Consider the following 144,179-nt stretch of genomic DNA (forward strand, 5'->3'; position numbering starts at 1 on the left):
TTTGATGTGGAGGTCCTTGATCCACTTGGACTTAAGCTTTGTACAGGGCAATAAGAATGGATCGATTTGCATTCTTCTACATTTTGACCTCCAGTTGAACTAGCACCATTTGTTGAAAATGCTATCTTTCTAACACTGGATGGTTTTAGCTCCTTTGTCAAAGATCAAGTGACCATAGGTTTGCAGGTTCATTTCTAGGTCTTCAATTCTATTCTATTGATATATCTTCCCATCTCTGTACTAATATCATAAAGTTTTTATCACTATTCATCTGTAATAATGATTGAGGTCAGGCATGGTGAGTACCCCAGAAGTTCCTATATTGTTGAGGATAGTTTTTGCTAATTCTGGTTTTTTTTTATTATTTCAAATGAATTTGCAAATGACTCTCTCTAACTCTATGAAGAATTGCGTTGGAATTATGATGAGGATTGCATTGTATCTGTAGGTTGCTTTTGACAAAATGACCATTTTTACTATATTAATCCTGCAAATCCATGAGCATGGAAGATCTTTCCATCTTCTGAAATCTTCAATTTCTTTCTTCAGAGACTTGAAGTTCTTACCATACAGATCTTTCACTTGCTTGGTTAAAGTCACACCGAGGTATTTTATATTATTTGGGACTGTTATAAAGGGTGTCATTTCACTAATTTCTTTCTCTGCTTGTTTCTCTTCAGTGTAGAGGAAGGCTACTGATTTATTTGAGTTAATTTTATACCCAGCCACTTTGCTGAAGTTGTTTATCAGCTTTAGTAGTTCTCTGGTGGAACTTTTGGGATCACTTATATATACTATCATATCATCTGCAAATAGTGATATTTTGACTTCTTCTTTTCCAATCTGAAGCCCTTTGATCTCCTTTTGTTGTCTGATTGCTCTGGCTAGAACTGCAAGAACTATATTGAATAAGTAGGGAGAGAGTGGGCAGCCTTGCCTAGTCCCTGATTTTAGTGGGATTGCTTCAAGTTTCTCTCCATTTAGTTTAAAGTTAGCTACTGGTTTGCTGTATATGGTTTTTACTATGTTTAGTTATGGGTCTTAAATTTGTGTTCTTTCCAGGACTTTTATTATGAATGGGTGTTGAATTTTGTCAAATTCTTTCTCAGCATCTAATGAAATGATCATGTGGTTTTTATCTTTCAGTTTGTTTATATAGTAGATTACGTTCATGGTTTTCCATATATTTAACTATCCCTGCATATCTGAAATGCAGCCTCCTTGAACGTGATGGATGATTGTTTTGATGTGTTCTTGGATTCAGTTTGCAAGAATTTTATTGAGTATTTTTCCCTCAATATTCATAAGGGAAATTGGTCTGAAGTTCTCTTTCTTTGTTGTGTCTTTGTGTGGTTTAGGTATAAGAGTAATTGTGGCTTCATAGAAGGAATTTGGTAGTGCTCTGTCTGTTTCAACATTGTGGAATCGTTTGGATAATATGGGGATGAGGTCTTCTCTGAAGGTCTTATAGAATTCTGCACTAAACCTTCTGGACCTGGGCTCTTTTTGTTTGGGAGACTTTTATGACTGCTTCTACTTCTTTAGGAGTTATTGGCTTTTTTAAATGGTTTATGAGTTTCTGCTTTAACTTCGGTACCTGGTATTTGTCTAGGTAATTGTCCATTTCCTGCAGATTTTCAAGTTTTGTTGAATACACGCTTTTGTATTAGGATGTGAGGATTTTTGAATTTCCTCTGATTCTGTTGTTATGTCTCCCTTTTCATTTCTGATTTTGTTAATTTGGACACACTCTGTGTCCTCCGGTTAGTCTGACTAAGGGTTTTTCTATCTTGTTGATTTTCTCAAAAAACCAGCTTTTGGTTCTGTTGATTCTTTGTATAATCCTTTTTGTTTCTACTTAGTTGATTTCAGCTCTGAGTTTGATTATTTCCTGCCTTCTACTCCACCTGGGTATATTTGCTTCTTTTTGTTCTAGAGCTTTTAGGTGTGCTGTCAAGCTGCTGAAATATGGTGTCTCCTGTTTCTTTATGCAGGCACTCAGAGCTATGAGTTTTCCTCTTAGCACAGCTTTCATTGTGTCCCATAAGTTTGGGTATGTTGTACCTTCATTTTCATTAAATTCTAAAAAGTCTTTAATTTCCTTCTTTATTTCTTCCTTGACCAGGTTATCATTGAGTAGAGCATTGTTCAATCTCCACGTATATGTGGGCATTCTTCCCTTATTGTTATTGAAGACCAGTTTTAGGCCATGGTGGTCTGATAGCATGCATGGGATTATTTCTATCTTTCTGTACCTGTTGAGGACCGTTTTTTGACCAATTATATGGTCAATTTTGGGGAAAGTACCATGAGGTCCTGAGAAGAATGTATATCCTTTGCTTTAGGATAGAATGTTCTATCAATATCTGTTAAATCCATTTGGTTCATGACTTCTCTTAGTCTGGTCTATGTCTCAGTTTAATTTCTCTCTCATGATCTGTCCATTGATGAGAGTGGGTGTTGAAATCTCCTACTATTATTGTGTGAGGTGCAATGTGTGTTTTTGAGCTTTAGTAAGGTTTCTTTTTTTATGTAGGTGCCCTTGTATTTGGGGCATAGATATTTAGGATTGAGAGTTCATCTTGGTGGATTTTTCCTTTGATGAATATGAAGTGTCCTTCCTTATCTTTTTTGATGACTTTTAGTTGAAAATTGATTTTATTTGATATTAGAATGGCTACTCCAGCTTGCTTCTTCTGACCATTTGCTTGGAAAGTTGTTTTCCAGCCTTTCACTCTGAGGTAGTGTCTGTCTTTGTCTCTGAGGTGTGTTTCCTGTAGGCAGCAGAATGCAGGGTCCTCGCTTTCATATCCAGTTTGTTAATCTATGTCTTTTTATTGGGAGTTGAGGCCATTGATGTTGAGAGATATTAAGGAATAGTGATTATTGTTTCCTGTTATATTCATATTCGGATATGAGGTTATGTTTGTGTGCTTTTCTTCTCTTTGTTTTGTTGCCAAGACGATTAGTTTCTTGCTTCTTCTAGGGTATAGCTTGCCTCCTTATGTTGGGCTTTACCATTTATTATCCTTTGCAGTGCTGGATTTGTAGAAAGATATTGTGTAAATTTGGTTTTGTCATGGAATATCTTGGTTTCTCCATCCATGTTAATTGAGAGTTTTGCAGGATACAGCAACCTGGGCTGGCATTTGTGTTCTCTTAGGGTCTGTATGACATCAGTCCAGGATCTTCTGGCCTTCATAGTTTCTGGCGAAAAGTCTGGTGTGATTCTGATAGGTCTGCCTTTATATGTTACTTGACCTTTTTCCCTTACTGCTTTTAATATTCTTTCTTTATTTTGTGCGTTTGGTGTTTTGACTATTATGTGACGGGAGGAGTTTCTTTTCTGGTCCAATCTATTTGGAGTTCTGTAGGCTTCTTGTATGCTTATGGGTATCTATTTCTTTAGGTTAGGGAAGTTTTCTTCTATGATTTTGTTGAAGATATTTACTGGTCCTTTGAGCTGTGAGTCTTCACTCTCTTCTATACCTATTCTCCTTAGGTTTGATCTTCTCATTGAGTGCTGGATTTCCTGTATGTTTTGACCAGTAGCTTTTTCTCTTTTACATTATCTTTGACAGTTCTGTCGATGATTTCTATAGAATCTCCTGCTCCTGAGAGTCTGTCTTCTATCTCTTGTGTTCTGTTGGTGATGCTTGTATCTACAGCTTCTTGTCTCTTCCTTTGGTTTTCTGTATCTAGGCTTGTCTCCCTTTTTGCTTTCTTTATTGCTTCTATTTCCATTTTTCATTCCTTCACCCATTTGATTGTCTTTTCTTGGAATTCTTTCAGGGATTTTTGTGATTCCTCTTTATAGGCTTCTACTTTTTTATGTATGTTTTCTTGCGTTTCTCTAAGGCAGTTCTTTATGTCTTTCTTGAAGTCCTCCATCATCATGATCAAATGTTATTTAAAATCTAGATCTTGCTCTTCTGGTGTGTTTGGATATTCAATGTTTGCTTTGGTGGGAGAACTGGGCTCTGATGATGCCATGTAGTCTTGGTTTCTGTTGCTTGGTTTCCTGCCCTTGCCTCTCACCATAAAGTTGTCTCTGGTGTTACCTTGTTCTGCTATTTCTGACAGTGGCTAGACCATCCTATAGGCCTGTGTGTCAGGAGTGCTGTAGACAGGTTTTCCTGTTTTCTTTGAGCCAGTTATGGAATAGAGTGTTCTGCTTTCAGGCGTGTAGTCTTTCCTGTCTACTGGTCTTCAGCTGCTCCTGTGTGCGTGTGTCCGGAGTTCAACAGGCAGGTCACTTGGAGCAGAAACATTGGTCTTACCTGTCGTTCCGGGCCTGAAGTTATTCCTGGGGGATTGGTTTGAGCTCTCCATGAGGGTGGCAACCAGAAGAGCCTGCCCCTCCTTTTCTTGGGCCCCTGTGCCCAAGGGGCCCAGATGGCCTTAGGTGTTTTTTTCTGGAGTCAGAAATGTTGGCAGAGTGTAGTCTCTTCTGGTTTCCCAGGCGTGTCTGCCCCTCTGAAGGTTAAACTCTCCCTCCTATGGCATTTATGTGCAGGGAGTTGTTGACCGGGTCCTTTCAGATCCAGGCAGTGTCTGGACTGCAGGGGACCTGCCGCTTGAGTGCCCCTATCTTCTTGTTCCCAGAGGTCCTATACAGTTTCCTCTTTGGCCATGGATTTGTGCAAGGGTGGGAAGTATTTGCAGACTCTCCTGCCCTGCAGTCTCAGAAGTGCCCACCTGTCTGGGCAGTGAGCTCTCCGTCCCATGGTGTTTGGGAGCAGGGAGCTGTGGCCTGGGATCAGCGAGCATAAGCTCTTTCTTAATCAATCAGAAATAATTGGGAGAATTTTTTCACAACATTGATTTGGGAGATGGTTCAGAAATCATCAATGCTGTACTGTAAGCAGATCTATGGGCATAGAAATCAGCATCTGAATAAAGAGTGAACCAGACCCACCTCCAACATTCTTCAGCAAGATTCTCTATCTGCCTCATGACTGTACACACTAACTATACTTAAATGACAACTCCTGCAGGAAACCGAACAGAAAGAACCTAGATATAAGTATCAGTAGAAATGCTACTTACTTTAGTCACCATCCAAGCAAGCAGACAGCTTCTTCAGATGCCAAACAAGCATATTTCACATAAATTTCAAGTATATCACAAAAGTAATATAAAATTTTGTATGAAATTATCACACATTCAAGCAATAATGAATAATTACTCACAGATTGCATACATATAAACAGTAACAGAAAAGAGAATATATCTATATCTATATCTATATCTATATCTATATCTATATCTATATCTATATCTATATATATCATATCAGTGCTGAGAAATACCTAAGAATTAAATTTGGGACCGTGTTTTATGAGATTTTTCTTGTTCCTACAAATTGTCAACAATTCATTTCAAGAGTAATGGGCAGTTTCTTGAAAGTGGACAAAGTAATGATGAAAAGATATGAAATTTTGAGAAAACTCCAGGGATAAAGATACCTTCAGAAGAATGAAAGCAGATTCAAAATCTATTTAAATTGTTCCAAATTAAACAATTGAGTAATTGTGTGAATGCAGATAACAGGAGAATATGAATGGGAAGACCATATAGACAAACATTAATACTCTGCAGAGATACTAAGCAAATTTTTTCTCAAAGTCTTGCCTATATTCTATTAGGAAATGGGAAAATTGACCATGAAAGAAATAGAATCTAAAGGAATTACAGAAGCAATACAAAAATAGGAGATTAGGCATCAAAGTTGAGCTAAGAATAATTTAACAGTATCCTCAAATGAAAGTAATAAAATTCAATTAATATGTATATGAGTATGTGAGATGTATGCACAGTCAAATAATACTGACAAAATTATACTTTCTCTCAGTATTTGTTCTTACATAAAAATTTAGTAACATACAATAGGATAATCTTGACATTATAGAAAATAGAATATTCCAGATTCTTTTATTGAGGAATAGGTTGTGGAAACCTTATATCACTTCTCATTTATACATTATTGTTTTAAGAAAGGTTCTGAGACTGGTTTCTGCCTGTGCCCGGGCTGAATTTGTCTCACTGCTCTCTGTACCCAAATCCTGTCAGGGAGAGAGCTGAACTCTCAGAAGTGTGGACAATTCTGAAAGCTCAGGGAAGACCAACAATTCTACTCACATTTCTAGCCAAAGAGGAAACTGCCAAGGGCCCTCTGGACACAGGAACCTAGGAGCAGTCAAGGGCAGGACATTAGCTATTCCAGCAAGACATTGGATGAGCAGTTTTAAATGTCCTACAGTTAGGTCTCAAGGATTTACATTTCAAATGTGTCTACCCCTTCACCAAAAAAAGTCTTGGTATGTGGAGGATTCAATATTAGAACAAAAATTTTAAAACCAGAAATGTATTTTTCTATAATGGTGTGCAAATACCCTCAGAGAGTCAAGGTTAAAGTCTCTCTTAATTGTGTTGTCATCCCACTATGAAGGAATGATTCTTATTTTTTGTATATCCAGAGATTTCCATGTTCTATAGTGCACAACAAAATATGGTCTGTGAAACAGCATTTGCTGACACTGTAAGGATTTTTTGTAATACATTTAAACTCTTCTGACATATAAGAGTCAGTTGATTGTAATCATGCTCACAAAAGCTTAGTTATTGTGTTTCATAAAAAAGAGCTAGGATATGTTTTGTTTACTCTATGGTATTGTGGGAGGTGATGCCCCAGCAGGCCCATTCTGGGACTTCTGTCCTCCCCCCAAACCCTGAGATACCAACCATTCAATGGTATAGTGTAGAACATAGTTTAATTTAAGGCATTGGAAGGGAAGTTGAGAAGAGAGTAAAGACAGAAAGACAGAGAGACGGGGTGTGTGTGCTGAGAGAGCAATGAGGAGCTAAACCCCTTTTATAGAAAGTCAAGCCTACCAGGAAACTGTTGGGCAGAGTCTGTAGGAATGATAACTTTATCAGACTCCAGTTTCTTCCATATATCCTATCAGATATGAGAGAAATTGGATACCCTGATCACCATTTGTATGTTAAGCCAAATCCAGTTTCAGATGAAATGGAACATCAAAGAGACTATGGCCCAGGACAAGGCTGTGTCCTTGGGCAGTATCTGATACACACAGGAAAATTGTTCACAGTCACCCTGGATAGAATGGATACATCTGTTGGTAAGCTGGAGAACGTAGTATATAAATAGCAATTTCTGTGCAAGATGTAAAGTGTGCTAAGTACCAGTTTAACATTACAGGAATGACAATTGCACCCTGTTAGTATACTATACTTCTAAGAACTTGTAAAACCTACTTTTTTTAATGACTTGGAAATCAAAACTTCTTCATACTTTTTGCTTCATCTATATTTGATACATATAAATGTTACTCTATATCTGAATAATTATCCATGGCATATATAGATTGGATTGCCTTAAATGTGAAGCCACTCTCCTGCTTATTAGGGTCTGGGAATGGTCCTAAAAGCAGACATGGGACCACGACACACAATCTCATCTGCTAAGGTTTGTTGCATGAAGGAATGTTCTCGCAATCAGAAAGTTTCCTAAGTGGGGCCTGTGCTAGTAAACACATGATTTTATCTTCTCAGGCATACTTAGGAAGACCCTGCCCTGTTTTTTTCAACATTATTTATGATTCATCGTGATGTTCACACTTCTCCACAATAAATAGGGAAGTATAATATTAGAGACACGTTTGGTAGAAGATAGGTTCATTTTGACTTCATCCATGGCAAAAGCAATGGCCAGAAGAAACTGATAGTATTGAACTGGCATTCTCTAATGTTTAGAGAATTTAGAGTTTAGAGTATTTATTATGGATAATGATGTATGTTTGATAATTTTGTAGTAACTGTGTGAAATCTGGAGCTTTGTGAATGCTGGAGGTAATTGTTTTATCTTTGTGGTCCCTTGCAAAAGCAAGGTTTCCAGACACGCCTCAGTACCATTCCTTATGAGAATGTTGGCCCTGTTTCACTGCGTATAGTCTATATTCTATGACTGAGATCTATATGTACTTGGTTGAAGACTATAATTTTACTCAGTTTCCTCCTTTTAGTCAATGTGTTTCAAAGTGTAGTTATAAGGCACTTGCTTGGAATTGTTCAATTTAATTTTATTTTAGTTCATTTAATATCAATTTATTGACTCTAGATTTCTTTTATTGACTTGTAATTAATGTATGTCTGATCATTTTGCAATGTCTTTTTATCTTACTTTTCTTAAAGATATCTTCAAGAAGATTGTGCCCCCTCCCAACCCAGTCTCCTCTGTTCCTAGGGCTTCAAGTCTCTTGAGGATTAGGCACATCTCTGTCTGAGGCCAGACCAGGCAGTCTTCTGCTATGTACATGTCCAGGGCCTCGTACCAGCTCCTGTAAGCTGCCTGGTTGTTGGCTCAGTGTGTGAGAGATCTTAGGTGCCTGGGTTAGTTGAGACTGCTGGTCCTCCTATTGGGTTGCCCTCCTCCTCAGCTTCTTCCAACCTTTCCCTAATTCAACTACAGCTATCCCTGACTTCAGTCGATTGGTCGGGTATAGTATTTGCATCTGTTTCAGTCAGCTGATGTTTAGGCCGTTCAGAGGATAGCAAGGTAGACTCCTGTCTTTAAGCACAACATAGCATTAGTAATAGTGTCAGTCCTTGGTGCCTCCCCATGAGATGTATCCCAAGATGGGATGGTCAGTGGACCAACTTTCCCTCAGTCTTTTTTTCCATTATTGTCCATTTTGCTCCAATTTCAGGAATTAGAAATATCAATCCATTCTTGTCACCCTGTATAAAAGTTAAGTCCAAGCGGATCAAGGACCTTCACATAGATATATTCAAATTAATAGAAGAAAATTTTAGGCATAGCCTTGAACAGATGGGCACTGGGGAAAATATCCTGATCAGAACTTACATGCTCCACTCTGTTCATAGCCGTCTTATTCATTATAGCCAGAAGCTGGAAAGAACCCAGATGCCCTTTAACAGAGGAACAAATTAAAAAAATGTGATATATGTACACAATGGAGTACTACTAAGCTATCAAAATAAATGACTTCATGAAACTCATAGGCAAATGGATGGAACTAGAAAATATCATTCTGAGTGAAGTAATACAATCGGAAAAACACACATGGTTTGGAGTCACTGACAAGTGGATATTAGCCCTAAAGCTTGTATTACCCAAGATACAATCCACAGACCACATGAAGCTCAAGAAGAAGGACAACCAAAGTGTAAATTTTTCAGTCAGTCTTGAAAGTGGGAATAAAAATATTCCTGGGAGGAGATATGGAGACAAAGTTTGGAGCGAGACTTATTGGAATGGCTATTCAGAGCATGCTCCAACTAATGACCCTGCACACACACAGACACACACACACACACACAGACACACACACACACACACAGACACACACACACACACACACACACACACACACACACACACACACACACACACACAAACCTAGACAATGTTGAAGAAACAAAGAGGGCATGCAGACCGGAGCCTGATATAGCAGTCTCCTGAGAGGCTCAGCCAGAGTGTGACACACACACAGGCAAAACTAGCAGTAAACTATTGAAATGAGAAAGGGGTCCCCATTGGAGGAGTTAGAGAAAGGATTGAAGGAGCTGAAGGCCTTCCAACTCCATAAGAATACAATACCCACCAACCAGAGCTTCCAGAGACTACAAAACTCCCAAAACCGGAGGACAGATCCATGGCTTCAGCTGCTTATTTAGCAGAGGATGGCCTTGTTGAGCACCAACTGGAGAAGTCCTTTGTCCTGCCTATGCTGTTGCCCAATGTTGAGGAATTTCAGGGTGGGTCGGGAAGGTCATTGGGGAGGGGAAACACCCGTTTAGGAGAAGGAGAAAGGGGATGGGATAGGGGGTTTACGAACTGGAAACCGGGAAAGGGAGTAACAGTTTTTGAAATGTAAAGAAAAAAGATCCAATAAAAGAAGAGATAATAAGGAATTTTGTTTCCTGTTGTTTTTTTCTAGAGGTGGAATTATCTCTGTAATTATCCTTCTTTGGTTTTATTGCAGGAAGATTAGTTTCTTGCTTTTTTTTAAAGTCTAGTTTCCCTCCTTGTGTTGGAGTTTTCCATCTATTATCATTTGTAGGGCTTGATTTGTGGAAAGGTATGGTGTAAATTTGGTTACGTCATGGAATATCTTGATTTCTCCATCTATGTTAATTGAGATTTTGCCTGATTATAGTAGCCTGGGCTGGCACTTTTGTTTCTTAGGGTCTAATTGACATCTCTGCAGGATCTTCTAGCTTCCATAGTCTTTGTTGAAATTTTGGTGTAATTCTGATAGGTCTGCCTTTTTATGTTACTTGACATTTTGCCCTTACTGCTTTTAATTTTATTATTTTTTTGTATATTTGGTGTTTTGACTATTATGTAATGTAACTTATTTCTTTTCTGCTTCATTTTGTTTGCAGTTCTGTAGGCCTTTTGTATGTTCACAGGCATCTCTTTCATTAGTTTAGGGAAGTCTTTTTTTTTTTTTTGAAGATATTTACTTGCTTTGGGAATACTTGCTTTCTTCTATATCTATTCTCTTTAGGTTTCAGCTTCTCAATGTGTCCTGGATTTCCTGGATGTTTTAGTTTGTAGCTTTTTGCTTTTTGCCTTTTCTTTGACTAATGAGTCAATGTTTTCTATGGTGTCTTCTGCCCCTGAGATTCTCTTGTGTATCTCTTGTTTTCTGTTTGTGATGCTTAAGTCTATGACTCCTGAACTCTTTCCTAGGTTTTCTACATCCAGGGTTTTCTCTTTGTGATTTCCCTACTGTTTCTATTTCCATTTTTAGGTCCTAGAAGGTCTTGTTCAATTCCTTCACCTGTTTGGTTGTGTTTTCCTGTAACTGTGTAAGGAATTTTTGTGTTTCCTCTTTAAGGTCTTCTACCAATTTACCTGTGCTGTTCTGTATTTCCCGTTTTATCTTTTTCACTTTTTTTGATTTTGTAATTTTTTTATTAGAAATATTTTTTACTTACATTTCAAATGTTATTCCATTTCTTGGTTTCCTGTCCATAAGCCCCCACCCACTATCCCTTCCCCATAAGGGTGTTCCCCCCATCCATCCCCTTTACTGCCCCACCACATTCCCCTGCACTGGGTGTCCAATCTCGGCAGGACCAAGGGCTTCCTGTTCCACTGGTGCCCCAACAAGCCTATTCTCTGCTACATATGCAGTTGGAGCCCTGGGTCAGCCCATGAACAGTTTTCCAGTATTGGTTTAGTCTCTGGAAGCTCTGGTTGGTTGGCATAGTTGTTGTTATGGGTTTGCAAGCTCCTTCAGCTCCTTCAGCTCCTTCAGCTCCTTCAGCTCCTTCAGCTCCTTCAGCTCCTTCAATCCTTCCTCAAATTCCCGCCCAAGGGAATTCTGTTCTCAGTACAGGATTGCTGCTAACATTGACCTCTGTATTGGACATGCTCTGGATGTGTCTCTCAGGAGAGATCTATATCAGGTCCCTTTCAGCTTGCCTTTTTAGCTTCATCAATCTTATTTAGTTTTGGTTGCTGTATATGGGCCACATGCAAGGGAGGCTCTGAATGTCCATTCCTTCAGTCGTTGCTGTAATCTTTACTTCCATATCCCCTCCTGTGGATATTTTTTCCACTTTTAAGAATGAATGGGAACATCCCCATTTTGGTCATCCTTCTTGAGCTTCCTGTGGTCTGTTGATTTCATCTTAGGTACTTCGAACTTTTGGGCTAATATCCACTTATCAATGAATGCATACCAAGTGTGTTTTTTGTGATTGGGTTACATCACTCAGGATGATATGTTTTAGTTCTTTCCATTTGCGTATGAATTTCATGAAATCATTGTTTTTGATTGCTGAGTAGTAATCTACTGTGTAGATGTACCACATTTTTTTAATCCATTCCTCTGATGAAGGGCATCTGGGTTCTTTCCAGCTTCTGGCTATTATAAATAAGGCTGCTATGTACATAGTGGAGCATGTGTCTATGTTGTATGTTGGAGCATCTTTTGGGTATGTGCCCAGCTGAGTTCTCAGGTAGTGCAATGTACAATTTTCTCAGGAACCTCCAGATTGGCTTCTAAAGTGGTTGTCCTGGTTTGCAATCCCACCAACAATGGAGGGAGGAGTGTTCCTTTCTTCCCAGCCTTGCCAGCATTTGCTGTTACCTGAGTTTTTTTATCTTATCCATTCTGAGTTGTGGGAGGTAGAATCTCAGGGTTGTTTTGATTTGCATTTCCCTTATTCCTAAGGATGTTGATTTCTTTAGGTGCTTTTCGACCATTCCATCTTTCCCAGCTGAGAATGTTTTGTTTAGCTCTGTTCCCAATTTTTTAGTAGGGTTGATTACCTGTTTGAAATCTAACTTCTTGAGTTCTTTTTATGTTCTGGATATTTGCCCTCTATCACATATAGGATTGGTAAAGGTCTTTTCCCAATTTATTGGTTGCCCTATTGTCCTAATGACATTGTCTTTTCCCTTACAGAAGCTTGCAGTTTTATGAGGTCCCATTTGTTGATTCTTGATCTTAGAGGACAAGCCATTGATGTTTTATTCAGGAAACTTTCCCCAGTGCCTATGTATTTGAGATTCTTCCCCACTCTTTCTCCTATTAGTTTCAGTGTATCTGGTTTGATGAAATCATCCCCTTGGACTTATGCTTTGTACATGGTGATAAGAATGGATCAATTTGCCTTCTTCTACATGCTGACCTCCAATTGAAACAGCACCATTTGTTGAAAATGCTATCTTTTTTCCATTGGATGGCTTTAGCTCCTTTGTCAAAGATCAAGTGACCATAGGTGTGTAGGTTCATTTCTGGGTCTTCAATTCTCTTTCACTGATCTATCTGCCTGTCTCTGTACAAATACCATACAGGTTTTATGACTATTGCTCTGTAATACTGCTTGAAGTCAGGGATGGTGATTTCCCCAGAAGTCCTTTTATTGTTGAATATATTGTTGATATTTTTGATATCTTGGGTTTTTTGTTATTCCAAATAAATTGGCAAATTGCTCTTTCTATCGCTGTAAAGAATTGAGTAGGGATTTTGACAGGGATTGCATTGAATCAGTAGTTTGCTTTTGGCAAAATGGCCATCTTTACTATATAAATCCTGCCAATCCACGGACACCAGAAATCTTTTTGTCTTCTGAGATCTCCTTCAATTTCTTTTTTCACAGACTTGAAATTTTTGTCATACAGATTTTTAATTTGCATGGTTAAACTCACACCAAGATATTTTATATTATTTTATATTATACTATTGTGAAGGGTGTCATTTCCCTAATTTCTTTCTCAGTCTGTTTATCCTTTGAGTCGAGGAAGGCTACAGATTTCTTTGAGATAATTTTATATCTGAACACGTCGTTCCCATTGTTTACCAGGTTAAGTAGTTCTTTGGTGGAAAATTTGGGGTCACTTAAGTATACTACCATATCACCTGCAAATAGTGATATTTTGATTTCTTCCCTTCTAACTTGTATCCCTTTGACCTCTTTCCGTTGTCTGATTACTCTGTCTAGGACTTTGAGAACCATACTTATTAAGTAGGGAGAGAGTGGGGAGCCTTATCTAATCCCTGATTTCAGTAGAATTGCTTCAAGTTTCTCTTCATTTAGTTTGATGTTAGCTACTGCTTTTCTGTACATTGCTTTTACTATGGTTAGTTATGGGCCTTGAATTCCTGATCTTTCTAGGACTTTTATCATGAAGGGGTGTTGAATTTTGTCAAATGCTTTCTTCAGCATCTAATGAAATGATCACAGGTTTCTTATCATTGAGTTTATTTATAAAGTGGACAACATTGATAGATTTCCACATATTAAACCATTCCTCCATCCCTGGGATGAAGCCTACTTGAAAATGATGGATGATCTTTTGAAGTGTTATTGGATTCGGTTTGCGAGTATTTTATTGAGTATTTTTGCATCAATATTCATAAGGGAAATTGGTCTGAAGGTGTCTTTCTTTGTCGGGTGTTTGTGTGGATTTGGTGTAAGACTAATTGTGGCTTCATAGAAGGAATTTTGTTATATTCCATCTGTTTCTATTTTGTAGAACAGTTTGGACTGTATTGGTATAAGTTCTTCTACGAAGTTCTGATAGAATTCTGCACTAAACCCACCTGGTCCTGGGCTCTTTTTGGTTGGGAGATTTTTAATAACTGCTTCTATTTCTTTAGGAGTTATGGGGTTATTTAGATGGTTTATTTGTTCCAGATTTAACTTTGGTACCTGGTATTTGTGTAGAAAATTATCCATTTCCTCTAGATTTCCCAGATTTCTTGAATATAGTCTTTATAGCAGGAGGTTCTGGTGATTTTTTTAATTTCCTCAGATTCTGTTGTTATGTCTCCCTTTTCATTTCTGATTTTGTTAATTTGGATATACTGTCTCTGCCCTCTCGTTATTCTGGCTAACGGTTTATGTATCTTGTTGATTTTCTCAAAGAGCCAGCTCCTGGTTTTTTGATTCTTTGTTTAGTCCTTTTCATTTCTACTTGTTTGATTTTAGCTCTGAGTTTAATTATTTCCTACATTCTGCTATTCTTGGGTTTATTTATTTCTTTTTGTTCTAGACCTATTTGTGTGCTGTCAAGCGGCTGACATATGGTGTTTCCTGTTTCTTTCTGTGGGTCCTCAGAGCTCTGAGTTTTCCTCTTAGCACTGCTTTCATTGTGTCTCATACGTTTGCATGTGTTGTATCTTCATTTTCATTCAATTCTAAGAAGCCTTTAATTTCTTTATTTCTTCCTTGTCATTGAGTACACTGTTGTTCAACTTCCAGGTATATGTGGGCTTTCTGTTGTCATTGTTGTTATTCAAGTCCAGTCTTAGTCCATGGTGATCTGATAGGATGCATGGGATAATTTCTATCTTCCTGTATCTGTTGAGGCCTGTTTTGTGACCAATTATGGTCACTTTTGGAGAATGAACCATGAGCTACTGAGAAGAAGTTACATCCTTATGTTTTAGGAGGGAATGTTCTATAAATATCTGTTAAATCCATTTGAGTCATAACTCCTCTTAGTTTCTCTATGTCTTTGTTTAATTTCTGTTTCCATGTACTGTTCATTGAGGAGATAGTGGTATTGAAATTTCCTACTATTATTTGCTTTGAGCTTTAGTAAGGTTTCTCTTATGAATGTAGGCACCCTTGCATTTGGAGAATAGATATTTAGGATTGAGAGTTCATCCTTTGAGATTTTTCCTTTGATGAATATGAGTTGTCCTTCCTTCTCTTTTATAATAGCTTTTGGTTGAAAGATAATATTATTTGATTATAGAATTGCAACTCTAGCTTGTTTCTTCGGGACATTTGCTTGGAAATTTGTTTTCCAGGCATTTACTCTGAGGTCGTATCTGTCTTTGTCTCTGTGCTGTGTTTCCTGCATGTAGCAAAATGCTGGGTCCTCTTGATGCATCCAGTCTCTTAGTCTCTGTCTTTTTATTGGGGAATTGAGTCCCTTGATGTTGAGAGATGTTAAGGAATAGTGATTGTTGCTTCCTGTTATTTTCGTAGTTATAGGTGGAATTATGTTTGTGTTTCTCTGTTTTGGTTTCATTGTAAGGAGATTATATTCTTGCTCTCTTTATGGTGTAGTTTCTCTCCTCCTGTTTGAGTTTTTCATCTAATATCCTTTGTAGGGCTGGATTTGTAGAAAGATATTGCATAAATGTGTTTTTGTCATGGACTATCTTGGATTCTCCATTTATGCTAATTGAGAGTTTTGCTGCATACAGTAGCTTGGGTTGGAATTTGTGTTCTCTTAGGGTCTGTATGATATCTGTCCAGGATCTTACGGCTTTCATAGTCTCTGCTGAAAAGTCCTGTGTAATTCTGGTAGGTCTTCCTTTATATGTTACCTGACCTTTTCCCCTTACTTCTTTCAATATTCTTTCTTTGTTTGTGTATTTGGTGTTCTAACTATTATGTTAAGGGAGTAATTTCCCTTCTGGTCCAATCAGTTTGAAGTTCTGTATGCTTCTTGTATGCTTATTGTCATCTCTTTCTTTAGGTTACGAAAGTTTTCTTCTATAATTTTTGAATATATTTAATGGCCCTTTAGGTTGGGAGTCTTCACTTTCTTCTATAACTATTATCTCCTTGTCTCTTCCTTAGGTTTTCTATATCCAGGGTTGTCTCGCTTTGTGTTTTCTTTAATGTTTCTATTTCCATTTTAAAATCCTGAACAGTTTTGTACAATTCCTTTACTGGTTTAGCTGTGTTGTCCTGTAATTCTTTCAGTGGTTTTTGTGTTTCCTCTCTAAGGGGTTCTACTTGTTTTTCTTGTGTTTTCCTGCATTTCTCCTAGGGAGTTCTTTATGTTCTTCTTAAAGTCCTCCATCATGCTCATAAAATGTGATTTTAAATCAAAATCTTGCTTTTCCAATGTGTTTGGATATCCAGGATTTTCTTTGTTGGGAGAACTAAGCTCTGATGATTCCAACTACTCTTGGTTTCTGTTGCTTAGGTCCCTATGCTCGCCTCTAGCCATTGTGTTGTCTCTAGTGTTTGCTTGTCTTGCTGTTTCTGAGAGTGCATTGACACTGTCCTGTAGGCCTCTGTGTCAGCATTCCTGTAGAACTGTTTTCCTGTTTTCTTTCAGTCTTTTCTGAGCACACATTCTCTGATTTCAGGTGTGCATGCAATCTTGGTGACTATCTTTCAGCTCTAGGCACAGGCAGGAATCAGAAGGGTCCTGCCCCTGATTGCTCCTAGGTCCTTGCACCCAGGTGGCACAGTTGTCAATAGACTATTCTGTCTTGTGTCTGCAATGTGGGCAGAGGGTAGTCTTCTCTGACTTCTTAGGAGTATCCACACTTCTGAGGATTGAGCTATCTTCTCCATGGGTATTGGGTGACGGGAGCTGTTTGGCTGGTTTAGTTCATTTCTGGGTGCAGACCAGAACTACAGGTACAGGCAGCTGACTGTTCCTTTATCCCTGTGTCCAGAGGTACTGTGCACTTTTCCCTTGAACCAGGGATCAGCACAGATGTGGGCAGACATGGACATTCTGTTTAGAAGTCTCATTGCACTGTATTTCCTTAAAGGAGTAATTTATATCCTTTTTAAAGTTCTCAAACCACATCATGAGTTTGGACTTTAAGTCAAAATCTTGTTTTTACAGGCTGTTGGGTTATCCAGGGCTTGCTGTGTTGTGGGAACTGGGTTCTGATGATGCCAAATCATCTTGGTTTCTGCTGCTTAGGGTATTGCATTGCCTTTCACCATCTGGTTATCTCTGGTGTTAGCTGGTTTTACTGTCTCTGACTTGACTCCTATGACTCCTGAGTCCTGAGTTGTCCTGGTGGTCTCTCTTTTGACAATTGGTTGAGCAAAAGAGGGGATCCAGTTTTGGGTTTAGGAGAGATACCACTCTTGGAAGACCAGCTCTCTGTGGGCAGGATTTGTATCTGAAGTACTATGGGCCAGCTTCAGCTCAGGGCACAGATGGAGACAGGATGGGTCTTGTCCCAGTCTGCTTTGTGGTTGCTGGGCCCTGCCTGCTCCTGCTGTGCCTTTCTTTGAATAGTCTGTGGAGAGAAAGTGTCCACCTACTTGCAGGCTGTGTCCTTAGGAGTGAGAGTGCTCCTGGAAGACCAGCTCTCTGTGGGCAGAGTTGGGTCTAAGGGCTGTGGGACAGCCCCAGTTCTGAGCCCAGATAGAGGCCTGTTTCTTTAAGGTATTGATGTTCTTCCTTTGGGGATATCATTCATTTGTCTTTATAAAATTGGTTTCAATATCTTCTTTGTGCTTCAAATGTGATACAATATGAAGAACTTGTGCTATGCATGTGGTTTTAGGCCAAGACATTTTGCCTTGACTAATTTTGAAGTTTTTTTTTTTTTTTTTACACTTGTGTCAAGGCATTTGGGTTGTGGTTATTATAGGTGTAAGTACCGCTTTTGAGTTAAATTTTTATGGGTGTTTTGTTCTTTCCATTACGTTTTCTTTCTGGACATATGAATGGTGTGGCTTCTTGTAGTTTAGCTGATCACCACTCTAGTTGGAGGTCAGATTTCTTGGGGCTGGCATGGCCTCTTGTACAGCATAGGTTCTTCACCAAAGTTCAAAACTTGTAAATGCTGACACAGAAATGGAGGTGTTTGGTTGTAGATGTGATGGTGGCAGCACTGAGAAAGTCGAGTAAGAACATGGGCAGTCTTCCTGCCTGGACTTTGGGTGTGCTCCATATTCTTTCTGATAGCCTGGAATCTCCTGCAGGTAGAGCAGGGAATCTCTCACAGAGATTTGTGGATTTGGATATGTGTGATATGGAAGGGACAAGAGATAGAACTTGTAAAGTGGACACAGAGACAGTTTGGGAGGTCCATTGTTTGATAGGCTATGAGAAATTCTGTAGGCCACTGTGGTCTCTGTTAGTGCAGCCAGTCTATGCCACTGTTGGAGACTTGGATACTGTGAAGAGAATATGGGTAACTAGGGATGAGCTGGATGAGAACCTCCAAAGTGAAAGAGTAGGAGAGTTAGGCTTGTAATGGCATTCCTGAATTTCTGGTTGCCTGCATGGTCTCCGGTAGAGCCTTGATTCAACAGTGTAGACAGAGATTTAGTCATGTGTGTTGGTTGGTCAGTGGTACTCTATATTTTAAATAGACATTTCTTCACTTCCCAAAAAATGTTTTCCCAATGCTCAAAACAATGCTCTGTATCAGTAGGAAACAGTTCTGAACTGATAATTACCAAAAAAGTTATTTGAAATAGAACATTTAAAGACTATGTTTTTCAAACAGTTTACAAGTTGAATCTTATGGCTATGTTTTAGCCTTAATAATGAACATATATCAAATGTACTTTGCTCAATGTGTCTCAAAATGGTATGCTTGTGGTGGGAGGAACTGTATTTTCTAAACCATGCAACCAAGCCAAGTCCACAATCTCCTCCCAACTTCACCAAGAAATAACCAGGTATGGCCTTCATTATCTCCCCCTGACCCTGTTGCCAGTAGACGATTTAAGTCTGTACTTGTTAAATTCTCTCCTTAGTCATTGTTTTATCAAAGCCTTTAACTCCAGTAGAAATGCCCTGAGAATAGACAGGCCAGTCCAGACAAAAAGCATAAAGATTCACTGCAGATATTCACTTCAGCTTCATTTCCTCCAAAAACCAATTTTGTGGTCCTATACTCAGCTCTGTATCAAATCAACAGCATCAGGAATGCACTTGAAATTCTTCAATATATGGCACAGGTCTTCCTCTCCACAATTTCATCTCCACATCCTTTTCTTTATCCCGACCAACTGAAAAGACCTAGATATTCTTATGGAAAACTCAGGGAACAATGGCCAGAAAAAGAGGTAGGCTACATACTGATCATCAACTTTCCTTCCATTTTCCTCATCCCAACTTCCCATTATAATGTTTAGCTTTGCAGCAAACCTTCTGATGTGGACTTTCCTCACTTTCTACTCTCAAATGGTCTACTGGAAACATGGTCAGGGGGAGAAAATGGAGTCCAAACCTGGTAATTTTCCCTGCATTCCTCCCTTATTTGAACCATTCAACACCCCTCTTCATGCTTTAACTTCATTCCAAACGTTAGGGACTAAAACCTACAAAGACATTTTTTTCTTGGAAATGTCTGTAGACACTCTTGTAATTTGTGAGTTTTTATAAATAACCATTCTAAGAAAGAGAGTCACTGCCTGGTAATTATAGGCTTCTCAGCAACCAGAGTGAGCAGGATCTGAAGGACAGAACCCTGGAGTGCCTCAGTGAACCTCTTTTTATTTTTACACAAAAATTAGCAAGTTAATTCCTTCACAAACAAAACTTCTGTATGATCTAGGGGTTAACTTGTAAGACAGATGACCTAAGAAACTCTCAGCCCCAGGATACCTCCTAGAATCTCAAACTCCTCACTTGGACTAAAATATGCCAACTCTGAGAAATCCTTGAAAGAGAAGCCACATAAGATCTCAGTAAGACTCAGTGTAAAAAGACTACTTCAAGCCCAGAAACAGATGGGTTTAGTGCAGAATTTTATCAGACCTTCATAGAAGACCTCATATGAATAAAATCTAAACTATTACACAAAATAAAACAGGCGGAGCACTACCCAAGTCTGTCTATGAAGACACAATACTGATTATACATAAACCACACAATGGCCCAACAAACAAAGAGAATTTCAGACCAATTTCCCTCATGAATATTGATGCAAAAATACTCAAGTCTGTCTATGAAGACACAATTCTGGTTATACCTAAACCACACAATGGCCCAACAAAAAAAAAGAATTTCAGACCAATTTCCCTCATGAATATTGATGCATAAATACTCAATTAAATTCTCATATACCGAATCCAAGAACACATCAAAACGATCATCCATCATGATCAAGTAAGCTTTTTCCCAGGGATGCAGGGATGGTTCAATATATGGAAATTCATCAACATAATCCACTCTATATATCAATTCAAAGTGAAAAACTACATTGTCATTTCATTAGAGGCTGAGAAATCCTTTGACAAACTTCAACATCCTTTCATGATAAAAGTCCTGGAAAGAACAGGAATTCACGGTCCATACCTAAACAGAGTAAAAACAATAAACAGCAAGCCAGTAGCTAACATGAAACTAAATGGGTAGAAACATGAAACAAACCCACTAAAATCAAGGACTAGACAGGGCTGCCCACTCTCTCTCTCTCTACTTATTCAATATGGTACTCAAAGTCCTAGCCAAACAATCTGAGAAATGAAGGACCTCAAAAGGATATAAATAGGAAAGAAGAGGTCAAAATATAACTCTTTACAGATGATATGATAGTATACTCAAGTGATCCCAAAAGTTCCACCAGAGAAATACTAAACCTGGTAAAGAACCTCAGCAAGGTGGCTGTGTAGAAAATTAATTCAAACAAATCCGAAGCCTTCCTCTATTCAAAGGTCAAACCCCCTGAGAATTAAATCTGACCCTTCACAATAGTCCCAAATAATATAAAATATGTTGGTGTGACTTTAACAAAGCAAGTGAAATATGTGTATGACAAGAACTTCAAGTCTCTGAAGAAAGAAATTGAAGAAGATCTCAGAAGATGGGAAGACCTTCCATGCTCATGGATTGGGAGGATTAATATAGGGAAAAAATGGCCATTTTCCCAAAATCAATCTACAGATTCAATGCACTCCCCATCAAATTTCCTACTCAATTCTTCACTGAGTTAGAAAGAGCAATTTGCAAATATGTTTGGAATAACAAAAAACCAGGATATCCAAAACGATACAAAAGAATTTCTGGGAGAATCATAATCACTGACCTCAAGCAGTAGTACAGAGCAATAGTGATAAAAACTGTATGGTATTGTTACAGAGACAGGTAAATAGATCATTGGAATAGAACTGAAGGCCCAAAAATTAACCCACACACCTATGGTAACTTGATCTTTTACAAAGGAGCTGAAACCATCCAATGTAAAAAACAAAGCATTTTCAGGAAATGGTGCCAGTTCAACTGGAGGTCAGCATGTAGAAGAATGCAAAGCAATGCATTATCACCCTCTGTGAAACTCAAGTCCATGTGGATCAAGGACCTCCACATCAAACCAGATTCACTCAAACTAATAGAAAAAATGGGGAAGAATCTAGATCACATGGGCACAGGGGAAAATTTCCTGATCAAAATGCCAATGGATTATGTTCTAAGATCAAGAATTGACCAATGCTACCTCATACAGCTGCAAAGCTTATGTAAGGCAAAGGACACTGTCATTATGACAAAAAGGTAACCAACAGACTGGGAAAAGATCTTTACCAATCCTACATCTGATAGAGGGCTAATATTCAAAATATACAAATGAGTCAAGAAGTGAATCTCCAGAGAGCCAAATAACCCTATTAAGAATTAGGTACAGAACTAAACAGAGAATTCTGAGCTGAGGAATATCAAATAACTGATAAGTACCTAAAGAAATGCTCAACATCCTTAATCATCATGGAAATGAACATTAAAACAACCCTGAGATTCCACTTTACTCCAGTCAGAATGGCTAAGATCAAAAACTCAGGTGACAACAGATGCAGGCAAGGATGTGGAGAAAGAGGAATACTTCTCCATTGTTGGTGGGATTGCAAACTGGTACAACTACTCTGGAAATCATTCTGGATTTTTTTCTGAAATTTGGACCTGAGGAACATACTATACTACTCTTGGGTATATACCCAAAAGATGCTCCAACATACAACAAAGATACTTAATCCACTATGTTCATAGCAGCCTTATTTATAATAGCCAGAAGCTGGAAAGATCCAAGATGCCCTTCAACAGAGGAATAGATACAGAATATATGGTACATCTACACAATGGAATACTACTCAGCTATCAAAAAAATGACTTCATTAAATTCATAGGCAAATGGATTTCCTAGAATATTTCAGCCTGAGTGAGATAACCCAATCACAGGAAAACACACATGGTATATACTAACTGATCAGTGGATATTAACAGAAAATATCAAATTATCCAAGGTACCACAGACTACATAAATCTCAAGAAGAAGGATGACCAAAGTACAGATGTTTTACTCTTTCTTAAAATGGGGAAAGAAATGTTCATAGGAGGTGATACGGAGGCTAAATTTAGAGCAGAGAAGATTGCTGACAGGATCTGGGTCTAATTGTCTCCTGAGAGACACAGCAGGATCATGTCAAATAAAGAGGCTTATGCTAGCAACAAAACATTGAAATGAGAAGAGAACCCTTGTTGGAGGAATTAGAGAAAGGATTGAAAGAGTTGAAGGGACTTGAAACCCATAAGTACAACAATGCCAGCCAAACAGAGCTCCCAGGGGATCAACCACTATCCAAAGACTATACATGGAACGACCCATTTCTTCAGCTGCATATGTAACAGAGGATGTCATTGTTGGGCACCAAAGGAAGGTGAAAGCATTTGGTCCTGCCAAGTTTGGACCACCAGTGTTAGGGAATGTTGGGGTGAATGGGGAGAGAAACACCCTTATAGAAGCGAGGGGAAGGGGAAGGGGTATAGGGCTTATGGACAGGAAACTGGGAAAAGGAATAACATTTGAAATGTAAATAAAAATATATCCAATAAAAATCTTTTTTTTTTAAAGATTTATTTATTTATATGTGAGTACACTGTCACTGTCTTCAGACACACCAGAAGAGGGCATCTGATCCCATTACAGATGGTTGTGAGCCACCATGTGGTTGCTGGGAATTGAACTCAGGACCTCTGGGAGAGCAGTCAGTGCTCTTAACCGCTGAGCCAGCTCTCCAGCCCATCCAATAAAAATCTTAAAACGTGTATAAAACATAAAACATGCTACTTCAAAGCTTAGGTGAAATGCTATGGATTCTTGGGAGATACAAAGGATCTGCTAAAATTCTGCAAGAAGACACACCTATCCAGATGGTGGAAAATTTCATACAACACAAAAACACCAGCAAGAACAAAATTAACAAAAACAAAGTTACAGAAATCTACAATGATTGGTCACTAATATCTCTCAATATCAATGATTTTAATTTCTCTATAATAAAAAGACACAGTCTAACAGCATGGATGTGAAAATAGAATCCACCTTTTCAAGCGTCTAATGGACATACCTCACTGTCAGAAATTCACATTACCTCAGGATAATGTGTTGTAAAATGATTCTCTAAGCAAATGAACCTAGGAAGAAATATGTGCATTTACATCAATACGTAACAGGTAAATTGCAAACCAGACCTAACCTGAAAATATAGGGAAGAATACTTCACACTTTTCAAAGGATAAAAACCTAAGACAACATTTCAATCCTTATCATCTGGGTCCTCCAAAGTCAGGCACACAAGTTTGCAAAAAATACTTCTACAGTTTCACATATAGTCTCACACTGTTATTGGTGGACTTTAATACTCAGTTGAAGTAGGTTTGGCTTAAGGATGCTTGCATTATAATGTTAATTTTGGTCACCAAAACTGCTTACAAAAGTGTCTGCACTTTCTCGCTTGTTTCTCTTTTGTGTAGAGGAAGGCTACTGATTTATTTGAGTTAATTTTATACCCAGCCACTTTGCTGAAGTTGTTTATCAGCTTTAGTAGTTCTCTGGTGGAACTTTTTTGGGATCACTTTAAATATACTATCATATCATCTGCAAATAGTGATATTTTTGACTTCTTCTTTTTCCGATCTGTTTCCTTGACCTCCTTAGATGCCTAGAACAAATGAAACTCAAGACGGATGATCAAAATGTGAATGCTTCACTCCTTCTTTAAAAGGGGAACAAGAATACCCTTGGCAGGGAAGAGAGAGGCAAAGATTAAAACAGAGACTGAAGGAACACCCATTCAGAGCCTGCCCCACATGTGGCCCATACATATACAGCCACCCAATTAGACAAGATGGATGAAGCAAAGAAGTGCAGACCGACAGGAGCCGGATGTAGATCGATCCTGAGAGACACAGCCAGAATACAGCAAATACAGAGGCGTAATGCCAGCAGCAAACCACTGAACTGAGAACGGGACCCCCTGCTGAAGGAATCAGAGAAAGAACTGAAGAGCTTGAAGGGGCTTGAGACCCCATATGTACAACAATGCCAAGCAAACCAGAGCTTCCAGGACTAAGCCACTACCTAAAGACTATATATGGACTGACCCTGGACTCTGACCTCATAGGTAGCAATGAATATCCTAGTAAGAGCACCAGTGGAAGGGGAAGCCCTGGGTCCCTAAGACTGAACCCCCAGTGAACTAGACTGTCGGGGAGGGCGGCAATGGGGGAGGGTGGGGAGGGAACACCCATAAGGAAGGGGGGAGGAAGGATGTTTGCCGAAACCGGAAAGGGAATAACACTCGAAATGTACATAATAAATACTCAAGTTAATAAAAAAATAAATAAATAAGACTGCTATGAACATAAAAAAAAAAGTGTCTGCACTTAAGGCACCAAGGAATCCTGAACCCAGTTGCCTTTCATTGGCAACTAAGATGCCAACAGCCAATGGCTGGGCAGTACAGACAGACGGGCATTTGAGGATGTCTGGGCTTGAAAGAGAGAAGCGAGGTATAGAAGCAGAATCACCACGAGTGGTGTATAAGATGGACCAGACAAGTAAAAATACAGGTAAGTGGTTCTAGATGAGAAGAAATATAGATTTCAAAGTGTGTTAAATCTGGGATGCCAGAGGGGAGTGTTTGCTAGCTGTGGGACAGATTAGAAGTTCCAAGTAAGCAAAGGCATATAAAAATTAACTGGTGTGTGTGTGTGTGTGTGCGTGAGTGCGCATATGCATGTGTGTGTGTGTGTGTGTGTGTGTGTGTGTGTGTGTGTGTGTGTGTGTGTGTGTGTCTTTCATTCAAGAATCCAGATTGCTCTTGGGCAGGTGTGCAAGTGCAACTCACCAGAAGCAGAGCAGGTTAACTTTCACTACACTCAACTTTCACTAATACTCAGATTATCTAGACAGAAACTAAACAAAGACATACTGACTGGAGTGACCAATCTTTATAAACCAAATGGGCCTAACATGTATTTATGATATTTTTCCTAAAATCATACATAGTAAACATTATTATCAAATTCTCATAAAAAATTCTCAATAATTGACCAAGTACTCAAACATAAAGCAAGTCACAACACATACAAGGAAACTGAAAAGCAAAAGAAAACAAAAACTCACTGCATCCTGTCAGTAATAATTCAGTACAACCGTATGTAAACAACACTAACAACAGAAAGAATACAAACACATGGAAAATGAATAATTCTCTACCAAATAAAAAACAGTTCAAGACAGAAATAAAGATATAAAAAATACTTTGAGAATTAAGTGAAAATTATTATACAGCATAACAAACTCAGTGGGCATAATGGTGTACATTGAAAGAGGCAAGGTCAACTGGGTGATTGTGGCACAAGCCTTTAAATTCAGTATGTGGGAGGCAGATCCACAAGAGGTTAAACTAGTTCACATAACTAGTTCCAGAAAATCCAAGGCTACAGAAAGAAAGACCTCTTCATTAAAAAAGAAGAATACAAAAAGAAAGGAAGAAGAAAGAATGATTTCACAGTACTTATTTAACAGCACACCAGAAGTTTGAAATCTGGAAGATATCGATATTTTCCTCACCACATACCACTTTCTAGAATCAAAGAATGTCAGCATAACAGTTTACACAGAACTCTAATAGTGAAATAGAAAAACTCAGTAAAATTCTCCCAACTGCTGCACCTCCCCCAAAATCTGAAGCAAATAAATTTTTGACAGAATTCTTAGAGTCTTTCAAAATTATAATACTATCATTCCCATATTGTCCCAAATAATAGAAACTGAAGAAACATTGTCCAGTTCAGATTATGAGGCTACAGTCACCATGATATTCATGATACATAAAGAACTAACCAAGATGGAGATTTATAGATTGACTTCTCTTATCAGCCTTGGTACAAATATACTCAATAAAATATTTGCAAAGTGAATCCAAGAACAAATAAAAATATCAACTTCCTTGATCACGTAAGCTTTATCCTTGAGAGGCAGGGAAGATTTCATATATAAAGGTTAATAAATGTGTACACGTATGTATGTGTGTGTGTATTCACACATTTTTACATGAAGCAAGTGGGTAACCCATTGTGGATGGGGTGCCATGTGAAGCCAGTTTGGAAAAATAAACAAGAAAGTATAACACTTGTCTCATAATCAAAACAAAAAGGTCACAAGGTAAGAGAATGGCTGTTTGAACTGAGGAATGAAATGAGTAGCAAGACGAGCAATAGATGTGGGTTTCAAATGGGAAAAAACTGGCAAAGTACATTAAACATACATGTGAATGTGTCATAATAAAATGCATTAATTTAAAATGAAATGGTTATTTCACACAGATGAAACTGAATACAATGCTGAATGTGGACTCTTGCCAATTTTATTTGTACTCATGAAATATGAATGTGCATATCCTTCCTATGAAAATCTCTCCATCTCACATCTCTCTGAGTCTGTACATTTGCTACCTAGGACAGGAGTTCTGGTTCATGCACACATAAAATGTTGTTATTTAAATATACAGCAAAATCTATAAAGGAAACAAACTCTGTCTCATCATAAATGCTAAATCATACATGTCACAACATACAAGAAAGAATTGCCTATATTTGGGCTGCTTTCTCTGCAGCCCATATCCAGAAACACGCATCTGACCACTATTATCAGTATGCTCTCCCACCTGGCTATGAAAAGTGTATAAGAAGAGTTTACTCATTAAACAAAGGTTCACTTGCCATTTACTAATTGCTTCTTAAATATTAATTGTTATAAATCTTCATAGTGACTACTGGAGCGTAAAATTAGCAAAATCAACGGAGAAAATAAATGATAAAGTAGAAGAAACTTGTCAAAATGAGGTATTCATCTGTGAGAACTGAGGATCAAATGGGAAATCATGTTTTAGAACTCAAATATTAAGCATAGTTTTTCTTTAAAAATCATGGGGAAACAAGAGTTCTCGATCTTATGTAGTATTTGAAATGAGGCACAAAAGTTTAACAGTCTCTATGGATTTTCTTAAATATTTTAAAAACAACATCTACTATTATTCAGGACATTTCTGGATTTGCCATGATGTTTTAATTCCCAAGACAATGTAAGCACAGTTTTTGTTCAGTTATTCTGTACGTGACAATGCTGTATGTTGCCCATAATATATTCTCAATGGATCACAATGCTCTAAACATGAGGCTGATTTTCCCTGACATGGGATTTGTGACACAATGTTCAGTGTGTAACCATGACTTCAGACTCTATGAGTCTTTCCTGAAGGTGGATCAACTACAAAAATCCACTGATAATTATTTCAAGTGTTCACATAAACAGAATTTGAGGCAGTCCTGAGACCAAATTTCACAAAGTGGAATCTTTCCAGGGACCTAAATTTCCACAAACATGTGTGATGTCATTCATGTAGCTACACATCCCTCATCTATATTTATCAACTAAGTTTACCACATGAACAGTGGACATCAGATGAACATCCCCAGGAGATAGTATCAAAGATTCCTCCAGGGGTGAGGAAACAGCTCTAAAAGAGGAAACAGAAATGCAGATGTAGCATCTCCCTTGGCCACAGTGATAAAAGTACATGGGGATATATGGGTGTCTGTTTGATCTACTAATCTGTGTGGCACTTCACAAACCATTCTGCCCAGGCTCAGAGAAGGAAAACTATGTTCACTCTGATTTTATTCTTCTTGCTCTTGAACAATCCACTTCATGTGGCTGGTTTTAATTATCCCACCTGCTCTTGGAGAATAAAGCAGAATAGAGACAAAGATGGAAACTCAGAAACAGGCTGTATCTTCTTGATTCTACCAGTAAAAGGGCCTGTGGAGAAAGAGGATTTCAAGCCTCTTTTGAATACACAGTAAGTGCTTTTATATTTTCCATGTAGATGTGATCATGAATATTTCCTGAGTCTATTGAGTTTGAGGAGCAAAGTCATCCTAAGGGTCTCTTGTACTCTGTTATTAATCTGCAAAACAGAAAGAACTCCAAATTCTATTACAGACTTAATGCTTTATTACCCCTTTAAATTGACAGCGTTTTTTTTCAGCCTTACCAGAATTTAAGCTGAGTAATAAAACACTTTCAGCCATTATCAATCATACATATCCCTCTCATAGACAGTTTCCATAGCACAGTAGCACAATAGTATCTCATTGAAAGATAATTTTTATGACTTTATTTTATGTGTTTTATGCAAATACCCACAGTCAACTGATGTTCCTTCCATCAGTGGGCTACGTCTAGTGTTTGTGCTGGGGCCACCAATGTTGGAGACACACCTAGCTGTGCAGAACTTTCATATAGATACTCAGTTACATTCTTAAATTTTCTCCATGTGTCCCCCATTACGTACTGAAGCTGCATCAAGAATTGATGTAAGAGATCTGTTAACTCCATAGTATGGTCTATATAAATTCACTGGCTTTCAGGTCTTATAAATTTCAGTTCTTCCCTCTCTCTTTAGAATATAGAAGGAATGTATTGATTATAAAAATGTTTGCATTTTTAAAAAAAGTGATATTATTACTAATAGCAGTGGCTAGTTGCTTCCCTTGTTTCTATACAGGGTAATAACTGTGGCATATGATTGTTGGCAGTATTAGAGAATAAGGATAGAGGAGTTACCTACTAGCTCATCTTTGCCATTATTTAAGTTGTATATGACTTCCCTTTTTACCTCTCTGTTATTTAGCCTGACACTTTAAATATTTAGCCTTTATGTCTCTCTTTCAGTACTCTTACAAAATATACTTGCATATTTTACCAGTTTGGGCACTATGAGTATTTTGATATTATTATGAGCATCTTTTTCAGACACAGTACTTTAGACCACAAAGCCACTATGATCACTCAAGTACTTTATGTTTCTTAATGTTTAATGTACAGGATTTAGTATTTGATTTGTACAAGTCTCAAATTTTTGTCATGTGTTAGTGAAATTTTTAAAGACATCTTTTTGTGTATCCATAAAGAATATTCTAAAAAGAATTGTTTTTGCGAAAAGGACATGACAGGTGTAAAATTTCTAATTGGAATACAGATATTTAACTCCTAGTGAAAATTAATAATGAAGTAATGTATTTGATATTTATCAGTCAGATGTTTTGAAATATTCTGAAAAGATATGAGATTTTCTTCTTTTCCTAAACATAAACACAAAGCAGAATTATTCCATTGCAACTGGATTTTAGAAAGAACATTTAAGATAAAGATGATTATGTGGGGTTGTGATAAATATATTGCCCCCTAATGAAAATGAATTTTAATGACATGAGACAAGTTTTGCCACAGAAGACTTTACTGTTTTAGCCAATACCCTCACTTTTACACAAAAATACCATAAACTCACTGGCACAAACATATCCAATGTATTTTTACTTATTTCTCACTGATTTCAAATGAATATGTGACCACTTTTATTGTTTGATCAGGTATTTGACGATTTATTTACAATCTTAACAAATAATCAAAAACAAGAGACTGAAAACTCAGTGAGAACACGATAATAGTACATCTCATTTACTGGACACGACCATCATGAACTTGTCAATGTTTTATGAGCTTCTGGCTCCTTTTGTCATCTCAAACTCATTACACAGCTCATTTCAACTGTTGGGGAGGGGTGGGGGCAATACTATGGAGTTCAGGATTGTCCTTTTATAGACTGAAAATGTTATTTGTAAATTGCTGTCCTTTATAAACACTGTAACTTTTTACAGAAAACTCACTGAAAACCACAAGCATGCTCTGGTCTTGGCTTTTTCCATAAATGAAATCAACAGGAACCCTTATCTTTTGCCAAATATGTCTCTAGCATTGGAAATTTCAACACCAAGTTGTGAGTGGAAATCAAAATTTAAAAATATCATTTATGATAGTTTAGGTAACTATAAAATTCTCCCTAATTATTCCTGTGAGGATAACCTCCTGTGTGTAGTGGCACTTACAGGAGGAAACTGGGCAACGACTCTGTTACTTTATACAATCTTCAAATGCTTCATATATCAGCAGGTAAGTGTGTGTCTGTGTGTGTCTGTGTGTGTACTTGTGTATTAGGGACAGGGTGGGAATTCATAAAATCGGGTATCACTTGGACCCCTCATAATCTTTCTAGGCCTGAGTCAATCTATGTAGTTCATAGTTACTCTTTCAAGGATTGATGAAGGTTTCATATGTTCTTGTATGATATAGTGATGAGGGAAGAAAAAATAGCTATCTGGGATTTCTATAAATCTCCTGAAAAATGTGTTTATAAGTTCTTAGGAATACATTGTATCTCATGCTGCTTCCTGTGTTCTAGTTCTTTCATCTGACTTATGGACCTTTCCATCCTGCCCTGCATGATCATGAAAACTTTCCCAATCTATATCAGATGTCCTCTGATGATACATCTCTAGCCCTTGCCCTGGTGTCCTTTATAATACATTTCAGTTGGAACTGGATAGGGTTGGCCATCTCAGACAATGATCAAAGTACCCAATTTCTCTCATATTTGAAAAGAGAGATGGAAAGTAATACAGTCTGCTTTGCTTTTGTGAGCATGATCCCAGTCGATATGGATTTATACATGTCAAGAGCTGAAGTGTATTACAACCAAATCATGACATCATCTACAAATGTTGTTATCATTTATGGTGACACAGGCGGTACTTTAGCTGTGAGTTTTAGAATGTGGGAATCTCTAGGTTTACAGAAATTATGGATTACCACCACACGGTGGGATGTCACTCCTAGCATGAAAGACAATTTATATGGTTTATTTGCTTTTGGACACCACCATGGTGAGATTCCTGGTTTTAAAAATTTTGTCCAGACATTGAACCCTGTCACATCCTCAGATGAAAATCTGGTAAAGCTGGAATGGATGTACTTTAACTGTGAAGTCTCAGCATCTAAATGTAAGGCACTGAAGAACTGTTCATCTAATCACTCACTGGAATGGCTAATGGGGCATACTTTTGAAATGACCTTTACCGAAGGAAGTTATGACATATACAATGCTGTGTATGCTGTTGCCCATGCATTTCATGAGATGAATTTGCAAATCATTCATAATCTGTCCATTGCCAAAGGGAAAGTACAAAATTATGTCTGCAATAAGGTAGTGCTTCTTACATTATTTAATATTCCTGTTATCAATGTCTTTAATAGTCTTTTTGATGCCCAAACCAAGTGTGCTAGGAAATATTTTCCAACATAGATTGATTCATGAATATTTTTCCTACTGATTGTATAAATCTAGATGTTGGTATATACCTCTAATGTAAAAAGAAGTTAGTAGACGGCATAATTTGTCACTGTAGCGTTGTGATATGTTACTGATTACCTGATTGGTGTCACATAGGTTTTTATACTGAAAACATATCCAGTCCTTCCTAATGAACCCACTCAATAATGGATCTTTGTTCATTAATTGTTACATATGTAGTAATCACTGTAGGATATTGTTTTAACTAGAGATCTCAATTTATGCTCTTCCCAATGTAGGTGAGAGATATCACTTGGTGCTATGAGAGTATTTACACAGAGAATAATGCAAGGATTCAATTTACTCCATTCCTGTGTGCTCATGTGTGTGCATGTATATTTCTCATGGTATATATGTACGTATATCTATATTTATGTCAATCTCTTCCTTTATATTATGTGTATATCTATCTGTCTACTAGTCGGTCTATCTGTCCATTTGTCCAAACATTGATCTTGGCATCCATCCATCCATTCATCCATCCATCCATCCATCCATCCATCCATCCATCCATCCATCCATCCATCTATCTATCATCTATCTATCTATCTATCTATCTATCTATCTATCTATCTATCTATCTATCTATCTATCTATCTATCTATCTTCTTTGTGTATTTGCCTATATATGTTGGTTTATGGTCATTAACCTGTAATTGTCTGTTTTTCCATTGTTTTCACTATTTTTTATTTTGTATAAGAATATATTCCTGTGTTTATTTATCATGCATGTTTCTTCATGAGTCTGTATGTTTAGTGTGGTTTTTTTGAATGTTCTTTCAGTTATGTATAAGGCTTTTGCTTTGCCAGTGTGTTCTTGTATGAGAGCATACATTTGTCTTTGTGACAATGCCAGACTCTGTGTGGGTGTCAGTATATGTGTATGTATACCTATGTATATTCTTCTGAACATGTGTTTCCATGTGGGTTTATGTGTGTTCACCTGGGTATTTGTTTTGTGTGTTTCTGCATTTGTTAGATTATTTTGATGTATATTGTGTTTCAGTGTTTATCTGTATATTCATGTGTATTTGAGCATGTATGTGTATGTTTGTGTAAATAACTGTATGCTCCGGCTATGTGTGCATCTCTATACAGATGCGAGTCTCTCCCTTTTTCATGTAGCTGTATTTTCATATTGCAAATATATGTTTGGTCACATGCATGTTTGTGGTTGTGTGGTAATTTCTTCATAGAAAACTAAAATAACAGAAACATTATTTTGTTTATCTCTTTGCTTTGACTGAGATATTTTTTCACCTGCATACTGTCAACAAAGTTGCCTTTAAGATGGTATAAGGATACATTTTCTTACCTTAAGCAAGAACATATACTCTATAGTTTGTTGCCTGTCTTTCAGCTGGGTTCCTTTTTGAGAAAGATCCACTTCACTAACCCTGTTGGAGACAGAATAAATATGAATCAAAGAGACAAACGGCAAGAAATGTATGACATTTTTTACATTTGGAATTTTCCACAGGGACTTGAATTTAAAGTGAAAATAGGACTATTTAGTCCCTATTATATAAATGGTCAACACTTACATTTATCTGGAGATACGATAGAGTGGGCAAGAGGAAGTACACAGGTGGGTTTTTGCCTAACTGGAGTCATTTAAATTACACTGTCAAGTGTGTGCATCCAACCTTCCTTGAATGTGATAAAATGAAGTTCATGTGAGAGACCAATTTCTAACCCATAAACTATGTTTCTTATTTTCATTCTTTTTCAGATGAGTGTTTAACAGTTAATTTAGGATTTCTATAGTGCATGTAATGTATTTGTATCAGATCAGAAATTGTTTCTTTCCTTCAACATTAACTTAAACTATTTTGAAAACAGTTTTATATTATTTCCTGTAAAGTTAGCAATATTCTATTAGTACTATTCTTATTCTTATGATGAACCTCATCAAAAGATGTTTAAAGGCTCTTGTTCATTGTAAGGATAGAGTAAATTCAACATTGTTTTTTAATGTGTATTTTTGAGCCCATTGACCAACTAGTCCTAAATTTCCAACATCTCTAGCTAACCATACAGTAACATTTTAATGACACTTTTAGATACTTTATGAACTACATTTTGTTTTTTCCAGTTTTAAAAATATGGGTATGGAATTTGTTCTGCATGTATTATCTAGATGCATGTAACACCATCATGTATGGTATATATGGATGAGTGAAGAGTTATTTGAATCTCAGAGTACTTGCAAGAGCTCCATGCCACGCAGTGGGTACTGGAAATCAAATTGGGGTCTCTTTACTGGTAGCAATTGTTGTTGAGAGCTGATCCATGTTTGTAGTCCCAATTCCTATCTTGGAAGATTTAATGATGACTAAAGGAAACTTTTTGGCCCCACTTGCACAAATCATACGACCAAACAAGGATATGCATAGTTTCCTTCTCAAATATGGGGAGACATTGGTAATAATAAAAATTTGCCTTTTGAGGAAATTTGAAAATGGTATATTTCATATGCATAATAGGATTTTATAGGTGTGAATTCAGATATGCTTGGTTTTAATGTGTCATATTCCACCATGCCCCAGCCCCAGAAAAAAAAACAAAACAATGGGTAAGTGTCTTCAGGCTTGATATGAAGTGATTCCCAGGTTGTTCAGACAGTGTGAAACTTATAATTGCTGTTTTTCTCAATGTGATTAAGAATGTAATTCAAAGTGAAACAAATGTAAGAACTAAAAGTGTAGTTCCAGAGCTACATATCCATTTAGAAGATTGTATTGTAATCTTCTGTGTGTTATAAACAACCTCACTTGAGCCTTCAAACACATCCACTAGAAATCTGTAGAGTTTTTAAAAATGCAACCAGTGTTCTATTCACATATATCATAATCCCAATATGGAGATGAATAAATAAAATCATGAAAATCTCAGGGAAATATGATTTCAATGTTTACAGTCATGAACTTAAGGGAAATTATATTCAATGTTATGCTAATCAAATAATCAAAGAATGAATATAAGAACATGAAAAAAAACGAAAGAGGACTGTAACCCCATCTGGGATAATACAATGAAAGCATGAACACATTTTACAATAGGACACTTATTCTGTATGTGACAGAGTACTTCCAGAGGTATAAAATAATGAAAGAATTTCAAGCAAAAATATATAACAGAAAAGCAAAATAAAACAAACTAATATCTTAGTGAAAAGACTCACAAAATGAGTATTCCAAGTTGAGGGCAGGGTGGCAAGTGTTGAAGACAAGGCACAAGGAACTTCAAACCACATCAAAGATTAAAGAACAAGGAAAAATGAAAATCATAATGACCAAGAACTTGTGATTAAAGATCACTTTAAAAACTTTGGGGATACTACAAGGAAGGAAATACTCTATGTCTAAACGGTGAGTAAATTATATAGACATTTGACAAGTAGAAGCAGGTAAATAGCAAATAATCAACTTTCAAAGTGAAGTAGTCCTTGACATATTTGACTTAAAATTTGCTGTTCAAAAAAAGGAGGATATGAAAGCAACAGGAGAGAAAGCAACAGGAGAGAACCTTGTGTCATAGAAAGTCAGTCTTTGGATAACAGCAGGCTCCTCCAGCATCACTCATTTTACAATGAAAGTAGTTAATTAATTTATTCACTTATTAACTTTACATCTGGACACTAGTTTACACTCCTAATCTATTCCTAGTCATTCCATCCTCTCCTCTCCATCCAATACTTCTTCCTTGTTCAGAAAAGGGGAGCCCTTACCCCTCAGATAACAATATGTTTGGCAAATCATGTTGTATAATAACAAAGCATAATTTCATGTTCTCCTAATGAGGACAGTGGAGGCAGCCCAGTAGGAATAAAGTTTCCTGAAGTCTGACAACAGAGTCAAGCAAAGAACCTGCTACCACGTAGTGACTGAGTTTCACAAATGTTGTATATATCCAGAAGACCTGTGTTAGTCCCATGCATCATTTGCAATAAGTGGTTCAGTCTCTGTGAACCCTTAGCACCCCAGGTAAGTTGGTTACATAGGTTTTCTTGTGTTCTTGATCACTCTGGTTTATACAATCCTTCTTTTCTCTCTTATCCAGGATTCCTCAAAATTTGCCCATTGTTTCGGTAATTCTCTCAATCTATTTCCATCAATTGCTGGGTAAATTCTCTCTGAAGATGGTTATGCTAGGCTCTTGCCTGCAGATGTAACAAAATATTATTACCAGCATCAGTGGTGGCCTTTCTCTCATGGGAAGTTTCTCAAGGTGGTTCAGTCATTGGTTAACTATTCCCTGATCTTCTGCTACAGTTTTTCTCATCCTCCATCTTTATGAAGGGTAAATTGTAGGTTGAAGGTTTTGTGGATGGGGTGTTGTCTGAATCCCAACAGTGGAAATCTTGCCTAGTTATTGGAGATTGCCATTATAGGCTCCACATCCTGTTTTTGCTCAGAGACCTAACAGGGTCTTCCTCATAGATTTTTGGGAGGTTCCATTAACCTACAAATCTAGCTTGACTCAGAGATACCAATCTTAGTGCTCTCTCCAAATCATCTGTTTCTTTGTCCTTTTTTGTTCTCATTCCCCTGCAGTCCAATTCATTCCCCAAACCCATTCACCTATGATGTCTCTTCTATATTCCCTTCTCAGGGAGATACATGTGTCCCACCTTATGCAATTCTTTTTACTTATATTGTAACACACCATGCATATTCTTAAAGGAGACGAATTAAGAAAGATGTATTTAAAACATTTAGAGACACAACTGCCAATCTAGTGTATTTATCCTTTATGAAAAAGGAGATAGAAGAAATTTCAAGAGGAACACAATTACAATAATTCATGACTAATTAGGGATCACTATGAAAGACATCAAAAGAATTCCATCATATTTAAAAGTAAGGTGAACCCAAGAGGTCAAAATTACATATAAATACTACTTGAATGCTTGATGGAAAAATAAGTATTAGAAAAAATTAAATATTTAAATAAAAAGTAAATTATAATTTATGCATAATTTTTAGTAATAAGTAAGTGATTTTGGATGAAATCGACATAGTCCATTGGGATTTGCATCCTCCTCCTCCATTGTTTCCATCCTGTATTTATAATACAAGCAACTTCAGGTGGGACAAATTTACTTTATGCCACGAGGTTTGACACAAGTGTATACTTTAAGTGTAATACATCACAAAATAAAGATGTGGATAGTATTACATTACACAAAAATATGCAGAAAATCTCTTAGCAAAGTCCAAGATGCAGTCAGAATTTCAAAAATGAGAACAAACAAAAACTGACAAACTAAGAGAATATATGTTGCCATAATAAAGTTTTCTTCAGGAAACATATTGATGGCATTGCAGTAAATGGATAGGAGAATCAAAGAATTTCTATTAAACTAGAAATTAGATCAAGTTTTTGTAGTGGCACGTGTCATTAATCTACATGCTTTGAATCAAAAATCAGGATAGTCTCTCTCCACTCAAGGCTAGTCTGACTTTCCTATTTAATCTAATTAAAACAGGGCTGAAATGGATACTCTTTAATTGAAACGAGCACCATACAGATAAGGAAATGGCTTTTCTCAACTAATCCACAAAATAGTCTTTAAAACCTTATTAATGGTGAAAACAAGTAAGAAAAAATTAAATACAGAAATAGAAAAAAAGCACTCTGCCCAGATGTATAGGAAGTTGAGATCTACTAATACTACACAGTGAGATCCTGTTTCAACAACAACAACAACAATAACAACAACAACAATAACAACAACAACAACATCAAAACAACAAGAAGAGTAGTGCGTAATCACATTTCTGGCGAACATGACGAGAAACTGTAAATAATAGACTCAGTGATGGCCACATCAAACTTACATGAAACAAAGGATGCAAATTCAGCATGGAGAAATCAGCAAAATTCCAGTGCAGCATATGGACACCCATCACAAGATTCATTGTAATGCCAAGATTTCCCTAATTTAAGAAATACCTCAATTAATTTTAAGCAACCTCAATTTTCACCCTATTTTCAGGCTGCATAAAGCCTGTTCACTTCAGGAAATACTCAGTGAACTACACAGAAAGTCAGCAACTCCTCATCACAAAACAAATAGCCCTCTTCCTATGCAGTTCTTTTTCTCTTTCCATTCAGTTTGTTTTAGTTTTCAGTCTTAATGTAGTTGAGGTTATTTTGGTTATCTGGTGTTTGAGTTGTTCTTCCCCATTTTTGTATGTTATTTACTTGAACTTTGCTTCTATGTTGTTCTTCTCTAACACTAACTATAAGCAAAGTGAGGAAGAAAAGGTTGAATTGGCTCATGGGTAACACTCAAGGGGAGACAAGGCATGGATCTGTATAATGCAACTGAAACATAGTCACTCATGGAATTCATCATACTGGCTTGTTATGCATGATTTCTAAGGTAACACTGCCTACAAGGAATGCTGCTCTCAATAACCTGCACGTTCCTACGTCAATTACCAATTTAAAATATGCTTCACAGGTATGATGACAGGCTAGTCTGACGGGAATAATTTTTTATTAGGACCTTTGTGCCTTTATCCTGTACTATTTTTAAGGATACAGGAATTAAATGACATAACCACCTTGCAGTACCTGCACTATTTGCAAACAGGATGCTGTGAACTCTTCTTTCTGAATTACAAGTTGATGGGAAATAATTCAACGTTCCCTTATTTTTCTATATACTGATGTCATATATTGATGTTTGTCATCAGGCAATGCACTAAGTGAAACTGGTAACTTTGTATATAAAATAAGCATATTAATATCACATGGTAATATAATATAATTTTTTGAAGGGTAATCAAAAGTCCTGATAGCAGGATATGTCTATTTTTCTTTTTAGATGCCGACCTCTCTGTGTGCAGTGCTGATTGTGGTCCAGGATTTAGAAAATTCAGGAAGGAGGAAATGTCACCCTGCTGTTTTGATTGCAATCCCTGCCCAGAAAATGAAATTTCTAATGAGACAAGTGTGTATTTCCTGCAGGGATAAGTTCCTCAAATTGATTATCATCTTAACACCCATATGGGAATGCTGACATAGTTTAAAATGAAACGTTAAAAAATATATGAGTTTCCTAAGTTAATAATTATAGGAGTATAATAATTTAAAAAGTCCTTATTAAAATTAACTTGTCATATATATTTGGCTCATTGAAAATTTATAGTAGATACAATATTTTCAAACAGTTTTGATAAGAAAAACTTGTATTAGTGTGTTCTAGAAAGGACCCATTCTAGTGATTTATCCTCTATAAAAATATGTAGATCATGAATCTTTTAATGATTTATTTATATTGCCTTGGTGTATATACTGTTGTATAAATGTATGTACAACTATCAAGTACAGAAGCACATGGAGGACAGAATTAGGCATCTGGCTAGAGGGAACCAAATCCAACTCCTCTGTAAGACTCACGAAGAGGGAAAATAATAATTTGTAATATTGTGAAAAACTGTTAAGCAGGAGATAAGAGATTTTGTATAATAAAAAGACATTCTTTTTTTCTCATACTCGGTGATATTTGAAATGTAGAAAATTGAGAATCACTATGGCACATGATGTGTAAATATTAGGAGTAATCTCTTAAATACAAGTATAAGTAGTCCCTAGTTAATATTTTCTGTAATAGCATACATTAAAATTGTTTTGTTCTAAAAGGAATTAGGCACAATTTTCAAATGATATTGGCACCCCATAGCCCATATTTGTCAAATAACTATCTAGTCAGGATGAATTTGATATAACTTCCTGGCATGCATTTACTTGCTTCCTTGGTGTGCTATCCTACTTATTTAAATGGAAATCCTTAAAGGATTTTATGGTCTGTAAGATGGCTTAGAAGTTAAATCCTTTCCCACTAACTATAATGGTGTTAGTTTATCCCCAGGACCCATATAATAGGAGATAGCAATCCTACTTGTTATTTTCTGATATGTATTAAATAAAATGTACAAATAATTCAGCAAGGCTGTTTGGATACACCTGACATTGGTGCTGGAAACCAAAGTCAAGTACTCTCAACACGTTCTCTTCACAACCCAGATGAATTCCTAGTTCCTGAAAACAAATTTAATGATAACAACTGTCAGTAGAAGTATTGCTTTATATAAAAGACTTCAAACCTTGAATCACATCATCCCTTATTGCAATTATGCAATGATTCAGTGCAATGGCAATCAGACTTATTTCACACACGATGATGGGAATTACAGAGCTTTTTTTACCTTTAGTGATAGGGTTACTGCTTTTTATGAAAAAAGCCAGGAATGTGGTGTTGCTATTGTCAAAAGAGGTCAAAACTAGAAATGATTTTTGTTTATTTTTTGCAGTTACAAACATTAATATTATATTCATATAAACTTCTCATTCTCAGTCTCATACCTTACCTATATAAACACAAATGCTCTTATGTTCATGAGAACATTTATTACTTTACATGTAAACACACTTACATGTAAACATATAGATCCGTGATAAATGATCACAAATAATATAGAAATATACACAAAATATTTGTGGTTTTTTTTTACTATAATGAGAAGCATTAACAATGGAAACAATTATTTTATGTAGCAATGACCTTCACTGTATTTTCAGCAGATTCACATGTTAAAACACTTCTTGTATATACTTAAATAAAAGATCCTGATAGTAAAATTGCTGAAGCTACACTAATAATCTCTTAATTTTTCCATTAGACTTGGAGATGTGTGTCCCGTGCCCAGAGGACCAATATGCCAACATGGGGCAGAACGACTGCATTCAAAAAGCTCTTATCTTTCTCAGTTATGAAGACCCCCTGGGGATGGCACTTTCTTTAATGGCCTTGGGCTTCTCTGCATTCACAGCTCTGGTTCTTGGCATCTTTCTGAAGCACCACCATACTCCCATTGTTAAGGCCAATAACAGCACTCTCACCTATATCTTGCTCATCTCACTCATGTTTTGTTTCCTTTGCCCCTTGCTCTTCATTGGCCATCCAAACTTGGCCACATGCATCCTGCAACAAATCACATTTGGAGTTGCATTCACAGTGGCTATTTCCACAGTGTTAGCCAAAACAATTACTGTCATTCTGGCATTCAAAGTCACAGCCCCTCAAAGAATGATGAAATCTTTTCTTGTTTCAAGAGTACCTAACTACATCATTCCCATCTGCACTCTCATCGAAGTTATTGCCTGTGCATTCTGGTTAGGAGCCTCTCCTCCTTTTGTGGACATTGATGCTCAATCAGAGCATGGTCACATCATCATTGTTTGCAACAAGGGTTCAGTCACTGCTTTTTACTGTGTCCTGGGATACCTGGCCTGCCTGGCCTTTGTGAGCTTTACATTGGCTTTCCTTTCCAGAAACCTGCCTAGTACCTTCAATGAAGCCAAGTCTATAACATTCAGCATGCTGGTGGTCTGCAGTGTCTGGGTCACTTTCCTTCCTGTTTACCATAGCACCAAAGGCAAGGTCATGGTGGCTGTTGAGATCTTTTCCGTTTTGGCTTCCAGTTCAGGGATGCTGGTTTGCATCTTTGTTCCCAAATGTTACATAATACTGTTTAGACCAGACAGAAATTCTCTTCAAATGATCAGGGAGAAATCATCTTCCCATACTCACATTTTATAAATTCTTACTCGCACATATATAGTTTGTTTATAATCACCAAAATATCAGATAACATTACCATACCTATTTATTTTTGGAATGATTTTACTGTTTCTTTTTATAATTGTGCTGAGCAATATCATATCTACTAGGTCTACATTGTCTCCTATAATCATCCACAATGTCCTACATTTGTCCTCTTTGCCAGAAAGAGCTAATAGAATCCTGATCCATTCTAAGAGTTAGAAGAGTTCTTCTATAAAATAGAGGAGAGAAGAATACTTTTAAAAACAGTTTGATATAATATTTCAGAAGATGGATTGATGTCTCAGCAATAAAAACCATACCCTGTTCTGATAAAGGAACTGATTCAATACTCAACACTGCAAACTGCTATTATCAACCACCTGTAACAAGAGCTACAAAGAATCAGGGTGGTCTCTTCTGTGCTCCAAATTTGCCCAATTTATTCATGCACATAACAACACAACACACAAAAATAAAAATTACATAAATTTTTAAAACTATAGAAGAATATTGCAAACACTTTACACTGGTTTAATACTTTTCAATTTTCTACTATGGTGTTAGAATTACAGGAACCAACAGAGAAAAAGTGGAATATGGGTACAGATGGTTGGGATTAAGCATTTTACATAAGAACACTCACCTTTTTAAGTATATCATAAAAAGACACACTTGAAATGGACAGGAAAAACAGAGCTTGTTGAAATAACCTCTTCTATGTGAAATTTAGATGACTATTCAACAATCTGCCTTGACACCACAGAGTAATCTGAGGTAGTCAGCTAGCAAGGGTCAGTGCTGAGAGAAGCTGATGGGGATTGGTCCAGAAATCAACTGGGCTTGAAGGTTTGGGCAGTCAGCAATTAGTGAAGAGAAAGGGAGAATGCAACCCTTCACTCACTCACTCATTCATTCTCTTACTCACTGACACACACACATCCGCAACAGAGAGAGAGAGAGAGAGAGAGAGAGAGAGAGAGAGAGAGAGAGAGAGAGAGAGGAGAAGGAAGGATAAGGAGAGGAGGGGGAGAGGGAGAGATAGGGGAGGGGGGATGAGGAAGGAGGGGGAGGGATAGGGATGGGGAGAGAGGTTAAATAAAGATAAGGTCCAACAACAGACATACTCACAGACAGACAGACACAGACAGACAAACATATACATATTCACATGATAGAAAACTCAAGCAATGCTCTGAAAAGCAGGATCCAAGCATTTCACACACACACACACACACACACACACACACACACATATATATATATATATATATATATACACACACACACACACACACACACACACACACACACACACACACATAAACACTTACTGGTGGGTGGATGAAACAAAATTCCAACAAGCAGGCTTCAAGCATTTCACACATAATATCTATCTATCTATCTATCTATCTATCTATCTATCTATCTATCTATCTATCTATCTATCTATCTATACATACATACATAAATACACACACACACACACACACAGAATACACACACAACTGCTGGAAGATGCAAGCTCAACACACACCCAAACAAGCTTTACATATATACATACAGATAGATATGACGGATGAATTAAATGAAGTTCCAACACACTCTCACCAAACTTTACACATGTATATACATAAACGTAGTTGGTAGGTGAAAAGAACAATGTTTTGACCACTTTATTCTTTCTCCCATGGTTTACATAGTGCTGAAAATTCTTTCAGGCAGTAGGATTATGTTTGAGTTTTCTCTGACTGAATGAATATAAAAAAAAAAAACTATTTTCTCAGTACCTTTACAGAAATAATAGAACATAGTACAGGTAAACAAAACAAGCAACTTGTTATAGATTAACAAAGTAAAAGGAATCAAAGTGTTTTTCTCAAACAATTCTCTTGCTAACAGACAGAAATCTGCAATTAAAAAGAAAGGAGTGATTATTTCATTATTTATCTTTAAACGTAACCGTATAAGAATCTAAAAAGAATTAGAAATCTTAATGTTTACTTAAAAGTCAGTCATAATTACTTTAAATCCTCTGAATGCAAATGTACTATTCAGCAATTTTTTTTCTTTTTTTTTTTCCTTTTTTTTTCTTTTTTTTTCGGGGCTGGGGACCAAACCCAGGACCTTGCGCTTCCTAGGCAAGCGCTCTACCACTGAGCCAAATCCCCAACCCCAGCAATTCTTATTAAATCATATCACAAAGCTGAAGGCAGAATGGTGTATAAGAAAAAAATCATCAGGACACAGAGAGTGTGTCCAAATTAACAAAATCAGAAATGAAAAGGGAGACATAACAACAGAATCAGAGGAAATTAAAAAAATCATCAGATCCTACTACAAAAGCCTATATTCAACAAAACTTGAAAATCTTGAGAAAATGGACAATTTCCTAGACAGATACCAGGTACCAAAGTTAAATCAGGAACAGATAAACCATTTAAACAATCCCATAACTCCTAATGAAATAGAAGCAGTCATTAAAAGTCTCCGAACCAGAAAGAGCCCAGGTCCAGATGGGTTTACTGCAGAATTCTATCAGACCATCATAGAAGATCTCATACCAATATTATCCAAACTATTCCACAAAATTGAAACAGACTGAGCGCTACCGAATTACTTCTATGAAGCCACAACTACCTTATACCTAAACCACACAAAGACCGAACAAAGAAAGAGAACTTCAGACCAATTTCCCTTATGAATATCGACACAAAAATACACAAAATTCTTGCAAACCGAATCCAGGAGCACATCAAAACAATCATCCATCATGATCAAGTAGGCTTCATCCCAGGTATGCAGGGATGGTTTAATATATGGAAAACCATCAATGTAATCCATTATATAAACAAACTGAAATATAAAAACCACACGATCATTTCATTAGATGCTGAGAAAGCATTTGAAAAATTCAACACCATTTCATGATAAAAGTCCTGGAAAGAATAAGAATTCAAGGCCCATAACTAACCATAGCAAAAGCAATACACAGAAAATCAGTAGCTATCATCAAACTAAGTGAAGAGAAACTTGGAGCTATCCCACTGAAATCTGGGACTAGATAAGGCTCCAAACTCTCTCCCTACTTATTGAATATAGTTTTCAAAATCATGGACAGAGCAATCAGACAACAAAAGGAGATCAAAGGGATACATATTGGAAAGGAAGAAGTCAAAATATCACTATTTGCAGATGATGTGATAGTACATTTAAGTGATACCAAAAGTTCCACCAGAGAACTACTAAAGCTGATAAACACCTTCAGCAAAGTGGCTGGGTATAAAATTAACTCAAATATATCAGTAGCCTTCCTCTACACAAAAAAGAAACAAGCTGAGAAGGAAATTAGGGAAATGACACCCTTCATAATAGTCCCCCAATATATAAAATACCTCGGTGTGACTTTAACCAGGCAAGTGAAATATCTGTATGATAAGAACTTCAAGCCTCTGAAGAAAGAAATTGAAGAATATCTCAGAAAATGGAAAGATCTCCCATGTTCATGAATTGGCAGGATTAATATAGTAAAAATGTCAATTTTACCAAAAACGATCTGCAGATTCAATGCAATCCACATCAAAATACCAATCCAATTCTTTAAAGAGTTAGACAGAAAAATTTGCAAATTCATCTGGAATAACAAAAAACCCAGGAGAGCTAAAACTATCCTAAATAATAAAAGGACTTCAGGGGGAATCACTATCCCTGAACTCAAGCAGTATTACAGAACAATAGTGATTAAAAACTGTATGGTATTGGTACAGAGACAGGCAGATAGACCAGTGGAATAGAATTGAAGATGAAGAAACGATCCAACATAAGTATAGTCACTTAATTTTTGACAAAGGAGCCAAAACCATCCAATGGAAAAAAGATAGCATTTTCTGCAAATGGTGCTGTTTCAACTGGAGGTCAGCATGTAGAAGAATGCAGATCGATCCATGCTTATCACCCTGTACAAAGCTTAAATCTAAGTGGAACAAGGACCTCCACATCAAACCAGATACACTCAAACTAATAGAAGAACAAGTGGGGAAGACTCTCAAACATGGGCACTGGAGAAAATTTCCTGAACAAAACACCAATGGCTTATGTTCTAAGATCAAGAACTAACAAATAGGATCTCATAAAACTGCAAAGTTTCTGTAAGGCAAAAGACACTGTTGTTAGGACAAAACGGCAACCAACAGATTGGAAAAGGATCTTTACCAATCATACAACTAATAGAGGGCTCATAACCAAAATATGCAAAGAACTCCAGAAGTTAGACTGCAGGGAGAAAAATAACCCTATTTAAAATGGGGTTCAGAGCTAAACAAAGAATTCACAGCTGAGGAATGCCGAGTGGCTGAGAAACACCTAAAGAAATGTTCAACATCTTTAGTCATAAGGGAAATGCACATCAAAACAACCCTGAGATTCCACCTCACACAGGTCAGAATTGCTAAGATCAAAAACTCTGGCTACAGCAGATGCTTGCGAGGATGTGGAGAAAGAGGAACACTCCCCCAATGTTGGTGGGGTTGCAGACTGGTACAACCTCGCTGGAAATCAGTCTGGAGATTCCTCAGAAAATTGGACATTGCACTACCTGAGGACCCAGCTATACCACTCTTGGGCATGTACCCAAAAGATGCCCTAACATATAACAAAGACACATGCTCCACTATGTTCATAGCAGCCTTATTTATAATAGCCAGAAGCTAGAAAGAACCCAGATGCCCTTCAACAGAGGAATGGATACAGAAAATATGGTACATCTACACAATGGAGTACTACTCATCTATCAAAAACAATGACTTTATGAAATTCATAGGCAAATGTATGGAACTGGAATATACCATCCTGAGTGATGTAACCCAATCACAGGAAAAACACACATGGTATGCAGTCATGAATAGTGGATATTAGCTCAAATGCTTGAATTATCCTAGATGCACAGAACACACAAAACTTCAGAAGGATGACCAAAATGCGAATGGGTCACTCCTTCTTTAAAAGGGGAACAAGAATTCCCTTGGGAGGGTATATAGAGGCAAAGTTTAGAACACAGGCTGAAGGAATGCCCATTCAGAGGCTGCCCCACAAGTGGCCCATACATAGATAAGATGAAGCAAAGAAGTGCAGGCTGACAGGAACACGACGTAGATCTCTCCTGAGAGACACAGTCAGAATGTGGCAAATACATAGGCGAATTCCAGCAGCAAATCACTGAACTGATAATGAGACCCCCATTGAAGAAATCAGAAAAAGGGCTGAAAGAGCTTGAAAGGGCTTGATACCTTATATGAACAACAATGCCAACCAAGCAGAGCTTCCAGGGACTAAGCCACTACCCAAAGACTATACATGGACTAACTGGACTCCAACTGCATAGGTAGCAATGAATAGCCTAGTAAGGGCACCAGTAGAATCAGAAGCCCTTGGTCCTGCCAAGGCTGGACCCCCAGTGAACAGGTTTCTTGGGGGGAAGGGCAGTAATGGGGGAGGTTTCGGAGGGGAACACCCATATAGAAGGGGAGGGGGAGGAGTTAGGGAGATGTTGGCCAGGAAACTGGGAAAGGGAATAACATTGGAAATGTAAATAAGAAATACCCAATTTAATAAAGATGGAAAAAAAGAATAAAATTAGTAATCTAAAAAAAAAAAAAAAGGAAGAAAGAAAGAAAGAAATCAATCATCCTTGGTCATCCTCGGTTAGAATCACATTAGTCAATACTGCGACTTTTCTTGTTTCATGCCCTTAAAGGACCCTAGCTTAACTAATTAAATTATGCCTTTCAGAACTTCAATTTTTTTCCCAAGTTTTTCTACCTCAGAGCCAGTAGCAAAGACACTTTTACCAGGTTTCATTAACAATTTTATTTTTCCAAATGCTTTCTCAGGTTGGTGGTCATTGCTGACAATCTGCATCTCTAAGTTCTTTTCTAGGGTGGTGATTGAATCATTACTCCTTTATTTATTTTATTTTATTTTTTTTCTGGAGCTGGGGACCGAACTCAGGGCCTTGCACCTGCTAGGCAAGCACTCTACCACTGAGCTAAATCCCCAACCCCTTCATTACTCCTTTATATATGATGTCAGAACAATGCATTTGAAGTTCTATTGTCACCTTTGACAAAAGCTCATATGGACTTACTGTGTTTTCTTTATGAAGTATAATACAGTTAGCATGTTTTAACCATGGTCCATTGCTAAAGTAGTGTGTTTTTGGCTATCCAGGTTATTTCTGTACTACCATATTGATTTTATGACTTCTTTCTTTCTACAAAGAATGATATTCAATTTCTGTTAAATTTCACACCAAGTCTCTGTATTAATATTTTATCAAAATATTTTATTTATTTATATTGCAAATGTTTTCCTCACTCCAGGTCCCCTAGTCCCTGAGTTCTTCACCCTTTTTCCTCCCATTTGATTCTGAGATGTTGCTTACCCACCCACCCACCTACTCATCACCTCACACCAGCCAACATTCTCCTTCCCTGGGGGATCAAGTTTCTACAAGAATAGGTGTATCCTCTCCCACTGAGGCCATCATAGTAATCCTCTTCTATGTAAGTGCCTGGGGTCATTGACCAGTTCATGTATGTTCTTTGATTTGTAGCTTATTTTCTGGAAGCTCTGTGTGGTCTAGGTCAGTTGATATCTGTTTTCCTTCCTTTGGGGTTGCAATAACCTTGAGCTCCTTCCCCTATTTCTTCCTTAGGGGTCCCAGAACTCAGTACAATGGTTGGCTCTCAGCACGTGGCTTTGTCTCAGTCAACCTGCTGTTAGACTCTCAGAGGACAGCCATGCTAGACTCCTCTCTGCAAGCAAAACATAGTATCAGTAATGATGTTGGGGTTTGGTATCTACACATGGGATGAACACAAATTAGCTAGGTCACTGGACAGACATTTCTTCTATCTCTGCTCAATTTTTATTGCTGTATTTCCTTTAGATAGGAGCAATTATGTTCCTTCAAATTTTTGAGGATGGGTGGGTGGCCCCATGCGTCAACTGGGGATCATTTCCATTTACTTGTGGTGGTCTCTGGAGGTTCTATTTCCCCACTTTTGGGTGTTTTGGCTAAGGTTGTCACCATTGAGTCCTGAGAACTTCTCCCATTCCAATGTTCTTGGACTTTCTACCCTTCACCCTCCCAAACCCCTGAGCTGGATATTTCCATTCCTTCTACTGGCCCTAAGGGCTTTGCTTCTGTCTCCCCTGTATCTGATCCTGTCCCCCTTTTCCTCTCCCCTCTTCCTCTTCCTTCTCGAATCCCTCCCTCCATCTGCCTCCTCTTATTATTTTGTGCCCTCCCCCGATCTAAGTGGGGTTGAAGTAGCCAGAGTTGTGCTTTCCTTCCTATTAAACTTTATATGGTCTCTGAGTTGTATCATGGACATTCTGTACTTTTTGGTTAATATCCACTTATCATTGAGTATATACCTCGTAGTTTTTAGTTCCATCAATTTGCCTGCAAAATTCCTGATGTCATCTATTTTAATAGCTGAATAGGATTGCATTGTGTATATAAACCACATTTTTCTGTATTCACTTTTCTGTTTAGGGACTTCTGAGTTGTATCTAGCTTCTGGCTATCCCAACACTCCTATGAACATATTAGTACAAGTGTCCTTGTGGCATTGGTTGTGTGACTATCTTCTTTTGGGTTAGTTGAAAGATTACTTTCTTGCTCTTTCCAGGGTTTTCATTTCCCTCTCTGTGTTGGAGTTTTCCATCTATTATCCTTTGTAGGGGTGGATTTGTAGAAAGATATAGTGTAAATTTGGATTTGTCGTGGATTATCTTGGTTTCTCCATCTTTGTTAATTGAGAGTTTTGCTGGATACACTAGCCTGGGCTGGCATTTGTGTTCTCTTAGGGTCTATATGACATCTGCCTAGGATCTTCTGGCTCTCACAGTCTCTGGGGAGAACTCTGATATGATTATGCATTTATATGTTACTTGACCTTTTTCCATTACTGCTTTTAACATTCTTTTTTTTTTGTTTGTTTTTTCTTTTTTGTTTTGTTTTGTGTGTTTGGTGTTTCAACTATTAGATGACGGGAGGAATTTTTTTCTGGTCCAATCTATTTAGAGTTCTGTAGGCTTCTTGTATGTTTATGGACATCTTTTTCTTTAGGTTAGAGCAGTTTTCTTCCATAATTTTGCTGAAGATATTTTCTGGCCCTTTAAGTTGGAAGTCTTCACTCTTTTCTATACCTATTATTCTTAGGCTTGATCTTCTCATTATACTGCATTTCCTGGATGTTTTGTGTTAGGAGCTTTTTGTGCTTTGCATTTTCTTTGACAGTTGTGTTGATGTTTTCTATTGTATCTTCTGCCTCTGAGATTCGCTCTTCTATCTCTTGTATTCTCTTTGTGATGCTTGTGTCTATGACTCCTGATCTCTTTCCTGGGGTTTTTTATTTCCAGGGTTGTCTCTCTTTGTGTTTCCCTTATTGTTTCTAGTTCCGTTTTTAGATTCTTTGTGAATTTGTTCAATTCCTTCACCTGTTTTTATGATTTTTGTGCTTCTCCTTTAAGGGCTTTTACGTGTTTACCTGTTTTGTCTTGTATTTCTTTAAGGCAGTTACTTGTGACTTTCTTAAAGTCTTCTAACATCATCAAGAGTTCTTATTTTAAATCAAAATCTTGTTTTTCCAGTGTGTTGGGGTTATCCATGGCTTCCTATGGTGGGGGAACTGGGGTCTTATGTTGCCAAGTGGCCTTGATTTCTGTTGCTTAGGTTCTTTCCCTTGCCTCTTGCCATCTGCTTATCTCTGGTGTTAGCTGGTCTTGCTGTTTCTTACAGTGGCTTGACCCTCTTGTGTGTCAGCACTACTGGAAGACCAGCTCTCTCCCAGTGGGTACAAAGAGTTGTGGGACAGGGTTGTCTCTGGGTGCAGACAGGAATTGGAAGGATCCTGTCTCAGACTGCTCCTCGATTCCTGTATCTTGAGGGTTCTGCACAGGTCCCTTGGAGCAGAAGTGTTCTTACCTGTGCTCTTAGGTGTGTCAGCACTACTGTGAGATCAGCTTTTCCCAGCGGAAACTGTATACAGAGAGCTGTGGCACACAGTAAACTCTGGGCTCAGGCTGAGTTCCACCATTTCCAATCACACATCAGTCAAAACTCAAGGGCTGGCATGGAAATGAGTGATTGGCATGACAATCTTTTATATGACTCAGTTTCTGAATTTATCATGGAACAAAAAAAAAAATGAAATAGGCCTCACCTCTACTAGAATACACATGAATAAGAGATACAGTATGTGTTGTTCTTTTCTCTTTTCTCTGTAGACATGAAAGTCAAACAGAGCTATGATACATGCAGCTTCTCCTAAAGATGAGCAAGCAAGACTGCAAGAAAACTATTCGCACCCACAGAAACCAGACTGCTGCAGTTCTGCCACATTTAATCTTTGTACAAAATCCACTGAGCAAAGTCTAGGCAATGCCATTCCTTTTGAGAGAAATGCAAGCCCATAATTAATTAATTGCATTAATTAATTGCATTAAATGCTAAAATTAAAGCAGTGTTTGAATGAGCTATGTTGGTGTACTGCTTTAGTCCTAGCATTAGGGAGGTTGGACTACATGGTGAGTTAGTTTTGAGGAAGGTAAGGCAACAGAGTGATAAATTCAGTAAAACAAAACAAAACTAAAACAACATAAAACCACTTTGTTCATGCACATATTGGAAAACTACTCTTTGTTATACCAAAACACAATTAGCGTCTATTTTTCTCATACGTCTGGGTGTTCAGAATTATTTAAAAGATGCTTTCCAATTCTGTCCTCTCTAAAATGCTTATCACTGTAAAACTACTGTGGCCTGATACTCTCTCACTGCATATATAGTATACTATTTTACATTTTAAAGTGGAAAATTAAGAATGCTTCATATGAGTTCTTTTTCAAAAAATTTGTTTTACTTATATGAATACATTGTAGTTATCTTCTGATATATCAGAAGAGAGCATTTGCCCCGTTATAAATGGTTGTGTGCCACCATGTGGGTTGCTGCAATTGAATTCAGCACCCATGCAAGAGCAGCCAGTGGTCCTCATCACTGAGCCATCTCTCTAGCACCCATATGAGTTCTTAATGAAGACACATTTCTCAGTGCTGGAAAATTAAAAATGAGTGAAAATCTGCTTAATAAATGTTAATGTGCTTAACCAATACTTCTGAGATCAGTATATTTTCAGATTCCATTAAATCTGCATTGGTTCCCCACGGGACTAATTTCTAAACAGTTCTTGTAATGCTAGTCCAAGAAACAAATTCCACTCTCTTCCCTATTCAAATTCTTGAATAGGCAAGTGGTAGAGCATGAGAGGTGGAAAGTAGGGATGAATTTAAATTCCAAGAGCTTTGTAATTGCTACAATAGCATGAGAACCCTGTTTGTAAACAGGAGATAATGCAGATCCTCTACCAGATTAATCTTCTGTAACAACGCTGACAATCATTGGATAAATGAAAAAAAAAATTAAGCTCCAGTTCATATGAACAAAAGTTTACGAACATGGTAGATATACCCAACAAAACTCTGCAAGCCCTTGTTCTCCTGCACAGCAGCAAAAAAACCTAGTCAAAGCCCTGGTTAGTTTCTCACTGCCTGTTTCATAACTCTGCATGTTAACTGGGCTGCAGTTTCACCCATTGTACTGCTGACATATAACTGTTCTAGGATGAGAGCTCTACATAGATGCTAACTCTACACAGGGTGCCCTACAGCTGAGAGTTTTCCTGTCCCTAAAAAAAATGCATCCTCTATTTGTCTCCTATAATCTAGCCCTCCCCAAGCACTTCTGCAAATGCCAAATTTTTCATGCTCACACAACCTACTTTTCATTTCCCCATCATTCTTCAGGTCATGTGATTGCCCCATGATAGCTATTTTTCCCATTCTGTCCAGGTTCTCTTCAACTCAACTCTGGATGTTAGGCTGCCCTGGACCTCCTCTCCACAGCCTGCCACACATTGCTGCCAGCATATACCAGTAATATTTATAAATGAGTATAGAATGAAGAAAACAAGAATGAGGAGTACAAGGTGAGATATCTTCATTGTGCACAAGTTTACAAATTTACCATAGGAAATCTGTGAATTAGATAGGACAACCATCTAATGTCATCAAACAGAGGGATCTCAATAAATGGAACAATGAGTTTGAATTTACTCAAGATTGTACTAATCAAGACTACTTTCAATACTGAGAACAAAATGTATGCATTGATGATTTTGTTTACTGCAATACACTGCACTTTCTAGGGTCTAAAATTTCTGAGTCTTGCTGGTCTCAGTCTCAAAAATTCTAATATAGTGCTTTGGAATTGGACTAAATACGTCATCATGTTTTCTTTTCAAAATGATCTTCCAGCATACCTTTGGGGATGTCTAAATTGTATATGTGCATGTGTGTCTTCTCTTTTTCAGAAGTTCTCTCTTTAAAGCTTCATAGTATCTTGATACTTGTATGGAAGGAGTTATATGTCAATTTAAGGTAGATATAAATATTAAAGCATTTTCTGTGGCTTTATTTCATGCTAAGTTTTCTGATGTTTAGAATCTTAGCTTTGTATAAAGGATTTAACAAAAGGAATTCATTTGTTGAGGCTTGTAGAGTGGGGTTTCTAAAGCACAATAGGACATGAGGATAGCACAACTGTTTTTTTGTATTTGCCCACAGACAGTAGTGTTCTGAGGGTCACTGGAGTTGGACTGAATCATGGGGTCTAAGCATGAGTTCAGAATCATGCATGGAAACAGCCCAGTTTGGATACTGTCTGCCAGTAGCACAGGTTTGTAGCCATATTTTCATGTTTCACCAAGGACCTCTTACTCTTCCCCATGAATACAAGCAGCTTCTTTCTTAGGCTCCCTAAGGCTTTACATGCTGTCTGTGTTGAGTCCTTTTAATGGTATAGTGTACTACCATAGTAGTGAGGCTGGAACAGTAACCACAAAGAACCTCTGTACTTTAATTAAATGTTTTCTCTCTAATACTGATTTTCTGGCATACAGGTTTGGAGGAACAATTAATGGGTTCAGCACATGTTGTATGAGAGACATTTCCAGAGAAGATACAACATTCCTATGTACCCACTCAGCCAAAAATGGGAATTTATAACATTACCAAGTACGCTTGCGACTGAAATCCATCTTGTTGAACCAATGGGGTTTATTGGGGTTACTTACATAAATACAAGAATGGAGCTGCTTATAGGAGCAAAAAGGACTAAAAGACAGTTGCATCATGAAACTCCAAGCCAGCATGAGATACAGCTTATGTACACCTGACACCCAGAGCACACTACACACTTGTAGCCTGTCTACAGGTTTAAGGGCATCATATCTTACTACCTAAATAAATCAAATGTCTTCTAAGCAGCAAGACAGATATGAGTTTCTTCAAAGTAATTAAGGTCAATAAATTCTGTCAATCTCAGGTACTTCCTGAAGATGTTCTGAGTTTTTTATTTCCCGTCTTTTTCAGCTTCCTTACAGGATGGAATGTTTTAGTTTAAAAAAAAAACCTGCTAGATTACACAAATAACATTCTTCAGGCTTCTCCATTTTGTTGCCATTATGAAGTATTTGAGTTTGAAAAAGAAACATTTTAACATTTTTTTCCTGCAAATGTCACATTTGTAGCATTTTTCCTCAGTATGAAATCTTGATTTTTTTTCTAACATTTAAACATTACTCAAAGGTGTTTTCAATTTTCTCATGTTCATGATTCTCTAGTGTGAAGCCTCTAGTGGTTTATTAGTACATAGCACATATAAAGCATATGCCATTCTATTTACTATTGAATCTTCTGTTTCCTGCATGATTTCTCTGATGTTTTCTTAGACGTGAGATGCAGGTAAAGACTGTGCTATATACATTGCATTTATAAGGCTTCTCTCCTGTATAAATTCTTTGATGAGTTCTAAGGTGGGCTTCTTGGATAAAGGATTAGTCAAATTCATTGCATTGGTAAGGCTTCTTGAAGTATGAATTTTCTGATGTTTTCTAAGAATGGATCCACCGGTAAAGGATTTTTCACATTCACTACATTTGTAAGGTTTCTCTCCTGTATGAAGTCTCTGATGTGTTCTAAGGTGATCTTTCTGAATAAAGCATTTGTCACAGTCACTACATTTGTAAGGTTTCTCTCCTGTGTGGATTTTCTGATGTGTTCTAAGATTAGCTTTCTGGATAAAGCATTTGCCACAGTCACTGCATTTGTAAGGTTTCTCTCCAGTATGAATTCTTTGATGTCTTCTAAGGTGGGCTTTCCTGATAAAGCACTTATGACATTCACTGCATTTATAAGGTTTTTCTCCAGTATGACATTTCTGATGCTTCCTAAGATCTGAGCCAACCGAAAAGGATTTCCCACACTCACATTTGTAAGGTTTCTCTCCAGTATGGATTCTCTCGTGAGTTCTAAGATTGGCTTTCTGGATAAAGCATTTGCCACAGTCACTACATTTGTAAGGTTTTTCTCCTGTATGAATTCTGTGATGTCTTCTAAGGTTGGCCTTCCGGATAAAACACTTGTCACATTCACTGCATTTGTAAGGTTTCTCTCCGGTATGAATTTTCTGATGTGTTCTAAGATCTGAGACAACAGTAAAGCATTTCTCACATTCACTACATTTGTAAGGTTTCTCTCCTGTATGAATTCTTTGATGTTTTTTAAGCTTTGCTTTCTGGATAAAGCATTTCTCGCAGTCACTACATTTGTAAGGTTTCTCTCCAGTATGAATTTTCTGATGCATTCTAAGATCTGAGCCTACTGTGAAGGATTTCTCACATTCACTACATTTGTAAGGTTTCTCTCCTGTGTGAATTTTCTGATGTCTTCTAAGGTGGGCTTGCTGAATGAAGCACTTGTGGCACTCACTGCATTTGTAAGGTTTCTCTCCAGTATGAATTCTTTGATGTATTCTAAGAGATGAGCCAACAGTAAAGGATTTCTCACATTCACTACATTTGTAACTTTTCTCTCCTGTATGAATTTTTTGATGTGTTTTAAGTTGGGATTTCTGAATGAAGCATTTGTCACATTCAGCACATATGTATGCTTTCTCTCCTCTATGAATTCTCTGATGTCTTTGAAGACCTGAGGAGGAGGAAAGGGATTTGCCACATTCATTACACCTGTGAAGTTTTTGTCTACGGTGGGTTCTGTAATGGTTTTCAAGGTGTGATAATGTATAAAAGGACTTACTACATTGCTTACATTCATAAGGCCTCTCTCCTCCATGAATTTTATGGTGATTTTTCAAACCTAAATAGCAGATAAAGGATTTTCTACAATCATAACATTTGTAAGTCTCCTCTCCAGTGTGGATTCTATAATGCCTTTCAAAGCCTGATGAATGATAATTGCACTTGCCACATTCTATACATTTGTATGGTTTTTCTCCATAATGGATATTATAATGTACTTTTTGGTGTGAAAAATATAGAATGGACTTATTGCATTCTGTAAGTTTATAGGTTTTCTCTCCAGGATGAGTTCTCCGATGTCTATAGAGACTTGAATAGGCCCTGAAGCATTTTCCACATTTTCTGCATTGGTAAGGTTTCTCTCCACTACACATTCGTTTTATCATGAGTTTATGTTTAGAGTCAAAAAATTTATCATACTCTGTAATTTTGTGTTCTTTCTTTCCAGTGTCAATTTGTGGATATGGGCCAATGATGGAACACAAATTTAAATGCTCCCTACAATCTTTGTATTGCTCTTCTTCAGTGTTCCTACTTTTATGTGCCTTTAGGTTTAATGATTCAATAGAATGATCCCATTGGTTATCACTCCCATATATCTTGCAGTTTTCTGTAGTATCACTTGTATTGTAATGTAAGCTTTGGGAGGAATCATAAAGCATTTTGCCAAGCTCATGACATTTGTAAGACTTTTCTTCGATATTTGCATGCTGATAGACAATATGCTTTGAGCTTTGATCCACGACCTCTTCATATTTACCACATATGCAATGGTTTTCTGGAAAATTAGCAAATTAGGGATAATAAGGATTGATAGTTGATTGAACAGATTCAATAACTTATGCCTTCCTAAGTTTAAACTCTCAAAGAAAACCTAGCAATTCATAGAAATAGAGCTCTCAGTAGAGGACATTTGTGTTTCACTATTATAACATGGTTGCTCGGAGGAATCTCCACTCTGATCTCTATCAGACTGAAAGGGTCAATAATAGTCTTTTCATTCTCATCTAATCTGCCTATGTTGTAGAATATTGAACAAATAGGTGACTGAAAATTAATACAATATGAGAAAGAAGCTTTCTAAACAATCATATGGAGAATACTTCTCTTTTTTTGTCATTTGTGTTTTTGAGAGAGTCACAACATATAGCCTTTATTGGCTAAGAATTCATTATGTAACCTAAGCTGGCCAGGAACTCACCAGATCCACTTGCTTCATCTTCCCTAGAGATAGAATTAAAAATCATGCAGTACTAGGACTAGAGACCTTTTATTAGAAAAAAAAAACCAAAAAACAAAAAACAAAAAAGAAAAAAATTCTAACCTGCACACCAACAACTCTTTTCGTATTTTAAAATTTCTTCTTCTTTTTTTAAATCGGAAATAGGTAAATAGCTTACTGTCTTTAATTAACCCAAATGCCTGACAACTGCCTTATTTGGGCCACTGGAACTTCTTTGTTTCTGTTCCTACTGTGACCATGTTGAATAAATCTTTTCTTTTTTTTATTTCTATTAAAAAAAGAGTAAAATCAAAGTATTCCAACAACTACTTGTTGCACAATAGTGAGTTTCATTGCTTTGAATATTCAGGTTTCTTTCAACTCTGAACTGGGGATTAAAAACTAGATAGAGTGGAGGGATCTTACAGCGCATATGATTGGTTGTTACTGCTGAGAGTGCTGAAAAATGTAGTTATGGCTATAATTATAGAAATTTTCCTTATTTCTGGTAGTTTCTAGACAGATCAGAGAGTTTATATATGTACAAGGTAGGTAAATACAAAGGGTGAGTGAGGAATTCTATAAAAAAAGCATTCTTACCTACAAAAACTAGATTGCTGTAATTCTCCCACATTACATCCATGTATAGAGCTCTTTGAGAAGAGTCTAGATATTCCCATTCCTCCTCGGAGAAGTCCACAGCCACATTTCTGAATGTTAATAGATCCTGTAATGGAAAATAACCCATTTACCATGTGCTGTTGACAAAATGCTTTCCTATGTAAAAGAGACCTTAACAATTAGACAATTTTGTGATATAGACAAAAAGTATTCATAAATAAAAGTTTTCTAACAAGGCTGCAGAGATCATTCATAAATTAAGAATCGTGGTTGATCTTCTGGAGAACCCAAGTTTGGTTCTCAGCACCCTCTTTGTACTATGCAATAGATTATAATTTTAGTTTAACTGAACCCAATGTTCTCTTCTGAACTTTACAGGAAATAGGAACACATATTACTCATGTATATGTTCTGAGAAGTATACCCATAAGTAAAAGTGGAAGTTAATTTTAACAAAAGACATATTCTAGAATATTCATACTCTATATTATATTTTCTATCTCTGTGAAATGACATTATACTCACAATTAGCATATTTGGAGAGCATATAAGACACAAATTTGAGGTCTAGTTGTGAGAATATACTTTTATGAAGGCTATGTTAATATCAAACAGGATCACACTGTCTTATTGCAGGTAGAAAATTGTCAGGAAAACTATGCTTCCAAAATCAATCTTGCTCAAATTTGGATACTGGATCAATCCTGCTTGCAGCTGGGCCTCACAAGACTCCTTTCCTCCCTCCCTCTCTCCCTCTCTCCCTCCCTGCCTCCCTCCCTCTCTCCCTCCCTTCCTTTCTTCTTCTTCTTCTTCTCCTCCTTTTTTAAAAAAATATAAAGACAGGTTTTGGGGGACAGCTCTCTTGTTCACCAGTCCCAAGAACGGAGGCCAAGGAAATCACCATGCAGACAGGGGGACAGAGGTGGAGTCAGGGTGGGGGTACACACAGAAACAAAGAAAGAAATGGAGAGAGAGAGAGAGAGAGAGAGAGAGAGAGAGAGAGAGAGAGAGAGAGAGAGAGAGAGCACACTGACTTAATCCTAACATGCTCAGTTGAGATTCTGTGGCACAAGTACAATGCTATAAAACAAAGTGGTAGAATACAGAACGCAGAATTCATGGATGAATAGTCAAGGAGGTTTTCTGTTATTATTGTTTTTAGCAGTAAGGAGTATAACATCATTGCATATATCCAACATTCTAAACAACACATAGAATCTGGTACAGAAAAATCATTATTAGACAACATTGATATTACTACATTTTTCTAAAAGTCAACAAAACCAATAAAGATTAATAACAATCTCATAAATTCCATATGCAGGTTCACTACAGAGTAGTCAGAATAAATATCCTATGTTACAATGCATTCAGATGAAGTAGAAATATTTTCTGTGATTTACAAGGTTGTGTGAGAATAATTTTAACTCTTCATTAATTTTGAATATATTATTATTCATGTGATTGTCTCAATTGTAAATTTGAATTTTTAAATTTCAGTATTATTCTTTTCTTCCATACTTGCACTCAATCATCTAAAATTATTTTAAATTTCATAGATAATTTTCACTTATGATGCTTTCATTTTCCAAAAAAAAAAAAAAAATAGAAGATACAACATTATACAAGGGCTCCATCATGAATACACATAATTTAATGTAAACCTGAGGAAGAGACAGATGGCTCAGAGGTAAAGGGAACTTGTTGTTCCTGCAGACAAATACAATTTAATTTTCTCTACACTCATGACTTCTTACTTCAGTGCTTTACCCCTATACCAAGGGTTTGGTGCCAACCTCTGAGTTCCATGGTTATCAATTGAAGAATGTCGTATACATAAACTCATGTAGATGAATACTCATATACTTAGTAAAGACATTTTCTTTGTAAAGTAAGAAATGAAACCTGCTTAATGCAACATCTCTGCAGAATTTCTACCTATGTAATACACAGATTCAGGGAAAGGAAACGTATAGGGTGGCAGGGGTCTTCCACCTCTGAAGGAAGAGAGCAGAATCATTAAAAGCAACATTGATTTATGCTTCAAAATTACACATAGAAACAGGTCACTATCTGTAAAACATTTTTACTAATAGATTCTACATGATGTAATATAGAGGTGGGAAAAGGACTGTTTACACTTTGTGTGAAAACTAAAATAAAAAAGAGAAAATACTAATCTACCAATTGAGAACTTATCACTGAGCATTAGAATCAAGAAAAGGATATGAGGAGAACCTCTTTTGAGACAAACAATTTTCAGATGTTGATACACCACAGGTACGTGATCCCTCATAATCCACGTTATATCAAATAGCAGAAAGAAAATCCACTGTATTGCAATTTGCATCTGCTCAAAAATACATCAGTTTTTATAGCAAAAGCAAGCCATATATTCCTTCCATCATATGGGTTCTCTAGGGTACTGAAATATTTACTACTAGGATTCAAGACAGTGAGTCTCTTCTATTTCTACTGTTCCATAAATTGCTCAGTGAGGTTGGTCAAAATGTCTATGTGTTTCCGTGGCTACTTGCATAAAATGATTTGGAAACCTTACTGTCTCTGAAATGCAACCTATGTGGCACATTAAACCTACCTTCCTCACTAATATATAAGGACAAATGTCCATACTGTGTAGGAACTGGCCAATGATACATTTCTTTGATCATAATCTACAATGGAAATATGAATTTACACTCATAATTACAGGTCTGACGTACATGAAAAATATGTGGGCTTACACTAATAATCTAGAGAGGATACAATGGGACAAGGCTGTGGTATGTAGGCGACAAAATGTAAAGGCTTAATCTTAACTAAAAAAGAAGAAAAAGAGGAAAAAAAAAGTCATAGGAAATAAACACTTTAGATAACTTTACCAGAGGCAGGCTTGCATGGTTTCACTGAAAAAAACATTTTTCAAGGAAATGTGAATACAACACTAACCTGGGGCACATCTATCAGAGAAGCAGCCATTTTCCCTGTTGCTCCTCTCTGAGTTTCTGTCTCAGGAACAAATACTGGAGTTCTTGACATTTCACATCAACATGTCAAAAGTAAAAAGCTAAAATTAATACGATTCTTTTACTGACAATGTTAAACCACATAAGAAAGCTCCCAAAACAAAACAAAAAAGATATCTGAGTTGCTTACTGTCAATGTTCTTACATATAGAAAAGCGGGATGAATATATTTAAAGCAATTAAAGGAAATAACCGTGGATCTTATCACTACATCCAGAAATCCCTGGAGATGAAAGTGCATTTGAAGAAGTTATGAAATAAGAGAGATCATCCTCTCAAGTAGCACTAAGGTTCACATTTGGAGATAAATTATACATAAAAAAAATCAGAGAAAATTTATCCATGATAATACAGGGAATAAAAATGTTTTGCATAAAGAAATGACAAAAAGAAGAGAGCTGGAAGTAAGATTCCCTGTCCAACTCACAAAAACAACAAACCATTAATTCTAACTGGAGGGAAGAAAAATACTACCAGGAATGTTACTAACCAGTGTATATTTTTAAAATACTGTAAGAAATAAAAATCCTGTAGTATGAAAATCTCAGTAGACATGGAAATATCTGAGACAAAGTTTAACAAGTTTGCCTTGAGATGAACTCCTAAAACAAATAGGAAGAAATGGAGCACAGCTCAACACAGTAAAAGGCAGGTGTGTTATATAGAGGCCTACAGCACAGTGCCAAGGGAGAAAAAGGAAGAGCATTGACAAGAACATTCTAAGGAAAGGAAGGTGCATGTGCTCTCTAGTCTCATTTACTCCAGAGTGAGCTTGAGAAATCTGAATAAGGCTGAGTAGAAAGGAGATGCAGGTAAAGAAGTTGGCAACAAATTTGTTTTAAATGATCAAGTTACATACAAAACTTCCCACAGACACCATGGGGAAAAAAATCTTAGAATTGTGCTTTAACTATTATTGAAAAATGCAAAACTAATGCACAAAATGACTAGTTTTCCTACAAATTATATAATGACAATTTGAGCAATAAATTAAAAATTTAGCACATTGTGGTAGGTTCACCAAGAACTAGGAATAAACGTAAGTAATGATGACTTCTCTTCTATGAGGAAAATTTTAAGGCATCCATGAAAAAAATAAAAAGGAAAAGAAAAGCACAAAAGGAAATGGACTGCCATGCACTCTGACTGTCAAATAATGTGGTGTAAATGATTTATTACTAACAGTAACCAGCAGAATCAATGCAAATTCCATCAGCAAAATACTGACATGTTCCACAAAATTAGATATGGAAACAGTCACACCGTCACAGAAAAATCACAAATGTTATTGTGAGGAGCTCAATCCTAGGAGTAGGTAAGAAAAGTTTCTTTAAATAGAAATTAGGGGTCCAAGAAACTCAGCCTCTTGCCTGTGAATTCACAATCATAAGTGAGAGGATGAAATTAATACGGGTTCTTCTGAGTCCTATGCAACAACACATTTTGTATAATTATGGAAATGTTCGTTATAATCTCCCCAAAAAGATTCAGAGCTTAAATAAATAAATGAATAAATAAATAAATAAAAGAGAGAGAGAGAGAGAGAGAGAGAGAGAGAGAGAGAGAGAGAGATTTTTCTTCTGCCAAACATAATTTGGCATAATGTAGGCTAAATGGACTCTGCAAACATTCCAGCTCTTCCAGTGTATTTGTGGTTCATCATCCCAAGCAAGCAGACTGGATCTAAAAGCACTTCATCCCCACCCCTTTTTCCAAGGTTAGGGTCTGGCCTATCTTGAAGCACTGAGACAAAAACCTGAATTTCAAGGAATGGTAAGTAGAGCCTGGCTGTGTCATTCATATACATACATACATATATATATATATATATATATATATATATATATATATGTGTGTGTGTGTGTGTGTGAGTGTGTGTGTGAGTGTGTGTGTGTGTGTGCATGCGTGTGTGTGTGTTTCATATATATATGTGTGTGTGTATGTATGCACAAGAAAATGTATATATATGTATACATTTGCTTGTTTGATTTTGTGTTTGCCTTCTCTCACACTGGGAATAACTCAATATAGACGGATCAATGGGCCCAGCATTTTGCATAGTAACAATTGCAACTAGGACACAAAGAACTTAAGCCAAAGCTGATTACATTTCCTGATGTATTGCTCAATAATTATATGGAAACTTGTTCTCCTAATCATCTAATCAATCATTAAATGAGTGCTTAACTTTAATGGTAAATAAACTAAAAAAGCCAAATTAGAAATTCTGCGTCATGTCAATTGGATACATTCTTATCTGTCAATCACTACTGGGGATTTAAATAAAATCTTTAAGTTGTCTTCTGGAGATAGTTTGTTATATTCTATAAGAAATGTAACAAGAAAGGAGGCTGTTTTGAGTGTTCTTTGCCAATGCAATTAATCTAAATCTCTTCATTTTAGCCTCAGGCAGACTCTTCAGACAAAAAAAAAAAAAGCAAATGTATCCTTCACCAAAATATTACAGTAATGTCTATAGGCAAGAAACTAAAATTCCCCTCTGAATCCTCTTGAGCCACAGTTCAAATAACCCTCACCACCACTGTTCCTACTAAAATGGCCCATTAAACCCCACTTAAAGTGTTCACTGTTTCTTCTAGTCCAGAATCCACATTCCTCTAAACAAAAGCATGGTTAAGCCTACCACAGCAAAAAGCAACAAAAATTTAAGAATAACGATATAAATATACTTAGAATAAACTTAAAATTAAAATATAAATAAATTAAAATAAAGAAAAATTTAAAAGTATATTTCCTCTGGGTAATATGTTGGACAAGAAACATAATTGCATGTTTCACAAATTCCCTTGGAAGTCAGAAGGAGCTAATAAGTCAGAAAATGAATTAAAAATTATATTTACTTGGAAATTTTCACCTAAAATTATTTCTGGTACAGCCTAAGAATTTGCTATATCAGAATTGGTCTACAAAATGCAGAGAGCCTAGAGCTTTCTACCAAGTTCGTTTTCCATGAAATAGTTATGCTTTGGTATTGTTACAGTATCAGCTGAGTTTTCATTTTCACCTTTGCATGGGAAAACCCAATTGTTTTCTTTTTCAGGATATTCTCTGATTATTTTTCAGGTACTTCTGAATATCCTGTGGCCTAATAGAAAAGTCTTCTTAAGCTCAAAATTAAAATTGCCCTAAATTTTTAAGGTACCAAATAATAATACCTAATAATACCAATGACCACTGTTATATAACTGACTTTGTGGTTGCCTTTGGTTTGATAAATGATTAGACTCTGGTAAGGGACGTCATTAAAGAAGGCTCATGAGAGCCAATCCTCTATTAAAATCATTATTTAGCTTTGTTTGTAGATTTAGCTCAGCGGTAGAGTTCTTGTCTATCAAAGTGAAATGTCCTAGGTTCAGTCCTCAGCTCTAAGGGAAGAAATATTTTATAGTATATAGATATTATTTTATACAAAATTCTAAGTTAGTAGTGCATAATTCATAATGGATATTAGAATGACATCTGAAACGACAACTGTTTGTGCATGAGACCATCTCTGCTCTCAGGTATGTGTAGATATGTGCTAAGAGGGCATAATGCTTTTCGCTAATTATTCAGCTACAGAGCATAGTCCCAAGTCTGGCATGGGGGCCTGGTGATTCAAGGAAAATATCATTGTGGCATATATGTAACCTGACTGTTGAGCAGCTCTTTATACATTTCCTTTTGAGGACTCTTATTACAATTAAATACTAATAATGGCCCTTATTCTACCAAATGACTTTAAGAATTTAAATATTAATCATGTTACTACATCTCTTACTATCCACAGGGTCAAGCTATTGTGGAAGAACACAATCAAATACATAGCTGGCAAAATTTCAAAAGTAAAAAGGGGGTACTAATTATGCTCATCTAAATCCTCACATACTATGCTAACTTTAAATTAAAAAATTATTATTCACTGTAAAGGAAAATGACTTTTGTGATATCCCAAAATATTTTGTCCCTAATAGAGACACAGTCTAAAGTATATGTAGTTGTGTGATTAAGAATGGCCCCCACATACTCACAGGGAGTGGCATCATTTAAAAGAAATAGGACATGTAGCCTAGATAGAAGAAGTGTGTTATTATGGGTAGGCTTGGGAGCTTCAGAAGCTCAAGCTAGGCCCAGTGTCACTCTCTCTTCTTGCTGCTTCCAGATACAGATAGAGCACTCTCAGGTCCTTCTACAGTACCATGTCTCCTGTGCACACCCTTGCTTCCCACCATGATAATGGACTACAATTCTGAACCAGTAAACCAGCCCAACCCCAATTAAATGTTTCCTTTGTAAGAGTTTTCATGGTCACGATGTCACTTCACAGTAATAGAACACCAACTAAGACAAAAAGTTAAATGAGAAGACTTAGAAACTAATCAGTAGAAAGGACCTGATGTTTTAATATTGAGTGGAGGTTGAGAGGTTTTCCTTAGGTCCTTCCAGAACATGAATATATTACTGATCTAATGTCTCTGACTAGGACATCTAGAGGATGAAGGAAACCTATGATGGCAGATGACAAATACAGCGAGAGGAGACACCCCAAGAGGGAAAGTAAGCTGATAACTTGGGCAGTTAGTAGGACTCTAATGCATCAAATGGATATTTTTGGAAAACAACAAGAACCACATAAAAACTACGTAATGTATATAAGAAATACTCAAGTTAATAAAAAAAAGGCACTTTACAGTAAAAAAAAAAATCTTATCAGATTATCGATGCAGAATCCAAATTTTTTTGGTCAGGGGAATAGAAGACTCTTCTGTGATAGGAGACAGTATGATATTGTTTGGCCATGCTATTGATTGTTTATAAAGGTGTGGAAAATGATGTACTGCATTCATTTTGCTCAGTAAACCTTTTCAGTGATCAGGAGAATTAAGAGAGCACTCTGAAAATTGTGATGATTCTTTACTTCAATTGGATCCTGTAATGGTTACAGCCACAATGGAATTTTTTCACTGTTCTCAGGAATCACTATTGGAATACACAGGGAAGTCTCAAAATGGCCTGTATGATTAGTAAAACTACTATTACAGCAAAAATATTAGCAGAAATTCATCTATAGATGAATGAACTAAGGATCACAGTTTTACAAACCAGAGCAACTGTAGATTATTGTTGTTCGAGCACAGTCTTGATGGGAAACAATACCCTGGCATGTGTTCCTTTAATGTGTCAGATTTTTCCCATACTATTGACTGTCAAATTAGTGATGTACATAATGAGACAGACAAAATCTTCAAGTGAACTCTGAATGGCCATCAGGTTAAGATGGCTCTCCCTTTTCTTCAGTCCTCTGTTACATATTTTTATAATTCTCTTATGTTTACATATATTAGACTAACTAAGAGGTAATGCATTTAAACTTGGCCTCTATTATAGCCAGTGTCTTTTCTCAAAAAAAAAAAAAAAACAAAAAACAAAAAACAAAAGATGGGAGATGTTGGCAGCATAAATGTCCTTGTTCCAGATCACTAGGGAAAACAAGAAAATTATTCAAACAGGGTTGTCTCTTCAAACAAGGAAACAAATTTTACCTGTTTACCTGTTTCATACCCAAGAGAGCTGGGAGTTGATGTCAATAACCTGGTGAGTGTTACTAACTAAGGTGCCAGACTACCCAAATACCCCAGAATATTCATCCTAGACTCATGCTCTATCGATATCTTTATCTTTGTTTCTCAGTTCATAGAACCCATTCTTAGGAGAGATGCCACACACATTTTACAGTCTGCTGACCTCTATATTATATATAAGATCTGGATGACCAACACCACACAAGTTCCTTCTCTGGACCCTTACTCTAACGTAAGTAATCTATCTCCAGAATCCATCTTTTTGGAAGAAAGGATGTACTTTGAATTGAGTTTTTATGTAATTATGCTTTCTTTTAACTTTTTTTTTTTTCGAAGCTGGGGACTGAACCCAGGGCCTTGCACTTGCTAGGCAAGCGCTCTACCACTGAGCTAAATCAACCCCAACCCCAACCCCATTATACTTTCTTGTAAACCAGGGATTGTATCACACAAGACAATGTTTTTGCAAACTGTACTGTGTTTAAATGGGTTTACAATAAACCAGCTGGAGACAGACTTTCTAGAATTTGAACCAGCAACAACTAAATTGGCTGAATGGAGTTTTCCTTCTTGCTTCTTGTATTTTGTTCCTGTATTAACCATGATGTCTGCAGGAATTCCCACTTTTAACCTCTGATGTGTCTCACCAGAACCCAGGCAATTCTTAATACACTCAAGTTGACAATCAATGATTGCTATGACAATTCTGAGTTCCTTCCATCTCTGGCTGCTACCGATTTCCTCTGTGGAAAACAATTTTATAGTTTCAAATGAACTAGGATTGTAACATGTGTTAAGACTGTTGGCTTATTTAACTATGTTATATCCTTGTTAATCCTATGTTGCAAAGTAAACCTCCATTCTACATGCCTGGATAAATTTTTTTTTAGTTTACATAGTTATGGTTGGCGTGCACGCGCGCACACACACACACACACACACACACACACACACACACACACACACACACACACACACGCATGCACACACACATGCACATCACATATCAAATTTTTATTTATGTCATCTCTGATAATTTTCTTGATAATTAAAGGACATACCCATGATTTCTTTTTAAAGAATTTTAGGTTAAGTATGGGAGAGCAGATGTCACTTACCAGTAACTTCATTTCCAACTGATCTTACCCAGTATAGGAAAGACATATTTTGTTTCTCACGATTTCAGGAGTTACTGTAATGTTTTCCAAAAAATCGAAACAATATGGTCAAAGGCAAACAATGGTCAAGTGTGTTTGAAGATAAAAATAAAGGAAAGAACTCAAATAAATGTCTAGAAATAGATTGCTGGTATTTATGAATTCCTGCAAGAATTTAAAAGATACTCAATGAGCTAAGCAAGAAGAGTAATAAGTAAAGGAGGTTAGGAAATGTATAGTATCAGAAGCAGAGTTAAAGCAACACAAAGATAACAGAATATAGCCCAGAAAGCTACACTATGAGGAAATTGCAGAGAATCTCTCCAGTTTGGGGAAGGAAAAAAAAAAAACTCACTTGTGATGGTTTGAATAGGTTTGGCCCCATACACTCATGTATTTGAATGTTTGGCCCATGGGGAGTGGCACTATTAGGAGGTGTGGCCTTATTGGAGTAGGTGTGACCTTTTGGAGGAAGTGTGTTACTGTGAAGGCAAGCTTTGAGGTCTCCTATGCTCAAGCTCAACTCATGGAATCAGAGTCCCCTTCTGCTGCCTGTGGATCAAAATGTAGCGTTCTGCCTTTCCTGGACACTGATATGCTTCCCACCATAATGATAATAGATTAAACCTCTGAAATTGTAAGCCAGGCCCAATTAAACGTTTTCTTTTATAAGAGTTGCCTTGGTCATGGTGTCTCTTCTCAGCAATGAAACCCAAGCTAAGACATCACTTAACCTAACTTAATCTCCATTAACCTCACTCAGGAAAAAACAGGACACACAAATGGAGAATTCATTATTTTTAAAGTAAAAAGGATTGGATCAGCAGCAATAGAAAAGGTATGTTTCCTCTCTCAATACAAGGTGGTTATATGAGAAGGTCAGTGAAATTCACAGTAGCAACATGAAATTCATCAGCAGGATAGAGACACAGGTGATATCCAGCAAGGTCAAAAGCTCCAGTGATTACACCACATGCAGCTAACTCTCATCAGAAACAAAAATGTGCAAGACCTACAGGGTATTTTGATGTTCAATTGGAAACCACTGCAGTGAAGTGAGTCTGACAATGACAATGTCACTCGATGTGTTTGGTTTCAATGCCCTTCACATATGAGCAGCGTGGAAGGGTTATGTGTGACTTAGGATATAATAAATACCCACTCCTGAATCCCAAATCCTATTTAGCAATCATGAACAACTTAGAGTGGGAACATTCCCATTCTACATCACATCTCAATAAAGAGCTTTTAAGATCTTAGGCCTGTTATTACACTACAGAATAAAAACAAAACTGTGGTGCTTGAGACAATTCACTTTCCTTCCATACTTTTCTGTAGATGGGATGCTGGATCATTGAACTTTCCTGTCCTATAAAATCTTCCACAACTAGGGAGGGTCCTCTCAAAAATTTCTGCTGTGATCCTAACTACATATTCAGTATGATAAACCTTTTGCTTCCACATTAAAAAGGGTACAGAATGTTCTCTGGCTCTGGGTTCCATAAGCACAAACAACTTTATTTATCCTACACAGGTATTATCCCTAACTTTTCCAATGTTGATAGGAGGTATCAGCTGTCCTGTAATACATCCAGGCTCCACACTGACTCTTACACTAGGAGTGACAATTTTGTGCTCTTTCCTGTACTGTTATCTTCAAACCTTATACAATACCTCCAGATCGTTTATTGTTCTTTACTTTCTTTTTTTCTTTTCTTTTTTCTCTTTTTTTCTTTTTTTCTTTTTCTTTTTCTATGTGTGTGAGTGTTTTTGCCTGCACAAAGGTCTACGTACCGCTTACAAGCAGTGCCTCCAATGACCAGAAGAGAGCAACTAATCCTCTGAAACCAGAGGTAAAGGAGGGTGTCAGTATCCATGCAGGTAAAGGGAACTGAGTCTGGAACCTGCAGGGCAACATAACTGCTGAGCCTATTCTATAGCCCCTTGTTTACTGTTCCTTAATTAGCTACTGTGGAGACTTACATCAAGGAACGGTAGCACAGAATTTATGAAACAATAAGGATAATTTTGTTCTTAAGGGTGTCAAGGTAAGTACAAGGTCATAACAGACAGTCACATAGGTGTGGATGACAAAAACCTGCTCAGAAGCTTTGGCAGCAAGAAGTCACGGTTGTAAAAGACATTTGTCTGTAATTATGTGCCTGAGGCCTTACAAGGATAAGAACAAGTCAATCTGAAATAGTATATAGAAAGGTATTTAAAAAGATTGTGTAGAAATTCATAGAGTCAAAGATAATACAATGATTCGACAGAATAGACATTTCTGTGATGAAATAAAAGTACTGAGGGAGCATATTTACCTAATACAAAGGATCCTTAAGAATTAGGACTAGAGGTGAAAAGGGACATTGTAATGTATGCCAATGACGTCAGTGTTGGCCTTTGGAGTATTGAGGAAAGTCATACACAAATAAACAAAAATTGAAGAAGAAAAGGAAGAATTCCTAGAAACAAATGAACAAATCACTCTTCTGTATCATAAAAGTAGACCAGAAATTAAGGAAGTACTGAGACTGAGGCAGGAAGAGTTTCCTCTTAAAGGACTGGACAGATTCAGCACGGCACTCTCCTTTCCTTTAGGTAAAACTTATACTAATGACAAAAGGAGACTAGTGCAGAAAACACAAACAAAAAGAACGTGGAAGGAGAACAAAAGCTGAGTTCATATCAAGAACAAAGGACCGTTCAATACCAACAATCTAATCAACTTTAACACACCAAATACGCACACTTAGTGAAAGAAATATGACCATGTCAATAGCCTCATGAAAGGATTGGGCAAAATATCACATTTTGCTAGAATAAAAGCTCTGAAGAATGTGAAAAGGCGCATACAGTAATAAAGACATAATAAATACAATGAGCCACTGCTAAACCTAATTCTACAAAAGAAGGACAACTGGTATCATCCCTCTCTAATCAGGACAGAGAAGAGTGTCCACTTCCTCCACACTAACTCAACACAGTCCATCAGTGAGTAATTTGTTCAAGAGGACCCAGAAAAATGTAATGGAGAAAACATGAGAGAGTTAGAAAGGAAGTCAACAAAGGAAATAAAACTCTGAAATCCAAGGACTTTAAATACCCATGAGATTGCTCAGATTTGATAATACTAATAAGCTGTATAATCCATATACAACAGCACTTGTGTGTGTGTGTGTGTGTGTGTGTGTGTGTGTGTGTGTGTGTGTGTGTGTTGTATTGTTTTTATTGTAAGAATAAGAAGAGACTGAGAAGTCAGCAGGCCACTCACAGCATCTAAAACCATCGTAAACTCCCTAGTGTTAAAAGCTGCTATGAAAGCTGGAGCAGGGGCCAGATTTATGAATGGCAACACCCTGATTTGTATCCTTGCTAAAATTCCTAACCTGCCAGGCAAGGGATGCCCTCAGGTGTCATAGTGGCAAGATGCTTTTGTGGGTAAGAAAAACGCTTTTAGGTTTGATCACAGCCCTGTTCCACAGAAGGAAACGGATGTTATCGGGAAGCTGGCCAAAAGCCAATGAGAAAGGTCACAGGTCCTGGGAAAGAATCCACTACTGACATTTTCCTACATGCACAAATACTTAAACTTCTTTGAAATGACTCAGTTCGTACCCATAGCCTGGTGCTTCTTTCACCATGGCTCAAAGAAAGTTTGTTTTGAAAGAGCATCAGTTATTTCAGACTCATAACTGGTCAAAAACTGAGAACAATTGACTGCTGACTGCACAGCCTATTAGAGGAATCACTTTCCACATATAAACCACAAGCAATGTGACCAATGAGCAGACAAAAATGATTTTAAGAAGTGGAGGATAAAGGTGTATGAAAAACTCTTGTGATGTGACATGGCAGTTTAGATTATGAGCACATGGCCTGGGTACCTAGCCTAAACCCACCCAAAATCATACATGAAATATGAGGGTGTCTAATGAAAGAAATATGGCTAACCAGGGAAGGGGGAGAGAGTGAGTGTGGTGGGGATAATTGTGAGTGATTAAACTTTGCAGTGATTAGATGTTAATATTTGTTAATTATAAAAATTAAACGTAACTTAAACTGATAGAATTTAAGGGAGATATCAATGCCCAGTTAAAGGCAGGCCTTTGAAAATCATTGATCTAACCATCTAATTAGAAGTTTTACACTTTCTGTTATTGCTTCTATTGACTTAATGAAAACTGAACAGTAAACAAAAAGGGAGTTAGAAGAAAATTTGAAGAAAACAAAGGAAAAGCTAATTAAGCAGAAGAGACCTCTAAAATGAAAACTTGAATTCACTGAAGGAACTGAGAATGATACAAAATGGGAAAACTTTGCATGGACATATTATTATAAAAATAATGGTGTTATAAAATTTGCATGATAACTCAAAATCTATGGTAATCAGTGTCCCCTCGAATTACTTCATATATACAGTAAAGAGGCTTCTACAAATTTACACAGAAGCACAAAGACTCTAAGAGTTCAGAGCAACTCCAGACACATAGAACAAAGCTTGATTTATATCAGCTGTGGTTTCAGAAGATCCTGCAAACCTACAGGGGCAACTGTACCATGGAAGCAGCAGAAAAGGGTACACCATATCCAGAACCAGCCCCAGCAGGTGACTCCCACCCAGATGACAAAAACATATGATACAGAATAGACAGCCTCATCAACTAATGGTATATGGAAAAGTATCATAAAAGAAAGAAACTGTGTCCAATTCAATGAATTGTGAAATTTTTAGAGGAAATTTTATTTCACAAGGGGAAACAAGTCCATATATGTACATAGGCACCTAGTTTTTGAATAGAACTACAAATTAATAGGACACAAAAGCAAGAAGCAACAAACAGGACTGCATGCAATTAAAAACTGCATGGAAATGGTATGATGAAACAGTCTACAGAATGGATAAATTTATTAGCAAACTTCCTTATAAATACAGATTTTATGAAGAATTTAAAAATGCAAATAAATATTATTATAATCAATAAATAAGCATAAAACATAAGGGTAAGTTAAACAGCAATTAAAGCAGCTGAAATGTACATAGTACATACTCTGCAGGTTTAGCCAAGAAGAAAATGACCATCTAATATACACTGAGGTCTCTGCTCAGTCTATTTAGGGTCTATACTTAAGTCCTAAACAATATCAAAACCTGGAGACAATGGAGGAAGAAGAACACAGGGATACAATGTCAGTGGGAATCAAACTCACTGAGCCACCAGGCAACTCAGTGTACAGCTTCTCGAACAACAAAACAAGGGAAAAGAGAAAACCTAGACAAGATACTACTCAAGTGTATAAAGGAAGGAAATACTGCAAAATAACAACGACGTAGAAAGGAACGGAGAAAGAGGAAAAGAGACATAAGAATAGGGAGAAATTAACAAAAATGTTTTGTTTATATTTCCTTTCAGTGATTTCTTGAAATATATGTGGATACTGTTCCCCAAACCAAATATGAAAATAGAATACTGCTTCAAAAGACAAAACCCCAAACACTCTCTCTCTCTCTCTCTCTCTCTCTCTATATATATATATATATATATATATATATACACATATATATATCTGTCTGCACTATATTTAGAATATATGTAATAATATATACTTTTATAGAATTTATACATATGCTTTTATATACTTTTCATAAATATATTTATATATGTATATATATGTGTGTATACATATGTATACACATACATACACATACTACTTCAAATATAAGAACATATAAAATGCTAAGAATCAAGGAACTTTTTAATAAAGATATGCCATAAAGAATGTTTGTTATAATTATGGCAAGCAAGAGAAAAAGTCAAATCTATCAACTTATAAAACAAACTTATTAACAAATGATCAAACAGTTCATTTTCTGAAAGGTATGTGCTCAATTTGAATGCATTCTATAATACAAACTTTCAAATACAATGACAGAACTGTAGAAGCACATAAAGAGTGATTCAGGGAAGCTCTAGTGTCCACCATTCAGTGATGTTGAACATTAGAGAAAGGCAACCATGAAAAACACAGAAAACCAAAAACACCTAGCAGGTCTCCAGGGAATCATGAACACAGCAGCAGAAGCTGCCCAAATCTTCTCAACATTCAAGTAGCATGTTCTACTGTGGTCTTAGAAATAGAACAAGTCTTCAAACCTAGTAGTGATCAATGTTTAATAAGTGTCTTCTCTACAAACCAGGAATGCTGACATCAACAGCAGAGAGAAAACGGAAGAAGTCATGTGACTACTGACTCACTGAACATATGTTCAAGCATGAGAAGAAACATAAAGGAATATTTGTATTTTGTAAAGATTCTAAGAAATCTGAATCAAGAGCGCACAGATATTTTTCATATGAATAGAGAAAATATTTGCAAAATTTATAAAATTGTGAGAAACCACAAAAACTTCAAAAATTGTGAGAGAAGGATCAAACACAGAGGTGATTTCAAAGTATATAAGAATTATAGATACACAAACCGTGGACAGTGAACATAGAGATAGGTGACAGGGGATATCAATGGGAAGGCAATATAGTCAGAGTTTAATTCTCTGTACAAGTTTTTAGCAAAACTTATCAAAATCTGGCAGATGTAATGTTAAGAAATGGAGAAATTAATCCTTAAAGACACAGAAACTGAAGGAACACAAAATATTTCATGAACTCTGAGTAGAAAAAAACCAAGAGGTATTAATGGTTCTAACTAAACACTACATTAAAATTATAGTAATAAAGCCTGGTAATATTGGTATGAAGACACAACCAGAGCTGGGAATAGAAGAGGGAAAGCATCACTCACATGCAAAGCCCAATTTATTTGCCTTTGAGTATTAATACATACAGAATCTTCAAACACCCATGACAGGATAATAATCCTGAGACTATTCTCATTTCTAATTTAATAGAATATGGCAAAGCCGATTTCATGTCCTGTTTCTACTGTTACTTGAGCCCCTCCCCATCCCTTCCTCCATCCCTCTAATATACCTGCATCCTTTGCTACAGTTTCCTCTCTTCACCATCTAGGGCTCTTTCCTCTACTTCACAGATGAGCAGGACTGGCTGAGGAGTATGAGACCTGCATGTGAGAAAGATTCCTCAGAAAGTATCTGGAACTTTTCATGAAAGAAAAATGAAAAATGCTCACAGCTGTCAAAAGAATATGTTTGACGAAAGGAGAAAACATCATGAAAAGTGTCTGTCATTCTCTGAGGATTTCACTTTACTCTGTGAGATGTAAAACTCATCACACACTGCTCACACAGGTGCAGGGTAGTTTTCCCAGCGCCTTGAGGAAGAACAAGGAAGACTGCAAGAAAACTATTCTCACCTAGAGAAACCAGACTGTTGCACTTCTCCAACAGGAGATCTCTGTAAAAACTCTGTGAGCAAGGTCTAACCATTCACATTCCTGCTGAACCAAGTTCACCTTCACAGCATTGAAGATCAACAAATCCTGAAATGAAAAATTAAAACAAACAGACAAAAGCCAGACAACAGTTTGGTCACAAGTACAAGGGCAGAGGTTTTTTTTTTTTTCCTTTTTTCTTTTCTTTTCTTTTTTTTTTTTTTTTTTTTTTTTGTGAACCAAGGAGTCATTACTCTGATACAGGTGTACAGGTGAGTGAGCACAATTATTTAAAGGATGCTTTCTAATTTGTTTTAATCTAAACAGTTTGCTAACTATAAAATCGTATGGTCTGATACGCTCTCCGAGCAGCCACGGTGCACTTGCCTGGACCTACGAATTTATCATATAATTATACGTTTCTGAATTGTATACTTATATTTTGAATACTGTATTTATAGAGTGCTTACTTCTCAAGACAGAAAATTAACAGGGAGTAAAATTTGCAAACTAAATGTTAATATTTACAGCCATAACTGCAAGTACCGCTATGGGTAGCCCACCAGAGATGACCACTCAAACAGTTTATAGCCCACTCTTTATTTCAGGCAGCTGAGACCACACCCAAGTGGTCAGGGACCTAAATGTGGCTGTGAGTGTCCAGAATATAATGTTTTTAAAGACAGGGATCTAATCCAGGCATCTTGTTTGGCAGCTGCTGGGAGAGTTTTGCAGAGTAAGCAGTTTGAAGCAAGCAGTTTTTAACAGAAGCTAAAATAGAAGGTTAGCCATCCTGATGGGGGTTCTAGCACACCAGCAGCTAGGATAAAAGGTTGGCTGGAAGAGGTTACTCCAAAGCAAGCACTTTTATCAAAGCCTAAATATGATAGATTAGCTAGGACATCCTGACCTATAGTTTCTAGAATACAGTTGGGTCGTTTTTACATGGGATTCTCCATCAAGAAAATAATTTTTTTTAGATAATCCTGGAAACGGTCTCAGCAGGAATACAAAATGGAGGAACCTCTACATGTTTTGCTGTCACAGTGTATTTTCTGATTCAATCAAATCTACACTGGTTCTTCGTGCAAATAATATCTACAAAGCTTTCTGCCGTGCTCAGTCCCAGGAGCAAAGGACAACGTCTGGAATAGGCAAGTGGTAGAACAGAGAAGTTAGCAAGCATGCATGAATTTAAATTCCAGCAGCTTTGTAACTGCTACAAAACAATGAGAATCCTGCTTGCAGACAACTGATGATGCAAATGCTCTAGCAGATTATTTTATGAAAATATTTTGGCCAGCATAAAATAAATGCAAAAATGACGATAAACCCCAATTCATAGGATCTCAAAGTTCCCGACAATGGTAGGATATCCAAGGTAAGATTGTCTATGACAGAGCTGTGAGAGAAGCATCCTTTTGACCAGCCTCCACCCCTGTTTTCCACAAGGTTTCCAAGCCCCGCAGCTCCTCTGACCTGGGCGTTCCATGGGGCTGCTGCTCACGCTATGGCGCTGTTGATTGATGATTTTGCTCAGGACACCTCAAGCCGCACCTGTAGATGAGGGAGACTTTCACGTCCTACTAGAGAAGCCCATTACCCGGACCCCGGATTCCGGACCTCGCAATTCCCCCAGTCCCTCAGTGAATGGTGGATTTTTCTGTCACTCTGTCCAGGTTCCTTGGAGCGCCGCCCTAGCCCCGCCCACCACACGCCGGTTCCGGTTACGTGGGTTTTTTTTTTTTTTAAACCTGCCCCTCCTAAGCGCTTTCTCTTTCTTAGTTTTCCAAGTCCACCCGATTTCTTTTCTTTTCTTTTTTTTTTAAAAAAAATCTTCGTCACCCTGATGATCAGCATCCCCGCCGCTCAGAGACAGATCCCTCCTACTCAGTCTTGGGCAGCCTGTCACACTTCTGTCAGGCTGCGCTGCACTCGCTCAGCGGTCTCCCACTATGCTCGCTGACATCCAGTCTAGAACTAGATCTATAGAATGCTACACCCAGGTCTTACCTCTATAGGCTTATGAGTCCTTCAAATAGAAGTTATTGTACCTAACTTTTCATCTTGAGATACCAGCCTTCTGGGCTACAGCAAACAAAACAAAACAAAACAAAACCAAAAACAACAACAAAAGCAGCCAACAACGTAAATTCTGATTTTTGTTCCATTCTCAAACAGAAGAGTAAAACTAAAACAAAAATGCCCTTGACTCAAACAAAACAAAACAAAACAATAACAAAACCTTGAACTGTGTCCTTTAAGGAAAGCACTGTAAATTATATCCAGAATACAGAACTCAAAAACCAGGGTCAAATTCAAAGAGGTCAAAGCAGGTAGATCATGGGAATGAACTCAAAAAGGACAGGAACAAAACGATTTCTGGGCAAAACAACAACAACAACAAACCCAAAAGCAAAAAACAAAACAAACAAAAAATAAACCAATAGCAAATGCCAAAGGAAATGAGAATAACTAAGGATATGAAGATTAAATTCAATAAGCAGTTAGAAACATCGATAAAGTCCAAACTGAAATGAGGCAATAAATGAAAACTGCAGTATCTAATAATGTCTCAAATTAAACAGGCAGAACACAGAATATTAGGCTTGAAGACAAAGTAGAGGAGCTTGGTGGCTCAGTCAAAGGAAATGATGAATTAAAAAAATACGCTGTGAAAGTAGCACCCTTTAAAGGTAGAAGTGAAATTTAAGGTGCGCATTCTGCACTTATATGAAGTAAAATAAATTTTAGACACAACTTAATCTGGAGAGCTTTTCTGGAAAGCTGGATAATTATTTTCATAACTATCCAAATGGAGTGACACTAAAAAGCCAACTGCATCCTTCTCTCAGATCTTCACTATTATCAGTCAAATATCTGAAATTTTGCCTTGGGGGAAGACATTTGAAAAACTCGGGATTTTGAAAGGGAATAGATGTCTTAGGAAGTTGAGGGTTAGTCAGCCCAACTAACGACCTAGAACTAAATTCATCTTGCACTTTATCACATTCTCCACATGATGGTGATTTTTGCCATTTTGCTAATGAGAGAGAGAGAGAGAGAGAGAGAGAGAGAGAGAGAGAGAGAGAGAGAGAGAGAGAGAGAGAAATGAGAAAGGGGGAAGAATTGTTAGAAGAATGGTCTAGGATTGTAATGAAGTTGGGAATGAGAGTGTGCACTAAGTGAGGTATATCATGTGAAGTGGAAATACTACAACAACTACTACTACTAAAGATCACATCAATCTTTACCTTCATTTTGAGTCTTCATTTTCTATGCTATCATGTAACACGAGCTTCATAAAGAGTCTGGAAGCCTTGATTCCTTTTTACATGAAGGGATACTTTAGATTCAGAATCAATTATTCTCTGATGTTTTGAAAAAATTCTTTGATGAATCAATCTGTTTCTTAGTGTTTTCCCCAATGGGTGTATATTTACTACTGCTTTACTGTTGATATACTTAATTATCCATTTATTTATTTATTTATTTATTTATTTATTTATTTATTTCATATTGGTATAATTTTCGTACGTGGTTGAAACAGGATATCTGTTTATTTCATGTAGATTTTTCAATGTAGTTGCCTTGAGGCCTTTAATGTCGGTAGGCCCAATATATGCGTGTGCACTCATATCTTCTTATTAGGCTGTACAGTTAGCTTGGGTACTTCACATGTTGGCAATAGGCCACTATAAATGCATACAAATCTTTAAGATCCCATTTCATCTCAGTTAAAATGACCCTCATTAGGATACATAACAAATTCTGACATAAATGTTAGGAAAGGGACACTATTATACACTGCTTCTGGGAATGAAAACCAGAGCAGCCACTTAGGAAAACAGTTTAGATTTTTCTAAAAATGAAAAAAAGAACTAAAATTAGCATATATGCTACAGTATTTAGCCATTTACCCACAGATTGTCTTCTGATGGTTACCTACAATTCACTGTGTACACCCAGGCCCATCTGCATAGGCTGAAGAAAATAGAGTTCAGAGTTACCCATTTCTTTAGGGATTCTAGTTAAAATAATAGAATTTTTACAATTATCATGAGGACCAGGTTTCTTTGGTGTGTTCTGAGGATCAAGCTGTGCTGTCATGACTGTGACAGGTTAAAAGGCATCCCAGTTCTGCAAGAAGGTGAGAGCTAAGGAAACAGATGAAGAATTAGGGGTTTGTCTTTAAAGCACAGGGTTCTGCACATGTTCACTTTTCAAATGACAGGGCTATTTGTTTCTCCTTACTGAAAGTTTGTTGTTTCTTTTAGAAAGCAAAAAAGACAAAGAAAACAGAAAAAAGTCACAATCTAATAGAATCTGCTATATGTAGGGATTAAACATATTAGAGAGTAACTCTATGTCACCAATGATGCATATGTGTAGACTCAAAGAAAGAAATAAAACATTTTCCCTTAGAGTCATTTGCTAAGACCACATCAGGATTTCAATTCTCTACTTCATGCTCCCTGTGTTCTGTTAGGGACAAACAGAAACACACTCAGATACACACACAGGGAAAAATTTGTAAGAGAGCTTCAGAATGGATCAAGGTGATAAGAATTGCCTTGTATAAAGCTCAAGTCTGTGTGGATCAAGGACCTCCACATAAAACTAATAGAAGAAAAAGTGGGGAAGACACTCGAACACATGGGCATTGGGGAAAATTTCCTGAACAAAACACCAGTGACTTATGCTCTAGGATCAAGAATTGACAAATGGAATTTCATAAAACTGCAAAGCTTCTGTAAGACAAAGGACACTGTCATTAGGACAAAATGGCAACCAACAGATTGGGAAAAGATCTTTACCAATCTTACATCCAATCGAGGGCTAATATCCAAAATATACAAAGAACACAAGAAGTTAAACTCCAGAGAGCCAAATAACCCTATTAAAAAATGGGCTAACCTTCCTCTACTCAAAGGATAAACAGGCTGAGAAAGAAATTAGGGACAAAACACACTTCACAATAGTCAGAAATAATATAAAATATCTTGCTATAGCTCTAAGGAAACAAGTGAAAGATCTCCCATGCTCATGGATTGACAGGATTAATATAGTCAAAATGGCCATTTTGCCAAAAGCAATCTACAGATTCAATGTAATCCCCATCAAAATTCCAATTCAATTCTTCTAAGTCTCTAGACTCAGAAAGAGCAATTTGAAAATTTGTTTGGAATAACAAAAAACCCAGGATAGAAGAAACTATTCTCAACAATAAAAGAACTTCTGGGGGAGTCACCATCCCTGACCTCAAGTAGTATTACAGAGAAATAGTGATAAAAACTGTATGGTATTGGTACAGAAACAGGAAGATAGATCAATAAAATAGAATTGGATATCAAGAAATGAACTCACACACCTCTGGTCACTTGATCTTTGACATAGGAGATAAAAACATCCAGTGTAAAAAGGGTAGCATTTTCAACAAATGGTGTTGGTTCAACTGGAGGTCAGAATGTAGAAGAATACAAATTGAACCATTCTTAGCTCTTTGTACAAAGCTCAAGTCCAAGTGGATCAAGGACCTCCATATAAAATCAGATATATTGAAATGAATGAAAGAGAAAGTGTCGAAGAACCTTAAACATATGGGCCCAGGGGAAATTTTCCCAAACAGAACACTAACAGCTTATGCTCTAAGATCAAGAATTGACAAATGGAGCCTTATACAATTGCAAAGCAATTCTGCAAGGCAAAGGACACTGTCAATAGGACAAAACCACAACGAACAGAAACAATCTTTACCTATCTTACATCTGATAGAGGACTAATATCCAATATACACAAAGAACTGAACAAGTTAAGACTCCAGAGAATCAAATAACGCTATAAATGGGGTATAAAGCTAAACAAAGAATTCTCAACTGAGAAATATTGAATGGTTGAGAAGCACCTAAAGAAATGTTCAATGTCCTTAGTCATCAAGGAAATGCAAATCAAAACAACCCTGAGATTCCACCTCATACCAGTAAGAATGGCTAAGATCAAAAACCCAGGTGATAGTAGATGCTGGCGAGGGTGTGAAGAAAGAGGAACACTCCTTGGTGGGATTGCAAGCTGGTACATCCACTCTGGAAATCAGTCTGTCAGTTCCTCAGAAAATTGGATATAGTACTACTTGAGGACCCAGCTATACCACTCCTGGGCATATACCCAAAAGATGCTCCAACATATAACAAGGACACATGCTTCACTATGTTCACAGTAGCCTTATTTATAATAGCCAGAATCTGTAAAGAACCCAGATGTCATTCAACAGAGGAATGGATACAGAAAATGTGGTACATTTACACAGTGGAGTACTACTCAGCTATTAGAATCAATGACTTTGTGAAATTCTTAGGCAAATGGATGGAACTAGAAAATATTTTCCTGAGTGAGGTAACCCAATCACAAAAGAACACACATGATATGTACTCAATGATAAGTGGATATTAGCCCAAACATTCAGCATACCCATGATACAATCCACAGACCACATGAAGCTCAAGAAGAATGGCTTAAATGTAGATGCTTCACTCCTTCTTAAAAGGGGGAACAAAAGTATCCATAGGAGGAAATATGGAGACAAAGTGTGGAGCAGAGACTGGAAAGACCATCCAGAGACTGTCACACATTAGGATCCATCACACATACAATCACCAAACTCAGTCACTATTGGGAATACCAAGAGGTACATGCACACAGGAGCCTGATATAGCTGTCTCCTGAAAGGCAGCCAGAGCCTGACAAATATAGAGGCAGATGCTCACAGCCAACCATTTGACTGAGAACAAGGTCCCGAATGGAGGAGTTAGAGAAAGACCTGAGGTAGCTGAGGGGGTTTGCACCTCCAGAGGAAGAACAACTATATCAACCAACCAGACACCCCAGAGCTCCAAGGGACTAAACCACCAACTAAAGAGAACTCATGGAGTGACCCATGGCTACAGCAGCATACAGAGCAGAGGCTGGGCCTCGTCAGGCATCAGTGGGAGGAGAGACCCTTGGTCTTGTGAAGGTTTCATGCCCCACTGGAGAGGAATGTTAGGGCAAGGAAGCGGGAGGGAGTGAATGGGTTGGTGGGGCAGTACCCTCTTGGAGGCAGGGGTTGTGGGGATGGGGTGGGGGATTTCCAGAGGGAAAACTGGGAAAGGGGATAATGTTTCAAATGTAAATAAAGAAATTATCCAATAAAAGAAAAAAATTAAATTTTTTTATTTAATAATTTTATATGTCCTGGCTATTTTATGTATTTAAATTTCAAATGTTATTCCCTTTCCCCCTTCTGCATACCCCCTTCCCGTCCACCTGCTTCTATGAGGATGCTCCCATTCCCACGTAAACAATTCAACCTCAACACCCTGGCATTAACCTACATTGGGAAAGTGAGCCTTCCCAGGACCAAGGGTTTTTCCTCCTATTGATGCTAGACAATGCCGTCCTCAGCTACCTATGTGGCTGGAGTCATTGGGTCCCTCCATGTGTGCTCGTTGGTTGGTGGTTTAGTTCCTGGGAGCTCTGGTGGTGTTTGGTTAGTTGATATTGTTGTTCTTCCTATGATGTTGCAAATTCCTTCAGCTCCTTCAGTCTTTTCTCTAACTCTCTAGCTGCAACCATCCTCGTCTGTATCGGTAGGGTTCTGGCAGAGCCTCTCAGGAGATACCCATTTTCACTGTTAAAACATTAAAGTATGGTGTCTGCAATAATATGTTCTCTTTAAAGCCACATTGAGCTTGGTATGAGTATTATGTGTGTTATATCCTTGATTTTATCTGGACATTAAGACCTTGTAACTATCAAATACTTTTGTTGTTATACGTCATTGTTTTATTTACTATAAAGTGTATTTTTTTGTAGCCTATAAAAATGCATGGCAAATCAACAACAACAACAACAACAACAAAAAAAAGACAGCTCTAGGCCGGCACAGATTGAGACTCAAACCAATGGATAAAGGACAGAAGACAAGAGTAAAATCTGGGTATTTGCTTGGTTAAATGATTCCGAGGGGGAAGTGCTCCTAAATTTTTCCTTAATAATCATATCTTACTGCTGATTGGGATTAATTTCTAAGGGAATTAAGTCACAAATTTAATCAGTATACATACATATATACTTATGTAACCACATTTAATAAAAAGAGAGTCCATGGATTTGAAAGAAAGTAAAAAGAAATATATGGGAAAGTTTGGAAGGAAGAAAGGAACAAGAGAAATGGTGTAATTAACACAAGGATCTGACAAACATATAAACCTATCATTGTATACATCACATGCTTCATAGAAATTATATATTTTAATGAAACAATCATGACAATATAACAAAGGTTTAATGTGTGGTTTCAGAGGCACTTTTGCATGCACATAAACCATTTTGGAAGTTAAAATTCATAAAATTTTAGTTTTGTAAATTTTTTTAGCGTTTTTCCTCTGGTTCAGTTTCTGGAAATAACATTGGAAAGCAAGAATCTCCAGTATACTACAGGCAGCAAAGTGTTCAGAATTCACATTTCTATTACTTAACTCTGGCTGGAAGGAATAAAGATCCAGGTGCAAAAGCAATGGTTCTTATATATTCCAAATGACCCCAAAGCACTTCAAGTTTATCCACAGGAACACTCACACATATCTTATAAATGCCAGTCATAATCTTCATTGTCTCATGAATTTTTAAAACAAATGTAAAACTAATTGACCAGATATGTTATTTTTTTAAATAGGGTTGTGGGTTTCTATACAAGTAAATATAATATGTAAACTATGTATATTTACATATATAAATACATATTTCCAAATATATATATTTATATGTACATATCAATATATTATAATATACATATAAGTATATATATAACATTTACTTGTATTTATAAGAATGTATACTTATAAATACATACTTTATATATTATTTTGTATACATAACTATACACTATATATATACCTATATACATACAATATATAAACTTTATATTTACTTTATTGGTATATGCTTAGGTATATGCACAGGTATGGAGATCAGTAGCAGGTGCCTTTACTCATTGAGCCATCTCACCAGTCCTGTTCTCGGATTTCTTATTTTGTTAATACAACAAGGAGCTACCATGGAAAATAACAGACATTGGTATTGCCCCAATACCTACTTAGAAATAATATTTAGTTTCATAAGACTAGCTATTTAAATCTCTCTCTAGCCAAGGCTAAGGTAATATATCTATGGTGACATAAGTAAGAAAAGAAATTTCCTCAATACTTCCTCTGATTACTAATGGTTCCATAGAACCTAAGAAATTTTTCAAAAGATCCTCCACTTTCTGAAACACAGTAAATTCCCCAATAAAACAGCTTCCACATTGTCATAACATTCTCTATGTGCATTATAGCACAAACAATACAATATTTCTTCCTCTCCAAACAAAACCAGTTGTAAATTGACTCAGAGGAGAGCCTAGCAAGAGAGAAATTGAAGGGGATTGTCGTTATGTTAATTTATTATGTCATATGCAGATAGAGAAATAGTACAGAATTTTTTCATTTGTATGTTCATAGGATTCTCCCAAGATAAAGTCATTTATAAAGGGGGTGGAAAATGTAGGCAAAGTATGCAAGATGTTCAAAACAATATGTTTGTGAAAAATCAATATTATATAATGGAGAAAATTATGCTTAACATTAGTAAGCACAAGTCTTTATTCTTTTGAGAATTTTTTTAGTTCCACATCCCAATTTTTCATGGGTCTTTTTTTTTTTTTTTTTTCGGAGCTGGGGGCTGAACCCAGGGCCTTGCGCTTGCTAGGCAAATGCTCTACCGCTGAGCTAAATCCCCAACCCTTTCATGGGTCTTCTTATTTTTTAATGTTTAGCTTTTTAAAGTTTCTTATACATTCTAGGCAACAGTCCTAACAGATTAATAGCTGCATACCTATAAAATTTTGAACAACAACAACAACAAAAGAATTAATACAAATACATAATAGATTTTATAAATTCATGAACTAGAATAAAATCAAGACTATGGAAGAAACATGCACTGAACTGGAGATCATAGAGTCAATTGAAATAAGCCAGGTTCAAAGAGAATTTTGCCTGCTTTTTTCACATATTCAGAACTGGAGTGGGGAGTAGGAAGTGAGTCAAGGAAGAGGACAGAGAGAGCTTTAGAGGTGTGGGGGTGAGAATAGGGGCTAGCAGAATATATGAGACATGAAAGTAGAAAGGAGAGGTGTGTAGGGAAAGAAAAAGCAGTTGTCTTGGGAATGGACCATTCACTGTCATAAAAGAAGGAATAAGAATAAAGTATGGCAAGTATAAAATGCCTTAATGAAACCCTATAGTAACAAACCTCATCCTTTCAAAAGAGGCCTTTGATTTGTGGAAACAGGAGAAGTTCAGAGAAAGAATAAAAAAGAAGCAATTTAGATTTAATTATTGTTTCCCAGAAGTCAAGATGAAGAATCACAAACCTTGATTTTCTGGAACAGAAAGGAAATGCACAGATGCTTAGCTGCAGAAATGATACCTGAGGATTTTGATGTGTTGTACACCAAGGCATCCCTGTGTCACTCTTACATTCCCTGCTTTTTGATCTACTGAGTGCTTTGATCAAAGCAACTCCTGTCTCTCAATTTCTCATGGTTGTTCCTAGGTACAAGGCTCATATACACCAGTACCAGTAAACTGGTCTCTGTAGTGTGCGTGCTCAGTCTCACACATATAGAAAAGCACATGTGCACACATGCATATGAACACACACACACAAACACACAAACATGCACACACACACAAACAAATATAAATAGAAAGAGGGAAATGACTAAAAGCAATTTTTGTTACATGTGTATGTGGTGCCTATTTTTATGTACATGCATGTTCACATGTGTGGGAGGGTATACACATGTTCATTTGAATGTGCATGTGCCTATATATGAATGTGAAAGCCATGGAATTAATTAAAGATGCCTTATTAATCATTCTCTGGTTTAGCAATGCATATACTCTCAATTAAGCCTAAGCTCATCAATTCAGCTAGACTAGATAGCTAGGTTGCTTCAGGAAGATCAGTTCTGCCTCAGGAATTCTAAAATTCAAAGTGGGTTTTGTGTGTGTGTGTGTGTGCGCGTGTGTTTGTGTGTGTGTGTGTGTGTGTGTGTGTGTGTGTGTTTGTGTGTTTGGACAGCAGGAAATTTATCAATTTAGTCACCTACCCACTCCTCCAGATTTTATAATTTAATATGTTTAAAAAAGTGTAATTTCAATGAACTCTTACAAGGATAACGAAGCAAAATGATTTTGGTCAACCAGTTATTGGAGATATTTGATGCTTTCAAAAAAGTGGTCAAATGCATACCTGCCTGTCAGGATTTCAAAAGAGAGGCAGAGAGTTCTGTTGTATTTTTAAATATATTTTTGTTTTGAGGTGTTAAGGATTGAACCCAAGAAGTTGCACATGTTCTATAAGGGATCTGTTTGACCAATGCAGCAGCCCTAAGCTTTTATAAAGGATTGTGCTGGTGCCTAAGTGCTGGAAATACAGGTGTATACAGCCAAGAGTGAATGGTGAAAATTTAAATTGTGACATGAATGAATGGCTTCACCTCATATTATGTCTTCATAGAATTTACAAAATGCAGCAGAAAATCATGTTTGAAAACAATGAAGAATGTTCTTACTCATTATGTGCCTGATTATTGTGACTGTGAAGTCACAAAACTCAAGTTTGTGAACAAAAAAATGAATTAAGCAACACCGCTCACCAATAAATCACAAAATAATCAATAAACTGAATGCTTAGCAGAAGGAAAAAATAACTAAAAATTAATCTGTTTTAGTATTAAAAATGCCTCTTAGTGTCTTAAGAAAATGGGAAGGCCATATATAGACAGCCACCAAAACTAGATAAGACTGATGAAGCTAAAAAATGCATGCTGAAAGGGACTGGATATAGATGTCTCCTGAGAGACACATCCAGAGCACGTCCTAAACAGAGGCCAATGCTAGCAGTAAACCATCGAATTGAGAAAAGGACCCCCTTGGGGGGAATTAGAGGAAGTATTTAAAGAGTTGAAGGAGCTTGCAACCCAATAAAAACAACAATACCAATCAACCAGAGCTTCCATAGACTAAACCACTACGGAAAGACTGACCCAGGGCTCCAACTGCATATGTAGCAGAGAATAGCCTTGTTGGGGCAGCAGTGGAAGTGGAAGCCCTTGGTCTTGCCAAGGATGGACCCCAGTGCAGGGGAATATGGGGGACAGTAAAGGGGATGCATAGGGGGAATACCCATATGGGAAGGGGGAGGGGAAGGAATGGGCACTTATGGACAGGAAACCAGGAAGGGGAATAATATTTGAAATATAAGCAAAGAAATATATCTAATAAATAATTAAAAAATGGAAAGGCAAAATTTTTACTTCTGTGGAAGCAAGCACAACTGTGCCAAGTTCAGCATGTAAACACACTCAGCCAGGGTTCCATTTGGGAGTTTATTCATAAAGCAAAAGGGGCTAGCGTTTGAGTATTAGGAGCTCACCTCACATACTTATGACATTGCCTTGTTTGAAACAATGAGATTAAAAACCAGAACCTAATTTTGAGTATAAAAATGAAGCTTTTTTTTTTAAATTTTTATGTCAAGAGCAATTGACCATGGAGAAACTTGAATTTTTAACAAGCAGTTTCTTTACATATTTTTTGAAATAAAATTTTGTTTTATTTAACTTTTTGACATAAAATATTGTACATTTATTGAACTTTTTGTACATTTAAAAATGTCTTGTCAATGTCAAGAGTGGTGGTCCATGTCTTTAATCCTGGCATCTGAGGACAGAGGCAGGTGGATCTCCTTGAGTAAAGACCAGCCTAGTCTACATAATCAGGGCTATGCCTCAGGAAAAAAAAATTGTCAGAGGGTGGGAGAGATGGCTCAGTGAATAAGGTACAGCTACTCTTTCAAAGGACCCAGGTTTTATTCTGAGCACTGACATGGCAGCTCATAACTACTTAACTTCAGTCAGGGGGATATGTTGCCCTCTTCTGGGGCAACATACAGATGGACCACAGACTTAAGAACAGATAAATTATCCATAAGCATAAAATTAAAAAATAAAACTTTTTTTAAAGTCCAGTGAGCTCTGTCTTATTGCATAAGGCTTCAATTTGTATGAGTCATTGTCTGACCAGTCTGACAACTTCTGTACCACTGTTACCCCAGCATATCTTGCAGGTAGGAGAGACTGTAGGTCTGAGGTTTTGTGGCTGGGTTGATGTCCCAGCCCTACCATTGGAAGCATTGCCTGGTTACAAAAGGTGGCTGGATTTACACGTGACATTGCCAGTATGGCCAGGAACCTATCCAGAGACTGGATAGCCCAGAGACCTAAGATAACACCAAACATGACTTGTGAGAAAAAGATCAGTAAAATGATTTTAAATGATATTGTGTTAAACTCATGTAACAGAACCTAGTCCAATCAGTATTAGAGAGGATTCATCTAGAAGCTGATGGGATCAGATATGTAAATTCTCAGCCAAATATTAGGTGGAGCTTCAGAAACCTCACAGAAGAAGGGGAGGAATGATTGTGGATGCCATAGGGGTCAAAGACACAAGAAGAACAAGGCAGGGCTCACAGGAGCTCACAGAGATTGAAACAACAATCATAGTGCCGTCATGGGTCTGAACTAGGTCCTTTACATGCATATATGGTTATAGTTTGGTGTTCTTGTGGAACTCCTTACAGTGGGAGTGCTGTTCCTCACTGATTCTTTTGTCTGCTCCTGTGACATGTTCTCTGGGTTGTTATGTCCAGTCTTAATATGAGTGTATGTTCCTAGTCTTATTATAGCTTGTTATGCCATTTTTAGTTGATAAGCCTTGGAGGTCTGCTCTTTTCTGAAAAAAAAAATGAGGAGGAAGAGTAGATATAAGGTAGAGGGAATGTACTTGGTAGAGAGTAGAAGGAATGGATGGAGGGGAATCTTTGGTCAAGATGTATTTTATGACAAATAATAAATAAATTAATTAAATAAATAAATAATCCAGAAGAACTATTTCTGTTGATTTTAGCACTCCCTGTATCACATCTATTAAGAGAGAAAAGGGTGTTTTTAAAAATCTAGGTTTAAGAGATGGCACTTGAGAGCTGCACAATGCAGACATGGTTTTGGCATAACTAGCCTAACACATTGCTGCCTGGTATACATCAGTTTTTATTGTTACTAATGGTTTCTTCTGTAGTACTGGGTGTCAATCCCAGAGTACCACAGATGCTAGACAAGTGCTTTACAACCCAGCTACTTCTCTATTCCTGGTAGCCATTGTTGAAGTCTTTGCCCCAAACACAACATGGCTGGCTCTTAGCGTTAACAGTGGAAACACCAGCCTATGTATCCCAAGAGACTCACTGGAATCAGGAGAAAGCAGAGAACATATAGAGAAGGTAGACTATCCTCTCCCATACAATTGCCAGATGATGAGAGCACAAAGTAGAAAAGGGGAAATTTTCCAGGAAGAAGGCATGCAACTGAGATTTGAAGTGGCAATTTTCTGTTCTGCAAATGGTATAGGTATGGGAATGGTATAGGCTTATATTTCTAAATCCTGCTTTAATATTTGTATTTAAATGCTTTAACCTCCTCCCTTCTAGCCCACCAGGGGTAGTGAAAAGGAAAGGTTAATAGGGCAAAGGAGGGTGTGGACCTGTTTGGAAATAGTTCTTTGGAAGGAATCCAATCTGCTTGTCAGGATATCAGCAGTTCTGTTCACATGAATCAGCAGCAGTACTTTGATCCTCTCTCAATTCAATTCAATCCATGAATCAGAAACAGTAGAAGAAACGGAGAGACTCAGTCTATAGTCCTCAGTCCCAGGAAGTAGCTAGATGACACTGGAACACTATCAGAAGAAGTTCATTGGTGCATTTCTCTCTATGAAGTTATGATAATCAATGACTAGCAAAAATATGGAAAGGCAAACAGATACCACACAGCATCATCACCTAAGACCAACATCAGCAAAGCCCAACAAAGCCCAACAAAGAGGGGTAGGTGAACCAGTAGCACACAGTATAGTCCACATATGTTGGGCTATATTTATACCCTTTCCAAATATCACATGCCCTCTCAAAGTGCATACTCTAGTAAAATATTGCATACCCTTTTGCCAGGCTGCTTCCAGAAAACACCATTTCTTTTCTCAGCAAAATATCCTCCCATGTGTCTGATTCAGCAAAACATTCCTCCCATAAGACAGTTTCCAGAAAAAAAAATCACATGACACAAATGAGACTCCAACAAAACCAGATTTTTTCCCTTGAGAATGAGGTGGGGTGTGAAGCTAGAGAGATGTCTGTATGGTTAAGAAGACTTATTATTCTTCCTAAAAGACGTGGATTTGATTCCACACACTCAAACAGTGGCTCACAGTTTCCTATAATACCAGCTCCATGAATCTGAAGCTCAGTATTGCCATCGAAGTGCCACAGGTATGCGTATGGTGGACAAAGACATATAAAGACAAAACACTCATGCACATAATTTTTTAGAAGAAAATTAGAAGAATGATTGAGGCAAGTACAATAACAGAAAGGACAAGAAACTCAAGAGTGTTAAACTAACTTATTCCTCCTTTTGTCTTTCTTCTTTCCTGGCTGGCCTCTCATTTCCTTGAAAATCAGAAAGTCAGGGCTGAGGAGAGGGCTTCATGGCTAAGATGATTAAGGACATTTGGAATAAGAATCAAATAGTCCATGCCAGCCTGCCTGTAAATTCAGAGAAAAGGACCCCAGAGAAAACTGAATTACATACAAAATGTTTGATTCGGAGACTATGTGCTGGTTTGAATGAGATTAGCCTACTTTTGGCTCATGTAGTTTGATATTTTATTTCTAGTATGGTTAGCTGTCTTGGAAGGATTTGGAAGTGTGTCCTTGTTGGAAAAGGTACATTATTGAAAGTGAAGGTTTCAAAAGCCAATATTATCCCAAATAGGCTTTCACTCTGCCTTGTGCCTATGGTTCAGATATAAGTTCTCAACTATAAGTACAACACCATGCTTGGCTGCTTGCTGGCATGCTCCCTGCAAGAATGATCATGGACCTTCTGTAAACCTGAGCTTCCATGTTGAATGCTTTCTTTTATAGATGTCTTTTCAGGGTATCTTGTGATGGCAATAAAAAGTAACTAGGACAGAACCTATGTCAAAGAATGAACAATAAGAATGAATAACATTGAACCCACCCACTTAAACATACATGCATACTCCCCCAATCCCTCCCCCGACCCCCTGATTAAAAAGACATATATCTGGGGTTTCCGCCTATGCCTGCAGCTGAACCAGTTCCACATTTCTGAGAGCTCAGGGGAGACCTCCACTTCTGCTCACATTCCTGGCACAAGAGGAACTATCTTAGGAAGCAAGGAGCAGTCAGGGGCAGGATCCTTATGGTTTCTGACCGTGGTTAGAGCTGAAAGGCAGTCACCAAGGAGTGTTGACATACCTAAGAGCAGATGTAATATCAACACTTCTGCTCTGAGTGATCTGCCTGCAGGCCTCAGGGCACACAAACCCAGGAGCATTCTGGGAAAGAACGCTTCCAGTTTCTGCCTGAGCCTAGGACTGAACTGGTTCCACAGCTCTCTGTCCCCAGATCTGGCTATAAGAAATCAGGTCTATAGGAGTGCTGATACACAGGCATAAAATAGGGTCAAGACACTGTCAGAGACAACAAGACAAGGCAACACCAAAGACAACTTGATTGTGAGAGGCAAGCCTAGGAATCTAAGCAACAGAAACCAAGACTACTTGGCATATCAGAGCACAGTTCTCCTAACAAAGTAAATACTGGATATCCTACCATGCCAGAAAAGCAAGATTTGGATTTAAAATCATATCTCATGATGACGGTAGAGGACTTTAAGAAGGACATAAATTATCCCCTTGAAGAAATACAGGACCACACAGGTAAACAAGCAGAAGACCTTAAACAGGAAACACAAAAGTTCCTTAAAGAATTACAGGAAAACACAACCAAACAGCTGAAGGAATTGAACATTCAGTATTTAAAAATGCAAGTAGAAACAATAAAGAAATCACAAAAGGAGAGAACTCTGTGGAGACATAGACACAATTTTCACCAAGAGAATACAAGAGATAGAAGAAAGAATCTCAGGGGCAGAAGATACCATAGAAAATATGATACAACAGTCAAAGAAAATGTAAAACACAAAAAGATCCTAACCCAAAACACCCAGGAAATACAGGACACAATGTGAAGATCAAACCTAAGGCTAATAGGTATAGAAGAGATAGAAGACTCCCAACCTGAAGAGCCAGTAAATATCTTCAACAAAAATATAGAAGAAAACTTCCCTAACCTAAAGAAAGAGATGCCCATGAACATACAAAAAGCCTACAGATCTCCAAATAGATTGGAACAGAAAAGAAATTCCTCCTGTCACATAATAGTCAAAACACCAAATGCACAAAACAAAGAAAGAATATTAAAAGCAGTAAGGGAAAGGGCAAGTAACATATAAAGGCAGACCTATCCAAATTACACCAGACTTCTCAACAAAGTCTATGAAATCTAGAAAATCCTGGGCAGATGTCATACAGACCCTAAGAGAACACAAATGCCAGCCAAGCTACTATATACAGCAAAACTCTCAATTACGATAGATGGAGAAACCACAATATTTTATGATAAAACCAAATTTACACTATATTATTTTTGGAAACAAATCCATCCGAAAGGATAATAGATGGAAAACTCCAATACAAGGAGGAAAACTACACCCTAGAAAAAGCAAGAAAATAATCTTCTTGAAATAAACCCAAAAGAAGAAAGCCATACAAAAAGAAGAAAGCTAACATCAAAAATAACAGGAAACAAAATCACTATTCTTTAATATCTCTTAAAGTCAATGGACTCAATTTTCTGATAGAAAGACATAGACTAACAGACTGGATACATAAAGAGGACCCAGCATTTTGCTGCATACGGGAAACACACCTCAGTGACAAAGACAAATATTACCTCAGAGTTAAAGACTAGCAAACAACTTTCCAAGCAAGTGGTCCCAAGAAACAAGCTGGAGTAGCCATTATAATATTGAATAAAATCATTTTCAACCAAAAGTTATCAAAAAAGATAAGGAAGGACACTCTATACTCATCAAAGGAAAAATTCACCACGATGAACTCTTAATCCTGAAATTCTATGCTCCAAATGCAAGGGCACCTACATTCATAAAAGTAACCTTACTGAAGTTCAAAGCACACTGCACCTCATGCAATAACAGTGGGAGATTTCAGCATCCCACTGCCAGCAATGGACAGATCATGAAAACAATATCTAAACAAAGTTATATAGTAATGAAGAGATTTTTTTAACCAAATGGATTTAACTGGTATTTATAGAATAATTCATCCTAAAAAAGAATATACCTTTTTCTCAAGAAAAGAAATTGCCCATACAGTCAGTCACAAAACAGGCCTCAAAAAAAAAAAAGCATCAGAAAAACCTATACACATAAAAGCTGAACAACAATTGACTCAATGATAACCAGGTCCAGGAAGAAATGAAGAAAGAAATTAACAACTTTTTAGAATTTAATAAAAATGAAGGCACAACATACCCAAACTTAGGGGATACAATGAAAGCAGCGCTAAGAGGAAAACTCACAGGTCTGAGTGCCTCCAGAAAGAAATTGGAGAGAGCATACATTAGCAGCTTCATAGCATACGTAAAAGATCTAGAACAAAAAAGAAAAAAAAGCAAATGCATCCAAGAGGAGTAGAAGGGAAGAAATAATCAAACTCAGGACTGAAATCAACCAAATAGAAACAGAAAATCCTATACAAAGAAACAACAAAATCAGGAAATCAACAAAATCATCAAAATCAACAAAATGGTTCTTTAATTAAGTCAACAAGATAGATAAACCCTTAGCCAGACAAACCAGAGGACACAGAAAGCATATCCAAATTAACAAAATCAGAAATGAAATAGGAGACATAACATCAGAATGTGAGGAAATTAAAAAAACATCAGATCCTACTGTAAAAGCCTATATTTAAAAACAACTGGAAAATCTGGATGAAATGGATAGTTTTCTAGACATATAGCAGGTACCAATGTTAAATCAGGATCAGATAAACCAACTAAACATTACCAAATCTCCTAAAGAACTAGAAGCAGTTATTAAAAGTCTCCTGACCAAGAAAAGCCCAGAACCAGATGGGTTTAGTGCAGAATTCTATCAGATCTTCATAGAAGACCTCATACCAATACTGTCCAAAATATTTCACAAAATAGACACAGAAGGAACACTACCCAAATCCTTTTATTAAGCCACAGTTATGCTTATACCTAAACCACACAAAGACCCAACAGAGAAAGAGGACTTCAAACCATTTTCCCTTGTGAATATCGATGCAAAAGTACTCAATAAAATTCTTGCAAATCAAGTTCAAGAACACATCAAAGCAACCATCCATTCTGATTAAGTAGCTTCATCTCAGTGATGCAGAGATGGTTCAATATACAGAAATCCATCAACATAATCCACCATGTAAACAAACTCCAAGATAAAAAATTTGATGATCATCTCATTAGATGCTGAGAAATCCTTCTACAAAATTCAACACCTCTTCATGTTAAAAGTCTTTGAAAGATTAAGAATTCAAGGCCCATACCAAAAATTAGTAAAAGCCATAAACAGTAAACCAGTTGCTAACATTAAACTAAATGGAGAGAAACTTGAAGCAATCCCACTAAAATCAGGGACTAGACAAGGCTGCCCAATATTTCCCTACTTATTCAATATAGTACTTGAAGTCCTAGTCAGAGCAATCAGACAATGAAAAGAAGTCAAGTGGATACAAATATCACTGTTTGCAAATGATATGATAGTATACTTAAGTGACCCAAAAGTTCCATCAGAGAACTATTAATCCTGATAAACAACATCAGCAAAGTGGCTGGGTATAAAATTAATTCAAACAAATCAGTAACCTTTCTCTACTCAGATGATAAACAGGCTGAGGGTAATGACACCCTTCACAATAGTCACAAATAACATAAAATACTTTAGTGTGACTCAAAAGAAGCAAGTAAAAGATATGTATGACAAGAACCTCAAGTCTCTGAAGAAAGAAATTAAGATCTCAGAAGACAGAAGACGGAAAGATCTCCTATGCTCATATATTGGCAAGATTAATATAGAAAAAATGGCCATTTTGCCAAAAGCAATTTACAGATTCAATGCAATACCCATCAGAATTTCAACTCAATTTTTATAGAGTTTTAAAGAGCAGTTTGCAAATTCATCTGAAATAACAAAAAAATTAAGGATAATAAAAACTATCCTCAAAAATAAAATAACTTCTGGGGAAATCACCATCCGTAATGTTCAGCAGTATTACAGAGCAATAGTGATAACAACCATATGGTATTGGTACATAGACAGGCATGTACATCAGTGGAAAAGAATTGAAGATCCAGAAATGAACTCACACACCTATGGTCACTTGATCTTTGACAAAGGATCTTAAACTATCTAGTGGAAAAAAGAGAGCTTTTTCAACAAATGGTCCTGGATCATTTGGTTTTCAGCATGTAGAAAAATGCAAATCGACCCATTATTATCACCCTGTACAAATCTTAAGTCCAAGTGGATCATAGACCTCCACATAAAACCAGATACACTCAAACTAATAGAAGAAAATTTGAGAATAGTCTTGAGCACGTGGGAAACTGGGGAAAATTAACTGAACAGAACACCAATGGCTTATGCTCTAAGATCAAGAATCAACAAATGGGATCTCATAAAATTCCAAAGTTTTTGTAAGGCAAAGGACACTGTTGTTAGGACAAAACCACAACCAACAGATTGGGAAAAGATCTTTATTTATATAGGATAGAGGGCTAATATCCAAAATATACAAAGAACTCAAGAAGTTATACTCTACAGAGCCAAATAATCCTATTAAAAATGGGGTACAGAGCTAAATAAAGAATTCTCAGCTGAGGAATACCAAATGGCTGAGACATACCTAAAGAAATGCTCAAATTCCTTAATTATTAGGAAAATGCAAATCAAAACAACCCTGAGATTCCACCTCACAGCAGTCAGAATGGCTAAGATCAAAATCTCAGGTGGCAACAGATGCTTGTCAGGATGTGGAGAAAGAAGAACACTCCTCCATTGTTGGTTGGATTGCAAGTTGGTACAACAACTCTGGAAATTATTCTGGAGATTCCTCAGAAAATTGGACATTTTACTACATGAGGATCCAGCTATACCACTCCTGGGCATATACCCAAATGATGCTCAAACATATAACAAAGACACATGCCCCATTATGTTCACAGCAGCCTTATCTATAATAGCCAAAAGCTGGAAAGAACCCAGATGCCCTTCAAGAGAGGAAAGGATACAGAAAATGTGGTACATCTACACAATGGAGTACTACTCAGCTATCAAAAACAATGACTTTATGAAATTCATAGGCAGATGGATGGAACTAGAAAATACCTTCCTGAGTGAAGTAACCCAATCATAAAAATACACACTTGTTATGAACTCATTTTAAGTGTATATTAGCCCCAAAGCCCAAATTACCCAGGATAATATCCCCAGACCACAGAACACTGTAAGAAGTATCACCAAGTTTGGATGCTTCAGTCCTTCTTTAAAGGGGAAATAAAATATTCATAGGAGATATGAAAACAAAATTTGGAGCAGAGACTATAGGAATCACCACTCAGAGCCTCCCTGACGTGGGGATCCAATCCATATATATATGGCCACCAAACCTATACAATATTGATGAAGTCAAGAAGTGCATGCTGATAGGAGCCTGTTATAGCTGTCTCCTGAGAGGCTCATCCAGAGCATGACAAATACAGAGGTAAATGCTAGCAGCAAACCATTGAACTGAGAACAGAGTCCCCACTGGAGGAGTTAGAGAAAGGATTCATGTAGCTGAAGGGTCTTGCAACCCCAGAACAACGTCAATACCAACAATTCAGAGCTCACAGAGTCTAAACCACTGCACAAGGAACACATATGGACAGACCCATGGCTCTAGCTGAATATGTAGCAGAAGATGGCCTTGTTGGGCAACAATCGGTGGAGAAGTCCTTGGTACTGCGAAGGCTGGAACCCTCAGTGCAAGTGAATGTCAGGGCAGGAAGGGAGGTGGTTGGGAAAGGGGAACAGCACATCTAAAACTCTAGAACAAGAAGAAACAAAAACATCCAAGAGGAATGGACAGCAGGAAATAATCAAACTCAGGGCTGAAATCAATCAAGTAGAAACAAAGAATCAACAAAAGTTGAAGCTGGTTCTTAGAGAAAAGTCAACAAAAAAGAAAAAAAAACCTCAGTCAAATTAACTAATGGTCACAGAGAAGGTATCCAAATTAACAACATCAGAAATGAATACAAAAAAAATAACAACAGAGATTGAGGAAATTGAAAAACATCATCATCCAAAGACTATACTTAATAAACTGGAAAAATCTAGGTGAAATTAATGGTTTCCTAGACATATACCACGTAGAAAGTTAAATCAGGTCAAATAAACCATCTAAATAGTTCTATACCCCTAAGAAAGTAGAAGCAATCATTAAATTCTCCCAACCAAAAATGCCCAGGGCCAGGTAGATGGTTTTAGTGGAGGATTCTATCAGACTTTCAAAGAAGTTCTAATACCAATACTTCTCAAACTATCCCACCAAATAGAAACAGAAGGAACACTACCCAACTTGTTGTATGAAGGCAAAGTTATGCTGATACCTACACTGCATAGAGACAGAACAAAGAAAGAGAACTGCAGACCAATTTGCCTTATGAATATTGATGCAAAAATACTCAATAAAATTCTCACAAACTTAATCCAAGAACACATCAAAACCATCATTCACCATGATCAAGTAAGCTTCATCCCAGGGATGGAGGGATGGTTCAATATATGGAAATCCATCAACATAATCGACTATTTAACAAACTCAAAGAAAACAATCCATGGATTATCTCAGTTAAAAAAAAAAAAGAGCCTTTGACAAATCACAATGCACCTTCATGGTAAAAGTCTTGGAAAGATCAGGATTCAAGACACATACCAAAAAATTATAAAAGAAATATAGAGCAAAGCAATAGCCAACATAAAAGTAAATGGATAGAAATTTCAAGCAATTCCACTAAAATCAGGGCCAAGACAAGAGTACTTACTCTCTCCATATTTGTTTAATATAGTACTTAAAGTTCTAGCTAGAGCAATTAGACAACAAAAGGAGGTCAAATGGCTAAAGTTGGAAATGAAAAAGTCGATATCACTTTTGTGGATGATATGATAGTGCTCATAAGTTGTTAACTTCTGCAAAGTGGCTGGATATAGAATTTACTCAGAAAAATAAGTAGCCTTCCTCTCTTCAAAGAATAAACCGTCAGAGGAAGAAATTATCAAAACAACACTCTTCACAATAAACAACATAAAATATCTTTGTGTAACTCTAGCCAAGCAAGTGAAAATATGTATGACAAGATCTTCAATTCTCTCAAGAAAGAAATAGAAGACCTACAAAGATGGAAAGATCTCCCATGCTCATATATCAGCAGGATTAAGATAATAAAAATGGCCATCTTACCAAAAGCAATCTACAGATTCAAAGCAATTCCCATTACAATTCCAAGTCTATTCTTCACATGTATGGATAAAGCAATTCTCAATTTCAAGTGAAAAAACAAAAAGCACACTATATTGAAAACAGTTCTCAGCAATAGAAGAACTTCTAGGGGGATTGCCATGTCTGAACTCAAGTTCTACAGAGCAACAGTGGTAAAACAACAACAATGACAGCAGCAGCAACAGTAGCAGCAACAACAACAACAGCAACAATAACAATGGATACATTAGTGGAATAGAATTGAAGACCCAGAAATAAAACCACATGTGCATGGTCACTTGATCTTTGACAAAGAAGCCAAAACGTTTGAGTGAAGGAAAGTCTTTTCAATAAATGATGTTGGTTCAACTGGTGGTCTTCATGTAGAAGAATGCAAATTGATCATTTTTTATCTCTTGTAAAAAACTCAAGTCTAAGTGGATCAAGGACCTCCATATAAAACCAGATATGATGAATATAATAGAAGAGAAAGTGGGAAAGAGACTCAAATACAGCTACACGGGGATAATTTCTTGAACAGAGTACTGATGTCTCAGGTTATAAGATCAAAGATTAACAAATGGGACCTCGTAAAATTTAAAAGATTCTGTAAGGCACAGGAGACAGTGAGTAGGACAAAATGGCAACATACATGTTGAACTTCATTCTGGAGGCTTTCTATGGAGACCTCTAGTCTGGGTAGGTGTGGGGGTTCCGGCAAGGGAGACAGGATTTGGACTGGGAGTGGGGACTGCTTTTGCCACCTCTGCTGCTGGTGCTGCTCAGCCTGTTTCTTGGGCTGGGCTGAGCCAGCCAGAGACTGACTAGCCAACAAGGGTTGCAGGGGAGCTTCTGGTAGTGAGGGAGAGCGAATCTCTTCCCCAAGAGGCGGTTTTACAACTCTTATGACAGAAGCTCCCAGACAATTGAGTAATTCCTTCACCTTTTAATCCTTCCGAATAGGATTCTTAAATACAGTTTTGGAATCGGTCAGGGTCTGACATAGGTACTTCCTATTGGTTTGGCCTGAGATCTTGGGAATACCTCATCTACATTTCTGGGGACATGATCCTGCTTCTTTGTGACTGATCTCTCTTGAGCCTATGTGACCTGTGGAGAAGGACATTGCCCTATGTGACTGATCTGATTCAAACCTCTCTACAGGAGGATCATGGGGGGTTATGGGGGAAGGGGAGGCTGTAGCTAAGAGAGAGGAGCCTGATCTCCTGGGAGATTGGGAATGCTCTTACATGCCTTAGGGTTCCAGAGATTCAACCTATCTCGACCAGGAATCAGGGTACCTTTCATAGCCTGCTGCCCCACACTTACAGATTAGGAAAAAAATCTTTACCAACCTTACGTTTAATAGAGGGTTAATGTCCAAATATACAAAGAAATCAAGAAGTTAGAATCCACAGTACAAAAGAACCCTATTAAAATTGGGTACACATGTAAACAAAAAATTTTCAACTGAGAAATCTCAAATGGCTAAACCACCCAAAGAAGGATGTTCAACATCCTTATTCATCAGAGAAATAAAAATCCTATGACCCTAAGATTCCACCTCACACCAATTAGAATGGTTAAGATAAAAACCTCTGGCAGAAGCATATGTTGGCAAAGTTGTATAGAAAGAGACACACTCCTCCATTGAGGATAGTATTACAAGCTGGTATAAACACTTTGGAAAACAATCTGGTGATTCCTTAGAAAATGGAAATATGTCTACCTAGTGACCTAGCTATACCACTACCTGTCATTTACTGAAATATGCACCAACGTGTAACAAGTATATGTATTCCACTGTGTTCACAGCAGCCATACTTATAATAGCCAGAAGATGGAAACAACCCAGGTGTCCCTCAATAGAACAATGACTAGAGAAAATGTGATACACTTACACAATGGAATACTACTCAGCTATTAAAAATGATAACTTTATGCATTATGAAGGCAAATGGATGGACCTAAAGAACAACATCCTAAGTAAGGTAGCCTAGACCCAAAAAGACACAAATGGCTTGTGCTCTCTGATCAGTTGATGTTAGCCTAAATGCTCAGAATAACTATGGTACAACTCACAGAACATATGAAAGTTATCAATCAATAAGTAAGACCAAAGTGTAGACACTTCAGTCATACTTTGAAGGGTAAGTACAATAATCATGGGAGGTAGAGGGAGGGAGGAACCTGGGAGGGAGAGAGAATGGGGAGGAAAAAAGGGCAGAAGACCATAGAGTCAGAAAAATGAATAGAAATGTGGAGCAGTGGGGCTCAGGATTGTGGAAACTACCAGATAGCTCCAGATTCCAGGGAAGTGTGAGGTTCCTAGGACCCAACAGGGATTACATTAGCCTAAAAACTGAAGAAAGGGGAAATAAAACCTGAGGAGACCACATCCAGTACATAGACATGGCCTCCAGTTGAAATACAGAGCCATCTACCCATCTCAAAATTTTTAACCCACATTTGTTTCTGTCTAAAGGAAATGCAGGAACAAAAAATGGAGCAGAGACTAAAGGAAAGGCTATTCAGAGACTGCCCTGCCTTGGCATCCATCCCATCTGCAGACACCAATCTCTGACACTGTTGCTGATGCCAAGAAGTGCTCACAGACATAATTCTATTATAGCTGTCCTCTGAGATCCTCTATCAGCATCTCACCAAGACAGATGCAAATACTCAAAGCCAACCATTGGGATGAACCTGGAGACCCCAATTGAAATGTTAGGAGAAGAACTGAAGGAGCTGAAGGGGAATGCAACCCATTAGAAAGAACAACAACATCAATTAACCATACCCTGCATAGCTCCCAGGGACTATACCACCAATAAAAGTATATGCATGGATTGGTCCATGGCTCCAGCAACCTATGTAGCAGAGGATTGTTTTATCATGCATTAATGGTAGGGAGTGCTGTTGGTCCTGTCAAGGCTTGTTGCTCCATTATAGGGGGGATTCTGGAGGGGATAGGGAAGAGTAGGTGTGTGAGTGGGGAGCACCCTTTTAGAGGCAAAGGGGATGGTGGATGGGAAGAGGGTTTGCAGGGGGTGGGGGCAGGGCAGGAAGGGAGACAACTTTTGAAATATAAATAAGAAAAATAACCAAATTAATAAAAAATAGTTTGCCTGACCTTGATTTAACTCTAGTAAGTAGTATCTGTCTAGAAAATCATTCATTTCGTTAAGATTTTTCAATTTTGTGGGGTATAGGTTTTTGAAATAAGACCTTATGATTTTTTGAATGTCCTCAGTGTCAGTTGATATATTTGCCTCTTCATTACTGATTTTGTTTTTATGGAAAGTGTTGCCATGTCTCTTAACTAATTTGACTAAGGGTTTGTCTATTTTGATTTGATTTTCTGAAAGAACCACTTCTTGGTTTCATTGAATCTTTGTATTATTTTGTTTCCTGCTGGTATATATCAGCCCAGATTTTGATTATTTCTTGCCTTCTACTCCTCTTTCATGGACCACCTTACTTCTTTTCTAGAGCTTTTTGGTGTTCTTTTACATTGCTAATAGATTTTTCTACTTTCTTTATGGAGTCCCTTAGCGATAGGAACTTTCCTCCTAGGACTGTTTTCATTCTGTCCCTTGAATTTGGACATATTGTACCTTCCTTTTCATTGAATTCTAAAATGTCTTTAATTTCTTTCTTTATTTCTTCCCTGACCCAGAAATCAGGGAAGAAGATCAATTGAGTAGAAAGGTGTTCAATTTTTAACAGAGTGTCCACTTTCCATTGTTTCTACTGTCGTTGAAGTCCAGCTTTAATGCATTTGAATTTTCTTGTCTCAGTTGAGGCTTGCTTTGTAATGTACTATATGGTCAACTTGGAGAAGGATACATGAGTTGCTAAGAATGTATATTCTTTTGTGTTTGGGTGAAATATTCTATAGATGTCTTTCAAGTACGTGCAATTCATAATTTCTATTGGTTTCATTGTTTCTCTGTTCAATTTTTGCCTGGATGTCCTGTCAACTGATGAGATGAAGGTGTTGAATTACACACATTATTAACATGTGGCATTCGATTTGCCATTAAAGGTTCAGAAATGCTTCTTTTGTAAATGTTGGAGCCTAGATGTTCAGAATTGAGATATCAACTTGATAGATTTTTCCTTTAATGAGTTTGAAATGTCTTTCCCTGTCTCTTTTGACTAATTTTGGATGAAAGTCTGTTTTATTAGATATTAGAATGCCTATTCCAGCTTGCTTCTTGGGTCTATTTGCTTGGATTTTTTTCCAGCCTTTTACTTTGAGATAATGTCTATTTTTATGGACATAAATGGGGAAATGTCAGTTGCTCTGATGCTGTTTGTATTTTGATGTTAATATTGTTTACTCAAGAAGAGTTGTCTCCAATGAGCAGTACATGATATATTCAGGTGATCTCATTTGAATGTTCTTCCCATTCTAACTAGTCAATAAAGGCTTGAACCTATGATTGGACAGTGGAAGGGAAAAGAAGGATGAGATATTTTGGAGAGAGAATGCAGGAGGGGTAGAGAGGGAAGGATGAAAAGGGAAGGAGGAAGGAAAGAATGAGGAGCAGAGAGCTCTGAAGGAGTAGAACCAAATGGCCAGGAAACTGTAAGTAGCAAAGGGTCTTATAGCTGGGGAACAAATTAGTGTAGCATTAGATATGCCCTATTTAGGCCTACAGCTTGTAATTACAGTAACTGGGTTGTGTGCTTTTATATGGCCTTACTGCGGTTGGAAATTCCAGCAACATATTTATGGCTGAGGTATTTTTCTTGTATGCTGCAGAGTGATCAATCCTGTTTTTGCATCCATTCTTTTATCCTGTGTCTTTTCATTGGGGGAACTGATTCCATTGGTATTGAGAGATATTAGTGACCAGTTATTCTTATTAGCTGTTACCTTGATATTGGTGGTGTTGGTGTGTGTGTGTGTGTGTGTGTGTGTGTGTGTGTGTGTGTGTGTGTGAGAGAGAGAGAGAGAGAGAGAGAGAGAGAGAGAGAGAGAGAGAGAGAGAGAATATGTATAATTTCCTTGTTTTCACTGCTATGGAGTTATTTCCCTTGTTTTCTTGAGGGTAGTTATCCTTTTTGGTTGAAAAAAGGATATCTGTAGGGCTGGCTTTGTGAAAGGGTTTGTTTGTTTTAATTTGGATTTGTCTTGAAATATATTGTTTTCTTCATTAATGCTGATTGAGAGATTTGTTGGGTTATAGCAGTCTATGTTGGTCTCTCTGGTTTCCTGCAGGTTGCAACATATCTATCAAGGCTTTTCTGGCTTTTAGTGTCTCTAATGAGACATCAGGTGTTATTCTGATAGGCTTGGCTTTGTTTGTTACCTGACCTTTTTTTCTTACCACTGTTAATATTCTTAATTTTTTGCAGATTTTGTGTTTTGATTATTATGTTCTGAGAGAGCTTAAGGTCACTTTCCTGTTTGCGGTTGTGTTAGGATATCCAGGACCAGACATTAGGGTAGTTGTGCTCTGAATGTGCCCCTTTACCCGGGCTTTTTTATTGTATTATCTAGAATATCTTTAGTCATCTGGATGGCTTTAGTTCCTGGATATTCATGTGGTAGTAGTTATTGGGAGGGGTGTCTAACCATGATGATAGTGGTGTGGCAGGCCTCTAATAGGTATTCTTGTGTTATATAGTTCTGCATCAGTACTTCTGAAGATGGTCAGTGGAAATTTGGTTGGATAATGATGGTCTTCCTAGGATAGCAGTTTGCTGAGGGCATCCGGGAATGGTCCAGAAAACTCAGAGATCAGGGAATTTCAAGAGAGAATAGCTAAATGAACAAAGTCAAAAGTAAAAAGGGGGAAATAACAAAAAGGCCACAAGGAAATCATTAAATTGTACTTGAAAATCTGTACTTTACAGGTTTGGAAAAGGATAAAATTTTTTTATAGATACCACCTGTAAAAACTATAATAAAATGAACAAATTGTCATATATACCTAAGGAAATAGAAGCAATTATTAAATGTCTCACAAACACAAACACACACATGTACACACACACACACACACAGACACACACACACACACACACACACCAGGGCCTTCAGTTTTAGAACAGAATTCTAGTAGACTTTTCAAAGAATAGACAAAATTACTCCTCAAATTACTCCAAAAAACAGAAAGAGAAGAACATTGCCAAATTTACTTTATGATGCCACAGTCTCTCCAACACAGAAACCACACAAAGACTTAACAATGAAAGAAAATTACATCACAATTTGCCTCATAAACATAGATGCAAGTATACTCAGTAAATTAATTGCAGACTAAATCCGAGAACACATCAAAAAGATAATTTACCATGATGAAGATAAAATCTGCCCACAATGAAGGATGTCATTGTAACTAACCCACCATACAAAAAAGTAAAAGAAAAAAATTACATGAAAATCTCATTAGATGTGAAATTCCCTTGATAAAATCCAACTTCACTTCATAGTAAAATTTCTGGACATGTCAGGAATACAAGGGGCATACCTACACATAACAATGGCTATATACAGTAATCACATATCTTCAGCAAATTAAATTGAGAGAAACTCAAAGTAATTCTACTAAAATCAGGAATAAGAAAGACTGCCCAGTTCTTCCATATCTATTGAAAACAGGGACTAAGCCACTACCTAAAGACTATACATGGACTGACCCTGGACTCTGACCTCATAGGTAGCAATGAATATCCTAGTAAGAGCACCAGTGGAAGGGGGAAGCCCTGGGTCCTGCTAAGACTGAACCCCAGTGAAGTAGATTGTTGGGGGGAGGGCGGCAATGGGGGGAGGATGGGGAGGGGAACACCCATAAAGAAGGGGAGGGGCAGGGATTAGGGGATGTTTGCCCGGAAACCGGAAAGGAATAACACTCAAATGTATATAAGAAATGCCTCAAGTTAATAAAAAAAAAAAAAAACAATACTTAGAGTTTTAGCTTTAGCAAAAGAGAACTAAAGGAGATCATAGGATACAAATTTGGAAGGAAGAGTTCAAAATATCATTACTTTGAGATAATATCATAGCAACCCCAAAAATTTTACCAGGGAAATTCAATTACTGAAAAACAACTTTGTGAAGTGCTTGGAACAATACTAACTTAAATATATCACTATGCCACCTATATAGAAATGATAAATGTGGTGAAAAAGAAACCAGGGAAAGAACACCCTTCATAAAACCCACAACTAAAATAAAATGCCTTGGTATAACTCTAACCATGCAAATGAAAGACCTGTATGACAACAACTTTATATCTTTGAAGAAAGAAATTGGAAAAGATAGCAAAAATTGGATATACACTCCATGCTTGTGGTTCAGGAAGATTAATATATTAAAAACTGCCATCTGATCAAAAGGAATCTACAGATTTAACTTAATTTCCAAGAATATTCTTTACCCTACTTGAAAAAGTAATATTGAACTCCATATAGAAAATGACAAATCTAAAAGAATCCTGTACAATAAAAGAGCTTCTGTAGGTAAGTTTAACATTATTGATTTTAAACTCTATTACAGGATTATAGCAATCAAAAACCACATTTTATTGACATAAGCACATACAGATTGGTCAACAAAATCAAATGAAGTACCCATATATAAACCTACATACCTATAGACAGATGATTTTTTTGAGAATGAAGCCAAAATTACACAATGAAAAACAAAATACATCTTGAACAAATATTGGTGATCTTTCTAGATGTATACATGTGGAAATATCCAAATATATCCATATTCTTTATACTGCAAAAAATCAAGTCCAAGTTGAACAAAGACCTGCACATAAAACCATATATACTGAACTTGAACCTGATAAAAGAGAAAATAGGGAATATCCTCATGGAGAGCGTCACAGTAGACAACTCCCTAGCCAGAATACCAATCAAGCAGGCATGCATAGTAGTTGAGACATCATGAAATCTAAGTTTCTATAAGTAAAAAAGGATACATCAATAAATGGCAGTGTAAAAAATGGTAAAATACCACAACATCAATAAATGGCAGTGTAAAAAATATTTAAATACCACAACCAACTCCAACATAGGACTTTCCAAAATATAAAGACCTCAAGAAACTACTTATCAACAAATCAAGTGATCTAATTTAAGTATGATGTACACAGCTAAACAGAATTCCAAACAGAGGAATCTCAAAAGGTCAAGCAGCACTTAAAAAAATGTTCAACAATGTTAGCTAGCAGTAAAATGCAAATAAAAATGACACTGAGATTATTTCTTTCACCATTCAGATAAGTGAAGATCAAGTATGAAGTTGATAGTTCATGCTGGCAAGGGTGTGTAACAAGAACACTCTTCCGTTGTATTTGGGAGTGTAAATTCGTAAAGCAACTTTTTAAATTAATATGGAAGTTTATCCCAAATTGGTAATTGATCTACCTCAAGTCCCAGTTATACCACTCCTGGAAATATACCCAAAAGCTGCTTCATGATCCCACAGGAAAACTTGTTCAACTTTGTTAAATGTAGCTTTATTGTTCAATGTAGCATTATTTGTGATAGCCAGAAACTGTAAATAACCTAGATGCTTCTCAACCAAAAAAAATGGGTAAAAAATGTGACACATTATCACAATGGAGTATTTACTCAGCTGCTGAAAAATAACATCATAAACATTTTACTCAAAAGAATGAAACTAGGAAAAATTCATGAAGAATAGTGGAACACACACCCAGTAAGTCATAGATGGTCTGTCCTCACAGGTAAGTGGATGTTACCTGGAAAGGTAAGGATAATTGTGCTACAGTCCACAAACCCAGGGAAATAAAAAACAAGGAGAGCACAGTCTCTCTCTCTCTCTCTCTCTCTCTCTCTCTCTCTCTCTCTCTCTCTCTCTCTCTCTCTCTCTCTCTCTCTCTCTGTCTCTCTCTCTCTCTCTCTCTCTCTCTCCCCCCCCCCCTCTCTCTCTCTCTGTGTGTGTGTGTGTTTGTGTGTGAAAATTTTTCAGACCCAATTTTTCTTGCCTAAAAATATTCTGTCACTCAAATATTGTAGCAGTGTCCAACAAATGACTGGTTTATCATGAGTTCCCTGCCAAAAAAGAGGGAAGGCATTGACACTGGATGAATGCCAACACACAGAGGTTTGATATCTCAGATATGTAAGACAGAGGCAAGGAGACTGGCAAAAAACAAATTCAATTAAATGATTTCTTATGATATTCTCCTATATTCATAGAAGGTGCCTGAGCATACACCCCAAACATGTCCCAACATGCCACAGGGATGCATGCTCCACTATGTTCATAGTGACCTTACTTGTGATAGCCAGAAGCTAGAAACAACCGAGGTATGCCATAATGCAAGAACAGATACAGAAAATGTGGTTCATTTATACAATGAAATACTATTCATCTATTAAAAATGAGGACATCATGATTTTTGCAGGCAAATGGATAGAACTAGAAAATATAATCATGAGATGATATTTTCAGACCCAAAGGACATACATGGTATGTACTCACTAATAAAAACAGTTTGTGGACTGTAGCACAGTTATCCTTACCTTTCCAGGTAACATCTACTTACCGGTGAGGACAGACCATCTATGACTTACTGGGTGTGTGTTCCACTATTCTTCATGAATTTTTCCTAGTTTCATTCTTTTGAGTAAAATGTTTATGATGTTATTTTTCAGCAGCTGAGTAAATACTCCATTGTGATAATGTGTCACATTTTTTACCCATTTTAGCATATCCTAGATATGCTTATAGAATATATAGGATAAAATGCACAGAACTCAAGAAGGTTAACAAGGTGAAGGGCCCAAGATAGGATGTTTCAATCCCCTTTGGGAGGGAGTAGAAAGCAATCATGGGGGGAAACAGATGGAGAGAGGGACCTCAGTGGGAAAGGGGACATGAAGAGGAAAAGGAGAATATGATCAGGTACTGGGGGGCACAAGTAAATCTCTGAGGACCAGCATAAAGAATGAAACAGGCAACCTCGGGAAGGAGGAGGTAGGGATACCCTCTCTATTGTACTAAATATCTGGGAGATGAGAGAAGCTCAGGACTTAAAGGGAGGGACCTTCCATGAAATACTCAACAGTGGGGAGAGGGAACTTGTAGAGTCTACCTCCAGTAGACAGACAGGACATCAATTGGAAGGAAGGATAGGGTTGCCATCCCACAGTCCAAATCTATGACTCTGAATTGTTCCTGTCCAAAAGAACTGTAGGAACAAAAATCGAGAAGAGGCTGAGAGAAAAGTCATCCAGTAACTGGCCCAACTTGGGATCCAGCTCAAGGGGAGATTCCAAACTCTGACACTATTAATGGTGCTATGGTGTGCTTACAGATAGGAACCTAGCATGGCTGCCTTCCTTGAAGCCCAACAAGCAGTTGAAAGGGTCAGATACTGATACTAAAACCCAACTAATGGACAGAAGCTGAAAATCCCTGGAGTTGAATTAGGGTAATGGTGGAAGAAGCCTTGCAGGAAGGCAACCCCATAGGAAGACCAGCAGTCTCAAAGAACTTGGTCCTCCTCCGAACCCCAAGATCTCTTAGGCACTGTCTCAGTGAGAGAATATGCATCTAACTCTTGAGAGACTTAAGGTCCTAGGGCGTCAGGAGGCTGGGTAAGGTGGAGCGTGGGGACAGTTGGAGGGCAGACTAGGAAAGCGAGAACGACTTGCCTGTTAAAATTGATTAAAGATGATTTAAAAATGTAAATAAATAAATATCTTCTATGGAATTCATGAGTTATTGTAACTAAGAATACAACAAATTCTCTTAGAATTATTCCAGTTCAAATGACCGTTACTTGGGATTTATATAGACATAATAGAGTTAGCCTCAACAATTATTAAGTTGTGTCATTAGCAAGAATTGGGGATGAAACAGGACATTATCATGTTAAACTAAGTAGATTTAGAAAAATAAGACTTTCTTTGACTTTAAATTTCACTGTGTCTGTAAATGTGTGTGTGTGTGTGTGTGTGTGTGTGTGTGTGTGTGTGTGCGCGCACTTGGGTGTGTATATACATCAGTGAACTTAGGAGAGCAAATATATCAGAACTGAAAATTTATGAAGGAAATTTATGTGGTATCATATGAACCTAATAAAATGAATAAGCACACACATGTCATAAAGTGAGGAAGTGGGCATTTCAATTGAGGAATAAAATCACCAGTAAGATAAGCCACAGATGTGGGTGATGGAAAGGCAAATGTCAGCAAAGTATGTGCTGCACATGTGGGAATGTGTCATAATGAATCCCCTCCTGTAGTATATTAATTTAAAAAGAAATGATAAATTTTTATACACAAAGATGAATAAGGTGAGAAATCTGGCCACTAGAAATTTTACTTGTCATCTTAACAAAAGATAAAATTCCTTTGATTTCTTATGCATGACTTTTCCAATCATATTCCTCAATGTCCAGGACTCAGATATCCAGGGAAGATAGTCACAGACTTAGAGGATATCCACATGTTAAATGTTGAATTTTACATGTACAACAAGATCCAGAGAAGAATATTAGCCATGTGTGCCTCAACTGAAATGCTTAGTAACACATATCAGCATGCACAGAAAGTGGCCTACATTTCTTCTACTTTCTCTGCAGTCTTGAAAGTCCACTGAACTAGATTCTTTAGCCTACACTCATCAGTACACTCCTCCGGCAATGCAGGTTCTAGACTGTAACCAAGAATAGATGACTAAGAAAATGACATGAGAAGAGTTTATACATTGAATAGAGTGCTATTTTCCAGTTCTGTTTGTTTCTGAGAAACAAAACTTCTTCCCATGTAAATTTAAAATGAGCAAAAACAATGTAGGGAATTAAATTTAATGCATAAGAGACAGGTAAACAGCAAGTAGTGATCTTTGAGAAGTGACTATCTGAGAATGAGATAATGTTTAAAACCTCAAATATTCATTCTATTCATATTTTTCATGAATAATGATTGGGAGAACTACTGATAGTTCTTATGTTGTACTTGAAATGAGGAACACAGGTAAGACATTCTTTCTTGATCTTGGGGAGCGTGTAAGACTTAAGCGTTAACATTGATAAAGTGTGCTTTTGTGGTGAGTTGTTTATATTTGTATACTATGTATTCAGAAACTTTGCCTGATTTTTATTTCTGCACACAATGAAAGCAGAATTTTTTTAGATATATTAAAGGTTTAACAGTTATAGATAGTTCATACAGTGCATGATTTGTGGATTACAGAGCTTCACATATGAAGTTAACTCATCCTAACATTAACTTGGATTATACTATGCCCAGTGTGTAACCATGATCTATGCCTAATATAAATTATTCTTGAGCCATTAATGTACATCTCACTGTGACCATCTAACAAAATACACTGACATAATTTCTAATGCTGTTTACTTAGGTAGATGTTGACACAGTCTTTGGATGAAACTTTCTAAAACTGTCATTTACCTAAGAGCTTTAATTTCCTTAAACATTAATAATGCCATGGAACCAGAGACTCATGTAACCTCACATATATTTATCAATTCATGTTTATCACACTGTAGACATCAGATGTAGAGCCCCAGGGAAGAGAGAGTTTGAGATTTCGCCAGGGGTGGTAAACCACCTGGGAACGAATGTTACAAATGTGCAAGCTGCTTTTCCTTTGGTCCCTGAAATAAAAGCTGATGGAAATATGTGAGTACCATTTGACATGTTGTTCTGCAAGGAACTTAAAAATCTTTATTGTTCAGACTTAGAAGAGGACAGAGATGTTCACTTTTATTTTCCTCTTCTTGCTGTTGAACATTCCATTTTTTGTAGCAGGATTTATTCATTCTGGTTGCTTTTGGAGAATGAAGCAGAATGAAGACAAAGATAAAGACTTGGAGAAAGGTTGTGCTTTCCCCCTTAGAGCAATTCAGTTGCCTGTGGAAAAAGATTATTTCAACCACATTCTGAAAAAAATGTAAGTGCTTTTGTGTTTTTCATATGAAAGTCATTATTAATATTTTGGGGGTGTTTGAGATTAAGGAATGGATGAATGCTCTAAGTCTTGTCCTGTCCTCCAAACTTTCATTGTAGAAAACAATGCCAAATCCTTTTAGAGACTCAAAACTATTTCAAGTTTAAATTGGCCTAGAGAGGATTTTGTTTTTCTTCTACATACAAGGCTTCAAGGTGAATTAAGAAATGCCTCTTCTTTGACCTATCAAAAAAAAAAAACTCTCCTTGTGACAGTTTTCATAGCACAGTTACCGTAATATTTTTTATCAAAAGTAACCCCATATTATTTAATTGAGCATTATCCTGAAAAAAATGTAATTAAATGACTACGGGGGGTGTGCTTACAGTCCTTCCTGAAGAGTGTATAGCCCCTAAGACATATACTGTTGCAACTAATGATTGTAGAACACCTAGCTCTTGAAAGCATTCACATTGATATTGAGTTACATTTGATCATCTGTGTGTGGTCATGCTCTGGTGTTTGAAGCTGTCTTGTTAATGGAAGTAGGAGATCTGTCATGCCTGAACCTTATAGGCTCCTGTTCATCAATACTTTATTTGTTCCACTTGAATAAATACACAATCTCTGGATATAAGTATTGCAAGCACCAGTTCTTTACTCTCTCATTAGAAAAATGAAGGAATATATGGACTGTAATTGATATGTTTGCATTCTTAAAATAGTGAGGCTGTCACAAATATACTGGTAACTTCTGCTTTGTCACTTGCATAAGTGAAACTTTGGCTTATGTTAGTTGGCAACACCAAGAGCTAAAATAGAGGAGTAACCTACTAGGCCATCATTTATGAAGCATTCTTCTCTTTTTATAAGTTGTTTATTCTTTGACAAATATCACATTTCCTCTATGTCTCTATATCAGAAACATTACAAAATATATCTGCATATTTTTCTATTGTATGAACTATACACATCTTTATTTTTCTGTATTTTTATCATTTTTTCCTCAAACACAGCTCTTTCAACCACTAGCCACTCTGATGGCAAAATACTTGATGTTTATGATGTTTAGTATGCAGGATTTAGTTCAGGTCTTTGAGTCACACAAGCACTAGTCTAAAATTCCTTTTGTATGTTACTGAAATTTCAGTAATATCTTTTCTATATGTCTTCAGAACACTCGAAAGGTGCACAAGAGTAGAAAAAACACAACAGAAGTACAGTTTCAAGGTGGAAAACAGTTTGTCAATCTCTGAGTGAAACATTCAGAATGAATTAGGATGTTTGATATATATTGTTTAGATGACAAGAAATGACTTGGAAAAGACAGGGATTCTTCTTCTTCTTCTAATAAACATAAATACAGAATGACTTTATTCTTTTCGAACTGGTTTCTCTAACAATTTTAGTACAAAAAAAGTAAGATTTTTTTACACATTTTAAACTTCATATTCTTCAATTAAACAAACATGTGATATTGGGAATATAAATCCGACTGCAATTGTTGGATGTTTATTTTTCTCATTAGATTGCAACATTGTGTTGATATAATTGTAATGGCAGTCATAAGATATTATTTAGAAGAAAAATGTGTTACTCTGATATAGCATGAGTGAATATATCTCATGACTGTGTAAAATATAAAACAGATTATCTATTTTTGGATATTGGTACATGTCCGTATTCTTAGCACACATGACCTGTAAAAGTTGAAACACTGTGCCTTTGACACCAGACTACTTTACAGAAAACTCTCATTCAAAACTGAGATCATTGACTCTTTCATTCCCTAATTTTTCTCATTGCTCATGTTCATACACATAGATGAATATTGTCATAAACCACCTACAAAATGCAAATGTGGTCTTTGAATTTATTTAAAATCAGTGATATAAAGTTAATTTTTTCTCTGCCTTGATAAACTACAAAAATAAATAGAAAATAATGAGGATGAATATGGTGGGATATGTAAACTATATTACACACTAGGCATAGTGAATTGTTAGGAAGCCAAATATTGTTTCAGAAATACAAATGTGCACTGCAGAGTCATTATTTTACTGCCTAAGCCAATTCAGTTCATTTCATAAAAAATACTATAAACGTACTGGCTAATACAGCACATAATTTTCTTATTTCCAAATAATTTCAAAATGAAAGACATGAACAGGCTTATTGTTTTAACAAAGTCTCTAGCCTTGTTTTACTATCAGCGTAATGACTCAAAGACCCAGATATGGAAAATGATTTTTGTGGTAGATGCCTATAGCACATCTCATTTTTGGAAGATGCACTCTCATGAAAGTAAAACCTTGTGTAAGCTTCAAGCTTCTTATGTCATCTAAACCATATACTAAAGGATACTTTTTCTTGTTAGTATGCAATATTGTGCAGTACAGGAAAGTTATGGTTTTGACTAAAAATAAACATCTTTAGATCTCTATTCATAGTAAACATTGTACACTTTTACAGAACACCAACAAAAAACTACCACTATGCTCTGGCCTTGGCTTTTTCTTTGGATGAGGTCAACAGAAACCCAGATCTCTTACCAAACATTTCTCTAGTATTTGATGTTCAAGAAGATGGTTGTATGAGTATGTCAAAACTAGAATCTCTTACTTATTTTTCCCAACAATTTCATGCAATTCCACCTAATTATATCTGTGAAGAAGAGACCAATTGTGCAGTGGTGTTAACAGGTCCAAGGTGGACAACATCTGTGAACTTTCGGAAGATCATGGACCTGTATAAATCTCAGGAGGTGAGATTTTGTTGAGTAGGAACTTATGAAGTCATGTTGCCTTAGGTGACATTTCTGGAGGCTAAGAAGTATTTAATAATGGACAAGCCTTATGTTTATGCCATATATGTAGATCAAAGGTAATATTCATAGACTTGATGGGTCTTCCACATTTTATTTTTGAAACAGATGTGAGGGAAGAGAAATAGGTAAGAAATTTTTAGAACTCTGTTTCAGAAAAGCATGTTTGTAAGTTTTTAGGAGTGCTTGCTAACTCTTGCTGTTCCCTGTGCCCTAAGGTCCTTCAGCTTACCTATGGACCTTTCCATCCTATCATGAGTGATCATGGACAATTTCCTTATCTGTATCAAATGGCTCCCAAGGATACATCTTTAGCCATGGCTATGCTCTCCTTCATAATTTACTTCCATTGGAATTGGGTTGGGCTGGTCATCTCAGACAATGATCATGGTGTCCAGTTTCTATTACATTTGAGAACAGAGATGGAAAAAACTACAGTCTGCTTCTCATTTGTCAGTATGATCCCAGTCGACATTCCTTTATATATGTCAAGAGCTGAAGTGTATTATAACCAAGTCTTGACATCATCAACAAATGTTATTATTATTTATGGTGACTCAGACAGTACTCTAGCTTTGAACTTTAGAATGTGGGAATCTATAGGTATACACAGACTATGGGTCACCACCTCAGAGTGGGATGCCACTACAAGTAAAAGGGGCTTCACCCTTGACTCCTTCCCCAGGACTTTTGCTTTTACACACCGCCATGCTAATATTACTGGTATAAAAAAATTTGTCCAGTCATTGAACCCTCTCAAATACTTGGACAAATATTTGGCAAGTTTGGAGTGGATGGCCTTCAGGTGTGATGTCTCAACATTTAATTGTAAAAATCTGAAGAACTGTTCATTCAATGTGTCATTGGAATGGCTAATGGAACAGACTTTTGAAATGGCCTTTAGTGATGGCAGTTATGATATATACAATGCTGTGTATGCTGTGGCTCATGCCTTTCATGAAATGATTTTTCAAAAAGTAGATAATTCACCAATAGACAACAAGATAAGCTCTAAATCTCCCTGCTTGGAGGTAGTGTTTCTACCATTGGATGATTTTCTTTTTCATCAATGTCATTCTCTTTAAGAAACTGTCACAGGCTCAATATCAGTGGACCAAGAAATATTTCATGTAATAGGATATTTTGTGAACATTTGTCCTGCTGATAAAGTAAACTTAGAAGTTGTAACAAATCTTTAATTCAAAGGTAGTGGATTCAAAGGCATGTTTACTGATGAAGATCAGTGTTTATTTTTTAATGAACACCCAAATATCATAATACCTGTTCTAATTATAGGAATATAAAGAGTCCTGCCTCATGAATACTCTCCATGATGAGAAGATGATATCCTGTTCATTTGTTGCCAATATTTAGGAATAATTATAATCATTGCATGTGTCTGAGTTTGCCTGTGTGTTTTTTGTTTGTTCTGTGTATGTGCCTGCAGGTATGGATGTTTGCATAACTGTGTCTATGTGTGTGTGCACATGTACACAGTGGGTGTATACATGTGTTCATGTTTATGTGTATATTTTTAGATGTGAGAAAATATTCATCTACATAACAAAGTCTCTCTGTGTAGATGTCTATATTTTTGTATGTTCCCAATATGTATTTGTATGTGCATGTGTGTGTATGTGTGTGTGTGTGCGTGCGTGCATGTGTGTGTGTGTGTGTGTGTGTGCGTGTGTACTAATTAGGGTTTTATTGATGTAAAGAGACACCATGACCAATATAATTGTTATAAAGAATAATATTTTGTTCTTCTGGCTTATGGACTTAGTCCATTATCATCATGGTGCAAAGTATGACAGCATCCAGGCACACATAGTGATTGAGAAAAGATGAGAGTTTCATTTTGATCCACAATTTGCAGGAGACTTCTGGTACATTATTTGTGTTGGTTGAACATAGAATACCTCAAAGCAAACCTCCGTAATTATAAAGGTTATACCTCATAGTGACAAGAAGTCAACATCTCCTTATAGTGCTACACTTCATAGGCTAAACATGGAAACTCATGAGTTTGTTTGCCTACTCAAACCACCATATTTCAGAACGTTGCCTACATATACTCATGGGTTTTAACATATCGTGAAATGCATTTTGTCCAACTTTAAAAATCCCTGGCATCAACCACAATCTCAGACTTATTTAAAATTTCAAAGCTGAGAATCTCCTTTGAGATAAGTGCGATCTGTTTATTCTCACTCACTGAGGAAAAAAAAACAGAAACAAAAACAAAAATCAGATCACATACTTCAAACATATAATGAATTCCTTCAGTTCCTAACCTTGACTGTTCTGAAATTTGCTCTGTAGTCCAGCCTAACTTTGAACCCATAGATCTACGTGCCTGTTTCCTGAAATCTGGCAATAAACACATGAACCAATTTGCTTGGACCTAAGCTTTTCTTTCATCATATTTCACAAGGTGAAAGAATATCTGGGAAGAATTTCAAACTAAGTTTGTAACACTCTCATTTTCATTTAATACATTTCATATGTTTAATCTCCTTGAATATTGGATTTAGTTTCACTACTCTATTTTTTCATTCTTTAATCTTTTTTATAACAGTCTAGTCGTTATTCCCCATTCCCCTCCAGGTCTGCCCTCTGACTGTTCTTCATCCTATACCTCCTTCCCTATCTCCAAGAGGATGTTCCTCCTCCCAAAGCTGTGGAGGAGGATGGGCCCATAGTAAGACCAGCAGCCTCAACTAAACTGGACACCTGAGATCTCTCAGACACTGAGCCACTAACGAGACATCATATACCTGCTGATAGGAAGCCCTAACATTATTCTTTCTACTCTGATGTCGCTTTAAACCTTGATACATTTACTTTGTATCTTTCATTGTTCATCTTGCTTTGTTTCATCAAAGAGTTCATTATAAGAATAAACCACAAGATAGTCGATACTAGGCTGTTTTATACTTTATTTTGGTACTGAAATCAATACAAATCTCTTCACCTTACTTCAGCCACTCTTTTGATAAGGGCAAATTGCAGCCACATTTTTAACCAATGTATCACAAGAATTGTCACTAGGCAACATACTAAAATTATTTTCTTCTTTATATAAATACAGGAGACCTTTATAGATGGTTATGAGCCACTATGTGGTTGCTGGGAATTGAACTCAAGACCTCTGGAAGAACACTTACTCATGCTCTTAAACCCCGAGCCATCTCTCCAGCATTATTTTCTTTTTAAACATTTTAATTCATGACCTCACAGTTCAAATCACCCTCAGCATGACTGTCTTCCATCTATATTTCTATTAGAATATTCCATGAAGCCCCAGTTAAACCATTCAATTGCTTCTCTAGTTTTGAATTCCAAAATATACATTCAAACAAAAGCATGGTCAGGCTTATACAAGTAATAGCCAATTTCATGTTTCTGACTTCTGTCTTAGTTGGGGTTTTATTGCTATGAATGTACACCATGACCATGTACCTTTATGGAAAAGATGTTAATTTGGCTAGATTACAGATTTAGAAGTTTAGTCCATTATCATGCTAAGAAGTATTGCAACATCTAGGAAGAAAGGGTGCTAGAGAAACAGCTGGGAGTTAAAAATCTTGGTCCATAGGTGGCAGAAGAGACTGTCTACCGCTCTGGGTGTATCTTGAACACAGGATGAATAAAATCCCACAGTCAGTAGTACATTTCCTCCCACAAGGCCACACCCTCTAATAGTGTTATTTTTATAGCACAAACATTCATATACATGAGCCTATGGGGTCCATACCTATTAAAACCTAAAGAGCATAAAGAGCATGACTATGTGTTTCATGTATTTCTGTGCTTGTGTGTATGCATGCATGCGTGTGTGTGTGTGTGTGTGTGTGTGTGTGTGTGTGTAAATATCATGGTAGCTGAGTTATCAGTATATCTCTCTATTGAAGTGAGTCTCCTGTGTGTAAATATATGTGTGCCTGTGTTTGTATAGTGCATATCTCTAGTATGTGAATTCATTTTGGTGTTTGCGTTTGGCACTTTCCTCTGAAAGAAGTAAGATTCTAGGAACATTATCACAGTTTGATTGATCCGTTTGCTTTCATGGACACTTTTTACACTCAAAATCTTCAAAAATGTTGCTTAGAAGGTATAAGCAGAACATGATCTGACTTCTACCAAAGGCATATGCACTACAGAACACTGCTTGTCTTTCAGCTGCACTCCTATCTGAGGAAGATCCACTTCACTAATCCTGTTGGTGACAGAGTAAATGTGAATGAGAAGGAAAAACTGCAGGCAGAATATGACATTTTTCAAGTTTGGAATTTCCCCCACAGTCTTGCACTTAAGGTGAAGATAGGAAAATTTAGCCCGTATTTTACACATAGTCAACAGCTTATTGTATCTGAAGACACTATAGAATGGGCTACAGGAAGTAGACAGGTGGGTCTGAACTAACTCAACCCATTTATATTACCTAGCATTAAACACTGATACTAAGTTACTTATTTGTAACTTAGTGAAATGAAATAGATTGTCACAGAAGAAACTATTTGTAGTGTTATGTATTATACTTATTACTTTTACTTTTTTATGTGACATATTATTAATTCTTAAAGTATATTTGGCATGTTTATAGGAATTTTTTTATCAGAAACTATTTCTGGTTTTTAAATATTAATACAAAATATAAATATGAACAAAAACTTATTGTTTAATACAATCTCTAGTAAAGTATGAACTGTCCCTTTGGTAACATATTGATTATTACACAGTTATTTTCATGTCTCCTGCTGAACTTCTAACAATTATGTTAAAAAGTATGTGATTAACTCTAAGGGAGGAGTAAAGTAAAATGTAAGTCATTGATGCTTACTATACAATATTATTTATTCTTTTTTTATAAATAGTTTCTAAATTGCCAATATCTGAATCCATACATTTAGATAAACTATAACACAACTTTAAAAAATGCATATGTTTTTTGTATTCATGCATGTCTGTGAATGCCCTGAATATATGGTTCATACTGATGCCAGAACATGTTGATGATTTCAATTCCTGGGAAACTAAGACAACTTAGGACAACTCCATGGGTGATGGAATTCAGATATATTTTCTGTTCGTGGACTGCAATTATTATTAACAGCACAGGCCTCTCTCTTGACTTAAATCATTCAAAATAAAAGCTATTGCTTACTGAGAGAACCTTGCTTGCCTAGCTCAATATTCATCATTCGCTCAAACAAATAAGGTTGTGTCTAGTTTCTTCTTCTTTGTGTGGGGTTATTCATCATAATAAAAATGTGGTTTTGAGTAAAATATTAAATTGTATCTTCCATTATTGTCCTAGGAATATTACAGGTAGTATTTCTGCTACAGATGGTTATGGGTAATCTAGTTCAAATGACTCAGTTACAAACTGTGCTGAATTTTCCATGTATTGATTTTTGGAAAGTGTAAGCTGGATTTGTGGTGAAGTCTCAGGATTCTCAGGCAGTAAGAAATCTACAGTTAGAATCTTTCTCAGAGTGAGGACAGAAGCCATTCTAAGGGAAAGAAAATATGATTTGGAAGTTTAGCTATGAAGCTATACACATAACTCTTACAGAGGCCAGCAATAATACCTTATGTATCATTTAACCAGTTCTCACTTGAGTATTAGAAACACATCCACTAGAAGAATAAAGCTGGTTACTAGAGTGTTTGCAAAAAAAATTTAAATCATGTGTTTCTTCATAAACTTCTAGAAGTTGGGAAGCAATTAAGCTTTTCATCAATTTCTTTCCACATATTAATGTTTGGCAATACATAATATACTAAGTAAAATGTGGGCCCTCAGTTTGTATATGCAAAATAGTTATTGATAATATAATATGCTAAAGTATAGATATGGAACCCATAAGCAAAAGTCCTCATATTAGCATGTACATAATTTTTCTCAGATTCCGCCCTCTGTTTGCAGTGCTGATTGTGGTCCTGGGTTCAGAAAATTCTGGAAAGAAGGTATGGAAGTTTGCTGTTTTGACTGTATTCGGTGCCCAGAAAATGAAATATCTAATGAGACAAGTGAGTATTTGCTGCAGGGATAAATTCTTCACATTAATTATCTTCTTTTACCCACATTTGGATACCGGTGGCATCGTAAAACAAACTAAACACAAAAATATGACTTTCTTAAGTCTGTATAGGAATATGTTCATTAACAATGTCCCTGAAAGAAATAATTAATGCATCAACAAACATGTTTGTAGGTTTGTTGCAGATGGCGTTTTCTCAAAATTGTTTTAATAATTAAACTGCAGTGTTAATTAATTCTAAACATTTCATTCTTAACGATTTATCTTCTTCATAACTACATGTAGATTAGATTCCAGCAATGAATCTTTAAAATATTTATGTATTCAGTTAACATTTGTGCATGAATCTGTACTGGTTGTGCAAAAGCCCATTAAAAACAGCATGGAGTATTGGATCTACTGGATTGTTTTATTTGGCTTCTGGGAATCAATTCCAAGTCATATGTAAGATTACAAAAGAGGGCTAATAGTTACTTGTCCTATATTCTATATTTTGTATTTTAAACCAAGTTAATGTTATAAATAAAATATTAAAATGGTTTTGTCCTGAAAGCAATTAGTTCATAATTATTAAAACATTAGTTTTAACTACATTAGCCACAATAGTTAAATAACTAGGGTTGGCTAAATACAAAAGGCACACAGATTTCTACTTCTATCACCTTTCATCCTATAGAATGAAATGAAAACCCATGAAGAACACTCATGGCCAGTGAGATAACTCAGCAGTTACATTTGTTAAGTCTAAAACTGATTACCTAACTTCATCCCAAGGGTCAATTTAGTAAGAGGAAGTTACAAAGTCCAAGAAGTTGTCCTGTGACCTCCATGCACTCCTACATACAACATATTTCAAAATAATTGAAAACATGTAATAAAATGGTTTTAAATGTAAAAACAAATAAGAATTTATATCAACAAATACACAAAAACCTTTATATTGTTATTTAATGTGTATGTATGTTTAGAGGGTGGGTTAGTGTACCCAAGTGCAGGAACAGGTTAGAGTTACTGAAAGTTGTAGGACTTCTGCCATGGGTGCTGGGAAATGAGCTCGGGTTTTTTGCAAGAGAAACACATTCTTTTCAGAGCTGAGCCAATATCCTAGCCCCTTAACTAATTAACTGACTACAGAGGTCACTATATGCATTGTTCTAGAAATAAAGACTTAAAATTCTTAGAGCATGTTATGTCTCTCTGCAAAATTCCAGTGATTTAGCAGCGTTGCAATCACACTTACTCCACTTATAATGGTGGGGATTTCATTAATGATTAGGATACTATTGCTTTAAACAAATGGATGGAGAAAATGTTCTTGATTGAGGTTCCAGTGTTAGCATTCTTATGATATTTACCAATATCTTCTTCACTCTTAAGTTTACTTATAGAATCTGGATTTCACGTAGATAGCAATTGGGGAATAAAACATTTGCTGTCTGATGTCAAAGGTGTTGGAGTCAATATGTAGGGCTTTTTGCTGATTAGAATATATAGAAATACTTATCTTCAGTTATGGGGTTACAAAAGGTTATTTACTTATTCATTTGTTGTACTTTTCAAACATTATTATTATAACTTATGCATTTCTTCTCTCAATTTTACACTTACACTCACCCCATATACAAAAGGTTCTTTTGTAACTTTTACAGGAAATCACATCTAAAAATATACATACACATTAAACCTACTGATTCCATGTATTGTTGCTTCTGTAGCAATGCATTTGAGTTGGGGTACTAATTCTAAACTATGTGTGTACCTCTTGTCTGAGTAGAAAACAGAATCCTTATTTCTCATGAGGTCAGTATTCACAAAAGAGATAGCCTTTAGCAGTGACAGAATCTCTAGGGCCTGTAATTTTAAAATGAATTTAGTACAACTGTGTTTAATGATTTTTTTCTTATATGAATTCATCATGTTTGTCATTTCATCATAGCACTCAAAATGTTCTAAGAAAGCTGTGCTCTCTGAGAACAGGATAAATGATATTATCAACACAGAATTAAACATATACATAAATGATTGTATGATTTCATTCTCCATAAGATAATGAGAATTAAGAAATAGAATCACTTCAATTATATCTTCAGCAACAAAATGAATATATTGCAAATAACTTCAACATATTTTCTTAAAAAACACATAATGGAAGTATTCTATCCAAAAAACAAGACTGTACCAGCACTAATGATAATTTCCTTTTTCCGTCAGATATGGATCAGTGTGTGAAGTGTGAAGAGGATCAATATGCTAACACAGAACACACCCACTGCATTCACAGAGCTGTGGTCTTTCTAAGCTATGAAGAGCCCTTAGGGATGACACTGGCCTTAATGGCCTTGTGTTTCTCTGCATTCACAGCTGTGGCCCTGTGGATCTTTGTGAAGCACCATGACACTCCCATTGTGAAGGCCAACAATCGCACCCTGAGCTACATCTTACTCAGCTCACTCATCTTGTCTTTCCAGTGCTCTTTCCTCTTCATTGGCCATCCAAATTCAGTCACCTGTCTCCTGCAGCAAATCACATTTGGACTTGTATTTACAGTGGCTGTTTCCACAGTGTTGGCCAAAACAGTTACTGTAGTTCTGGCTTTCAATGTCACAGGCCCTGAAAGAAGGATGCGGCAGTTTCTGGTGTCAAGGGCACCCAACTATATCATTCCCATTTGTACTCTCATCCAAATTATCCTCTGTGCAATCTGGCTTGGAATTTCTCCTCCCTTTATTGATAGTGATGCATGCTCTGAGTATGGCAAAATCATTATTGTGTGCAACAAGGGCTCAGTTACTGCATTCTACTCTGTACTGGGATACCAAGCCTCCCTTGCCATAGGGACCTTCATTGTAGCTTATTTGGCCCGGAATCTTCCTGACACATTCAATGAAGCTAAGTTCCTGACATTCAGCATGCTGTTGTTCTGCAGTGTCTGGGTTACTTTTCTCCCTGTCTACTACAGTACCAAGGGAAAATTCATAGTGGCTGTGGAGGTGTTTTCCATCTTGGCCTCCAGTGCAGGCCTGCTGGGATGCATCTTTATCCCCAAGTGCTATATTATTTTATTAAGTCCAGAGAGAAATTCTCTTCAAAAGTTAGGATGGAAAGTATCATCCTGAACTTATATTTTATAAATTGTAAGTGATAAAGGTAATGTTGCTACAGAAGAACTTATTAGAAGAAATTTTCAAGCTGTATACATTAACTAGTTACTGTCACTCTTTTTCTAATTATTATGGCTAGCAGTTTCATGTATAATAGTTTTCTTTATATTGTCTCCTCTGTGCTTAATTTCTTTTCTTTTTTCTTTATTTTCTTCCTCCTTCAGTTATATTTATTAAAGTTATACAACCAATTTACATTTAAAATTCTCACTTTACATCCCAATATTAGCACTCCCTTCAAGCTACTACTGCTTCATGCAGATCCTCCCTGATTTCCCTTCCCTTTCTCCTTTGAAAGGGGAAGAATACCCTGTGTATCATTCCCCCCTAGGACATCCAATCACCGGAGGACTAGGCATACCCTCTCCCACTGAAGCCCTTCAAAGCAGCTCAGCTAGGGCAATGGAATTCACAGGCAGGTAACAGGTTCAGGGACGGCCCTGATCTACTTGCATGGGGACACACATGAAGACCAAGCTGCACTTCTGCTTTCTATGTGTGTGGAGCCTAAGTCCAGCCCATGCTTCCTCTTTAGGTGGTGGGTCAGTCTGTTGTTCCAGGTTAAGTTGTCATTTTTGATCTTTTAGTGAAGTCCCTGTCCACTTTGGTTACCTAAATGGTTTCCCTAAATCTTCCCCAAACATCCATCATATGTATGCTTGAGGGTCTCTGCATCTATTTCCATTGGCCACTGTGTGGAGCCTCTCATAGGATGTTTATACGAGACTCCTGTCTGCAAGCATAACAGTATCATTAATAGTGTCATGGATAGGATTTTAGCCATGGGATGGGTCTCTATTTGGGCCAGTGATTGCTTCGTTATTCCTTCTATCTCTGATCTATCTTTATCTTTGCACATATTATAGGTAGGATACATACTGTGTCAAAGGTTTTGGGGATGGCTTGCTGCCCTTATTACTTCATTGGGAGTCCTGCTAGGCTATAGACAGTAAACTCTTCAGGATCCATATCTTCCACTGCTTGGAGTCTCAGCTAGAAACAACCCCAAATATACCATGGTGTCTTCCCTAGTCACAGGGATGACATTTCCTAGAGATTCTCTGAACACTGATGATTTCTTTTCTCTCTTGATTCTTCTACACCAGATACTATTCTCTTGCAGCACAACTGTTTCCTTATTTTCTCATCCCCTTTCCCTCCCTTCATCTACATCCAATATCTATTTACTTTCCCTTCTGAGAAAGATTCAATCATTTATGAGATCGTTGTATGAACTTCTTTATGTCAGAATGATACTTTCTGGTTCCATCCATTTGCCTACAAAATTTAGGATGTCCTTGTTTCAAATAGCTTGGTAGCATTCTTGGAGTAAATGAACCATATTATTTGTATCCATTTTTGGTTGAGGGACATTTGGGCTCTTTCCAGTTTCTGACTATTGTGAATAAGGCTTCTATGAACTTAGTGAAACAAGTGACCTTGTGGTATGGTGGAACATCTTCTGGTTGAGTAACCACTTCAAAATTTTGAATTTGCAGAGTAGTTGTATCAGTTTATAATCCCACCAGCAACAGAGGAGTGAGTGTTCCTCTTTCTCCACATCCTTGGAAGCATTACTATCACTTGAGGTTTTTTTTAATTTTTTATTAGATATAATTCTTTATTTATATTTCCAATGTTATTCCCCTTCCAGGTTTCCTGTCGATAAGCCCCTATTTCCTCCCCTCATCCTCCCCCATATGAGTTTCTTCCTATCCATCCCCCTTATTGCCCCCCCCATATTTCCCTGCACTGGGGTTCCAACCTTGGCAGGACCAAGGGCTTTCCCTTCCCCTGTTGCCCCAACAAGGCTATTCTCTGCTACATATGCAGTTGGAGCCCTGGGTCAGTCCATGTATAGTTTTTCGGTAGTAGTTTAGTCCCTGGAAGCTCTGATTGGTTGGCATTGTTGTTTTTATGGGGTTGCAAGCTCCTTCAACCCTTTCAATACTTCCTCTAATTCCCCCCAAAGGGGGTCCTGTTCTCAGTTCGGTGGTTTGCTGCTAGCATCGACCTCTGTATTGAATATGCTCTGGATGTGTTTCTCAGGAGAGATCTATATCTGGTCCCTTTCAACATGCATTTTCTAGCTTCATCAATCTTACCTAGTTTTGGTGGATATATATATATATATATATATATATATATATATATATATATATATATGTGTGTGTGTGTGTGTGTGTGTGTGTGTGTGTGTGTGTGTGTGTGTGTGTGTGTGTGTGTGTGTCACATGTGGGTCAGGCTCTGAATGGCCATTCCTTGAGTCGCTGCTCTAAACTTTGCTTCCATATCCCCTCCTATGGATATTTTTCCCCTTTTAAGAAAAAGTGGGGGCATCTGCATTTTGCTCATCCTTCTTCTTGAGCTTCCTGTAGTCTGTGGATTGCATCTTCATTAATTCAAGCTTTTCAGCTAATATCCATTTATCAATTAGTGTATACCTAGTGTGTTTTCCTGTGATTGAGTAACCTCACTAAGAATGATATTTTCTTGTTCGTTGATGTTAACCATTCTGATTGGTGTAAGGTAGAATCTCAGTGTCATTCTGGCTTGCATTTCTCTGATGAGTACTCCTTAACCATTTGAGGTTCCTCAGTTGAGAATTCTCTCTTTAGCTTTGTACCCATTTTACATTTGGTTATTTAGTATTTTGGTTAAATTCTTCAGTTCTTTATATATTTTGGATATTACTCCTCTATTGGATATAGGGTTGGTGAATATTTTTCCCAATATATAGGTTGCTGATTTGTTCTGTTGACAATTATCCTTTGCTTTACAGAACTTTTCAGTTTTATGTGGTCCAATTTAACAGTTTTTGATAATACAATTTGAGCTATTAGTGTTCCCATCATGAAATTACCTCCTGTACCAATGAGTTAAAGACTGCTCCTTTATTTTTTGTTTTGTTACACGTATTCTGTCAGATTTTTTGTGCAGGTATTCAATTGACTTGGATTGAGTTATGACTTGGTATTAAATATGGATATACTGTCATTCTTTTACATGCAGACATCTAGTTAGTTCAGCCCTGTTTGTTTGTGTTTAGCCATTTTTGACAATAACTAAGTGTCAGAGTCTCTCTCTCTCTCTCTCTCTCTCTCTCTCTCTCTCTCTCTCTCTGTGTGTGTGTGTATGCGTGTATGTGTTTTTGTGTCAGATTTTATAAATCAATCCCTCATTTTCTGTATGAATACCATGTAGTTTTATTACTATAGCTCTATAGCATAGCTTGAGATCAGGGATTGTGATATATCTAGATGCTCTTTTATTGTAGAGCATTGTTTTTAATAAATCCTGCATTTTGTTTTCCACAAAAAGTTGAGACTTGTTCTTTCAAATCTGTAGAGGATTGTGTTGGTGTTTTGATGGGAATTGCACTGAATTTGTATATTGTCTTTGGTAAGATATTAATTTTTACCATGTTAATCTTACTGGTCCATGTGCATGATATACATTTCTATCTTCTGGTAACTTCTTTAATTTCTTTCTACATTGATTTGAAGTTCTTGTCATACATATCTTTTATTTGCTTTGTTAGAGTTACACCAAAGATCTTTTAAATTATTTGTGGTGACTAAGATGAATTTTGTATCTCTAATGTCTGTTTCAGTCCCTTTATCGTTTAAAAAAGAGGGTTGCTACATTTTTGAGCCACCAAGCTGAAGTTGTTAATCAGCTCTAGGAATTCTCTGGTAGAACTTTTGTTATCACTTATGTACACAATCATACCATCTGCAAATAGCAATGCAATGACTTCTTTCTTGCTATGTATATCTGCTTGATCTTTTTTAGTTGTCTTATTGCTGTAGCTAGAACTTCAAATCATAAATTGAGCAGATAAGGAGAGAATGAGCAGCCTTGTCTAGTCCCTGATTTTAATGGGATTACTTCTAGCTTTTTCCATTTTATTTGATGTTGGCTATTGGTTTGCTATATTACTTTTATTATGTTTACCTATGTGCCAGAACTTCCAGATGTCTCGAAGACTTTTAACATAAAGGCATGTTGAATTTTATCAAAGGTTTTGGAGCATGTAGCTGATATGGTCATGTGACTTTTTTTTCTTTTCTTTTTCTTTTCTTTTCTTTTTTTTTTATTAACTTGAGTATTTCTTATTTACATTTCGAGTGTTATTCCCTTTCCCGGTTTCCAGGCAAACATCCCCCTAATCCCTCCGTCTCCCCTTCCTCCCCCCATTGCCGCCCTCCCCCCAACAATCTCGTTCACTGGGAGTTCAGTCTTAGCAGGACCAAGGGCTTCCCCTTCTACGGGTAATCTTACTAGGATATTCATTGCTACCTATGAGGTCAGAGTCCAGGGTCAGTCCATGTACAGTCTTTAGGTAGTGTCTTAGTCCCTGGAAGCTCTAGTTGCTTGACATTGTTGTTCATAAGAGGTCTTGAGCCCCTTCAAGCTCTTCCAGTTCTTTCTCTGATTCCTTCAATGGGGGTCCCGTTTTCAGTTCAGTGGTTTGCTGCTGGCATTTGCCTCTGTATTTGCTGTATTCTGGCTGTGTCTCTCTGGAGAGATCTAATCTGGCTCCTGTCAGCCTGCACTTCTTTGCTTCATCCATCTTGTCTAATTGGGTGGCTGTATATGTATGGGCCACCTGTGGGGCAGGCTCTGAATGGGTGTTCCTTCTGTCTCTGTTTTAATCTTTGCCTCTCTATTCCCTGCCAAGGGTATTCTTGTTCCCCCTTTTAAAGAAGGAGTGAAGCATCCACATTTTGATCATCTGTCTTGAGTTTCATGTGTTCTATACATCTAGGGTAATTCAAGCATTTGGGCTAATAGCCAATTATCAATGAGTGCATGCCATGTGTATTTTTTCTGTGATTGAGTTACCTCACTCAGGATGATATTTTCCAGTTCCATCCATTTGACTCTGAATTTCATAAAGTCATTGTTTTTATTGCTGAGTAATATTCCATTGTGTTAATGTACCACATTTTCTGTATCCATTCCTCTGTTGAAGGGCATCTGTGTTCTTTCCAGCTAATGGCTACTATAAATAAGGCTGCTATGAACATAGTGGAGCATGTGTCTTTGTTATATGTTGGGGCATCTTGTGGGTTTATGCCCAAGAGAGGTATAGCTGGATCCTCAGGTAGTTCAATGTCCAATTTTCTGAGGAACCTCCAGACTGATTTCCAGAATGGTTGTTCCAGTCTGCAACCCCACCAACAATGGAGGAGTGTTCCTCTTTCCCCACATCCTCGCCAGCATTTGCTGTCCCCTGAGTTTTTGATCTTAGCCATTCTCACTGGTGTGAGGTGAAATCTCAGGGTTGTTTTGATTTGCATTTCCCTTATGACTAAAGATGTTGAACATTTCTTTAGGTGTTTCTCAACCATTCGGCATTCCTCAGCTATGAATTCTTTGTTTAGTTCTGAATCCCATTTTTTAATAGGGTGATTTGTCTCCCTGGGGTCTAACTTCTTGAATTCTTTGTATATTTTGGATATAAGCCCTCCATCAGTTGTAGGATTGGTAAAGATCTTTTCCCAGTCTGTTGGTTGCCGTTTTGTCCTAACCACATTGTCCTTTGCCTTACAGAAGCTTTGCAGTTTTATGAGATCCCATTTGTCAATTCTTCATCTTAGAGCATAAGCCATTGGTGTTTTGTTCAGGAAAGTTTTTCCAGTGCCCATGTGCTCGAGATTCTACCCTAGTTTTTCTTCTATTAGTTCGAGTGTATCTGGTTTGATGTGGAGGTCCTTGATCCACTTGGACTTAAGCTTTGTACAGGGTGATAAGCATGGATCGATCTGCATTCTTCTACATGTTGATCTCCAGTTAAACCAGCACCATTTGCTGAAAATGCTATCTTTTTTCCATTGGATGGTTTTGGCTCCTTTGTCAAAAATCAGGTGCCCATAGGTGTGTGGGTTCATTCCTGGGTCTTCAATTCTGTTCCATTGGTCTATCTGTCTGTCTCTGTACCAATACTATGCAGTTTTTATCACTATTGCTCTGTAATACTGCTTGAGTTCAGGGATAGTGATTCCCCCTGAAGTCCTTTTATTGTTGAGGATAGTTTTAGCTATCCTGGGTTTTTTGTTATTCCAGATGAATTTGCAAATTGTTCTGTCTAACTCTTTGAAGAATTGGATTGGTATTTTGATGGGGATTGCATTGAATCTGTAGATCGCTTTTGGTAAAATGGCCATTTTTACTATATTAATCCTGCCAATCCATGAGCATGGGAGATCTTTCCACCTTCTGAGGTTTTCTTCAATTTCTTTCTTCAGAGTCTTGAACTTCTTATTGTACAGATCTTTTACTTGCTTGGTTAAAGTCACACCGAGGTACTTTATGTTGTTTGGGTCTATTATGAAGGGTGTCGTTTCACTAATTTCTTTCTTGGCTTGTTTCTCTTTTGTGTAGAGGAAGGCTACTGATTTATTTGAGTTAATTTTATACCCAGCCACTTTGCTGAAGTTGTTTATCAGCTTTAGTAGTTGTATGGTGGAACTTTTGGGATCACTTAAATATACTATCATATCATCTGCAAATAGTGATATTTTGACTTCTTCTTTACCAATCTGTATCCCCTTGATTTCCTTTTGTTGTCTGATTGCTCTGGCTAGAACTTCAAGAACTATATTGAATAAGTAGGGAGAGAGTGGGCAGCCTTGTTTAGTCCCTGATTTTAGTGGGATTGCTTCAAGTTTCTCTCCATTTAGTTTAATGTTAGCCACTGTTTTGCTGTATATGGCTTTTACTATGTTTAAGTATGGGCCTTGAATTCCTATTCTTTCCAGGACTGTTATCATGAAGGGGTGTTGAATTTTGTCAAATGCTTTCTCAGCATCTAATGAAATGATCATGTGGTTTTGTTCTTTCAGTTTTTTATACAATGGATCACATTGATGGTTTTTCGTATACTAAACCATCCCTGCATGCCTGGGATGAAGCCTACTTGATCATGGTGGATGATTGTTTTGATGTGCTCTTGGATTCGGTTTGCCAGAATTTTATTGAGTATTTTTGCGTCGATATTCATAAGGGAAATTGGTCTGAAGTTCTCTTTCTTTGTTGGGTCTTTGTGTGGTTTAGTTATAAGAGTAATTGTGGCTTCATAGAAGGAATTCGGTAGTGCTCCATCTGTTTCAATTTTGTGGAATAGTTTGGATAGTATTGGTATGAAGTCTTCTATGAAGGTCTGATAGAATTCTGTACCAATCCCATCTGGACCTGGGCTCTTTTTGGTTGGGAGACCTTTAATGACTGCTTCTATTTCCTTAGGAGTTATGGGGTTGTTTAACTGGTTTATCTGTTCCTGATTTAACTTCCCTACCTGGTATCTGTCTAGGAAGTTGTCCATTTCCTGCAGATTTTCAAGTTTTGTTGAATATAGGCTTTTGTAGTAAGATCTGATGATTTTTAGAATTTCCACTGAATCTGTAGTTATGTCTCCCTTTTCATTTCTGATTTTGTTAATTTGGAAACACTCTCTGTGTCCTCTTGTTAGTCTGGCTAAGGGTTTATCTATCATGTTGATTTTCTCAAAGAACCAACTTTTGGTTCTGTTGATTCTTTCTATGGTCCTTTTTGTTTCTACTTGGCTGATTTCAGCTCTGAGTTTGATTATTTCCTGCCTTCTACTCCTCCTGGGTGTATTTGCTTCTTTTTGTTCTAGAGCTTTTAGGTGTGCTGTCAAGCTGCTGACATATGCTCTCTCCTGTTTCTCTCCGCAGGCACTCAGAGCTATGAGTTTTCCTCTTAGCACAGCTTTCATTGTGTCCCATAAGTTTGGGTATGTTTTACCTTCATTTTCATTCAATTCTAAGAAGTCTTTAATTTCTTTCTTTATTTCTCCCTTGACCCAGTTATCATTGCATAGAGCATTGTTCAACTTCCAGGTATATGTGGGCATTCTTCCCTTATTGTTATTGAAGACCAGCTTTAGGCCGTGGTGGTCTGATAGCATGCCTGGGATTATTTCTATCTTTCTGTACTTGTTGAGGCCCGTTTTCTGACCAATTATATGGTCAATTTTGGAGAAAGTACCATGAGGAGCTGAGAAGAAGGTATATCCTTTTGCTTTAGGGTAGAACGTTCTATAAATATCCGTTAAGTCCATTTGGCTCATGACTTCTCTTAGTCTGTCACGTCTCTGTTTAATTTCTGTTTCCATGATCTGTCCATTGATGAGAGTGGGGTGTTGAAATCTCCTACTATTATTGTGTGAGGTGCAATGTGTGTTTTGAGCTTTTAGTAAGGTTTCTTTTACGTATGTAGGTGCCCTTGTATTTGGGGCATAGATATTTAGGATTGAGAGTTCATCTTTGTGGATTTTTCCTTTGATGAATATGAAGTGTCCTTCCTTATCTTTTTTGATGAATTTTAGTTGAAAAATTGATTTTATTTGATATTAGAATGGCTACTCCAGCTTGCTTCTTACGACCATTTGCTTGGAAAGTTGATTTCCAGCCTTTCACTCAGAGGTAGTATCTGTCTTTGTCTCTGAGGTGTGTTTCCTGTAGGCAGCAGAATGCAGGGTCCTCATTGGGTATCCAGTTTGTTAATCTATGTCTTTTTATTGGGGAGTTGAGACCATTGATGTTGAGAGATATTAAGGAATAGTGATTATTTCTTCCTGTTATATTCATATTTGAATGTGAGGTTAGGTTTGTGTGCTTTTCTTCTCTTTGTTTTGTTGTCAAGACGATTAGTTTCTTGCTTCTTCTAGGGTGTAGCTTGCCTCCTGATGTTGGGATTTACCATTTATTATCCTTTGTAGTGCTGGATTTGTAGAAAGATATTATGTAAATTTGTTTTGTCGTGGAATATCTTGGTTTCTCCATCTATGTTAATTGAGAGTTTTGCAGGATACAGTAACCTGGGCTGGCATTTGTGTTCACTTAGGGTCTGTATGACATCTGTCCAGTATCTTCTGGCTTTCATAGTTTCTAGCGAAAAGTCTGGTGTGATTCTGATAGGTCTGCCTTTATATGTTACTTGACCTTTTTCCCTTACTGCTTTTAATATTCTTTCTTTATTTTGTGCATTGGTGTTTTGACTATTATGTGTCGGGAGGTGTTTCTTTTCTGGTCCAATCTATTTGGAGTTCTGTAGGCTTCTTGTATGCCTATGGGTATGTCTTTTTTTAGGTTAGGGAAGTTTTCTTCTATGATTTTGTTGAAGATATTTACTGGTCCTTTGAGCTGGGAGTCTTCACTCTCTTCTATACATATTATCCTTAGGTTTGATCTTCTCATTGAGTCCTGGATTTCCTGTATGTTTTGGACCAGTAGCTTTTTCCACTTTACATTATCTTTGACTTTTGAGTCGATGATTTCTATGGAATCCTTTGCTCCTGATATTCTCTCTTCTATCACTTGTATCCTGTTGGTGATGCTTGTATGTGCGGCTCCTTGTCTCTTCCTTTGGTTTTCTATATCCAGGGTTGTTTCCGTGTGTTCTTTCTTGATTGCTTCTATTCCATTTTTAATTCCTTCAACTGTTTGATTGTGTTTTCCGGGAATTCTTTCAGGGATTTTTGTGATTCCTCTCTATAGTCTTCTACTTGTTTATTTATGTTTTCCTGGAATTCTTTCAGGGATTTTTGCGATTCCTCCCTGTAGGCTTCTACTTGTTTATTTATGTTTTCCTGTGTTTCTCTAAGGTAGTTCTTCATGTCTTTCTTGAAGTCCTCCAGCATCATGATCAAATATGATTTTGAAACTCGATCTTGCTTTTCTGGTGTGTTTGGATATTCTGTGTTTGCTTTGGTGGGAGAATTGGGCTTCGATGATGCCATGTAGTCTTGGTTTCTGTTGCTTGGGTTCCTGAGCTTGCCTCTCGCCATCAGATTATCTCTATTGTTACTTTGTTCTGCTATTTCTGACAGTGCCTAGACTGTCGTATAAGCCTGTGTGTCAGGTGTGCTGTAGACCTGTTTTCCTGTTTTCTTTCAGCCAGTTATGGGGACAGAGTGTTCTGGTTTTGGGCGTGTAGTTTTTCCTATCTACAGGTCTTCAGTTGTTCTTGTGGGCCTGTGTCTTGAGTTCACCAGGCAGGTCGCTTGGAGATGGAAGGTTTGTCTTACCTTTGGTCCCAAGGCTCAAGTTTGCTTGTGGGTTGTTGCTTATGAGCTCTCTGTGGCGGCAGCAACCAGGAAGATCTGCGCTGCCCTTTCCGGGAGCTTCTGTGCACCAGGGTTCCAGATGGCTTTGGTGTTTTCCTCTGGAGTCAGAGATGTGGGCCGAATATAGACTCTTCTGGTTTCCCAGGCGTGTCTGCCTCTCTGATGGTTTAGCTCTCCCTCCCATGGGATTTGGGTGCAGAGCTGGTCATGTGACTTTTTTGTGTTTTATAAACAATCTCAAAGTTTTCTTATACTGAACCTTCCTTTCATTCCTGGGATGAAGCTGACTTCACTATGGTGAATGACAGTTTTGTTGTGTTCTTGGCTTTGATTACAGAGTATTTTATTGAGTATCTTTGTATCATTATTCATGAGTGATAATTGGCTTAAAGTTCCTTTCCTTTGTTGGGTCATTGTGTGGTTTATTCATGAGAATAACTGTGGCTTCATAGAATGAATTAGGCAGCATTTACTCAGGTTTTTTTTAAATAGTTTGAGGTGTATTGATATTACCTCTTCTTTGAAGGTCTGATAGAATTCTGCACTAAGATCATCTGGTCCTGGTCTTTTTATGGTTGGATGATTTTAATGATTGCTTTTATTTCCTTAGGTGTTATGGTATGATTTTGATAGTTTACCTGATCTTGATATAACTTTGGCATATGGAATCTGTCTTGAAAATCATCCATGTTTTCTAGTTTGGTTGGATATAGGTGTTTGTAGTATGATATAATGATATTTTGAATATTCTCAGTATCAGTTGTTATGTCACCCCTTTCATTTCTGATTTTGTTAATTTGGATAATGTCTCTGTGCCCTTTGGCTAGTTTGGTTAGGCATTTATATATCTTGTTGATTTTCCTAAAGACCCAGTTCTTTGTTTTGATGATTCTTTCTATTGTTCTCTTTGTTTCTAATTGTTGATTTTAGCCCTGAGTTAGACTTTGGTGGCTTCTTGGAAGCGTCCGATTCCTTTCGTCCCAGAACTTTTAGGTGTACTGTTAATTTGCTAGTATAGCATCTCTCCAATTTCTTCATGAAGGTACTCAGTACTATGAATTTTCCTCTTTACATTACTTTAATTGTGTCCCATAATTTTGGGCACATTACGTCTTTATTTTCATTGAATTATAGAAAATCTTTAATTTCTTTCTTATTTATTCCCTGGCCAAGTTTTCATTGAGTAGAATGTTGTTCAGCTTCCATGAGTATTTGGGTTTTCTGGTTTTTGTGGTTAGAAGTCCAGCCTTAGTCTGCTTGATCTGATAGAATGCATGGGATTGTTTCAATATTAATGTACCTGTTAAGGCTTGTTTTGTGTCCAATTATATGGCTAGTTTTGGAGAAGGTTCCATGAAGTTCTGAGAAGAAGGTTTAATTTTGGAGTGAAATGTTCTATAGACATCTGTTAAATTAATTTGATTTATAACTTCTGTTAGATTCAACGTGTCTCTTTTTAGTTTCTGTTTCAATAACCTGTCCATTGGTGAAAGTAGGATGTTGAAATCTCCAACTATTATTGTTTGAGGTTCAATAAGTATTTTGAACATTAGCAAAGTTTCCAGTATGAATGTAGGTGTCCTTGTTTTTGGAGTATATATGTTCAGAATTGAGACTCACTCTGTGGATGTTTCCTTTGATGAGCATGAAGTGTCCTTCCCCATCTCTATAGATAACTTTTTCAAAGTACATTTTATTGGATATTAAATGACTACTCTGATATATTACTTGGGACCAATTGCTTGGAAAATTTTTTGAAGCCATTTTCTATGAATTAGTGTCTTTCTTTGTCATCGATGTGTGTTTTGTGTATACAACAGAATGCTGGTTCCTGTTTACATTTCCAGTCTGTTAACCTGTGTTGTTTTAATGAGGAAATCTTTCCATTGGTTTTGAGAGATATGAAAGACCAATAATTGTTAGTTTCTGTTGTTTTTATTGTTGGATGTGTTATTACATGTGTGTGAGTCTCTTCTGTTTGTTGTGGCATCATTAATTTCTAGTGTTTTCTTGGGTGTAGTTAACCTTCTTTTATGGGGATTCCTTTTAACATCCACTGGATTAGTAGAGAGATCTTTTTAAAATTTGATTATGTATCTTTGATATATGTATATTTTTAGATATGTATATATGGGGAACTTCAATAAATATCTAAATTCTTTTCTAGATAATAAAATTTCACTGATTTTCATCTTTGTTTTCATACATTGTGTTTCTATTTACACCCAGGTAGCATTTAGTCAAGTCTAGCATTACAATATTAACAAGAATTTAGTTAACATTTTAAACAGGATACAATTTCCCAAAATATATTAAACCACTTTAAAATCAATAAAACACTTGACTATATGAATTGTTGATACAATTTCAATAAATATTCTCATCATCTCTAAAATACATTAAGCTCGTTGTCATAGAAGAGAAGTCAATTTTTCTTTTCTTTGAATGAGGCAAATGATCATGTACACATTCTGTTCTGGCTGATTTCTACTGTCTTAATCTTGAACTAGTGAAACCATGTATATGAAAATAGAATCTAACAGCTCTTTCTACCTTGGCTGCATATAAGTTCAAAGATTTTCATTGATTTTTTTAATCCATATGTAAAATGATTTAAATGAATTAAAAAAATTGAAAACAAAAATTATCTCTGGGGGTGGATTCATTAATTATATTAATTTAAAATATGATAATATATAGTAAACAAAGCATATTTTGAATAAGGAAACCAAACAAGGTAATCAAAATCTCGAGGAGTGAGAACAAGCAACATGATTTTTTAAACAAACTTTCCAGTGACCCTAAATACTTCACTGGCAATAAGATTTATCCTCTTACTGCTTACATTCCAAATAACACAAAATCACAGGATATGACTCCATCAAGGCACTTGAACCAAATATAGAATTATCTCAAAAGTACTGAGGACCTGGCATTTTATGTTTTATAATAACTTAGAACAGTGAATTTCAAATGTTCTGCACTGCATGACTTGTGTTTTTTTTTTAACTTCAGCATTAATTGTTTGTATAAAATGAAGGGCTACACGGTAAAAATTGAAAATAATTGATTATATTATGGAATATTTTGGTTTCTCCATCTGTGGTGATTGAGAATTTTGTTGTGTATACTAGCTTATTCTGGCATCTGTTATCTTTTAGGGTCTTCATCATATTGGTCTAGGATCTTCTGGCTTTTAAAGTCTATTGAGACGTCTGATAGTCTGGTATAATTCTGAGAGGTCTCCCTTCATATGTTACTTGGCCATTTTCTCTTATACCTTTTTTTATCCTTTCTGTTTTCCTTGCATTTATTGTTTTGATATTTATATTACAGGAGTAATTCTTTTATCCTGCCCAATTTTTTTAGTGTCCTGTTTCTTATGTTGCACAAGTTTTCTTCTATGAATGTTTTGAGGATGTTTTCTGACACTTTGGCCTGCGAATATTCACCTATTTTATTTCTATTATTCTTAGATTTGGTCTTTTCATTGTGTCCTGAATATCCTGGGTGTTTTGGGTTAGGAGATTTTTACACTTTTTATTTTCTTTGACTGATTTGTCCATATTGTCTGTAGTATTATTTATACAGGGGATTCTCCCTTTCATCTTTTTATTCTGTTTGCAGTGCTTGCATCTGTTGCTCTGGTGTCATTCCTAGGTTGTCCATCTCTAAGGTTGCCTCCGTTTGAACACATCATGACTCAATGAAAACAACAAACATAACAATAACATGAATAGAAGCGGGTAAAGATTTAGAGTTCATAAAGTCAGAAATTGAAGATTTCAGAAGATGGAAAGACCTCCCATGCTCATGGATATGCAGGATTAATATATTAACAATGGCCATTTTGCGAAGATCAATCTACAGAATCAATGAAATCTCCATTTAAGTTTCAACTCAACTCTTCATAGAGTTATAAAGGGCAATTTGCAAACTTATTTGGAATAACAAAAATCCCAGGATAACAAAAACTATCCTAAACAGTAGGAGAACTTCTGGGGGAATCACCATCAAGCCATTATACAGAGCAATCATAAAAACAAACAAAACAAAACAAAACAAAAACAAACAAAAAACCTGTATTGTATTGGTACAGAAACAGGGAGATATATCACTAGAATAGAATTGAAGTCCCAGAAATGAATCCACAAACCTATGGTCTCTTGGTATTTGACAAAAGACCTAAAACAGTCATGTGTAAAAAAGATAGCTTTTTCCGCATATGGTGCTAGTTGAACTGGAGGTCAGCATGTAGAAGAATGCAACTTGAACCATTCTCATTGTGCCATACAAAGCTTAAGTGCAAGTGGATTAAGGACCTCCATATAAAACAGGATACACTCAAACTACTAGAAGAAAAAATGAGAAAGAGCCTTGAACACATGGTCACTGGGGAAAAATATCCTGAACAAAACACCAGTGCCTTATGCTTTAAGAACAAGAATCAACAAATATGACCTCAGAACACTGCAAAGCTTCTGTAAGGCAAAGGACACTGTCAGTAGGACAAAACTGCAACCAACAGATTAGGAAAAGAACTTTAACAAGCCTACATCCAATAGAGGGCTAATATCCAAAATGCAAGGAACTCAAGAAGTTAGACCCCAGAGAGCCAAATAACACTATTAAAAACAGGGTACAGAGATTAACAATGAATTTTCAGCTGAGGAATATCAAATGGTTGCAAAGAAATGTTCAACATCCTTAGTCATCAGGGAAATGCAAATCAAAAGAACCCTGAGATTCCACCTCACACCAGCCAGAATAGGTAAGATCAAAAACTCAGGTGACAACAGATGCTGGCTAGGATGTGGAAAAAGAGAAACACTCCTCCGTTTTTGGTGGGATTGCAAGCTGGTACAACCACTTGGAAATCATTCTTAAGGTTCCTTAGACAATTGGACATTGTACTACCTGAGGACTCATCTATACTGCTCTTAGGCATATACCCAAATGATGCTCCAATGTATAACAAAGCCACATGCTCCACTATGTTTATAGCATCCTTACTTATAGTCAGAAGCTGAAACGTATCCAGAAGCCCTTCAACAGAGGAATTGATACACAAAATATGGTCAACCTACACAGTTGAGTACTACTCAGCTATCAAAAACAATGGCTTTATGAAATTCTCAGGCAAATGGATGGAACTAGAAAATATCATCCTGAGTGAGGTAACCCAATCTCACACACACACAGACACACAGACACACACAGACACACACAGACACACACACACACACCACACACACACACACACACCACATGGCATACACTCACTGATAAGTGGTTATTAACACAAAAGCTCAATTACCCAAGACACAATCCCCAGACCACATGAAGCCCCCAAGAAGGATGACCAATGTGTAGATATTTAAGTCCTTTTTAAAAAGGGGAACAAAAATATTCATCGGAGTAAACATAGAGACCAAATTTGGAGCAGAGACTGAAGGAATGGCCTTTCAGAGCCTGCCCCACTTGGGGATCCAGACCATATATGTACAGCCACCGATCTTAGACAATATTGATGAAGCCAAGAAATGCTTGCTGATAAAGTTGTCTCCTGAGAGATGCAGCCAGAGCTGGACAAATATAGAGGCTAAAGCTAGCAGCCAACCATTGAAATGAGAACTGTTTCCTGATTGGAGGAGTTAGAGAAAGGATTGAAGAAGCTGAAGGAGCTTGCAACCACATAAGAACAACAAATCCAAACAACCAGAGTTCTCAGGGACTTGACCACTACTCAAAGAGTACAGAGGGACAGACCTGTGGCTCCAACTGCATATGTTGTAAAAGATGTCATTGTTGTGCACCAATGAGAGGAGAAGCCCTTGTTCCTGCCAAGGCTGGACCCCTCAGTGTAGGGAAATGTCAGGACGGGGAGGTGGGAACGGGGCGGTTTGGTAGGGGGAACTTCTTTATAGAAGATTGAAGAGGGGGATGAGACAGGGAGGCTATGGATGGGAAACCAGGTAAGGGAAGAACATTTGAAATGTAAATGAAATATCCAATAAAACATTGTTTGTGTACATTATCGGTCAATAAATCCCCTTACTCAGGTTATGCTCTATTCAATAGCCATAGAAGCTCTCCCTTTCAGAGATTACAAGCATATCACAAGGGTATTTTTGTTAGCATGAGAGTTTTTATTACAAAAATCAGAATTTTCTGAGCAATGCCAAAATACTGCCAAGATCAATCAAATACAACAAATACTTTTATGTTTGAGATGCTAGCAGGAGAGGGACTATTCACCTCAGAATCCCAAATATAACTGTATAAAGAATTCAAATGCAAATACAATTTTGTAAATTTTGATTCTGTCCCATATGCTGTAGGACTTCTTAATCATGTGAGTACATGTGGGAAGAGAATGATAGTGGAATGATGGTTTGTGCATGACTATTGGAGAAGGTCACATTCCCTTACTAGAGTTCACTTTAGTTGTCCCACAATTTCATATCAGTCATACAAAGATGCAGGCATACAGAAGGTAAAACTTGGGAGTCACATGTTTTTTAAGTAAGTGCATATAAGGAGTCTGAGTATTCTTTGAGAGGAATGAGTTCACTCCCCAGGTACTCATGGAAGATAAGACTCACTTCAATTCTAGTTCTTAATATTCAAAGCCTTATTTTTGTCTCTGCGGTTTCTACATGCATATTATAAACAACCTTATACAGAAAAATTAATAAAATATTACTTAGAAATCTACTACTTACAACCTAGGCCCAGTGAAAGTTATACTATAAATTCATCATCATTCATAAATCCTATACAATATCCTTAATACAGTAGTATTAAGCCGAATGTTTTATTTCAAGGTTAATGTTACAAATGCAGAGAGTTTTGATGGCCTCAGTTGGACAGGGCCATGTAGAAAGAATGGTAAATGGCTTTATAATTCTTGGAATGTGGCCCACCAGTTAGCAGAACCAGTTAGCACCTCTAAAGAGGATACACCTTAGTTAGGCAATTCCAAAGGACAGTGTCCTGAAGATTTCATGCTGTGATGGAGTTCTGCTCTGAATCTAAGAATTGTATGGAAACTCAGAAGGGGCTTCCAGCACCTCACTAAGCAGTATCACTGACATCACTGACACTCAAAATACTATTGCTTGATCCTTTTCAGGCTCAAATAAAGTAATGGTTCAATCACCTCCACTGGAAAAAAAATGTAGAGGTGCAGATTGTCAGCAATGCCTACCACCGTTATAAAGCATTTGGAAAAATAGAAGTGTTAGTGAAGCTCGGTAAAGGTGTTTTTTGCTACTGACTCTGATATAGAAAATCTTAGGGAACAATTTGAAGTTCAGAAAGACATAATTTGGTTAGTTAAGCTCGTGTCTTGTTTTTTTAAGCTTTAATCTTTTTTATTTTATTTTATTTTATTTTATTTTATTTTTTACAGTTCAGTAGTTTTCCCTCTTCTGTTCTGCCCTCTGACAGTCCCTTATCCCATTTTTGTTCCCCAGTTCCAATGCTACGTCCCAATTCCTCCACATCTCCCCACACTCTGACAGGGCTCCCCAATCCCTGGGGCCTCAAGTCTCTCAGGGTTTAAGTGGCTTTTCTCTCATTGAAGACAGACCAGGAAGTCCTCCATTGTATATGTGTCAGAGTCTTTTTAAGGGCACAGAACAATGAAATGGTAGCTACGTCTGACATGACTCTGAGGGTGACCAGGGATGATTGGTTTCTTATAACCATCTTGCCCTCAGCTTTGTTGTATGATTTAATAAGAATTGTTAATCACTACAATCACATTGAGAGGATTCAAAATAAATATGACTGATCTTTAAATTAAAATTTAGATATGTGATACCTTTAAGATTCTTATAAGATTACTTTAAAAGTTAAATAACCAAATAATCATTCATTTGTAATGGCAGATTGCTGCCTGCTAGTAACAGAAATGGCTGAGAAAAATAAATTGCTTTCTTACACTTTATTAATCTATAACAAGTTGTTTACCTATACGATATAATATTATTTCTGTAAATGTGTTGGGAACATAGTTTTTTGTTTTTATTTTCATAATCATTTAGTAGAAGAAAACTAAAATATAATGTTATACCACCTGAAAGAATTTTCTGGGCTACATAATCCTTGGAAGAAAGAGGAAAGGGATTGGAACATTGCTATCTCCACACTTCAACTATATGTATGTATGTACATGTGCAAAGTTATATTGGAAATTTATTCTTTCTGAATTCCATATATATACACATATATATACATATATATATGATTGTGTGTATGCATATACGTATCTATATATCCATTTATCCATGCATTTATGTAAATATGTATCTATGTATCTGTGTATCTATTTAAATATGTATATACATATATGTACACATGTGTACATATGTATATTTATGAACACACATGCATGCATATATGTTTATCTTTTCATGTATGTATGTATTTATTTTTTAAATTATTTAAATTATATTTTTTTACTTACATTTCAAAGGTTATTTCCCCTCCCAGTTTCCAGTGCATAAACCCACAGTCCCTCCCCTTCCCCTAACCCATCTGGGTATTCCCCCTATACATCCCCCTTATTGCCATCCCCCATAGTCCCCTGCACTGGGGGGTCCAATCTTTTCAAGACTAAGGGCTTTCCCTTAAACTGGTGCCCCAACAATGCTATTCTCTGCTACATAGGCAGTTGGAGCCCTGGGTCAGTCCATGTATGGTCTTTCAGTAGTAGTTTAGTCCCTGGAAGCTCTGGTTGGTTGGCACTGTTGTTTCTATGGGCTTGTGAGCTCCTACAACTCTCACAATACTTCCTCTAATTCTGCCCAAGGGAGTCCTATTCTCAGTTCGGTGGTTTGCTGCTAGCATCGATCTCTGTATTGGACATGCTCTGGATGTGTCTCTCAGGAGAGATCCTTTCCACATGAATTTTTTAGCTTCATCAATCTTACTAGTTTTGGTGGCTCTATATATAAGGGCCACATGTGTATCAGGCTCTGAATGGCCATTCCTTGAGTTGCTGCTCTAAACTTTGTTTCCATATCTCCTCCTATGAATATTTTTCCCCTTTTAAGGAGTAGGAGCATCTGCATTTTGATCATCATTCTTGAGCTTCCTGTGGTCTGTAGATTGATCTTGGGTAATTTGAGATTTTTTTGGATAATATCCACTTATCAAAGAGTTTATACCAAATGTGTTTTTCTGTGACTGAGTAACCTCACTCAGTATGGTATTTTCTAGTTCAATCCATTTGCCTATGAATTTCATGAAGTCACTGTTTTTGATAGATGAACAGTACTCCATTGTGTAGATGTACCACATTTTTTGAATCCATTCCTCTCTTGAAGGGCATCGGGGTTCTTTCCAGCTTCTGGCTATTATGAATAATGGTGCTATAAACATAGTGGAGCATGTGTCCTTGTTGTATGTTGGAGCATCTTTTGGGTATATGCCCAACAGAGGTATAGCTAAGTCCTCAGGTAGTATAATGTCCAATTTCCTGAGGAACCTCCAGGCTGATTTCCAGAGAGGTTGTACTAGTTTGCAATTGCACTAACAATGGAGGAGTGTTCCTCTTTGTCGACATCCTCGCCAACATTTGCTGTCACCTGAGTGTTTTTTCTTAGGCATTCTGACTTGTAAGAGGTGGAATCTCAGGGTTGTTTTGATTTGCATTTCCCTGATGACTAAGGATGTTGAACATTTCTTTAGGTGTTTTTTGGCCATTTGATAATCCTCAGCTGAGAATGTTTCCTTTAGCTCTCTACCCCATTTTTAATAGGGCGATTTGGCTCTCTGGAGTCTAACTTCTTGAGTTCTTTGTATATTTTGGATATTAGCCCTCTATCAGATGTAGGATTGGTAAAGATCTTTTCCCAATCTGTTAGTTGTTGTTTTGTCCTAATGATAGTGTCTTTTGCTTTACAAACACTTTGCAGCTTTATGAGTTCCCATTTGTCAATTCTTGATCTTAGAGCATAAGCCGTCGGAGTTTTGTTCAGGAAATTTTCCCCAGTGCCCCTGTGTTCGAGACTCTTCCCCACTCTTTCTTCTAGTAGTTCGAGTGTATCTGGTTTGATGTGGAGGTCCTTGATCCACTTGGACTTAAGCTTTGTATATGTTGATAAGAATGGATTAATTTGCATTTTTCTACATGCTGACCTCCAGTTGAACCAGCACCATTTGTTGAAAATACTCTTTCTTCCATTGGCTCCTTTTTCAAAATCAAGTGGCTATAGGTGTATGTGTTCATTTCTGGGTTTTCACTTCTGTTCCACTGATCTACCTGCCTGTCTCCGTACCAATACCATACAGTTTTTATGATTATTGCTCTTTAATACTGCTTGAAGTCAGGGATGGTGATTCCCTCAGAAGTTCTTTGATTGTTGAGTATAGTTTTCGCTGTCCTGGGATTTTTGTTATTACAAATGAATTTGCAAAGTTTTCTTTCTATCTCTATAAATAATTGAGTAGGAAATTTTATGGGGATTGCATGGAATCTGTAGATTGCTTTTGGCAAAATGGCCATCTTTACTATATTAATCCTGCCAATCCATGAGCATGGAAGATCTTTCCATCTTCTGAGATCTTCCTCAATTTCTTTCTTCAGAGATTTGAAGATTTTGTCATATAGATCTTTCACTTGCTTGGTAAAGTGACACCAAGATATTTTATATTATTTGAGACTATTGTGAAGGGTGTCATTTCCTTAATTTCTTTCTCAACCTCTTTATCCTTTGAGTAGAGGAAGGCTACTGATTTGTTTGAGTTAATTTTATACCCCGACACTTTGCTGAAGTTGTTTATCAGGTTATGTAGTTCTCTGGTGGAACTTTTGGGGTCACTCAAGTACACTATCATATCATCTGCAAATAGTGATATTTTGATTTCTTCCCTCCCAATGTATAT

The 144,179-nt window shown here is 36.9% G+C and overlaps 3 protein-coding genes across 3 annotated transcripts; 2 read left to right on the top strand and 1 right to left on the bottom strand.

The window, feature by feature from the left end:
* Positions 1-30,749: 30,749 nt before the first annotated feature.
* LOC116892787 (vomeronasal type-2 receptor 116-like) lies at positions 30,750-41,389 on the top strand. Its single transcript, XM_032894660.1, has 5 exons — positions 30,750-31,626; positions 33,134-33,353; positions 38,612-38,739; position 40,008; positions 40,470-41,389. The coding sequence occupies exons 1-5, from the start codon at positions 30,898-30,900 to the stop codon at positions 41,387-41,389; spliced, it is 1,998 nt and encodes a 665-aa protein (XP_032750551.1). The 5' UTR covers positions 30,750-30,897.
* Positions 41,390-53,373: 11,984 nt separating this feature from the next.
* LOC116892785 (zinc finger protein 420-like) lies at positions 53,374-76,208 on the bottom strand. The gene is made up of 5 exons (XM_032894658.1): positions 76,055-76,208; positions 74,215-74,683; positions 60,410-60,491; positions 57,440-57,566; positions 53,374-56,395 (listed from the first exon to the last, which is right to left on the bottom strand). Exons 2-5 carry the CDS (start codon positions 74,247-74,249, stop codon positions 54,246-54,248), a joined length of 2,394 nt encoding a protein of 797 aa, XP_032750549.1. The 5' UTR covers positions 74,250-74,683; positions 76,055-76,208; the 3' UTR covers positions 53,374-54,245.
* A 34,753-nt stretch (positions 76,209-110,961) lies between these two features.
* Positions 110,962-123,142, top strand: LOC116894615 (vomeronasal type-2 receptor 116-like). The gene is made up of 6 exons (XM_032896329.1): positions 110,962-111,158; positions 113,628-113,919; positions 114,198-115,010; positions 118,162-118,389; positions 119,892-120,015; positions 122,238-123,142. Exons 1-6 carry the CDS (start codon positions 110,962-110,964, stop codon positions 123,140-123,142), a joined length of 2,559 nt encoding a protein of 852 aa, XP_032752220.1.
* The last annotated feature ends 21,037 nt before the right edge of the window (positions 123,143-144,179 follow it).

Source organism: Rattus rattus, chromosome 2, assembly GCF_011064425.1.
Source record: "Rattus rattus isolate New Zealand chromosome 2, Rrattus_CSIRO_v1, whole genome shotgun sequence".
Classification (NCBI taxonomy): domain Eukaryota; kingdom Metazoa; phylum Chordata; class Mammalia; order Rodentia; family Muridae; genus Rattus; species Rattus rattus.

Excerpts from the sequence above, each read along its gene's own strand:
- LOC116892787 (XM_032894660.1), top strand. The coding sequence starts at position 30,898 with ATGTCCTCTGATGATACATCTCTAGCCCTTGCCCTGGTGTCCTTTATA. Across the intron at positions 31,627-33,133 it reads AAAATTATGTCTGCAATAAG|CTGGGTTCCTTTTTGAGAAA; the intron begins GTAGTGCTTCTT and ends CCTGTCTTTCAG. Across the intron at positions 33,354-38,611 it reads GATAGAGTGGGCAAGAGGAA|ATGCCGACCTCTCTGTGTGC; the intron begins GTACACAGGTGG and ends TTTTCTTTTTAG.
- LOC116894615 (XM_032896329.1), top strand. The coding sequence starts at position 110,962 with ATGTTCACTTTTATTTTCCTCTTCTTGCTGTTGAACATTCCATTTTTT. Across the intron at positions 111,159-113,627 it reads AACCACATTCTGAAAAAAAT|AACACCAACAAAAAACTACC; the intron begins GTAAGTGCTTTT and ends ACACTTTTACAG. Across the intron at positions 120,016-122,237 it reads TGAAATATCTAATGAGACAA|ATATGGATCAGTGTGTGAAG; the intron begins GTGAGTATTTGC and ends TTTTTCCGTCAG.
- LOC116892785 (XM_032894658.1), bottom strand. The coding sequence starts at position 74,249 with ATGGTGAAGAGAGGAAACTGTAGCAAAGGATGCAG. Across the intron at positions 57,567-60,409 it reads CTCTGATAGATGTGCCCCAG|GATCTATTAACATTCAGAAA; the intron begins GTTAGTGTTGTA and ends TTTCCATTACAG. Across the intron at positions 56,396-57,439 it reads CAGCAATCTAGTTTTTGTAG|AAAACCATTGCATATGTGGT; the intron begins GTAAGAATGCTT and ends CTAATTTTCCAG.